A 144,179-nucleotide genomic window follows, 5' to 3' on the forward strand; every position below is an offset into this window, starting at 1 on the left:
GCTATCCAGTACCAAAACATTGCTTCATCAAAGAATAAAATGGTGACATTATGAGCTACATGGAGAAAATATTCCAAAGATTTCCTAGGACTTCAAATGAAAAGTGACAACCCACCAAGAGCCCTCATAAATGATTCTCTCATTTGGTCAGACAAAGGATCAACAAACAACTTTCATGAAGATTCCCAAGGAATGGATTGGATGGGGTGGAAGATTATTTCCAAGTTGTTGGAAGTTTTGATAGACTACATTTTGAGATATCAAAGGAAATGAATTCATTGAGCACACAATGAACTTAGAGATTCAAGATTCTAAAGTTTTGACTATAAAGTGACTAAAAATACACTTGGAGTTTTCTAGATTTAGTTGGTGTTTGACACATGTCAAACGAATGTTTCTTGATGAAGAAATGTATTTTTTATTTCTTCCTTTTGTTGAAGCTATTTGTTGTGGTTCCATAATACATGCTCCATTTTTGCTAGAAATGGGGACCCCCTACTTTATTTTTTGGCTTTTTGGATTCCTAGTCTGGGGTCTGAGTCCTTTTTAGGGTTTTTTTGGTCAAGGGTAGGTCCCAACTAAAAAAAATAGATACAAAAAATAAAAGTTTTGGAGGAAGAAGAATTTTTTTTTGCAAAAAGAAAGGTGCACCAGTGTACCTCATCAATTAAGCTAGTGTTCCAAATCACAAAGAGAGGGGCATTTTCACCTTTGGTGATGCAAAGATGTGCAACAATGTAGTTGTGTAGTTGCGCAACACCAAAGAAGTGCATGCCTATATAATCCCTTTCACCCCCTTCTCCTTCACACTACTTTCATTATCTTCATTCTGGTTCTCCAAATCTTCCAAGTCGTAGCTCTACACCTGAACTAGTGTGCCTTCCACCTCTACCTCCTATAAAACACTAAGCAAAAATCCATTAATACACACAAAAAATAGGTATGCACCAGCACACCTACCCTGGTGCATTGATGCACACTTGTTTTTACTTTGAAAAAAATTTGAAACATAAAAACATAAAAAATTAATAAAAAAACTAAGGTGCACATAAACACACCTAATTAGGTGAACTGACATGCACCTTATATTTTGTTTTACCCTTATGCGCTTAAGAAAATGAGGTGCACATCAATGCACCCCATGAGGTGCACTGATGCACACCTCATATAATGAAATATGCCAAAAATAAGGGACAATAGTTGCACTTATTAGGTGTGCCATATGTTTTCATTCTATAGGTTAAAATGTAGAGTTTTCTGCTAGTTTTATAGAGCAACTTGGATTTTTAGGGTTTTGATTTGTGTTCATACAGGGTCTAGTTAATCAAGACTTATCCAATTCCAAACTAATGGAAATAGTTTTGTGTAGATTTGATGGCATCTTCGTCATCCTTCCTTGCTAAGAAGATGGTTCCAAAGCCAGTAGTATTCAAGTTCTAGGGTGTGCTGACAAAATCAAGATTTCAAGATGAGCACTCAGAGATCCAGGATATTGAGTTAGGCTATATAGATTTGGGTGCATTTTTGGCATTGCACAATAAACCCATGGAGAGATCACTAATGATATCCACTCTAATCTACTCTAGACTAGTAAATACAACATCACATCCTATTTTAGTGCACTCTTTAAACATGATCATGACATTGGTAGAGAAATATGTTCCTAAAGAGAGGGTCATGAAGAGCATAACCAGAGAGATCATCTTGGATCTCTGACCTAACAATATAGAAAAGGTGTTCCATCTACCAAGGGTGGATCAATTTATCATATTAACCTACCACTAAGTAGAGAGATGGTATAAAGGGGAACAAAACCTAGAAGCTAGAATTTTAATTTTAACACTTAGTGAAATTTTGCATTTTTTTGGAGCCTACTTTTGAGGTGCACAAGTGTGCCAGGTGTGTTTTTTTAGTAGTGTATTGGGATATTTTGAAGAACTTAGAGTTTTGCTGATAGTTAACTACCAGTTCCAAATTTAGAGATTTCCATGTATTGGAAACACATTCTGACAATAGTTTAAGTTCCATGAATGCCTAGTGAAGATGGAGCTTCTATTTTTGCCACTTCCAAGTCAGTTCTACATCATTTGAAGGCTTTCTCTTTCTTATTCTTTCATGCTTTCTTCATTTTATCACATGTAAAGGCTCCTACATCCAATTAACGATATAATATGGATGGAATCCTTCTTAGAACTAGTTAGATAGATAATTTGTATGTAAATAAATTTGTTTTATAGGTTTGGAAGCATATGATTGCATAAAGGTATCTCTCACTCTAAGCAAAAATTGAGGAGAATATTTCTTATAAATTTAGGATTATAATGTGTAATCAAGGCTACCATTATTTTGCAATAATATATGCTTTTGGTGCTAGCATTTGAAGTATAGTGATTCTTGCCTAAGTGTGTTATAATTTGTGGATGTATATTCATGGAATGTAATTGGGGTAGAAGTCTATTGTGTTATTTTTGATTGTGTGATCTTTAAATTCTAGTGTTTTCTATAGGTCTACAAATTCCACTGACATACTTAGTTTGAGAAGAGATCATTATATTGTTCCTACAAAGCATTTCATCATGCATGAGTGAACTTTCTATGGCCTTGCGATTTGATGAAAAGTGAAAAATCTTACGGTTACTATATTCCCATCAATGATTGCATCAGTGGATAACCAATGAAAATAGGAGCAGTGCCTCCTCATGAACATTCACATTTATCATCAGCTAAGCATATTTTAGGAGGTCACAAGATCACCTAGAACCTTGGAGTTGATCCTGATATTAGCTTTTCAAGAGAGGAGTTGAAAAGTATTCCTGCCATTAAGCATTGTGCAAAACAAAAACTCAATAAAAGTGAAAGAAATAACCTTAAGAATAACCCTTTAAAGGACTCAAACTAGATTGACAAAACCTTATGAAGATGTTATGGGTGTTAATGCTAAATCAAAGAGCCTTTTGAAGATATACACTAAATGGAATACTTTTTATAGGATTTTCATTCCATTAATTATAATTTGTTTGAGTTTTTATCAAGTAAAAGTGAATTCATTAATTGAGATGAAAATAATGAGAGAACACATGTGATAAATTGATTAATCCCTAGGTGGGTAATACAAATTTTAATGATACAACATGTAAAAGTAAGACAAATGCAAATATTCACTTTTCTTGTCAATTATCCATGCATGGATTCAAATTTGAAATAAAAAAGGATCTATCAATGCTTTTATGTAGATGATGATGTAGTATGTCTCCAAAAATGCTAAGAGATCCACCAACCCATAATCATAGATCCATGATTATAGATAGGCTCTTGAATTCTTGAAGGATTAAAGTCTTCAATGGTCCTCGAAAGATTTCCTCAACTTATGATACCTTCAATGAATCTTTCTCTCAAATCAATGGTTATGTATGATAATATATGACCACATATTTGTTATGTATACCATGGATAGAGAAATGATAGATAATAACTTATTTTATATTGAATTTGGAATTAAAAACTAGGAAGGATTGACTCGACAAAGAAGGAAACAAATGAAACCCTGGAAATGGATTGTGACTAATTTGAGGTAAAATACCTTGGGCAAGGGATAACCTAATCCTTTACTAAGGGTTAGCAATGAGATAATAACTTACCTAGAAATTAGGGATAATCTCAGCACTTACCCTATGAATTCTAGACTTATTCCCATTAGGATCTCAAGGATGTAAAAAGGATATATAGAAATAGATAATAACTTGATAACATTGAACAATCTATGAATAAGTGGATTTATGGGCCTTGAATATTGCAAAAGGGAGGGGTAATTATTTTTATAAAGAAAGTTCTTCCATTTTAAGATTGCAAATTAATTTAAAAAATTTAATATTTAATTAATGAGTAAAGACATGATGTTAGTGAATGATATAGACCAAACACACAATATAGAAGACAAGTTAAAAAAGGGGGCCATAGGTGTGAACACTTTTATAGTGTCTACATCTTGTCCTCTTTTTGAGATAATGTCACTTTGAGTATTGTTTCAAAGAAAAATATTAAGAAGATCATGCCCTAGTGGATTGACAAAATGAAGGCAGGATGCCTCAAAATTTTGGGCACAAATTGACATTAGTATATAATTTTTTGAAAAGAGAATGATTGCAAATGACCAAGAAAAGAGGATTTAGTAAAATTTATAAATATAAGAAGCACTAGCAATGATGAAAATTGATTTCATAGTTTTACTTGTTTCATGAGAGATTTATTTAGTATGAAAAAATGGATGCACCACACCATTACACAAAAATCTAGAAATTATGTGATCCCTTTTCATTAAAACTATTAGGAATACCAAGGAAGTAACCACAAATTAAAAGGGGGTGAATTAGTTGTCCAATAAAAATTTATTCATAAAACCATTCACCATTAAAGTGTCTTAGATCTTAAATATAAACATTAAGGCATTAAAAAGAATAAAACCATAACACAAAAAAATGATTTATTTTGCATGGAAACCCCTTTAGTGGAAACAAGTGGCGGGGATTAAATCTACTAGATAATGTACCATTGGTTAAAACATGGTAAGGGTATAATGGGAATGAAAATGTGTTCAAAATCACTACCTATAGCTTACCACTCAAAGGAATAACAAAGGGAAATGACCTTGAGATTACAATGAAGGAGAAAATCCTAAGATGGACAATAATCTGCTGTGGACAAAAATATACTATATTATGATTTGTCTAATAGAATCTATGATATGCCAATATAAATCCAATGAAGCAAATTAATTCTTTGTCTCAACATACTCCAATAATATCTCTCCTCTCAGTCACATATATAAAATTCTCACACACCTTCACATTTCATATGCTCGTCACATCATCCATCGCTTCCAATAATTTTTTTAATTCTTTTCTACATTGCATTGATGCAATATAAAATTTAGTTATCCAAGACTAAGATCATAACCACAAAAATATATTATAGTAATCAATGCTATCTAAGAGGTGTTGATTAGGACATAGTAAAGACATTAAAAAAATCTCCAATATACAACTATCCATAAATCATGCTCATAATCCAATACAACATGCTAACCAACAAAGTAAACTAGGAATAAATCAATACACTTCATGGAATATTTTGAATATTTTCAAATATTTTATCCAACAACAAGAATATGGAACTACTAGGAAACAATAAAAAACATCATGAAATACCAAAACAAAAAAAAATCATCTTTATTTTTAAATCCACAGATCTATATTATTCATCATGAATATCACTAGACAAAATCTATGAAAAGGAAAAATATCTTTCACATCTCAAAATTATGAAATACTCTATGTGATGACTGTAGTGCCTACCCCTAGGTCACAATTTTGCTATAATTGTCGAGCTCTTTTGGGGCTAGTCTCATGTTGATGATTAGCAGCATTGTTTTGAGACTATCAGATATTGTGCTATGGATTCAGTTGATACGTGATGAGATTACTTAGACTCTATATTTCATGTATGCATGATGATTATTTTTAGTGTTTGAAATTATTAATGATGATTAGTAAGATGATTTATTATCATATGTGTTTTCTTATGGATACTTACCCCATACTTGCATGTGTATGGTGTGTCTGATGTGGTTAAGGAAGGGAGTTGTAGTCACCTGCTAGTTGGGATCTACACAATGCACCACTTCTTGCCATTGCCTATTTAGTTTAGTATATATTGTTCTTGTACATGCATGGTTTTTATGCAGGCTGCAGGAACCGGGTATCGACTTCCCTGAATTGCCAGGATGAGCGTATCCTATCACATTATCTCAATGATAAGAGAGGGGAGACAAATTCTCAAGTCCAAATCCCAACCCTTTAAGCCATTTGTCCTAATTGAAAATTAGACAAGTATTTGAGTTGAGTACCCTCCGAATATGTTGGATGATGTAATTTGTGATATTAACCCTTTTGGTGTGATTTTGTATGTATTTTGGCTATGATGGTTTTCGTATTTTTACCTTATGAGTCTTTGATGTATTTTCTATTAATTAAGCCTAACTAAAAGTTTTAATTAATGGTTTAATTTAATTGAAAATTAATATGATATTTTAATATTTATTTTATTTAATTAATTGGGAAATTAATTAAATAAAATAATTAAGTTTGAAGATAAAAGTTATAGTTTTAAAGTTGGAATGTGATAATATTTATTTAAATAAATAAATATTTTAGCAATTAAGTTTCAAAAATATATTTAAAAGTGGAAAATATATTAAAATTATTAAAACATTCTAGATTTCATGTGATTAAAAAAATAAATATATTAAGATAAAAACAAGTGGAATTATTAAAGTTAGTGCATGAGATTTAATAAATAAATAAATAAAATTGGAAAGAGTAAAGTAAATATTAAATTAATTAATGTGCATTATTTTAATATTTTCTCACATAGGAGTTGGAAAATTCTCGGGAGTTGTCATGTAGAAAACACAGGAGTTTGCACTCTAAGAATGCACAAGTTGTCTACACTTAGGAGTTAGCATATATTATGAGCACATGGTGTCTACAACCTTATGACTCATCTAGAAGGTTGGAAAAGACCCATGCTTAGTTGTCATGCTTATCTTCTAATTGTTTCTAGAGACATTCTAGATGCATCTTAGAGGCCTTTAAATAGAGGCTCTCCTAGTGTGTTTGGACAAGCTTCAAAGCTTACATGCATTTGAGAAGCTCATATGCTTCTACATGCTCATATGTTTCTACTTGCTCTTATGCCTCTTCAAGCACTTCTAGTCATGTGGGAATTTTGGTTGGCTTGGGTCTTGGAGGATTTGCGAATGTTGGAGAAGGAAGGGATTTTCTATGGACTTCTGAGGCATGAAAAATTAGCATCAATGTCCAGGTGCACTCGTAATTTTCACTTATTCTATTTGCACTCTTTCTCTTCCTGTCTTCATCAAGTTTGTTATGTGTCTGAATACACTCCATAAATGAATCCATAATCTTGAAATTGGAATCTAGATATGTATTTATTTGGTTGAAAAAGAAATCAATAGAGAACTCATTAGAAAACCCTAGTTTCAATTTAAGAAAGAAATTAGATCTGAATCGGGTTTGGATTTGAATTTATATTGTGAAATTAGATAGACAAGATTTGAAATTAAAATAGAAATTCTAAGTTGAAAATTTGAATGGTTAGATGTAATCTTTCTATCAAATTATATTTTTAGATTCGTACAGACAAACCTATTAGATGGATGAATGGGTAAATTTAGAGAACAATTACCTTTTAGGAGAAATTCCTAATTCATCACAAACTGCCCTGTCACTGCCCCTTGGATAGACCTGAACTCAGTCATTCATAACTTTTTATCGTGATCGAATTTATTCGGTCGCTCCAGTCAAAATTGGCACAACTTAGCCCTCTCCAACATATTTCAATTTTAGCCCGATCCAATGGTTCATTAGGGAGACATGACCCTCGTACTGGGACTGTTTTATTCAAGGACAGATATTTCTCCATTTCCCATAACCAAGAGTTCTTTATGCTTAAACTTCACAAAAATAATATATCAAAACATGGAATGAATTAAAGATATTATTGCAATCTTCCCTTATTAGGATCTTATTTTTATGCATTAGTTTTGTATGATTTATTAACTAATCTAATTTAATTAAGATTAGTTAATAGTAGAAGAAGTATAATTAATCTATTTATCAACCAACATAGGAGGTATTTAGTTGAGATATTAATAATGGAGATTTTTAATGGAAATGATAGAATTGATGGGAGGAGATATTGAATTCATTTAATTTGAATATTAAGGGATTAGAAAATGGTCATCTTTCAGTATTTATTTAATGTATATTAAATACTATTTAATATATATTAAATAATTTAGAGTTGTTTAATGAAGATGATTTTAAATTAAAAAGATTTTAATAATATTGGATTAAGATTTAATTAAGTATTATTAAAATTGACAAGAAGCCATTGTTACATTATAACATTTAACATTGCTACGATTTGAATAATTATGTTATTGTTAATACGTAATGTATTATTAAATAAATTATTGATATACGTTAATGGTGTTAAGAGTTAGTTAACTAATGAAGTTTATGGAGGGATTATCTAGATTGATTATTTATAGTTTTGATGAGTATATTATTTATTAATGTTTGTTGGGTCTAACAAACTATTAATAAATAATAGTATAAATGGTTTAAATAGTTATCAAATAGTCCGATTAGAGTTAATCTACTAGAGATTATTTAATGATTGAAGTTTTCTAAAAGATATTAATTTTTGGATTTGGAGTATAGTTGATTTTTAATGGATATTCATTGAGTTGATAATATAACTATGTTATTAATAATGAAGTTGTGTGATATAGTCTTAATTGAAATGATTATCATTAATACGAATTTGTTAAGAAAATATTAGTAATCATTGAAAGAGTGACAAATGTGGTCATTATAGATTTATTAATGAGATTTCCAATATAACTTGTTATTAAATAATAACAAATCATTGTTGAACTATTAATGTTAGAGAATTGGATTATGGTTGGCCTTTAACTTGCAAATTATGGCTAGTTATTAATTTGGGTCGTTGATATGGATATGTAATTATTAATTAAATTAATTAGAGTTAATTAAATTTAATTAATAATTAAGTTATGTATTAGAGTTTGAGTTGATATGATTCTTTTAACAAAGTTGTTAAGTATTTACATTGAAGTTGATAAGTCTTATTCTAATGACTTGAATAATGACCTTAGATATTTTAATGGTGAAGACTTAGTAATATTTAATTGAGGACTATTAGAATGTTAAAAGGTCATGGAATGTGTACCTATGTTAATTGATTGATTTAATTGATCATTTTAATAAAGTTATAATCTTCTTATTCGAAGACTAGTAACTGGCTCTCTTATAATATAACAAATAATGATCCTCTGATTATGTTGAAAAGTTGAAGTAACATTAAAGAAGAGTTAATCAATTAGAATATGGATCATAGTTAAATAAAGAGAACAAGTTAATTAAAGGTCAATGATGATTAGTTTAATGAGTAAAGTATTTACCCTTAAGCTATTCTTAGAATATTATTTTAAATAATGGAAAGAATAATGCTATCAAGGAAACAAACGAGTTGACGTGTAGGTCAAATGGTAAATCCTATATACTTGAAGTATAGAAACTAGAAACCTCTACACTTAATTCAACTATGTAATATAGCAAAACCAAAACATGTGTTTGCATCATGTATTCTTTATGCTTCTTGTTTTGAGTTTTGGGTTGACTAGATTGTTGACCAGTCTTAGGTTGTTACCAGAGGCTCGAGGGTTATGAGATGTGATGACATGTTGATCTTATTTGGTTTGAATCTCTATAAACCCAACCATGGTTATGTGATGGAATGCTCTATGAGATGTTTGTATTTACTGATTGTTATTGTTCATCAGTCTTCATGTGTGAAGTTGAGATGTATGTGTATGAGAGACTTGAGCTAATCATTTTTGAGTCATCGATCAGTTATCCTTGGGATATTTTCTAATTACCATGATGGGACTGAAATGTTATTTTATAATGTCATGTTGTGACATGTTTTGACTCAACCATTTTGGAGTCTTCGATCAGTATGATTTAGAGATATTCTTGGTTGCTTGTTGAGAACCAATGGATATTGTGATTTATTTTGAGATATATTTTAGTTATTGAGAACCAATGGATACTTATGATTATCAGTGATGCCTTCAGTTGCCAATAGAGAACTGTTGTGGTCATGATTTTTTATGGATTCTTTTCAGATGCTCATGGAGATTTGATGATTCTTATTGTAGTTATTTGATACTTTTATCATGGATATTTGATGATTCTTATTGTGGATTATCTTTTGGATTTTCTTTCCAGTCGCTTGTATAGGACTAGGGTGATTTATGATTCCATGAGCTTAGGGTAGGTTATCTACTTGTAGTGTTGGTAAGTGGCTTGTATTGGGGGCCGGGGCCCTAAGTGGCTGCTAGGGTAACTCATTGTAAGTTTGGTTAATAAGTGATAACATCTACACACTAGATGGGGATTAAATGAACCTAAAAAGATAATTCTTTTGGTTGTCACCCATGCCTCAAGTGCTTGTATAGACTAGGATGGGAGTAGAGAGAACGCATGGTTGCGACCTTGCATTCCATAGTATGCCTCATCAGTATGAGAGGATACTAGTGGCTACATGAGGATTAGTATGGACCCATGGAGTTTAGCTAACTACCAGGGTAACTTGTACATGATATATGTGATGACACTTTCCCGCTTGCAGAGTAGGTTTCCTACATGTCTTTGTGTGCCTCGGGGAATTAGATGTCAGTTTTATGTGATGGAACCTTTGAGTTAGTATACTTTCAGGATTCTTGGACTTATGGAGATTTGTGCTATGTGATTTGGATAGCCTATTTGGGACTTGAGATTATCTCCTCAGCACGGTGGGAGTGGACCACTTAGGTTCCACATGGTCAGGTGGCAGTGCTTTATCACTCTTATCATTTGAGATCTATCCGAGACACTGTAGCTGGAGCTTTCTTGGTTGGTATTTATCTTCATTATGTTCTAGGATCATTATGATAGATGATATACCCTATGATGGATGTATTTACTGGTATGTTTCATATATTGATGATATGCATATGTTAGATGATGCTATCATATGATTTACTTTGCATGTTAGATTAATTTTGGCATATGATGTAGTATTTTTAGGTGTGACATTCCTACTATCTTAATACCAATGATCTCTTCAGTGCTTTGGGATGTTACGAACGAAGGGATGGCTAGGATCCACGATGGTCTAATGATGCTATTAACGGTTGGGAGGAACCATGCACTTAGTTATTTATGTTTGTGATATATGGTTATCTTTTATGATGGATGTTTATATCATTTGTGATGATGTATCATGTATGATATGTGGTTTCATTTACTTTAATTGAATCATGGATTAATATGGGATGATGATGTACTTTATTTACATAGATATTTATTCTTTTAAGCTTTTCATACCCTGTGACATGTATAGTAGATGATTGAGCAATTTAAAATGTAACTACTAAAAGGAAACTTGTATATTATTTAAGAAACATTGGATGCATCATTGTTATTTCATAAGGATGTGTTGTTAGATGAATAGTTAATTTAGATGTGATTCAACGTTAAGGGATCTTTAAAGAATGTAACTTGTTATGTATGTTATGTTTACTTTTAGTTGGATGTTACTATTGCTTCCGTGAATGTTATGAATGGTTTTACTCTCATTAAAAAAAAAAAAAAAAATTGTTTGGTAAACTTAGTGAAATTCTTTGGATCCCTTGGCGGGGCATTACAATGACACACATCCAAGCCAAAAGCATACAACCAAGTTAGCAACAAGAATTATTGTATAATCGAGTAATAATCCAAATAGTGCAATATTGTCATAATTGGAATAACTTAAAAAGGCTAATTACCAGGGAAATTTATTAAATTATTTCAGCTCACACTCATGATAACATCAACAACTACAATCCAAATATCATCATATACAAACACCCATAAATCCATCTATAAGTGCACACCATATAACTAATAATACTGAAATAATATTGATCTAATATTTTCCAGAAAATAAATTGTAAACACTACAAGGAAAATTAAAATGTTGATATTAATGGGAAAATTAAACATTTAATTAATATATAATGCAAATGAATCAATACACAAAGATGAAACTCATCAACAATATAGAATATATTTTTCTCAATTTCTTTAACAAATAATAACTCTACAATAACATGCTATTATTTATCCTCATAATATTATGTTACTATCCTCATAACATTATATTTTTCACATAGATATTCTTGTTAGAACTGTTAGGTACTGGGGGGGGGGGGGGGTGGTGTGGAAACCAATACAAATAGGTAATGTAAAAATTCAACCACCATTATGTTAAGATAAAATACTAACTTATAAAGAGTAAATTATATAATCAATGCTAGTAAACATAATATAATAAAGTTAAATAACCATACAACCATTAAGGATAAAAAATGATTTTGGTATTGCGGAATCCCTTTTTAGAGGGTGAAAACCACAACAGAGATGATGCCCACCAACTCACTAAAATGATTTTCTCATTAGGAGCTTATAAATACCCTTTATGAGGGATTTCCCTACTAGAATTGATTTTTACCTTGTTATAATTAAAAATAGATCTGCAAATATCTACCTTGTTAGATGATTTAAAATACTCGTTTAAGAGCTTATCTAGTTAAGGAATTTAGAACAAGAACTTGTTAGAGTTCACTTCATTCAAGGATTTTCCTATTGCAACTCTTAGTAAAAAATAATATCTTTGGTTTGAATATAGTATTAATTTCCTATTAGATCCAATTCACTCTTTGATCTTCAACAACTGTTCTCTACTCTTCTTTTCTCCATAACTTGATCACAACCTTAACACTTTGTAATCTTACACACTTTTCTCCATTAGAAAACTTTTTAAGAACAATTTTTTTAGACATAAATTTATGCCTCTTAATCCTATCTATTCATTCAAATCTTAAATTTCCCACTCAAACACCTTAAGAATTTCACATATCTCGATGTCTCAATATTTTTTTATCTTGACCATGTCAACCTTCAACAAAATATTTCTTGTTTATTACTCAAGGTAGAAAAAACATGTTTTGAATCCTCTAATGGATTTCTTCAAAACTACCTTATACTTTTCATTGATTCGAATCATAAAAAATTATCATCTCATAACCTTAAATCTTTACTATCACATCACCCAATAAGATCACTCATACTAAACAACTTAATTATCTCAAATCTTTTAACTATCTTTCAATATTATTTCTTTTTTTGACATTTGAGATAATATAGGTTCTTCTCACCAATCAACCAATTAGGTTGGGGTCATTGCTATATAATAGTATAATCATGTAGATTCTTCTCATGTAATCACATCTTGGAATTCCACTTCTACCTTGACAATCATCATATTGATAAATTCTCTATAATAGTCACCAATCATAGGCTTATACTCATTGATCATATCTTGTATTCCTTTTGTTGGAAAGTAAAGTCCACCAAGATAACTATGGGGAGGGTGGTAAATCAGTTACATTCTATTTTTTTCTAATAAATTTATCTAATCTAAATCATGTACTCAAAAAATTCAACAATCATAGAAACATAACCATGTACAATAACACTAGATTTGTTAACTAGGGAAGCCCTTGATAAGAGGGAAAACTTTGGTTGGAATGATGCCCATAAGATGATGTACTAGAATATTAAAGTTTTTTTTTAAAGGATAAAATCTATTAGAGGCTAATAAAATAAATTCATAACATACATGACCATGTTAGGAGAATTTTAATCCCCATCTAGATATTGCAACTCTCTTACGAGTTGTGCCAACCTTGTTAGGAGTTGAAAGTAAGACAACTGAACCCACTGTCCAAATTTCTTCAAGAAGGTCTTCATTAATAAATCTTCAAGATAATGTATCAAAGTGCATGAACTAACTAAATAATAACTCCTTTGATAATAGTACATCATCAACATCAATCTCTAGTTTGATCATAGCCAAATTCACTTTTGAGCTCACATAAACATTAATCATCCACATAGGACACTTAACCACAAGGAAAAAATATTTATATGAATTCCTAAAAAATTATTGAGTTAACCTTGAGGCATTATCAATTTAAAATGAATAGGATAGGACCATATTAAGATATTACATTACACATTACATTATAAATAACACTTCACATAGTGATATTAACAATAATCAACCTCCTTAGAACAACACATTAAATTGTCTTTACAAATATTCACATAATGAACATCTAATTCTACTTTGTTAACCATAGTATCCTAAACATGTCTTCTAATATAATCCAAGTGCACTAAAATATCTTCAACCTCACCGAAAAGATACAACATAATTACTAGTACTTTATTACTAGAAACTCACTCTGAGAACAGTCACCACAAAAACTTGTGTAACTCGCACAAATATGTATATCTCTTTATATGAACATAGACACAACTTTTAAAAGCATTCCTAAATTATCCTCTAAGTGCATTGAACATAAATCACTAACCACAATCCTCATAGAATGAATCTTCCTCTGTAACTCTAGCTGAACTATGAATAAAATTGATATGTTGATGTCAATGACAAACAAAGTCATGAATGCAACATGAATAAGAACTCAATCACCTCTTTGAAAAATTGACAACCACCCTCATATAGCAAAATCAAGCATTGATGATTAAAAATCTCCCCTTTTGGCATCGATTGCTACATGTGATGAAAAATATCAAAGTGCCATGAATACCAAAATATATTTCTTCCCCATTAGCCTTTACTTCCCCATTCATGTTTCCCATGAATGTAAACATACATCTCTTCCTTGCATAGATTTTGTAAAGAGTTTTTCATTTTTTAATCTCCCTTAATAATGTATATCTCTCCCCCATTAGCTCTAAAATGTATTTTTCATATATTACTCTCCCACATTGACATCAATGACAAAGGGTGTCAATATGCCAATACACTAAATCATCTATGATCTAATCTACAAAATATCAAGGGTCCAAAGACACTATTAAGAACCTTTACCAAGAGTCCTTAATGACTTAGCTCAAATACACATACCCCTCCATAGGAGAAGCATCAAGCATCCAGTCTAGACAAAAATAATAGTTCTCTAATTTATACTAGATTGATGTAATCTCTGCATCAACTAATCTCAAAGAGGTTGGGGCATAACCTAAAGAATTCCTCTACAATACTCAAATGTATCCTTAGCCAAAGGTTTTTAAAATATATCTTCTATCTACTCCTTTGTGCTAACATACTCCAATCTAATCTCTTTCTTCACTACCTTTTCTCTAACAAAGTGATACTTAATTGAAATACTTTTTGTCTTTGAATGTAATACTGGGTTCTTTGACATGCTAAATGTACTTGAGTTATCACAATGTATGATAATAGGCTTAGTAAGCTCAATTCCAATATCCTTCAAGATTTCCTTCATCCAAATTATCTGATTATAATTGTTTTCTATTGCTACATATTCTTCATCTATTTTACTTTGTGAAATATAATCATGTTTCTTACTTAGCCATGAAACCAATCTTCCTACCAATAAAAATGCTCCAACACTGGTGCTCTTTTTTTCATCTACATTTCCTACCCAATCAACATTAGTGTATACACATAATGTGAAATCATGTGATCATACCATATCCCCTAATCTAAAGTTCCTTTCAAATGTGTCAAAATTATTTTCACTCATGCAAGATGTGTCTCTTTAGGATATACTTGAAATCTTTCCACAATTCAAATTGCATTAGCTATTTCAAGTCTAGTATGTGTTAAATATTGCAATCCCACAACCATTGATATATATCTTGTTTATAATGCACTAGGAGATTCATCTTTTCTTGACAGTCTACACCATGTCACCATAAGTGTTCCAACATGTTTTCAATTTTCCAATCAAAATCTTGTCAACAAGTCCTTAAGATACTTAGTTTGTGATGTGAAAATGTCATGCTTATTCAGAACAATCTACAATGCCTAGAAATATTTCATCTTACCAATCATACTCATCTCAAATTCCTTCTTCATATCTTCTAAAAATGTTTTGCAAGATTCATTGTTTCCTCCATAAATGATGTCATCTAAAAATAATGCAACAATGATTATACCATATTCATTCTTCCAATACAAAATAGTGTCCACATTAACTTTCACAAATCCCAAACTTATCAAATGCTTGTCCAACCTCACATACCAAGCACTAGGTGCTTGTTTCAATCCATATAATGCTTTCTTCAATATGAAAGCCATATTCTTTTCTTCTATCAAAGGAAATCTTTCACTTTGTTCAATGTATACCTCTTCTTCAAGTTCTCCATTAAGAAAAGATGATTTAACATCCATTTGATAAACCTTAAAATTCTTGTAAGTTGCATATGCCAAAAATATTCTAATTACCTCCAATCTTGAAACATGTACAAAATTTTCCTCAAAAAAATTCCTTCTGCTTGTGAATAACCTTCGCATACTCATATTTCTTTTTTTCTTAGTAATTCACCTTGCTTATTCATCTTATTTTTTGAATACTCACTTAGTTCTAGTAATGTTCTTATCTTTAAGTCTAGGAACAAATTCCCAAGTTTTCTTCTTTTCTATCTACTTAAGTTACTCTTTCATAGATTTTATCCCAAAAATGTTTGTAAAGGATTCATCAACATTGCAGGTTCTAGTTGAGATATTGAGCATAGTTCTTCACTCACTTTATTTCTTGTCATAACTCCTTTGTTTACATTCCCAATGATTTGATTCATAGGGTGATTCTTTTAAGCATTTCTATTAGGTGTTCCCTATTCAATTTTAATTTTTACTCTTGGTTCTTATCATGTTTAGTTCTTGGTTCTTCTCTCTATTCTTTCCTTTATAATTCTATCTACAAATTAGTGTCAGTTTCATAAAACAATTCCTAGTCAATATTTTTATTGTTAGTCCTTTGACAAGTCTCTGCATCATAATGATAATCAAGTATCCTTTCTTGAATTCTAAAATTTTCATCAACTCTCACATTAGAACTCTAAATATATAATAGTCTTTAATCTCTTATTAAAATATCTATATGCTTTACTCTTTAATGAATATATTCAATAAATATACCTTCATCACTTCTAGAATCAAACTTCCCAATATCACAATCTCTTTTAATATAACACTTCCAAATATTCTAAAGTATTTCACTGTAGGTGTATGTTGAAACCAAAATTCATAAGGTGTCTTACCAACACCTTTTCTAATACAAATTCTATTGATTATGTATACTACAATGTTCAATACTTGTCTCCAAAAGATATGTAATACATTATTCTCAAACATCATTTCTGTAGCCGCTTCAATTACCAATCTATTCCTTATTTCTACTATCTCATTTTGTTGTGGTATCTTAGGAGCTGAAAAATGTCTCTTTATACCATTACCCTCACAAAAGATGTTAAATTTATTTGAAATAAATTATCCACTTCTATCTAATCTTAAACACTTAATCTTGAAACCATATTCATTCTCAACTCTGCTCTTAAATATCTATAATTTCTCAATAGCTTCACACTTCAATCTAAGAAATGCTACCCACATCATCCTAGTAAAATTGTCAATAAGAAACATAAACTACCTTTCACTATTAATTCTCTTATTCTTGTAGGACCACTCAAATCTTTGTGCAAAACTCCAACTTTGTTATAGTAGAAAATATTTTGCTTGGAAATAAAATATTCTTCTACTTTACCATCACACATTTTTTGCAAACCATGTTAGAATATTCCATTATCTTAGGAAAATATCTAACTACATTTGTTGTATTGATCTTCACTATGTTATCAAAATTAATGTGGAAAAATATGTTATGTCATAGCAAACTATCATCCAATTTAGCAACCAAACATGTCATCTTAGTAGGATTTAACTAAAAAACACTACCTTTAGTTCTTGTACCTATAACAATTTATGTACCATCTTTGTATTTGATAATGCAAGTTTTATTTGTTAATTGCAATTGATATCCCTTGCTAACAAGATGTCCAACACTTTAAAGAATATGTTTCAATCCATCCATAAAGTAAACCTAGCCACTGCTAATCTTTCCATCAAGTGTAATATATCCTTTTCCTTTGATGTGACTTGCTGCATTTTTTCCAACTCTAACTATTCTACCATCATAAGTATTGAATTCAATAAACTTTTTTATATCTCTAGTCATATGATGAGAACATCCACTATCTATAATCCAATCAAACTTTTTCTTTTCAACATGTGATACTAGGAAATTTTCTTCTCTTACTTCTTCTTTCTTGGGACTTTCTTCCCTAATAGAAATAAATCCTATCTCATAATCTTCATAATCACTACCATCTAGGAAATTTACCATCATAAAATTTAGTTCATCATCTTCATTAAAAAAGAAGAATTTCTTAGGAATTCTAGATTTTCAAGACTCTATAGGATTATTCTTCTTTTCTCTCATAGGACATTTAGATGAAAAATGACTAAGTTTCTTAAATGTCCATCAAACAAGAATTTGGTTACCTTTAGGTTTTTTCTTCATAAGCAATGTAAGTCCTTCATAATCTTCTTATCTTCTTCTTATTTTACTATCAATTATCTAGCATAATAACTAGTTGTACTCACACTCCTTGTAAGTATGTCTCTCTGTACACTGAAAGAAATCTCAACTCTAGGTAATCCTTCATTCTATTTTATCCATAATTTAGATGCCTACAAATTTACAAGAATAATTTCTCTAGAAAATTTTGGTATGAAAGGAATAACTTCTTCAATCATATGTGCCTTCTAATAATAAGAATGTTTTAAAATTTTCATGTCTTCCACAAAATCTCATCTTCAATTTTAGTTCCATTGCAATTTGTAATTCCTGCAATAATGTTAGATGTCCTATTAAAGTATTCTCTAATAGTTTAATCTTCTGCATTTTAGCACTTCAAAATATGCATATCCAACTTTATAATCTTGACTTCTTTACATATTTATCAACTTCAAATATATTCTTCAATTTAAACCAAATTTTATGTGCAAGCTTTAAATATTTCACCTCTGCATATTGAAATTCTAGAAGAGCTAACAATAATGCTTCTTTATCAAGCATGTTTTTAATGAATAGATATTTATCATCTTTTTTACACAAATCAAGTTTATCTTCATTTATTATATCCTTCCTCTTGATTGTAAACAATGAAAATTCTAGATCCATGCACATCAAGTGAGTCTTAATCTTTTCTTTCCAACCATCATAGTTCACTCTATCAAACTTCAAGCTTTTTTTCCTAAATTAAGAAGCCACCATGAATCTCCCTAAGTTTTTAAACTTTCCTTCAAGGACCTAATTCTTTGATACCAATTATTAGAAAGTAAATTCCACCAAGATAACTGAGAAGGAGGGGGTGGGGTGGCAGTGAATTAGTTATGTTCTTAAGAGAAACTTTAATAAGTTTATCAAATTTAAAATATGTACTCAAAAGATGCAACAAACATAGAAAGATAAGTATGCACAATAACACCAGATTTATTAACTAGGGGAACCCTTGATTAGAGGGAAAACCTCAGTGGGAATGATTCCCATAAGATGATGTAGTATTATCAAAGTTCCCTATAAAAGGATAGATTTAGTTAGGAGACAATGAAATAGAATCAATACATAATAGTCCCTACTAGGAGACTTTGAATATCTATCAAGTGATTCCAACCTTATTAGCAGTTATGCCAACCCTGTTAGAAGTTGAAAGGAAGACAACTGAACCCACTATCTAAATTGCTTCAAGATGGTCTTTAGTAAACAATCTTTAGGATAACGTATCTAAGTACATAAAATAACTAAATAATAAATTTTTTTCTAATATAGTTCTTTTAAATTCAAAAATACATCGTCAACATCAATCTCTTCTCTAATCATAGTTGAATTTGCATTCAAGCTCACAAAAACATTAATCATTCACACTAGAAATTTAACCACAAGGAACCAATATTTTCATTATAACAAGTTCTAAAACAAGTATTAAGTCATCCTTGAAGCTTTCTCAAGTTACAATGAATGCTATAGGACCACATTAAAATATTACATTACATGTTGTATTATAAATAACACTTCTTATAATGATATTAATAATAGTCAACCTCCTGGGAACAAAACATTGAATTATCTTTATAAATTTTCATAGAATGAACATATGATTCCACCACTTTAACCATAACACCCTAAACATGTCTTCTACCATAATTTCAGTTCATTAAAAGATCTTCAACCTCATCAAAAATATATATCACAATTACCAATACTCTATTACCAAAAACTTGCTCTACGAACATTCTCCACAAAAACTTCTATAGCTTATGAAAATATGCATATCTCTTTCTATGACCACAAACAAAAAATCAAAACACATTATTGAATTCTCCTCTAAGTTCATAGAACATAAATCTCTAATTAAAAACCTTACTAGATGAATATTCCTCTATAACTTTGGTTGAACTATCTAGAAAATTGATATGTTAACATCGATGATAGACACATTCATGAATTCAACACATAAGCACTCGATCATATATATGACATAATAACAATCTCTCCCATATAGAAACATCAAGAATTAATTCTCAACACATTCTACCTTCATTAGTCATGCTTCTAAGCTATTTTGACTTAGTTTTCACTCATATAGTTTTCATATTTCGATCAATGTCAACCAAACATATTCTTTAATATGCTTCCTGTAATTTCCATCATAAAGCCAATAATCACCCACTTTGGTATTGATAGGGAGAAATTCTACCATATTAGTCACCCCAACTTTCTTATCTATCCCTATGTTAGATGTACTCCCCCTTAGATAAAAATTTCAAAGGTGCAATGCTTAATAGTATATAAAATTGATTTACAACATGTCAAACGTATCTTATAGTTTACCTTTTCAACTTCCATACATGTCTTCAATTAATCTCTATGCATAAGTCAGCTATTAGTGTTCAAACCCTTGGTCATTTAATAAGCAAGGTTGGATGGTGATAATTATGATTGATTCATCTAGTATTGGCTGAGTATGTAAGGACTTATTTATTTTTCTGAGCAAGTCAGAGATTGCCAAGCACCCTAGTTGAGATCAAGTACACACACACACACACACACACACACACACACACACACACACACACACACACAATGGAGAATGAGAACATTTGTAAGACATTTTTTTACAAGTGAAAAGAATAGATCAAGTAATTAGAAGCCAAGTGCCAACATGAATGTTAGTCATGGCCAAGTGTTAGATTATTCAGATGCTAAGTAAACCGGTTTTGTCATATGAGTTTGTAATCACATGGAAACCTATGTAAACCATTTTTTTCCAACTTCTATACAACATTTTATAATTTTATAGATAGTTAAGATGACATTTATGCATCATTCTAGAAGTTAATGATCCTGAGAAAAGTAGAACAACCAATAAGAAAATTAGATTTGGTAAATGACAAAAATAGATAAATTGTGAACTATTGATTATCATTCAATTTTTTTGAAGATTATCTATTTAATGAGGGCTCTAACCCTAGGATCATTATAGATGAGAGAAGTAATGGAGAATGAGTGATCAATAATGAATGGGTGAATGTGCAAGTGAAGGAGCTAACAAGGGCATAATAGAGCAAGGAAGACTAAGTTTGAAAGGAGGTCAGATAGAGAAATCTAAGTAGTGAAGGAAAAAATGAAGATATATGATTAAGACATTAAAAAAAGGAGATCCAAAATCATCTTTCAAAGAAAACCAAGAGTCAGGTATTGCATTAGTTTTAATAGATTGAGTTAGGGTAAATCTCTTAACAAAGTGATCCTAAAAAATCTATTTAGAATCTCCTAACACAGTCCTTACTTAATTGTAAGTGTAAAATCCTTTAACAAGTTAAGAACTAATAGTATTAAATCCTTTGATAGGGTATACCCTTCACTAGGTTGATCACATATTATGATCAAAATTTTAACCCTAATAGGTTAATTTTATTGTTCCAACAGTGAAGATTTGTTAGTTTCATCCCAACTCTAGTTTTACCTTCATATTTAATTGTTTCTAGGTAACTAAATCATTTGTGATATGTGTTGAGACTTTTAATGGAAATTATGTTTTAATTTCATTTGAACATTATAGTTTTGATGATAGATCTAAGATATGAGATGAATTAGGTGTGAAATCAATAATTTATTTTTGCAAGTAAAACTTTAAGATTCTGATTCACCCCCCTCTCAATATCTTATTTCCCATTAAATCCTTTCAACAATTGGTATTAACACATTGTATTCTTGAAAAGAGTATAATATCTTAAGAGGATCTGGTCTTGGAGATGGAGGAATACAAGATGGGAAAAATCATTGAGAACTAAATGATTGAAATCTAGATTATATTGAAAGAACTTGAAGGGGAAAGATAAGAGTTAAGTAAATATTTGAGAAAATGGAAAGAAATGGAAAAACAAAAGGACACACTATACAAGGAAATTGATATAGAAGGACTACTTGATAGTAGAAAAAATGGTGACAGTGATGAAGCAATAAAAGAACTTTTGGAGAAAAATAATGTTGTAAGAAATGAGGTAAAAGGACTCAAGAGAGAACATCAAACCCAATCAATAAGACTATGTGAAGTGTCAGAGCAATAGAAGAAAGTTGAAGAAGAAAAAGCATAGTTGAAGAAGATAAAAGATAGATGGAAACCATACTTGAAGAAAGAATAGTTGAAGTACATAAGCTCACAACCAATCAGTTGGATATGATAAATTAGTTGATAATTGTAGCCTAGGAAGTAAATATGAAGGAAATGAAGATCACATAATGAGAAACTAAGAAATGAGTTGAGGACTGAAAAAGAACTTTTGTAAAGAATGAACAAACCAAGTGAAGTTGTCAAATATTTTGAAAAATTTATGAGATCACCAAGATCATCAAAAGATTCTTTTGGAATAGGATACAATAGGCACTTTGCATCTACCTAAGAAGGAGAATCATGTCAAAGAGCAAAGAACAAAGATATAAAAAATCTCAAGGCAAACTTACATTTCATCATTGTGGTAAACTTTGAAACACAACAAACACTTGAAGAAGGAAGAATGGTATGCAAAATTCTAAACCTAAGTCTACTGGTAATTTCTTTAAGTGAAAGAAGGTAGGACACCAAGAACATGAATATAGATCAAAGAAAAGTGATCCACCCACTACATCTAGATTTGAAGGACAATTCTTTAATTGTCAAAAATATGGACATAGAGCTCATGAGTACAAATTCAAGAAAAAATATAACTCGACATATGAAAAACAAGCACATGCACCAAGAAAAGGTTACTCTCATAATTTGGATTAGAATACATGGTATAATTTTCATTATTGTGGAGAGTATGGGCACATTCTCGAGAGTTGCATCAAGACACATTTATGAGGAAATCACAAGAAATGGCTGAACATAGAATTATTTTGTTTTAGTTGTCTCAAAGTCCGACATGTAAGTAGAAATTGCAAAAGCAGAGTACCTACACCAAACAGTGGAAATGATAAAGGTAAAGAAAAGGTTGAGGTAAAGAAAACATGGAAATAGATAGTGAAAGCTGAAAGTAGAGGAGCAAGTGAAGTTGAGATCACCTAGTCCAATGGATCAAGTAATCACATCACAAATAACTAAATGAATAAGGTATGTAGAAGCTATATACTTAACAATATGTTTGACATTAGTCCCTAACATAAAATTTGCTAAAAGTTCATATCTGCATAAGAAAAGATGCATTAAGACACATCTATAGAGAGAAAAGTGAAAGAGAATCATTTACAACATGAAGTATTGAGCATTAGTAATACAATCTCTATTGACCAAGCATTGTAGTATAGATTGAGAACTTATGTAATATGTTGACCAAAAAAAGTGGTATTGGCTGAGTATGGTAACGTCAACCAAGTGTTTGTAAGTAAGAATGGAGATAGAGATAAATGCCATTCACCTACCAAGTATGAACAAATTTATTGTAGAGCTAAATGGAAAAATTGAAGGAATTTATCAAATTTGAGTATTCATTTCTACTTTAATAAGAAAATGTAGTGTGTATAGGAGATTTAGAGGTGATCAAGTTGACCTTTAGTGGAAAAGCAAGTATAATTTTTAGTACTGAGTTAATTATTTTTAGAGGATATCATAGAAAATTTTGCTTTCAAAAAATCCTAGCTTGAAATGGAAACTACAATCAAAATGGTGAAAGAGAGAAGCACATAAATTGTGAGGAACAACAATATCTCCCACCCAATTTTAGGGATCGTGTAAACATTGAAGTGATTGAAGATGAAATTGGTGCCCTGTCATCAATTCCACCAAGGGTTTTGACAATTCAAGATGTGAGATCTTATTACATATGTAAAGTTGGAGAAAAATTGGAAATTTTGAGTTAAGAGTAACTTATGAGAAGTTGTGTAATAATGGAGTACAAAGGGATGAATACAAGATGGTTGCTAAGAAAGGGCTTTACCTGTGCCCTAGGTTTTCCAAAAAAATTAAAAAAAAAAAGGATAAAAATTATCCTAAGCCATGTTCATGATATGAAGGTATGGTTAGAAGGAGGACCATTCAAATTTAACAAGTCCATAATACATTGAGTTATTGGATACCCTACCTTGGAAAAACTAAAGAGCATAAGGTGCACAACATGAAATGATATTGAAAAATCAACCAAAGCCAAGTGGAACAATAGAGGGATGTTAATTGATAGAATTGATGATCCTATGCTTGAATTTGTAGTATGAGTGATAGGACAAAAAGTACTTTAGTCGAGAAGACTAAATAATGTGTCATGCATTGTAGTAGATGTAGGCTACAAAATTGTCAAAAAGGATCACACTTATGATCTTGCCAAGATGAAATTGCAACAATAGATAGAGAATCTAGGAGAAATAAAAAAAGAAAAGAACACATCATGTAAGTTTGGATCTTTGTTAGTTTTTATATTTTTCTATGTACATAACTCTTTTCCTATAGTTGGTACATAAGTATGCGATAGGAATAGACCAACTATGGAATAGATAATGACTTGATAAGCTAGTTGGGAGAACAAATGAGCAATTTTGGATAACTATTTTGAGGAATTCAAAAATAAAATGATAAATAAAATAAGGATTCCAAATCTATTGTGGATAAATATTTTTATGAGCTATTTTTCATGGTAGACACATATTTTGTGTATATGTAAGAATTAATACCTATAATTGCATGGTTGACGTCGATGCCTTCTTTGGTTAATGTTGATGAAGTCACAACAATAATGACTACACTTTTGTCAAAAGATATTGATGTAAATAATGAGTCATTCAACACATATGAAATAATGAAAGATCAAATGAATATAGAGTCAAGTGAGTCCAAGATAGATGTCATGCCCTAAATTCAGGGCAAAACACAACTAATTTTTCTTTTCTTTGAATGGTAATGCTTAGGACATAGCATAGAGGTCTGAACATTTCTATACTAGTTGTAGAAGGTTAAAAGTCCAAGATACCTATCGGTTGTGATTTTAGGGTTGCAAAAAATCTCAAATCTTTAAATGAATTGATCCTTATTGGTGTGGTGAAGATCTCATTCCTATTTATAGAGAAGATACACAAAAGAGTTTGATAAAATAATAGTATGTTTTCTGTGATGGTGATAGAGGCATAGTTTTACTGGAATGAAATCACATTCTTTCCTATATGAATTTAAATGGGTGGATTAATCCTTTAAGCCTATATTGAGTATTTCCTAACTAAAATTATTTAAGTAATTGAATTACACTTTACTTATGAGATAGTCTAGTAAATCTCTATAACTAATAAATCTTATCACGCTCTTAACAACTTCCAAAAGATCATGTATCTAGTTCAAGAAGAATACCATTTAACCTATATTTACATTTAACATATACCTTGATAACATTCTCTATACATTTGATAATAATGAATCACAAGGTATGAAGTGGTTTATATTAACAACATACATCATTTGATTATATCATTTTCACTATGTAATAAATAATACTTATTATATATTTTTACTATATAGAACATCATGGAATACACATATATTATAACATCCTTATAATAACTTAACTAATAAATTGCTACTATACATATTATTAATACTAATCAAGTATCCTAACTATCCTTCCAACATCACACCTTTCATTCATAATATTGTCAACTATTCACTCTAACCAAATATATTAAGTAACTCATTAGCTAATACGTAGTTAACTTTAATATTTTATAATACTAATACATACCTCTTAATAATTCCTACTACGTAAAACCATATTAATATTGACAAAAATACTACTTAATTCTAATCTCTCTAATCCTACTTATTCTAACCCATACCACTATTAATCTTGTACTTTTAATTCAAACTGATTTTAATATATTATTAGATAAATTCAACTCAGAAAAAAATTCCTATTTGACAATCATTATCTCCACTATATATACATACCTATCAACTAATGCGACATAATAACCTCAATCTAAATTCAAAGTATTTGATTTCAATATTATCCACCTTCTTATGTCTACATTCAAAACAATACTTTTGGCATTAACCTGTCTCTAATCTAAATTGATAACATAGAATTTCAACATTGATTATTCCCAAAGTTTTGGTTTGGGTCCAAGGACCTTTAATTGATTTAACATATGAGATATCTAGAGGGAGACAAAAATGTTGCCACTTAAGGTGCTTTGGGAGGCAAATGAAGTGGGAGGTGGGATTCATGTGTCTCTCTTCTCCCAAAACAATTCCTTACAATGTTCTCTTTCTTGACTTCCATGGGGGCTAGTCAACCCATCTCTTCCCATGTACGTGGCCCCCTCCTCAATACACATGATACCCAATTAGATTTATGTGTACATAAATGATCCCTAGATCCTTTTACCAAGGTACATGGTGGCATTTGGTTGACTCGATATCTTCAAGGGGTAACATGCCTGACATAACCATTGCAAAAAAAATTCCAACTAACCCCACCTCACCCTCATCTCACTAGCATTAAGAAATCTAGGTTGTGTATGGAGTGGGGTACACACTTGGTGTGAGGGGATATGAGAAAGTGACTAGTCAAGTGCATGAGGAACGATATGCTAGGGATTTGTATTACCCATCACCTTACACCTTGGGTATGAGACAATTATATTGTATATTTATTTACTTATTTTTGAATTAGAATACTTTTCCCTCCTCACCTGACATGTTTCATTGGCAAGGGTAGTGGGTAGAAGGGAGATAAAGTTGAATGTTTTATTTATATAGGAAATTTTATTTTGAACATAGTCTTTAGCATAAAGGTCCATATTATTATTATGATTTTACTTAAAAGTTATTTTGTTTAAAATTTTGGAAGAAGTGACCTAAGTGTTACATGAATCTCATGAGCCTTCATGTGCAATGGTACACCAGGACTAGGAAAATATAGGTTCTACCTCTCTAAGCTCCATTATTTTATATATACTTATGGGGAGAGATACTAGGAGTGTACTCTTTTTAATTTTTTATTAGACTGTAATTGAGAATGAAATATTTCCCACTTCCCATATAAATTCTAGAGTGTAAAATGTGTGTGTATAGGCTTGTTTTGTAATGGAGACTCATCTATTTACTTCTTCCTTTTAATTAACTATGATGTTAAGGATATTGGTTTGGTAATGGTTGTAGCATTATTATTATTATTATTTTCTTCTTCTTCAACATTACAATGTGTATGTCAAATAAACAATCCATTTAAAATCACTTGAGACATAGATTTTAACTCATGAAATGTATCTACAAGAAGTTTTAAACATGAACCAATTGATTAATCTATTTTTTCATTGATAAAACTTTGAATTACATTTCTTATTCCTCTAGTACATAACTATAAACAATCTATTTTAAATACAATCTCTTGTATCCTTTCATAATTTCCAAAGAGCATGATACCAACAATGCATGGGTCATTTCTTGTGTATCAAAAGAAAAAGACTATCCTTGAAGAGAGAGTCTTTTACATTCCACCTAAGACTATTATGACACATAAATCCTTTCCATTGCAATCCATCTAGTTGTTTGCTAATGAAACTACAATACAAGTATATATGATTGTATCCAAAGGTCTTAATTCCTTCTACAAGACAAAATTCACAATAATATATATATTTAAATGAAGATACTCATTTACAACACATTATAAAAAAAAAAACAATGGAAGTTTTTACCTTACAAATACAATGTTTAATGACATGGAGGAAGGTTTCTTCTTCCAAATGCATTACATAATGACATATCCCTTTCTTGCTACTATAGAATCATACATTGCTACAACATGAATAAGGTGGAGAGAGATCCTCCAATACATGTAAGATGCACATTGACAAGTTTCTCTTTCAAGAAAAATCTATGAGATGATCATCCTAAGCATTCTTTCCATTACTCCCTTAAGAACAAAACCTAAAACATGACATAACAAACAACAAGAACCATGGAGGCTCACCTCCCATCCTAGGCTTCTAAGAAGCCACCCACCAAGTAGGGGAAACAAGACTCAAATGTGTTACACTCAATCATTTCACCATGCATACAAAACTAAATCTCACCATACATTCACAAACCCACCAAGGTTTAACACAATGATTCACTATTGGGATCATGAAACAATGGGTGAAGGTGGGCTCTCCAAAGAGGAGAATTCCATATCCATATACACATATACATTTGCAATTGCACAATGCCTCTTCCAAGCTATCAAAATACATCCTCCTTATCACATCATCACACTTATGCCTCCCATGATAAAAATGTCTCTTCAAGGCTATCAAATAAGGCATATGGCTTCAATGGAGCCCATACTCCATGAACAAGAAAATCCTCTCCAAGAGGAGAATCTCTCAACTTCAATGTTGAGCCCAACTAACCCCTTTCCCCAAGGCATCTCTTCCCTCCCCAAGGTGAGTGAAGCCTTCACACCCATAACCATTTCATACCAAAATCAAGAGAAAATGCAAGAGAAATTTATCACAATATTTACACATAACAGCAATTACAACACCACACACATTACATATTCACAATATGAATAGGTGTTCTACATACTGAATAAGTGCAATCAAGATCATGGAATGGGCACCAACCTTTTGCCCAAGCTAATGGCGATGAAAGTTTTTGAAGAGCTCCTTATTTTCTTAGTTTCTTCTCCAAACCCTAACTATCTCTAAACTTAGAGAGTGGGTGAACACCCTCCTAGTTTGTCCAAGTCCACTAATAAGACTCTCCCACTATCCCTTTTTGGCAAAAACATCAAGCCACTATATCTTACAACTTTTTCCTACCAAATTTTTTACTTTTGACTAAGAGGGAAGATGGGGATGGATTGATAGGACAACTCAATTTTCGAATTACTGGAAGAATGCATTGGTTAGGGGACCCCCTAGGCTAGCTAAGCAATAAAATGGTCAAATTTAGGCCCCTAACATGTTATGCTAACATATGGGTAGCTTATTTTCACAAAAAAAATCACTTTGGGACCACCTACTGACCCTCTAAAATCATTTTCAAGTTTGAATTCGAATTTCCCCTTGATGGTGACCCTTTATATTCTCCATCCAAGTGGATTTGATTAAATCTTTTGCAGGGCCTTTAGTTAAGGTTAAGTGTTGCCATGACCAAAACCCCAGGTGGCATGCCATCAACACAGATAATTTACAAGTGTCAAGTGACACATTAAAACACATTACACATCACAATGATATGTCCTTAATTCATTCATGAATATATATTTACTACACATGCAACTTACATTTATGAAATAAACTCATCACAAAAAGGCTTTGAATCTTCCAAAGATTTGCCTTGGCTATACTATGTCCACATGATTTTGGGCCTTTTTTCCCCAATAAAATTTTATGGTTCAATTGCCTGCATACTAAGATTGAACATTAGTAGCCCAATGAAAAATCATATAAAATGCATGTATATAGGTTCATGACAATTTCATATTGAATAATTCACATTAACATACTCAATTATCCTAATCAAATTTATTTTCTAAGCATTTTCATATAGAGCATCTAAAACATTAAAATATCAGAATCTTTATATCAATATCACTATCTAGTCAAATGATCTAACTAACATTTTGAAACACATCATAACCCATTTCTGATCATATTGATGAAATGTTGAATCTATACTATTAAATTAGCCAACTTGAAAATTTGTTCCTAATACATATTTTAGGTCAAAATCATCAAAATGAAAACATCTCAACTAATTTTTTTTTGATTCAATTAAATATCATTTGGTTTTTGACAATATCCCATTATCATTGTGAGATAATTATAAATTGTATCAATTATGTTAGGTAGATAGGATGTTTGCATAGTCATGTCACATAGTTTTAGAATCCAATCATAGAATAGATTGATTAAATATTTCCTTATAAATACCAAGATATCCACCTAATTGACTTATTACATTACATCATACCAAGTTCTTTTGTGTAGACCTTTATCCAAACTTGATAAAAATTTTCATCTTATGACTATTAATATTATTCACAAGAGTGGGTGTTGATTCATCTTTCCATACTAGCCATCTAGTTTAATTACTCTAATAGGACATCAAATATCATGAACCCATTGATGTAGTTTCTAAGTTGTGAAATCTCAAGCTTTTATTCCATGGGGTCTCTACTTATCAACCTAATGTAATTCCAAATAGGGTACCTAGCACAACAGAAAATATATTAGTCTTGATAAGATCTCTAGTTCATTTTGATAAGGAAAATGCCAATCATGGCATACTTAGATCCTCGAAACTTTTTACCATCACTCTATCCTAAGGTGTATGGTAATAGTATAGATTGACATTTAATACATCAAAGAAAAAAATTGACATCTCATCTCCTTACACTTCTTATTTTTGACCATATTTGGTTATTAAGATTCATAATAGGGTACTGGGGAAGGGACCTTACAATAGATAAGAAAAGAAAGAAGGAAAGTTTCAAGGAAAAGGATGGTGAAGAAGGGAAAGGATCAGAACAATCAACTAAAGTCAAGGAAGGAAAAGGAAAAGGGATATCTATTGCTAAGCCTAAGGCAACCAAGAAAAAGAAAGTGAAAATTATTGATCCCAAAGTTAAAGCTGATCTTAGGAAAGGTGTGCAAAAGGTCGCTACACCTTAGGAGCCTACAAGAAGAATAATAATTAGACCAAAGACACCCCATGCCCTAATTGCCAAAGAAAAAGAAAATCCAGCAAAAAGAAAATATGCTAGTTTACCTAAGTAGAACATTCTTAAGAGGCCGAAGATAAAACTAGTTGTAGTAGAAAAGAAAGAAGATGATGAAGAAATTAAGTCTAATAATTTGAGAAAATTTTAGATTATTCCAAGAGTACCTAAAATAGTTATAGATAAGGTATGACAAGAAAATACTGAACTAGCAAGCTTTACAAGATTCAAAGACATCAATTTTGATTCCTTAAATAAAGAAGATTAAGAAAAACTTGAAAAATCATTGATAGAAATGATGATACAATTCAAATCTACACCTATAGAGGTAGGAGAAGGCATTCAAAAAATTATGTACAATAAGGTTGATACTAAGTGGAAGTGGGCATTATCTATTGAAATACAGATCAGGGAGACCGCTTTAGAAAAAACAATCCCTAATTTAGGGAGCACACATATGTCTATTGCCCTAAAAGATTTTGTATAGAAATTCATGACAAAATAAAGGACATACAAAATTTTGATGAATAAAGATCACAAAGTTGAGAAAGAGAGCATAAATATATAGTAGGAAGCATTTGAGTTGCTCAATCCATTAGCTAATAAAGGAGATGAGAAAGAAGAGGAAAGAGATAGAAAAGTCAAAGAAGAAGAAGAAGATGCAACATAAGTTACAAAACTTATTGTGGAAATTAGGCAACTAGTAGAAGGATGTGAACAACAAGATGTTGTCACCATTGAATAAATTCCCATTTCATCACCACATGATCAACATGGTTAACAAAATAAGACCTAAATAATTTTGAATATGATACATCTCTACCTAGCACCAATATGGTTTTGTTACAAATAATAGATTATCCAAAGATTGAAAGTGCAAAGATTAATAATTTTAAGGTTACATTAGTTACTAAGGATACAAGTGTCGAGAAACAAGGCACAACTATAATTGTGTTTCCATGATTAACTTGTATGTTTATTTCTTAAACTTAGGTGAAGATATAAGAAGTCAAGGGCACTGAGTTAGAAATAGAGGATAAGAAACCAAAAGAGAAAGAGGATACACAAGCTCTTATAAAGTTTTTGAGTACAAAAATCATCAGAATGATTGACTGGAATACCTAAACAACATGTGACACCTACTTAAAAGGAGTAGTAGTAGGTATCTAGATTGATTGAGAAGGGTAAAAAATTGCAAATTTCACTACCTAGTGATGCAAACCCATGATCTTAGATTATGAATCAAAGAGAAGAGATGACAGATGAGTCAGTAAATCTAGATGAGGTAATCAATTTATCCATGTATGACTTAAACAACTTGACATTAGAGAAAATGGAGGAACTATAAACTTTATTGAGCCATAAGGAAAAGCAAGAAAAGCTAAGGAGAGAGAAAAAAGAAAAGAAATAAGTATTACATACTGTTAAATACATTTTTGTTGATGCATTTTGAATCACTAACTTGAATAATCAATATCAAAATTTGGATCAGTTAATGTATATAATTGACATGGTTGAATTAAAAAATATTGAGACCAAAAAAAAATTGATGCAATGGTCTTGTTGTGGTTTTCATATTGCATGCCCCATTTCTCCTAGAATGGGGATCCCCTAGTAAATTTGTTTCATATTCCTAGCCCCCTAGTCTAGTTTTAGGACTTTATATAATGACTGAGTCTAGCCTATCTCTCTGCCTAAAAAAATTGAAGAATTTGGATGAAAAGTGATTTTATAGATAAAAGGGCACACTAGCACACCAAGTGCACACCTCAAGGTGCACTCATGTAGTAATTACATTAGTGTAGAGCACTTTCTCTTGGAAGTGCACACTTGCGCTCATGCACAGGTGTGCACCCCCAAGAGGTGTGCTCCATCCTAGGCCTATAAAAGCATGAGATCCCCCTTCTCCTTATTCATTTTCTCCTCTACTCAAGCATCAAGCGCACCTCTGCACCCTCAAATGTATGCCTTATCTTGAACTTCTGCACACACAAAACACTAGGAAGGTGTGCAAGTGTGCACCTTTTATTCATAAACATAAATACTTATAACCCTACACCTAAGTATAAGGTGCACATATGTGCCCTATCTAAGGTGCACATATGCGCACATTATTATACATTTAAATTGAAATCCATGGCTTAGGGTGCATAGGTGTGGACCTTCCCAAGGTGCACAAATGTGCACCATTAAAGCAAGGAACTAACAAGTGTGTAGAGTTAGGGTGCACACATGCACACCCCATAAGGTGCATAGGTGCACACCCTACTTCACACTTAGAACATATTGGATGATAAGGGTGTACACATGTGCATCCCACAAGGTGCACACATGCACACCCTTTAATTTTGAAAGCTTGGTAAGTATAAAAGTGTATGTAGTGCCCCTCAAGCTGTGCAAGGTGTACTAAAAACTATACATCAGTGGCTAAAATGAGAATTTTAGTGTTTTTACTCAGTTTTAGGGTTTTGGGTCTAGGATTTTTAGAATTTAGGGTTTGTTTAAGATTTTAATTTCCACCTTCTACAGTAATGTCTTTTTATGTTGAGCAGATAAAATGGCTTCCTCCTCATCCTCACTAGTAGCAAAGATTGCTCCCAAGCCATATGTCTTCAAGTTTCAGGGAGTACAAATGAAGTCACACTTTGAAGATGCACATTTTGAGATTTGAGACACTGAGTTAGGTCACATTGACTAGAATATATTCTTGGTACTCTGTAACAAGCCAAATGAGAGATTCCCAATGATTTTTATACTTTTCAAATTTGGATTGGTTAATGTAGCTTCACATCCTACTTCTAAGATTGTCCTAGATCTAAGACAGTGGAATATTGAGAAGATTTTCCATCTTCCAAGGGTAGATCAATATATTAGGTTGACTTATCACCAATTAGAAAGATAGTATAGGGAAAATTACAAGAAAGATTTAGAGATAATTTAATCATCATATTTGAATTATTGGATGCTCGTGGGACAAAAAGATGGAAAGGTGGACATGAAAAGTGGATATATGAAGGATGACATTGGATACTCCATTATAGTTTTGAGTAGGATTATGGGATTAGTAATAGTGAGACACTTGAACATCTAGATAATATATTTTATCAAGAACATCAGAATGACTAAAATTCTAATTGATTGGGCCACAATACTCAACGAGAATCTAGATGAATAGTTGGTGGAAGCTAAATTTGATCCAATATTTTATATGACTTCATATTTGGTATATTTGTCAGTAGTGAGGACCACAAATTATCCTAGACTATACAAGAAGGGAATCATGCAAGATGCTAATGCCTAGCCATATGTGGTATACCTTGAGTTGTTAAAGAAAAATCTATCAGATTAGAGCAAAGAGTAAAAGATAGTGAATGATGCTTTCAATTTGGCAATCATTAGATTCATTGAGGGAGATTATGCAAAAAGGATGTCAGTAGAGGCAATAACAAGAATTTCAAAAATAGGTGCATACTACACCCAATTCAAGACATTCACATATCTAACAGTAGCCAATAGTGCTGTAAATACTAAGAAGCTCCCTAAGTATCCATGTGATAGGCTCATTTTGCTGGTGATCGCAAGACAAATCACATCTACATACAACAGAGAGAGAAAATAACATAAGAAGACCTAGGTATGACCCATTACTATAGGTCTATTTGAAGTTAAACATAAATAGGATATCATGACCTTTGATGGAGAATGAGACTTGTATCCCTTGGAAGAATATAACTCCCCTTGTCCATTTTTTGATAACATTGGCAAAGTCCAACATTTGGTAGGAAAGCTATTTCAACATGAAGATGCCATAGAAGATCATTGGATGAATGCAATAGATGACTATGATATCCAAATCAAAGATTATTGTAGGATGTCTCTTTATCTAGTAGGAAGTTCCCTAAAAATAAAGATCCCATTGAGGTTGTTCAAAAAGACACTCTAGATGTCTTAGATCATGAATATAGAGATTGATAGAGATAAGAATGAAGATATCAACTACAAGGCTAGACATATCATCCAATTAATAAAGGATTGGATCAAGAAGTCATTTAAGTTGGATCTAGTGCCTCAAGCAGTAGTCTTCCAAGTTATGTCCCACCTAGTGAAAGGTAAAGGAGAAAAAGTTATGGTGCCAACATAACTTTCTTAGTCTTCAAACAAGCCAAAAATGGTGTATCAACATGACATGGAATTTGGGTACTATAAAGTAGATAAAGGTAAGGGTAAGAGGAAAAAGGGTGATCGTAAACAAGCTAAGAAAGGAGTCAAGGAAACTCAAGCCCAAGAGGTAGCTAAAGCACCAAAAACCTAACTACCTCAAAATACTAAAGCTACTCAAGCTCAAGATAATTTGCAAGTACCCTAGCCAGAACAAGAATAGTTGACAAGGACCTAAGGAAGAAGCACAAAAGGTGTCTTGACCTATTCAAAAAGAAGAAGTCTCCCCATCCACCCCTATGATAGGTAAGAAAAAACTCTAGTTAGAAGGACTAGATGGTAAAAAGTATAAAGAAGGGTTGTTCCTATTCACTTTATGCCAAAAACCATCCCCAAAGAGGATGAAGAAGATAATCTACCCTTGAGTCAAGGACTTGACTAACTAGGGCTACAAAGATTGACCAAAGAAGGAGTTCCACTCTGATGCCACCATTCATTTCTACACAACCTATTTAGGTTACTACTTCAGAGGATGAGCAACAACAATGGATTGATGAGTAAGAAGGCCAAGAAATAGATGTCTTTTCCATTTCTAATTTTTACTTTATGCCTATGTTAATTGATTTGGTGGATTATAAGATAAGGGATACATCAACAAACCAGCCTTTGGGAAAAATTGGAGTCAATTTCCACTTCTTCCACAAGGACCTCTAGGTGTCCCTCTATCATCAAGTTAAGATTTATCTTTTTCGGATAAAGGTTCAACCACTTCTTTTCCTCCTAATATTGAAGAAAAAGAACAAGATACACAAGAAGAAGAGTCACAACAAAGGACCAATGATGAAGTATCCAAAGAAGGTAAGATATATGGAGAACCTCAAAAAACTTCTCAAGATACAAAGGTAAGGTAATTGGACTCAATAGACATAGGGATGCCTGATATAGATCTCTCTCAAAAAGAGAAGAATATGGAGAGGAGTGATATAGGAAAGGGCTTGTTGGTACCAACCCCCTCTTTAGTTAAGTATATATCTCCAATAGGAACTACTCCAAGCTAGTTGAAGAGGGAGGTGATAGTGAGGCATAAGAGGTAGCTGCATTGTAGTACAAAAGCAGGGACAAAAGAATTGGTTAAAGCCCTCAAGAGACCTGAGCCACCTATGAGTGATGCACAAACATTGGAATTCATCATGATGAGCCAAAATTAGGACTTTTTGGCTCATATTTCCATCCCTCCACTATGTGCTAATATTGAAGATCTAATCCCCAAAGACTATCAGATTAAAGAGGTCTTATTGGGAAAGCCAACTATGGATACAACAAAGTTTTGATTACTATAGGGATTAAAGAAGTGTTTAGACACTTAGAGAAGGATGAGTCTAAATTAGTGGGGCTCCAAAAAAAAAAATCTTCTAAGAGTCTATTTGCAAGGAGTGGTTGGCTCATTGGACCCATATTATCTTTGGGAAACCTTAGGTATGGCACTTGGTGGAAAGGGAAAGAAAGGAATGCAAATGGATCCATTTTTGAATGGTTGTCAGCAATGGAGAGAAAGTTTTGATGAAAAATGTGTGTATATAATAAATGAAAATCTTAAATTGTTGCACCACATGAAAGATAATGTAGATAAGCTGGTTGCTATTCTAACACTAGTTGCAAGCACTACAATCAATGAAAGGTCAGAGGTATCATATACTAATGGATTTGTATATGAGAGGAGAATTAGACAAGATAGATGACTAGATCAAGAAGATCATGACTACTAATAAAGAAATGGAGACATTACATCAGGATACTTATAAGCTCAAGGATCAAACCCAAGAGAAAATTTTAGAAGTTAAGAAATATTACAATGATGCTTGCCTAGACATTTTTGAAGATGAGTCAAAGAGAAACTCATGTCTGTGCAATTGGTTGTCAAGGAATTATAGAAAATTTTTGAAGAAGATTCAACCAATGAAGATATTAGACAAGAATTTAAAAAAAAAGGAGGCATTACTAGAGTTGGATGTAAAGTTGGAAGAATTTTTAGATACTTGCATAGAAGAAGGAAACTACTGACAAATAGTGAAGAATAAGTAGGAAGCTTTGGATTTAATAGATGTAGCCCAAGTGAAGGAGATTATAGAGAAATTCAAGAGAAAAAATCTTGATATAGTTCTAGTATAAAGGGGAACAAAACTTAGAAGATAGAATTTTAGTTTTGACACTTGGGAAAATTTTACATTTTTTGAACTTGCCACTAAGGTGCATTGCTCACAAGGTGTTGAAGGTGCACAAGGTGTGCTTCTCCAATGGTTCACTACTCCAAAGGTGCACCAAATTTTTTGATGAAATTAGAAGTGTGCCAATAGCTAACTACCAATTCTAACTTTAGAGCTTTCCATGCACCAAAAATGCATTCAGACAACAGTTTAACTCCTACAAACACCTAGAGAAGGTTGAGCTTCTATTTTTGGCATGTCTAGCGACTCCTATATTATTTGATAGCTTCCTTCTTATTTTCTCATGCTTTCATTTTTTTGAAACATGAAAAGGATCACGCACCCAATAATTTATGAAAACAAAGGTGGAGTCCTAGTTAGCACCTCTTAGAGATTTAGTTTTTATATAATTAGATTTGTTTTCATCATTTTTTTAGCATATATTTGCATGAAGGAATCTCTTACTTTCAACACAAAATGAGGAGACAATTACTTATAAATTGAGGGATTTAATATTTATTTTAGGCCTTTATTTTAATGCAATAATATATGCTATTGGTGCTCTCATTTTGAGTGTAGTGATTCTTGCCAGAGTGTGTTATATTTTTGAATGCATGTTCATGAATTGTAATGGAGCCAATTGTTTTGTTGTGTTGATTTGATTGTGCGATCTTTTTTAGTTTTGGTGTTTGCCACAAGTTTATGAATTCTATAGATGTATTAAGTTGGAGAAGAGATCAGCTATTGTTCCTACATAGCTTTTTTTGTCTCACATTGGTGTACTTTCCATGGCCTTTAGATTTGATGAAGAGTGAAACAAATTATAGTTACTAAATTCCCATCGACAATTGCATTAGTGGAATTGAGGAAGCACTGCTCCTATTTTCATTGGTTTCCTATCAATCTTTTCAAAGGATTAACTCATAGACATGTTGTTTTTGTGCCTTGTGTCCATCAAGATTTACTTTTCAAGTCATTTTGTTAAATTTTTTGTTCCTTTATCTTCATTATTTTCTTTCACAAACACTTGGTTTAGTTAGGAATTCATATAGCTACATAGATAACTTGCATACATAGTAAAAGAGAAAAATATAAAAATGTATTTCTTTCATGGTTACTTTTTCAAACAACATAGTAGACATCTTATCTGAATTGGTAGGAACCAACAAAGGCCTCCTTGTAAACAAAAACATTTATATTCAATTGAGAGGATTTTAGTAGGTTGAAAGATCACCTAGAACCTTGGAGTTGATCCCAAATTAACTTTTGAAGAGAGGAATTTGAAAGAATTTCTATCATTAAAGCATCATTAAAATGAAAAATCAGTAGAAGTTGGTGCTAGAAGGAGGGCATCAAACCATTTAGATTAGAAAAACAACTTGTGGTGTGAAATTTCTATAGTTTTTGGAAGCTCAAATTTTTGTTTTTTCCATCTATCACTATTAGAAGGTGTGTAAGGTGCACTAAGTTTTGTAAAGGTGCACTTTTTTAGGGGTGCACTTTTCTAAAATATACGTAAGCTAGAAGATCCTGATCCACCATCTCCATTTCAATGAGCTTTATGATCATCACCTTAGGCAACAATTTCCTAGAACTCAATCATTTCTGTAAGCCTTGAAGTGATAATGGGATACCAAGAATTCTCCCACTTCTATTTCAAATTTAATCTTCTGATCCACCTCCAATTCAACCTCCATCCATTGTTCCACTAAATCCTCCACCAATGGCCTTTTTGGGTAATGTTGTAGATTGAACCATTAACTTGATAGGTGTACTCAATGATTTACCTAAGAATCTTGAGAAGTTTTTCCCAAGCTACATTTATGGGAAAACAAGGACAACTAAAGATTGCATCAAGGTTTTCAAGGAAATATGTAATTGAAAACAAATTTCTAATGGAAATTTTCTTCTCCACTTATTCCCATACTCTTTGGGAGAGGTTTCTTTTAATTGCTACATCAATAAACCACCAAGATGCATTGGAGATTGGGATACTTTCAAATTTTTTTCGTAGAGAAATTTAAAGCTTTCATCAACCTAGTTGTGGTGCACCATTAGTTTATATCAGTTAAGAGAGATCCAATGGAGATTATTTCATGCTTTAATCATTGATTTCATATGGCATATGACAAGTTGGGAACATCATACACAATACTAGTTAGAGCTACAATTTAGATTTACTTTAATGCTATGGACCATCTTACTACTATCTTTCTAAGAAGCCTCCTTGCTACAATTATTGATAGATTGGAAAAAGTCTTTGTAGAGGCAATCGCCTTCACCAAACAAGCTAATCCTAATGGAGGAGGATTGATGGTTGTACCTCAAGCTATAGTGACCATATCAACATATCCTACTAGAGCATTGATGATGCCTAGTTAGTTCATACCCATGAACCCAATTTTGGTACAATAGGTACTAGCAGTACAAGCTCCAACTTTAACTTATCCAACATTTGAGCCTCCAAAAGATGCCTTTTTCAAACAAAGAGTAGTAGCAACTATTGAAGGAGATAATAGTGTAGTTGCTGAGATGGGCCAAATGAAAATGTGTTAGGATTAACCATAGACAAAAATAACTGTTACATACCAAAATATACAATATCAGAAAATAATAGATTGCTCAGAAGTGAACACAAGAGACCAAGATTTAATGTGGTTCAACCAATCCCTAGGCTACATCCAACAAACAAAAAGTCCAATCTTATTATGATCTAGTGATTGCAACCCGATTACAATCCATAATCCCTTATAGCTCAATACTGCTTCAAGAAGAAATTTTTGCATCACACCTTATAAAAATCCCTAATGCTAAGCTCTTTTTATAGAAGCTTTTTGATGCTTACCAAATTAGTCTAAAATAAATATAAAAAATAGTAGCCAACACCTTTTACAATATAAGGTCATTTTTGGCTTCGGGGGCCCTACCCCCGAAAACCCCATAGGGGTGTTGCCTATTGACCCTACCTTGTACTGTATTAGGGAGTGGAATTGGGGTGCTTCCCTAGGAGTTTGTAGGGTTGCTACCTCTTGACCTCATCCTTTGGCACTACCCCCAAAAACCTATAGAAATAATCTGGAGGGAAACCCTGTTGAATAAACCTCTAAGTTTGATTAGGCTCCACATCACAAAAATCTCCCACTTGGAGATTGATCAAACTCTACAATAATAAAAAAGAAACTATTCCTTAGCTCACCAATGTGCTAACATGTATAAAGATGTCGCAAGGATAAAATAACAACTTTTAGAGATAAAATCTTGGTCCTTACAATAACTAGAATTAGAATTACAACTAGAACTATAGTAGAAACAACAATAACAGTGGGAACAACAAGAGAGGAAATAATTTCAATCCTCTTGATCACAATACTGGTTTTCAAAGACAAAATTGATAGTGGAATACTCATCCCAATAATGGAAACATTCAAGTTACAACAACAAAAATGCTCAATATGTGGATGTCAATTAATACAATAGTAATCAGAATATGCCCAATGATAATGGTTCAAATTATAATGGAAATCAAGATATGAATCATAGTTTAGAAGAAAATAACAATGAGTTAACCATGCAATTTAATGCTATGCTATTGGAATCTTATGATTCTATGCAAAACATGGGAGTAGAGAAACCAATCAATGAAGAATTTGCTTTCCCATTTAGTCAAGAACCACTTAACTTGAAGTGATGTTTGCATTCTAGAATGATAATCAAAACACCTATAATCTATAGAATAAAAAAGAACCCATGATAGATGGGATTCCTCTTGCATTGCAACCAACTCCTCTAGATCTGAGAGAAAGTAATAATCTAGTACCTACCAAAGCACCTTGTGGAGGGAAAAAAAATCAAGGTTTTCAAGGAAATGTGCCTATGATATTAAAGAAACCTACATGGACAACTAAAAAGTATAGTGTAGTGGAAGACATGAAATGAATTAAGACTAACATGTCCTTATTTGATGTGCTAAAAAAAATCCTAATCAATGAGATGCTTTGATAAAGAATTTAGATCATATGAAGGCTATGCCTAATGTTAATCCTATTCCTCAAAAAACAACATCACAATAGGTTAACACTTCAAAGGCCATGCCAAACATGTTTAAATGACAAGGTTGAAGTGCCTCCATTTTTGCTTATTATTAGAATCTCTGGGAAGAATCTTCATAATTGTCTAATTAATTTTGGAGCTTCTTCTAATGTTATGCCACTAAAAATAGCATAGAGGTTGGGAGTCACCCCACAACCTTCTAATTGGATAGTGATATAGTAGGACAAAAAATAACTAAAAGTTATTGCATTTTGAAAGATGTTCAAATAAAATTAACAATTGACCCTCAATTTGAAGATATCATAGACATACATGTCATTGATATTCCCAAGACTTATGGATTGTTGCTAAGTAGGGAATGGAATAAGTGTTTAAGGGGATAGTTCTTGACTAATTTTACTCAACTTTAGTTACCATGGAAATGATTAAATAATTAGATCAAGATTGATGCTAAACCAAAGTTGAAGACTATGATAATAGATTACAATGTAACAAATGAGGTAGCATTCTTACAATCAGGTTTAGGTTCCTACAAAGTGATGGCTTTTGATATAACTACAGCCAAACCACCATATGATAAAAAAAAAAGATCCATGATTCCTATCCCAAAAGAAGAAATTTTGACACAGTTTATTGATAGTATGGTGGCAAATTTAAAATGGTTAGGTGAAGTGGTGGATCCCAATATTTTTCCTCTACCTAGATTTTGGAGGTTTCATAATAGTAGTCATTCTAAATTCAAATGTTCACATTGCCAAGAAATAGTTACCCAAGTGTTAACCCAAATCATGAGATCTAAAGATGTACAAATTCTAATTGAAATACATATGGAAAGTTCAAGTTCCACTAGCATATCTCAAGATGTACAAAAGGCACCATCAGAGGAAGAATATCTCAATGTATCATATATCAATACTTATTCTAAAGGTGGAGGCCTACCTTTTTCTCTACCAATGATGATCAAGATTCAAAGGAAAAGATGTTTCATAAAAGGTCAAGGTTGGACTTCAGTGGTTATTCATCCTAAACCTGAAGTTAATAAGATTACTAAATTGATCAAAGAGATTCCATACCAACAAGAAAAATATACATCTCCTATATGAAAGATAAATAAGAATAACTCTCCATGTCCACCACGGGAGAGATTGCAATGGATCCCCAAAAACAATATTTCAAGGTTCAAGTAAAGTAAAAATTAAGAATGAACATGCACAAGTCTAGAAATCCCAAACAAGAACAATCAATTTGGATGCACAGATTTGATTGTTCCAAATGCAAATTAGGATCTAATGTGTAGGTACTGAGTTGATCAATCCAAAAGGTAAGTCTTTTTATGTAGCACATTGATTATAATTTAGATGTACTAATAATGTTGTAGAGTATAAAGCATTGATTTGAGGACTTCTCTTCACATTAGAGAAGGGACTCAAGGCTCTCATAATCAAAAGATACTCCCAACTATAATACCCCAAAATTGGCTCATTGCCATTATACCAATTCTGGTCTATTTCTGATCAATCCTAAGACCTATTCTAATAGGCAATTCTCATTTTGATTGTCACTACTTGACTTAATTGTCAAATGTAGAAAACCCTAATCTGCATTCATCATGCTTATTATTTAATTCATATATTATTTACTCATATTAGTCACATCAAAACCTATTGATTAATATTTAATTTAATTATTAAGTATTTATACTTTAATTAAATTAAATTATACCTTAAGGCTAATGTACTAGGGAATTAAATTTATTTGATTTAATAAATATGCTTATTCTAATTAATTGAATGAAATTATTTAATTAAATAAGAAAAGGTATTTATGAGGTCATATCTCATTTTATTAAATTAAATATCTTTCCTAATTCTACTCTTCAGTTCTAAATGGAAACTCTGAGTGAACTCTCTCTCAAATTGGAAACAATCTAGTTAACTTGCTCTCACACTTATGACAAGTTTAGTTAACTACTCATCACACTCAGATAAAAAACAATCTACTTCACCTGCACAAGGAAGTTTCTATCTTATCTGAATCTTTGCTTCAATCTTGACCGTTGACCTAAGTTGATCTCACCCATTGAGGGATTCCTAGAACTCTATTTAAAGGACTCTTAATTCCTCATTAAAAAAGGTTGAATTGAATTGCTATCGAATCAATGTTGAATTGTACATTTATTTGAGCTCACTACTTTCATAAGGCTTTCATTCCCGAGATTAAATATCATTTATAATTAATATGCATTCATTTAGTTAATTCTATTTACATGTTCTTAGATTAAATGCATATCTCATGTTAGAATAATTGCATTCATATAGATTAATTGCATTTAAATCCTTCGTTCTTAGAGGGTCTGGTTGCTTGCACCTTGAATTTGAGAACATTGACAGGCAAAATCCCTTTAGATAGAAGGCAATAGGTTGCCTTGCTAGATTATTCTTGGGTGAACAATCTCATGTTCATTCCAGGATGAATTCATAAAATGAGGACCGTGTTGAAGTGTGTGTGTTAAGTAGAGGCCACATTACATGCATACATTTGTGGCGCCCATCGTGGGGCCGAGAAAATTAATTTCTCATGCCTTCTCTACATTTTTAAAATTAATTTTCAAGCTCTTTGTTCATACAATTTCATACAAATTCTCAAATCTTCGCATGAGATAATTCATTTTTGCACAAGGATTCTGAATCTTTGCATGAAGATTCTTTTTGGTTCACACGAGAAAGTGCCTGAGTGCATGAGTCTTTGTGTGGCACCTTATTTCTTCATGCAGGCCATAAAAAGATTTCACATGGCTCTGCTAGAGATCTTGTAACAACAACCTCTATTTCAAGCATTTTCACTTTGCAATTTACTCAATTTCCTTAATGTACTTTTCTTGGAATCTATGTTGCTCTATTTCTCTGATCTTTTGTAGCTTAACTATTGTCGACAGGATGATTTTTTGAAGATTCCTTATACAACTCACTCAAACATGGACTAACGGTTTGCCTGCAGGATGATTGCGAAAGATACATTTGACAAAGACCAATTTTAAAACCCATGAAACAATGTTTCTTATTTATTGCTTTCCAAACATAGATTGATTAGGGGCTTGTGAATTTCCTAGGGTGCAAGACAAAAGAATAGGGGATTATGCTCTTCACCACTTAGAGGTCATGACCAAGGGTGAAACAAAAACTTAGACGCTTCTGAAAGATGAGATTTTGAAGAAGGCAAGAAACTTAGTGGTTCCCTAGTATGGGTCCTTTTCTATGAAGAGATGATGGTTTCCTTTAAGGGAATCAAAATCTTGAGAAAGAACAAGTCTGGATTGATTAAGCTAAGTTCGTAAATCAACTTGTTTTGCATGTTTGGGTGAGAAAGTAAGGCAGAGGAGTATGCTCTTTCCCCTTGAGGGAAATCATAAACTTTGACCCTTGCAATCGAACCACCAGTCCGAGTCAATCCTTTAGAGGGCCTGCCAAAGTGATCCAACCTTCGAGAATGACCCAAGTGAGCACACTCCTTTGCCAAAAATTCCAACTCACTATAATCAAGATGCTTTGTAGAGTGAAAGAGTCCAAAGCCAGATTAATTTCTTTCCCTTGATTCTTGATATCACATATCAAGGGGAAGCTTTGTCTATTGCATTGGCCAACACCAGCCCCAATCTTGCTAAGCAAGTGTGTGCACTTTCAGATGCTAGTGTGGGATACTAGTCTCAACTCCACTTGTGGAGCCACTAGTAATTAATATGAATGAAAGTCAAGTAAAAACCTTGTAGTTAGAAGCCACCTAGTTCACCTCTGAAAGGAGGCATAATCTTTGTGAAAGGAGGGGGAAGAATCTCTCCTATAGAACTCACCATAGGCATGCTGCTGGACATTTGAAGGTGGTATACATGCTCATCCCCTACCACAAGGGCACTCATTCATCATATACTATTGAGTCCTTTGAATATACCAAAAACATAGGCACCCTCTAGGGGGTTACTTGGCTGTATGAGGTACACGCATGCACATAAGATGTGGGACAAAGGTTTTGCCTTCTCTACCAAATTTTGTTTTTAGGGATAAAAGCATGTTTGTTATCGAGTCATAAAAAAGTCCAAAACTATTTATAACAAACAAAAGTCAAGCGTCCCCTATCCTGTCAAGTTGCTTTGCCCTCGACAAGACTATTTTTGACTACTTCTTGCTTCCCACTATCTTGTTCAAACACATTGCCTTGATTGAATCTTGAAACATTGTCCAAATGTCTTACTATTAACCTCACTATCTATCCAATCAATTTTTTTTGACAAATCTGTCCAATCTATCTGAACAGTCTAAAAATCTCTTTGAAATCCAATGCTATTGTTAATCTAGTCTTGATTTTCTCGTGCAAGACTTCATCTTTTCTCATGAGCCAATTTAGGTCTTCGTGTGAGATCTTGCTTATACCTATGCGAGATCTTGACACTATCTTAGTTGTCTTGCAACTTCTTCTCATGAGCCACATAGAGTCCTCACGCAAAATTAAACTACTCTCATGAGTCTTCGCGCGACTTGGTGAACTTCCTTGCGCAGCTTCCAGAGAATCTTTGTGAGAAATCCTACTCTAAAACTATGAAATTAGTTAGTTTGATCAATCTACAATCTTTGTCCAGTTAGTTTCCTACACTGAGTTTTCCTTTTCTATCTGTACACACTCTTGAATAGCGGCATTTAGCTGAACCAAAGATTTGTGATTTGTATTTTGACTAGTCTTATCTTTTACTTCTCCGAATTCTTGTTCCTTAATGCTTGTCATACTTCATGTTACTATAGTCATAACCTTTGGCTATTCTAGCCTTCAAATCATACTACTCATGCCTTAGTATACAATATTCTTGTCTTACCTTATTGAGACTTAGTCTTAGTGCAGTTCTTGTCTAGGTTCTTGCTTCTTATCCTTTTCTATGACTATCACAACCAGAAGTGGTAATGTGTTTTATCCTCTTAGACTTAGGTGAGGTCATGCTAGGGGTCATAATCATGGCAAAGGTCACTTACCTTTTATTGCACAATCTATATCTAATTCAGCTAGTGAGGCATCTTCATGATCTCCCTCACCTGTCAGGTCACCTCGAATTCAGTGAACATTTTTCATAAACCAACAACAAATTAGGACTCCTTTTTACCAAGAGGACACTGAGATAGGTAGAGGTCCCGTATCACCAAAAAAAATGTCTAACTCCTTTTTCAAAAGACCTTTCAAAACACAACACACTAAAACTGAACACGTTCCTACAATGACTAGTCGTAAACCTAAACATGGTAGTTATAGTCGATATCAAGAACCACCCAAGAATGACAAAGAGAAAGAGAAAGACCACGACACCAATGAGGAATAGGAAGAGGTGGAAATACTCCCTAAACACATAGAAAAATGTTGAAGAGATAAAAAATTTCAAAAGGTCATGGGAATCCTACTCAATGAAGAAAAAGAAAAGTACTTTCTCAAACTTACCCAAGAGGGAGCTGAGTTGCCTTCTCATTTCAATGTGGAAACCATTATCATGTCTAAAGAAGAAACTAAGACTTCTAAACTCCAAAAACAATTGAAAATTATGCAAGACCAACTAGCTTAGATGATGCATGAGAAAGAGAAACCCACGAAAACATACACATTGGATGCTCTTTGTCCATTTCCATTTGAAAAAAGCATAAACATGCCACCTTTCCCATGAGGTGTAGAGCTACCCAAGTATGACAAGTACTTTGGTACTACTAATCCCAAAGATCACTCGTAGGGATTTGGTGCTTTGTCTATGGAGTTTATACATGATCAAACATACCTCATGCATTTATTCCCTAGAAACCTAAGTGGTCAGGCTTTGGAGGTTCTCACATTTACCTCTTGGTATCAAAACATTTGATGAAATTGCCAATCTATTTGTCCAACAGTATTCTCATAACATACAACACCTTGTTAACATTCGAGATTTGTGCAACCTTAAATAGAAAGTTGGAGAACCTTTTCTCACATTCTTCCAATGGTGGAGACAATTGTACACAAAGTATTCCCACAAAATTCTAGAAATGGAGAAGCTTGACATTTTTACTAATAACCTCCTACCCAATTTTAGATATAGAAGGTCCACGTACCTTTGAAGACATGATCACACAGGCAATTCGTATCAAGGAATTTATGGTTAAGAAAGGTGAACTCACTTTGTAAAGAGACATAAAACAAGGTTCCACTTCCAACAAGGACAAAACTAAACATGTCAACAAGAACCAAGAAATTGTACATGATGGAGTCGTTGACAATGTCACACCCAAACTTGCTAAAGTGACATTTAATCTCACAGATGGCCTCAAAGTGACCAAAATGTTGAGAAACCTCCTCCTAATAACAAGCCATCTGGGAACAAACCAGGAAACTCATAGAAAACATGCCCCAAGTGAGAGTATACACCCTTGGGAGAATGTTTGGATGTGGTTTACAAAACATTGTGACAACATAAGCTTATTTCACCAATGGACAATCCTCATACCTATGATCCACAACCACATCAACCATGGTGGAATGAAACCTCATTTTGTGAGTGTCACAAAAATAAGGGACACAAAACTAGCAACTACATAAACTTGCACCATAAAGTCTAGGACATGATTGATGCTAGTGATCTTGTGGTAGATGGACATAAAAAAAACTTGGACCACAAGGCATTCAAAGAGCCTTTCCTAGCTTATGAAAAAGGAGAGACTTCGAAACCATAATCCAACAACAAGGTCAACTATGCATATTCCAATAATGACAATGCAATCAACATGGTTGAACCTATGGATTCTGAATATTGCGACATTATTACCATTAAGGGAAAACAAGATAATGACAAGCCTAAGAAACCATTTGTCTTTAGGGGCCCTATTGTCAACATAATGGATAATACACCCTCGCAACACTGTGCTAACACTGTCACATACTCTTGTGCCAAGTTGGTGCTCAAAGGCCCTATGTCTCCTACTTAAAATCTTGAACAACACAAAGAAAAAACCCTTGCTAGTCCATCTGGCAAAGGTGCAAAACCCACAAAAAACTTGATAGAAACTAGTTATAGTGTTCTTGATCAATTGAAATGAACTAATGCTCAGATTTCCATCTTTGAGCTACTTAAAATCTCACCTGCTCACTGGAAAATTCTAGATAAAGCCCTCACTGAGGAAAATGTTCTTCAAGATCTTGATCTTGAGTGATTTCAATCCATGGTAGGCCACCTAACCTCACCTTATCTTATGACCTTCTCTAAGGAGGATGATAACTTGCTGAGTCACCCACACAATGAACCACTACACATCGAGGTTATGATCCATCAGACACATGTTCATTGGGTACTCATCAATAACAACACTGGCCTGAATATTATCTCTATTTCTCTCCTTAGACAAATGAATTATTCTGAGGACTCTATTGATCCTCAACAAAAGATCACTATCAAAGCATATGATGAAGTGGAACAAAAGTCTCTAGGTCTTGTGGTTTTACCCATTCGTGTCAGTCCTATAGAAAGGGATGTCACCTATCAGGTGCTTGACATTCCCTTGGCTTACAACATTCTGTTAGGATGACCATGGATACATGAGATGTGTGCTATACCATCCACATGCCACCAATGCATTAAGTTCCCATTTTGTGGCTTCAAAGTTACTATTCCTGCCACTAGTAGATATACCTACAATATACTTAAGGCTGTTGAAACTTTCATCCCTGCTAATCATGAATCCAATGATTATCATGACAATAAGCTAAAAAAAATTGAGTAGTCATTCAAACTGAAAGAAACTAGCATGGGAGAGTATCACATTGAACCAGTGCTATCATTGACATCTCTTCCAAAATCTCCTCATCGTTACAAAAGACCCTCAAAGGTAAAGAAGCCATTCATACTAACACCTCATACCAAGTATAATGTTAGTTTTGTTAAGGCTATAGTGCCCTTAAAGGATGAAAGTAAAAATAGAGCCATTGTAGCATAAATTTATAGAGAAGAGGCTCTAGTGGACCTAACAAAGCAAGCTTGAGAAATCACTCCTAAAAAATATGGGCCTGGTCTTAAGCTTATGAAACATTTTGGTTATAAGGGAACTGGCCCTATTGGGTGCAGTAACAATGGCCTAATTGATCCCATCAAAGTAACAACTTGAAGCAATAATGATACAACTAGCCTAGGATTTAAGAAGGTTCCTTTCCATTTGGGACCAAATAAATTCATACCAACACCTGAGAGTTCATTTGAAAATGAGTCACAAGCTGAGTAAGATACTTGAGAGGAAGAATATGATGATGAGGATTCCTATCCTCATCCTATTCCTAATGACCTTGCTAAATTATTTGTTGAGCTAGATGAATTTTTGCCATGTGTCAGCACTGTGGATAATACTAGTGACTCTTCTGAGGACAATACTGAGCAACTCAAATATCATTCAGAAAAGGGAGAATCTAGTCAGTCATTTTGTATTGAGTATTTGTGTAAGAACCCAAAGGATGAAGGTGAGTATGTCCCTATCACTATTGGGGAGTTCTATAATCTCTCACCATGTAGCACTAATTCTAAGGAATATGAGTTTGACTCTCTTTCAGAAGCAACTATTGATAAAAACATTGATCAAGTGCATGTCTATGAAAACCAAATCAAAGTGGGTGAAATGTCTAGGGTTAGGTTGCATGGGTAGAATCCAACTAGTTTCTTAGAGTCACCAATTGTTGACATTCTTACTTAGAGGCATTCGAACACATCTATGGACAAAGTCATGGTAGGTCTCAAATTGCTGTTCCAAGCACTTAATGACTATACTATGAGTGCAATTGAACCAACCACCACTCTCTCACTCACACATCCTTAGCTTATAGACTGGAACCCTAATATACCTAGCGAAGTCTCCATGTTCCAAAATGACTATGCACTTGCTTGTTACCCAAACACTATCAAACTTGTAATGTCTTCCACCAATGAGTAGAGTGTCAACATGACTGAGGTTGACATCAAATATCTCAGCCATACAATTAAAAAGAAAAAATGCAAAAGGTCCGATGGTGAAAACAACATTGTGGCAGTGTCAGAACCCAAAAAGGTAAAAACAAAAGACATATCCAAGGGTGGAAACCCATCTAAAGCACCCATGAATGAGATATTTGATGCACTTCCTAGTAACTTTTAGGAGAGATCATCAATGTTGATAGAGCCAATGTAGCCAATTAACCTGGGCACAAAAGAACATCCTCATATGATACATCTAGCACAGTTGCTATCACTTGAAGAAAAGGAAGAATTCATTTCCGTTTTCAAAGAAAAGAAAATAATTTTTGCTTGGACATACTTTGACATGCTAGGATTGGATCCTAATCTTATCATGCATCACTTTTCCATAGCACTAGGCATCAAACTAGTTAAACAGAAGTTTCAGAAAATGCATCCTCACATTGTATTGCTTGTCAAAGTAGAATTGGAGAAACTTCTAAAAGTTGGTTTCATTTGTGCAATTGATTATGTGGAATGGATATCCAATATTGTTCTAGTTTCCAAGAACAATAAATCTATCAGGGTTTGTACTAACTATCGTGATCTCAACTTGGCATGTCCTAAAGATGATTTTTTGCTTCCTAATATTAATATGACAATGGACATGATAGCTGGCTATGAGATGTACTCATTTATGGATGGATTTTCCGGATATAATCAAATAAAAATTGCACCAGAAGACCATGAGAAAATTACTATCACATGTGCATGGAGAACCTTTTGTTGGAATGTAATGCCATTTGGCTTGAAGAATGCCGGTGCTACATATTAGAGGGCTATTACTACATTTTTCCATGATATTATGCATAAGACCATGGAGGATTACATCAATGATACCTTGGTCAAAAGTGCTAAAGGAAATACTCATCTACAAGATTTGGGACCCACCCTAGATCATATGGAGAAATTCAGTCTTCAGCTCAATCTTAAAAAATGTGCATTTGGTGTCATATTGAGAAAGTTGCTGGGATACATCATCTCTACAAAAGGAATTGAGTTAGATTTGAAAAAAGTACAAGAAATTATGGACATGCCACCACCTCAAAACATCAGTCAGATGAGAGGACTATAGGGAAGGCTCCAATCTATTCGTAGGTTTATCTCACAATTGGCAGATAGATCACAACCCTTCACAAAGACCTTACATAAGGGTGTAAAATTTAATTGGAGCCAAGATTCTGAGCAAAGCTTAACACAGATCAAACAATATCTTGTCAATTCGCCAATCCTGATCCCTCCTATTCATGGGAAGCCTTTGCTTTTATACATTTCAACCACTGAAACATCTCTAGGAATCCTATTGGATCAGGAAGATAATGACAACAAAGAAAGAGCTATTTACTACTTGAGCTAGACATTGATCTCTTAGGAGAAGAACTACAACATTATTGAGAAAGCTTGCTTGGCAATTGTCTTTGCTTCCTAGAAGTTGAGACACTACATGTTTGCCCACACCATGCGGCTCATAGCTAAAATAGATCCACTAAAGTAATTTCTTAGTAAGGCAGCTCTCATAGGAAGATTGGCTAAATGGTTTATGAGACTCAGTTAGTTTGAAATTCAATACATTGAACACAAGGCTATAAAGGGACAAATAATTGCAGACCAGCTGGCTAATGTACCCATACAGAGTCTTCTACCAATGAACATTGATTTCCCAGATGAGTCGATTCTAACACTAACGCACCACACATGGGTTATGTTCTTTGATGGGTCTTTCACACAATAAGGATCAGGTCCTGGATTACTCTTTATTACACCATAGAGATACTCATTGCCCAAAGCATATAAGATTTTGTTTCCTTGTACAAACAACATTGCTACACACAAGGCTTTGATCAATGGCATGAAAATTATGGCCGAATAGAGAGTGGATTAGTTAGACATCTTTGGTGGTTCTCAGCTTGTCATCAACTAGGTTAATGATATGTACCAAAAAAAGGATGAGAAACTAATTCCTTACAAGTGCATGGTTGATGACTTAATGAAGTATTTTGCACACATCACCTTCTAGTAAGTTCAACAAGTAGTTAATAAAGTGACTGATGCCATGGCCACTTTGGCCTCCCTACTACAAATGCCTGAAAATGATCTCCGACATGAGTTCTTGGTGGAAGCATTACACTACCTAGCCTATGAAACCCCTAATTCTAAGATGATTTGTTCTATTATAGGGCAAGAATCATCCTACTACCATCACATTTATTCCTACCTCTACAATCAAACCATTTTGAAAGGTCTGACCCAGAATGAGAAATGTTACCTAATCTTTAGTGCTTCACATTATTAAATTATTGTTGATGATTTGTATAGGAGAGGTCTTCACAAAAAACTCCTTAGGTGTTTAGAATCCAAAGAGTCCAAACGTGCACTAATTGATGTTCACAAGGGTATTTGCGGATCTCATTCCAATGTCGTGAAACTAGCTCACAAACTCCTTAGAGCTGGTTACTATTGGCCCAAAATAGAGCAAGAAGCTATCAAGTATGCTAGGTCCTACAAGCAATGTCAACTACATGGGAATCTAGTCCACACTCTAGCCAGAGAGCTGATTCCCTCTACTACAACATGGCCATTTCAAAAATGGACCTTCAACTTGGTGGGATAGATCCACCCAACCTCCTCTAATGGACATAAGTTCATTATCATGGCTACAAATTACTTCACCAGGTGGGTAGAGGGAGTACCTCTCATAGTTATTGATGGAAAAACTATAGCACTTTTTATCACAAACTACATCATCTATAGATATGGTGTACTATCCTCAATCGTCACTAACAATGGAGGACAATTCAAGAATAAAGACCTAAAGGAATGATGCAAGAAATTCAAAATCACATAACATCGCTAGGGTAATAACCAAGCTGAAGGATCCAATAAGATGATCCTCAAAATCTTTCATCACACAGTCAACAAATCAAGGAGAGACTAGCATCTCAAGATCAATCCAGCCCTATGGGTGTATAAGACAAGAATCAAAACTCAAATGGGCATGACTCCCTTTGTGTTGGTGTATGGGGTGAATGCTATGCTTCCAATAGAGGTCGAGATTCCTACCTTAAGAATCTCTATGAAGGGCCTTATCACTGATGATGACTGCAGGATAGCTTAGCTTCAAGAGCTTGTGTTACTAGATGAACGTCGACAAGCGGAATGTGATCATTTGAGAGAATATCAACAATGAACGGCAAGAAGCTACAATTGAGGGTCAAGCCATGTGACTTCCAACTAGGTGACCTCATCCTGAGAGAGAACCCTAAGAATCAATAGTAGCAAGTCCAAAAGGGAAAGTTTGAACCAAACTAGCTCGATCCTTACATCATTACTGTAGCATATGGATCTAGTGGCTATAAACTTTCCACAACCAAGGGAGAAGTGCTAAAAGAACCTATCAAAACTCTCCATCTAAAGCAGTTTTACAATTGATCTAATATCAGTAAGCTCTTTGTACATATCTATATGTCCTAAAAAAACTTCATAAAAATCAGAAAAAATCCTAAAAGAATTGTTACCCTAGTGAAAACCTAGCAATAGGCACCTTGGTAATACCCAATTTTTTTTTGAAAAACAAAAAAAAGTGCCATTGGTGAAAACCTAGAAACATGCATCATGGTAGCAAAAAATAAGAAGAATAAAATCCTACCAAGAAGGTAAAAACTTGGTAAATAGGCGCCTCTTGTTCCCAATGCGCCATTTGGCAGTGCATCTTCTGGCTCCCTCTACAATTTCTTTACAACTTTTTCCTACTTTTTGCTCATGTATCCATGGCTTAAGTCTTGTCATAGCTCGAGGGAATTCCCCTTTAGCGTCAATCATTTCAAGATTCTCCTCATAGAATCTCCTTCATGACAGTCACTAGTGGTCCTCTCTGTAGCTACCTACTATCGCTAGTGTCACCATTTTTGAGATTCTCTTCATTAAAATCTCCTTCACGATACTCACCAGTGGTCCTCACTGCGTCTGCATACTATCACCAGTGTCCCTCATTTTCAAGATTCTCCTCATAGAATCTCTTTCACAATAGTCATAGTTGTTTCAATTGTGTCTACCTACTTTTGCTTAGGTCACATCTCCACATTCCTTTATGCAAGATCTTAGATCTCTCTTACATTAGTCACTAGTCATTCTGGTTTTGTCTATCTATTGTCACTTAGTCCTCCCTAGGTTCTTCATCTTGAAGATTCCTCTTTTGGCTTCGGTCACCAGTCATTCTAACTGCATCTGCCTACTATCATCATCCTACTGAAGAGATTTCTTTCATCTATGTTTTGGACATTGACACTTGACATCAATCCTAAAAATATTGAACTCAAAATGACATACTTGTTTGGATATGCTGAGAATTTTATTTGTTTGGTTTGTTTTGCTTTATCATATCTCCTCAAGAAACTTGATGATGTCATCTTCAAATAGAGAAGTAAGGACTAGGGGCATGATCTTTTCTTTGCTTTCTGTCTATGGTTTAGTTCCAATAAGTTGATATATTCCTATAAAAGAGGTGTCCACTATAAGAGCCTCCATCTCGTATTGGATGGCCGTATGTACCTCGACTTATTTTATATGAATACGTTAATAACTTTGGTTCTTCTCCTTGTTTGTTGGAGTGAACTCTTCATGCTATAGTAAATGCTAATACTCATCCTGCTAAGTGAATGTACAGGTCACTGTGAGTATATCTAGAACACTTCTATCTCAGGTTACAAATGCAAGGGTCATTATGGATAGAATAAATATTAAATACTTAGCATAAGATGGATCTCTCATGTGTTTGGTGTGTTTGTCATGCAAGCAACATTCTGGTCATCCTAGCATTTATGCTTTGATGCTTATGTTAACTTGCTATATTAAAAGGGACAAATGTTCTGGTCATTCTGGCTAATTTGACCATTCTGAATCCATTTTTAGGATTAAATTCAAAATCTAACACACCTTAGTGCCTCAAAAATGTATTTTAAAATTTTGGGACCGATGCGATCAAACACTTGTGCATTCCAATTTTTTTGATACTTTCTAATTATTGGAATCTTTTCAACTCAAAATTCTTCATGTTTTCAAAATTTATTTTTGAAAAAGTCAACTCAAGTGAATTGTTGTCAAATCTAGTCAACTTTTAGTCAAACTCGGTCTTTGAGACCTCAAAATCATTGCAAATTAACTCTAAATCTTCTTTAGATTTCTTCAAACATTCTATTGTATCTTAGATTTCTTCTACTACTTTATGTCACATTTCTGGTGTGTCATCTTTCAATTTCGCTCCTGAGGGGGTAGGGTGATGACATCATTGAATACTTATTGCTCAGGGCATCTTGTTTCCATCTTATGTCCTCATCATTCAGGGCATCTCACCACTATGGGCATCTTGTTTCCCTCTTTGTAGCATCTTTTTCATCTTGTCATCATCTGATTACAGGTATCAGGACAATCTAAATCTTGACTCCTAAGGATCAAGCCTCATTCTGGGGACGATTTTATGACTCATAATTCAATCTTGTTATCTTTTATTAATCTTGGGTATCTAGACATTTTGTTAGGATCCTTAAAGATTAAGATCCGTTCTAGGGATGATCTTTTAAATGCTATCAATCTCATGTATCTAGACGTTCTGTTTGGATCCTTAAAGGATAAGCTCCATTCTGGAGATGATCTTTTAAATGCTATCAATCTTAGGTATCTAGACGTTCTATTTGGATCCTTAAAGGTTAAGCTCTATTCTAGAGATGATCTTTTAAATGCTATCAATCTTAGGTATCTAGAAATTCTATCTGGATCCTTAAAGGTTAAGCTCCATTTTGGAGATGATCTTTTAAATGCTATCAATCTTAGGTATCTAGACATTCTATTTGTATCCTTAAAGATTATCTCTGTTTTGGAGACAATCTTTTAAATGCTTATCAATTTGGGTATCTAGACGTTCTGTCTAGATCCTTAAAGGTTAAACTTTGTTATGAAGGAAACCTTTAAAATATTTATCAATTTTGGTATCTAGATGTTCTGTCTAGATCCTTAAAGGTTAAACTTCATTCTGAAGGAAACCTTTAAAATTCTTATCAATTTGGGTATCTAGACATTCTGTATGGATCCTTAAAGGTTAAACTTTGTTCTGATGGAAACCTTTATAATGCTTATCAATTTGGGTATCTAGACGTTCTGTCTGGTTAAAATTTGTTTTGAAGGAAACCTTTAAAATGCTTATCAATTTTAGGTATCTAGGTATTTTACTTGGATTCCTTGGGATTAAGCTCTATTCTAGAGATGGTCCTTAAAATCTTATCAATTGGTCTCCATATCATCAACTTCAAAACCAATCTCATCTTCGCATCATGCTTTCTAATTTTTCTTTGAATTGAAAGTGCTACTTGCACATTCATTCAAAGAGGGGCAAAATTTAATACCCCAAAATTGGCTCATTGCCATTATACAAATTCTAGTCTATTTTTGATCAATCCTAAGACCTATTCTAATGGGCAATTCTCATTCTGATTGTTTCTACTTGACTTAATTGTCAGATGCAAAAAACCCTAATCTGCATTCATCATGTTTATTATTTAATTCCTATAGTATTTACTCATATTAGTCGCATTGAAACCTATTGATTAATTTTTAATTTAATTATTAAATATTTATACTTTAATTAAATTAAATTATACCTTAAGGCTAATGTACTAAGGAATTAAATTTATTTAATTTAATAAATATGCCTATTCTAATTAATTGAATGAAATTATTTGATTAAATAAGAAAAGGTATTTATGAGGTCATATCTCATCTTACTGAATTAAATATCCTTCCTGATTCTACTCTTCAGTTCTAAATGGAAACTTTGAGTGAACTCTCTCTCGAATTGGAAACAATCTAGTTAACTTGCTCTCACACTTATGACAAGTTCAGTTAAATACTCATCACACTCAGATAAGAAACAGTCTACTTCACCTGCACAAGGAAGTTTCCATCTTAACTAAATCTTTTCTTCAATCCTGACTGTCAATCTAAGTTGATCTCACCCATTGATGGATTCTTGGAACTCTATTTAAAGGACTCTTAATTCCTCATTAAAAAAGGTTGAATTGAATTGCTATCGAATTGCTACTAAATTGTGCATTCATTTGAGCTCACTACTTTCATAAGTCTTTCATTCCTTAGATTAAATATCATTTAGAATTATTATGCATTCATTTAGTTAATTCTATTTACATGTTCTTAGATTAAATGCATATCTCATGTTAGAATAATTGCATTCATATAGATTAATCACATTTAAATCCTTCGTTCTTAGAGGGTCTGGTTGCTTGCACCTTGAATCTAAGGACATTAATAGGAAAAATCCCTTTAGATAGAAGGAAATAGGTTGCCTTGCCAGACTATTCTTGGTGAACAGACTCATGTTCATTCTAGGATGAATCTACAAATAAGGACTGTGTTGAAGTGTGTGTGTTAAGTAGAGGCCACATTACATGCATACACCAACTAGTCACTAGACAAGTGAAATCGATATACTCTTGCAATGAAAAAAGGTTGTTTTCTTACAAGAAAGGAGTGTGGGATCTAATGGAATATTTTGAAGCTCTAAATATAAAGTCCATTCCATGAAGGAGAAACATGGTAGTAGATGTACTTCCAATTTTAGCTAGTGCATTACAACCGGTTAAAAAAATTAAATTGAAAAGATTCTTAGTAGAACTAGTTGTTGCCCAGTCTATCTCAAAAAATATTACAAACTTCCAAGTTTTCCAAGATGATCAATATATTCTCAAGTTTATCATGTGTAATGGCCTTTTCAAAGGGTAGGAGATCAATGATATTTCATATGATAAACTAGAAAGTGATGAGCTTGAAGATGATGAACTTGAAGACAAAGATGGGATTTTCAATCTAAAGACCAAAACTATTCCTAAGGGGATGGTTTAATTAGAATACATCTTTGAAAGAGATGAATCAACACATAGCAAAAGAAATTTCAAAGAAAAGGGGATTGTGGAATGTGATTCCTATAATTTGGGCAGAAAAAAAAATCCAAAGATGGTGAGAATTAGGAAAGTGTGCAATTCTCAGGAATGAGAATTCATGCTCCAATTACTTATAGAATTTAAAGATTTTATAGCATGGAGATATGAGGAACTTAAAATGTATGATTTGGAAAAAATACCCATGATATTTCATTGAAAAATGATGCTAAGAATTTCTATAAGTGCTAGAGACTAGTTAATTCTATCATAGAACTATTGATCATGAATGAGTCAAGAAACAACTTGATGCCAAGATAATCTTTCTAATTTGGCATTCCACATGGGTTGTCAATCTAGTCCCAACAAGAAATAAGACTACAGAAATTCACCTTTGTGTGGATTTCCATAATTTGAACTTAGCATCTTAGAAGGGTAATTATCCTCTACCCTCACTTGATGAAGTGTTACAAATAGTAAATGTATCCAGGATGATGTCTTTCCTTGATGGTTATTCCAAATATAATTAGGTGATGGTTGATAAAGAAGATAGAATGAAGACTACTTTCACAAAAAAATTGGGTATCTTTGCATATAGAAAAATGCATTTTGGTTTGATTAATATAGGGGCTAATTTCCAAAGAGTGATGGATGAAGCATTTAAGGGATTGATAAAAAAGTGTATAGTGATCTATATAGATGACTTAACTATCTTCACTAAAGATCAAAACACTCACATTGCTGATCTAAGACAAGTGTTCATTTGATGTCAAAGATATGGCATATCACTAAATCCCAAAAAGTGTTCATTCAGAGTCACAAAAGGAAAGATTCTAGGTCATATCATTTCTAAAGTTGGAATCTCCATTGATCCTGATAGAGTTGAAGCCATTATGAAGTTATTGCCTCCACACAGTTGCAAAGAACTCAATCCTTCTATGGGAAGATAAATTTTGTGCACAAGTTTATTAGTGGGTTTGCTAAAATAGTACATCCTCTTAATAACTTTCTTAAAAAGGGAGAAAAGACATAATGCGTTCTAGAGATAAAGAAATCCTTTGAAGATATTAAAGTGGCTATCTATACAACTCTAGTGCTTGTGAGTCCAGACTATGACTTACCCTTCAAGATTTACTCTTTTTCTTTAGAACATTCATGTGCTAGAATCCTTACTTAGAAGAAGGATAGGGAAGATGAGAGGCCCATTGCATTTATGAGATACCCTCTAAAGAATGTTGAGTTGAATTACTCAAACCTTGACAAATAGTCTTTTTCTTTAATAAAGGTGGTTAAGAAGTTCCATCATTATATACTTAGGAGAAAGGTATAGGCAATTGTGCCTGATCCTACAATCAAGACCTTATTGATGCAAAATGAATTAGGAGAAAGATGAGGCAAATGGATGGGAATCTTATAGGAATTTGACTTATAGATTCAATCTATGAAATTAGTTCGAGGTTAAGGATTAACTAAGATGATCAATGATAATGAGATCAATAATGATAACAACTTAAAATTTGATGAATAAGTTAGCACCAAAAATCAACAAAAAATTATAGTGTCTCAAGTAGACATTGGTCAAGGGGTAGTTATAGATGTATAGAATCAAACTATTGTTTATTATCTATTGTAGAATCAATACCTAGAATGGACGAATAGTTCTCAGCATAGAGGTCTTAAAATGAAGTGTAAATCTTAAAACCTACAAGATAGGAAGTTATATAAAAGGAACTATGAGAATTCATCTAAATTTTTTGGTGTGTGAGGAAGAAAAGGAAGTTTTTGATAAATTTCATGATAAGTATGAGACATGACATGGGCTAGCTGAGTTTATAGCTCATATGATTTTAAGATTAGGTTACATCTGGCCCATCATTTTCAAAGATACATTTCAATATGTGTGTTCTTGCCATGTTTGTCATAAAGTACAAATAGAGAGGAATCCAGCTATGCCTTTACAACCAGTATTTGAGATACACTCTTTGCTAAGTGGGGGTTGTATTTCATAGGTCTAATAAACCCAACTTCATCTACAAGACATACCTTTGTTCTTACAACCTTTGATTATTGCACATGCTTGATGGAAACTGAGACCTTTAGGAATTGAACTGCTAAGGTAGTGACTAATTTCTTGGAAGAACATATTGTTACTTAATTTGGGATGCCATTTTTCCTTGTTTTTGATAATGCATCAAATTTTGCATCAATATTCCTTACCTGATGGGTGTTGGACAACTAGGTCATAATCAAGCTTTCTTCAAATTACTATCCCCAAGGGAATGGTGTGGTTGAGTCCACTAACAAAAACTTGATCATAGTGATAAAATATTTATTGAAGGAAAATATGAAGGATTGGCACACACAACTCAAGTATGCATTATGGATAGATCAAGTCAGGATATAAAATACTTTTTGGACATCCCCTTATTTATTCATCTATGGATAGGAGCCAGTGTTCCTCAATCTTAAGATTCTAGTTTTAAAATTTATGAGTGGGTATGCTGAAGATGTTGACAAGGTTTAGATCAATTTAATTAATCTCTTGTAGCTAGATGAGAGAAGGATAGTAGTATTGGAACATATATGAAAACATCAGGCTATTATCAAATGGTGGTTCAACAAATGGGCCATGATTAAATCTTTTAGAATATCTGACCTTGTTCTCCTATGGGACAAGGAAAAAGAAAAGTTGAGCTACCACACTAAGTTTTAATGCTTGTGGATCAACCCTTATCAAATTGTGGAAATTTTGGAAGAGAATACCTTTAGGCTATGTTCTTTACAAGGAGAATTGGTTCTGTTTCTAATGAATGGCCAATTCTTGAAACATTACTTTGAGGCCTAAAAAAAATTAAAAAATTCATTTTCTACATGAGTGTTTACTTTTTGCCAAGTGTGTTTCCTTCTCAGTTGCATGTTTGATTTTAAGTTATGTCTTTCATTTTTGTGTCAATCTAGGGGTTAGGTGCAATAAAGATTATATCTTGATACATTTCACAAATCACTCCTTGTGGTTTTGACTTAAAGGGAGAGGTATTTCTTTGCCAAAATATTCAAATGACATGTTTCTTCTAACAACTGGAGGAGGATATTACTTACAATCATAAAGGACTTATAGTCTTGAAATTAGGATTATAGACCAATAGTTCTCAACACTTAACAAATTTAAAGAATTGACTACCTTGGTGCTTTCAAAATGTTGGTGTTTTTTCAACTATCAAGTAAAAAAATACTCAATACCAAGATCATAAAAGCACAAATAATCTAAGGATCAGCTACATCCTATAACCAATTGAATGCATTTCTTATCTGGACCCACCTTTAATGAAGTCAAGATAGTTCTCCTACTCTTTAGGCTTTGTAGAACCAAGGTGGGTATACCTGAGGGATGTAATATTTTTTAAATATAATATCACATACATATTTTGCTGATTCCATGAAACTTTACGATAACACTCATCCCTTAAAAGAAGATTTGGTCACAATTCTTCTTAGGTGTACAAATATTTCTAGTAACAGAAGCTAACTAAGACTTAGAGATCAAATGCAAACAAGTGATGACCAACATTGATATCCTTCAAATAGTAAAGTAAAATTGATTTAAAAATTGATATTGATGCTTACCTATGATTTCTTCATATATAGATTGAATTTAACATATCAGTGCCTCATCCATTGGGTTTCAGAGTCCATTCATTTCCTAGATCTGATTGATTACATTATAATCAATACTATCAACAATTCTTATTGAAAGTCATGCTTATAGATATCCTTCCTATTACCATGGAAACCCTATCAACATTACTAAAGCATTTATTTAATTCATTGAATTAACAACAATAGTGAATTGACATATCTATATGCAAAATTGGAGGGCCTTGATACTCACATACACTTCAACATAGTCCTTACCTGCAAGATCATCACATAATGAACATTGAATTGTCCATTCAAGAGGTCTAATAGAATGAATTATTGCCTTCTAACTAGAAGGATTTTTCCTATTTTCTCTCAAATCAAGAAGCAAGAAAAAAAACCCTTTAATATGAAGGATTTTATAGAATAATATGAAAGTGCATTTAAGCTAGATGATGTCTAGTTTAATCTAATAACAAGTAAAAGAGAATTAAACTAGATGGATGCATTTTTAATATAATATGACATTAATGCTAAGAAATTCAAAAAGCTATGACAAGATTGAGTAATTGAGTATGAAATTTGATAGTATTTCTATGAAATTAAAATTCCAACCTTTTTAAATGAGGAATTAAAAGCCTCTTAAATAGAATTCTTGAAATCAATTAAAAATTGAAATGAACTCAAATCGATGGTTAGGATTGAAGCAGAGATCTAGTAAGGATGGAAAATTCCCAGTGTAGATGAGGTTAGCTAACTTAGATCCTGAGTGTAATGAAAAGTTAACCTGAACTCACCCAAGTATGAGAATAAGTGGATTAAGCCAATTCCAATTCAATAGGTAGATCACTTGGAATTCCCATTCCTAAACTAGAGAGGTAAAATTGGAAGGTTATTTAATTTAATAAAAATGAGATATGACCTCATAAATGCATATTTCAAATTAATTGAATAATTACATTCAACAATTAAAATGAGAGCACTATTAAATTAAATAAATTTAAATCCTTTATAAATTAGCCTTAGGAGATAATTTAATGTAATTAAAATATAAACACTTCAAATTAAATAAAATTTTAATCAATAGGTTTAATGTAGCTAATCTGAGTCAATACTTTAGGAATTAAATAAATAGCATGATTAATGAAGATTAGGGTTTTTTATATTTGACAATTAAGTCAAATAACAAAAAATAAAATGAGAATTTCCTAATGAAATATGACTTTAGGGTTGATCAAAATAGACTAGAATTGGTTGAGATGGAAACGGGCCAATTTTGGGGTATTACATTTGCCCCTCTTTGAATGAATGTGTAAGAAACACATTCAATTCAAGGAAAATTAGAAAGCATGATGCACAAATCAAGAAATGAGATTGATCCTACAATTTGATGATGTAGAAACCAATTGATAAGCTTTTAAAGATCATCTCTAGAATGGAGCTTAACCTTAAGGGATCCACATAAAACATCTAGATACCTAGGCGATAAGCTTTTAAATATTATCTCCAAAATAGAGCTTAACATTAAGGGATCCAAATAGAACACCTAGATATCTAGATGATAAGATTTTAAAGATTATCTCTACAATGGATCTTAACCTTAAGGGATCCAGATAGAACACCTAGATACCTAGATGATAAGCTTTTAAAGATTATCTCCAAAATGAAGCTTAACCTTAAGGAATCTAGATAGAACACCTAGATACCTAAGTTGATAAGCTTTTAAAGATTATCTCCAAAATGAAACTTAACCTTAAGGGATCCAAATAGAACATATAGATACCTAGATTGATAATTTAGATAATAGGATTCAATTAGGAGTTGTAGAACTATCCCTAGAATGAGGCTTGATCCTCAGGCGTCAGGGTTTAGACCCTCAAAACCTATATAAGGGACCAAAGGGTCATTTTCAAATCATTTTTACTTTTATCTTTAGTGAATAGGAGAGATCTAAGGCAAAAATGGTGGTCCCTGTGTCTTCTCATCATTTTGAGTGCTCCCGATGACATAGCTAGCCGACAGATTATGGACCTTTGGTGAGTAGTTGATAATCTTGCTTTATACTTATTTTTTCACAAATTTTGAGGCATTTATTATCATGTTTAGGGGTTTTAATATTTTTCACTATTGGTCCTTGCGTGAAGATCTTGTTCTTTTCTCGAGTCTAATCTTTCTTCGTGTGCCCTTGTGAGGATTCTCACTTGGGAGATACCCACCTCTTGTGTGAGATGCATAGGATATTGGGCATATTTTGCTAGTTTCCTTGTTGTTTCTTGCATGAAGAAATTTTTTCTCACACAAAGAAGTGATATCTCACATGAGAAAGTGCTTTCTTGTGTGAGAAACTAGTGTCTTTTGCAACATTTAAAGTTCAAATTTTTGTTGTTTCATCTGACTTTTGAAGTGAGAACTATCATTGACCTATTTTTAATGGTCATGTGTATAGGTTATCTTTGATGATGTTAGATTTAGGTACCACTACCTACCATATAGAGCCCTATTACAAAGTCTCAATGATGTTGACATGGTTCATATAGACAGACTCAGGTTATCTCATCTATGCCAGATCCCAATAGTTCTATTAAATCATAGCTTATTGACTACATTGGTGGAACATTTCCATTCAAAAATAAACACCTTCCACCTACCCTAGGCAGAGATGACCATGACTCTCAAGGATATCTACAAGATTCTACACATACTCTTCCACGAGGTTAGGGTAGTCTATGATATAGTATATAGAGTAAGTATAGATGCACTGCATGGCATATTCCATTACTGTTTGATCATGGGCTGGGCTATCATGTGGGATGAGCTTGTCCATACCTATGGCCCCACACATAGATTAGCATTATTCTTGGCTATCTTTATTAGCTATTTCTTGGTAATGGATAGAGGGTAGCACGAATTGAAGTGTGGTTGGGGGCAGATGCTCTAGAGGATGTTGGACACTCTGAAGAGATTTGGGTGGGGTCAGTGCATGCTCACACACATGTTCAACAAGATGCATGAGATCATGTACCATGAGCAGATGAGTATGGCCATTGGAGTATATGTATTATAGATCTAAGCATGGGAGCACTTGCTAGTTATGAGGCCCATCTTTGAGGATGAGTGACAACCCATAGAGCCATACATTTAAAGGTGTAGAGGCTAGCTAACCTAGATAGGTCTGGGGAAGATTGAGCAGTGGAGGGCACATCTTGATGACCTAGTATCCATCATATAACAACCCCAGAGAGAGATTGAGGACTAGGATGATGCTCCTTAGGAGCTAAGCCATATGTTTGCATTGTGGCCACTAATAGGCCACTCAAAATAAATTATTGAGAGATTCCCCATTACATGTCTGTGGCAATAGTATGGGCAACCACAAGACATTTCATAGGAGTACTATTGGTATGCTTACTTGGTGAGATATCTAGAGTGGGGATGGTCATACAGGCTAGACCCAAGGAGGTCTATGATCAATGTGCATAACTTAGTTGTGACATAGTGGGACTATCTACTAGTAGTTGCAGATTCTAGGATGATGCCTACCTATCAGGCATATTTTGCTAGCCGTCCCTTTCCATGATTTATAGATCTAGTAGGGATGGAAACTCCAAGACCATAGTAGGCACCACTACAGGGACCCTAGTAGGTAGCTCACTAGATCCCTTAGTAGGTGAGACATAGGGTATAGAAGGTATCGATTCTAGCTTGACAAATGGGGGTTGATTTAGGTGCAGGTGCTAGTGGGATAGGGCATAGTCGGCGATAGAGATCCTACACTAAGGAGCAACTACCAACAAAGCAATAGGCTAAGTAGCTAGATGAGGAGATGTAGGACCAATGTATAGCTAGGCTTTAGGATGCATTAAGGAGATCTAGAGAGTGTATTTGATAGGCCTCATGATAGTTAGTAGAGCTATAGATTTAGGTGGCCATGTGAGACACAAGGATAGCTAAGAGAGATCATGATATCCATGGGCTATGAGAGTAGCTAGAGATAGCTGAGATGAGGGTAGGGTAGCTACAAGATGAGGTCCTATTACAGGTAGCATGAGCAACCTATTATTTTTTAGCCTACTCCATAGTGGTGCCAGATGAGGTGCAATAGGTGCCCCAATTCTCATACCATGCTTGGGAGTGAAGAAGTGTGTGACCACCTACTAGACAAGATACACCTCTGCCTCCTCCTCCTCTAGGAGGGGAGGGTACAGGGGAGAGCTAGAGTAATTTATGTTAAGTTTTTGATCCAACTATGTATCAATTGGTGTGCCAGTACCATTTTGTATCATTTTTGATTAACAATGCCTGAGTGGCATTCATTATTTGTATTGATGTATTCTTTTGATGCTAATATATATACAAGATTTTGAGTTAAGTATCATTTTCATTGTCATTATCATGGTGATTTTTTGAGTTTTAACTTGATGTAGATGAGAAATTTTATGCGATGATTATGAGATTTAGATGTGATATATGAATGCAAATTTGATTTGATGTATGAATGTAGTGTAGATGAGATGAATTATGAAAGTATGTATGAAATGTAAATGTGATTGAATTGACATCTTATGTAGTGTTCCATGTTTTTTTGTTAACAGTGATAGGTATTCTATTGAAGAGCGAGAGGATGAACCAAATAACTGAACACATGTGTAGCTATTAAGAAACCTGATACTTTAAAGAGACAAACAATCCATCATCAAAAGATGTAAGTGAATTAACCATCAAACCATACATTTATGTAATGCATCCCTATGCTAGATGCAACCCTAGGTCTAGTTACCAAGCTTCTTTGATTTTCATCACTAAGAATGTAGCAAATCCTAGATGTCATACAATTCCTACTGACATTTCAATCATAGGAATATGAAAATGACATTTTTTCTAGGTGTGTTGGAATTAAATGTAAGCCTTCAAGGTACAAGAAGCTAGAATGATGAGAAAATCTATGCCTTTTAACGTAGCAAGTTGACATAAGCATCAAAGAATAAATGCTAGGATGACCAGAATGTTGCTTATGTGCAGGTACACTAGACACACAAGAGATCCTTCTAATGCTAAGTAATTAGTAAGTATTCTATCCACAATGACCCTTGCATTCATAACATGAGACAAAAATGTGCTAGATATACTCGTAGTGACCCATATTTTCACTTAGTAGGTTGAGTATCAATATTTACTATAGCATGAAGAGTTCACTCTAATAATCAAGGAGGAAAACCAACCTTATTGATGTATCCATATGAAAGGAGTCAAGGTACACATGACCATCCAATATGAGATGGAGGCTCTTCTAATGGACACACCTCTTATATGCATGCTTCAGATTATTGGAACTAAACCACAAATAGAAAGAAAAGAAAAGATCATGCCCCCAGTCATTACTTCTTTGGTCAAAAAATGACATCATCAAGTTGCTTGTGGAGACATGATGAAGAAAACTAAAACAACCAAAGAAAAGCTCAACATATCCCCAAAAAATTCATCATTTTTGGGTTCAATGTTTTTGTGTTATAGTATTGATGTCAAGTGTCAATATCTAGAACATAGATGAAAGAAATCTCTTTAGCAAGATGAAAATAGTAGACAGACATAGTTAGAACAACTAGTGACTAAAATCAAAGAGAATCTTCATGAAGAAGAGCCTTAGTTGGAACTGACTGATAATAGATAGATGTAGTCAAGATGATTGGTGACTAATACAAGAGAGATCTTCCATAAAGGGGAATCTTAGAAGTGACACAAATAATAGTAGGTAAACATAGTGAGAACCACTAGTGACTATTGCGAGAGAGACTCCATGAGAGGAATCTTGAAAGGGACATGAATGATAGTAGGCAGATATAGTGAGAACCACTGGTGACTATTGTGAGAGACACTCCATGAGAGGAATCTCATAAGTAACACACATGACAATAGGAAGACATAGTGAGAACCACTAGTGACTATTCCAAGAGAAATGCCATGAGAGGAATCTCAAAAAATGACACAAATGACAATAGGAAGATGCAGTAAGAACCACTAGTGACTAGCATGAGAGAGACCCTATGACACTATAGGGTGGTGCCCCTGAGTTCTAACTATATATGCTACTTTAGTATGTTAGAAACACTAAATTAAAACAATAAAAATCATTTGCATACTAATTTAACATAACTTCATGAGAGACAAAGTGAAGTCCTCAAATGAGAGTATGAACCATGGATAGGCTCTCTCAATGAGGATGATCACTTGATGTAGAGGTGTGTCTAATAGCTAAGATGGCTTGATTATGTATGTATGCTCAAATGCTCAAATGGGCTTCAATGGAGGATTTTTGATAGATTTTGGTGAATGGATTTGATGTAAAAATGGCATTATGGCTTTACTTTCTAGATTGTGTTAAAATGGCTTAGGAGAGGATTCCTTAAATAGGCAAAGGGCTTGAGGGATCAAGGGCAAGGATGTAAGGATGGGAGAAAGTTTGTGGAAGGCTCAGATTGAATGAGAGGAGAGCACATGGATTGTTCTTCGTTATAGCCAATTAGGGAGTGACACATGTCACAAGGTCATTGGTCAGAGCAAGAGGGGTTGAGAGGTCAATAAAAGAGGCTCAAAGCTCATAAAGACCCTCATAATGGATTGTAAGAGCAATAAATGGGCTTGTAAAAGTCATTTATGGCTTTGTGGGCTTCATAAAGTTTTATGGTTGGGATATTTGTGAGAGAGTTGAGATATTTTGACTTGGGTTGGATTAAGAAAGTCTTAAGTTTGACTTAGGAATGTGAAAATGATTAAGGCTTGGATTAGGCTTGGGTTAAGATTAGATTAGGCTCGTTAGAGATGGGCAAGTGGATGGAATTTAATGAGGGTGGGTGAAGGATGAGATATTTGTTGGCTTTGGCTTGGGTTAACAAGTCTTAACCCATGTTTAGGAAATGTGACAAGGTTAGCAGGGGGATTAGGATTAGGGTCAAAGATAAGGATTGACATCTTCTAGAAGAGTCTAGGCTTTGGATGAGGATGAAGACTTTCTAGAAGAGTCTAGAACTTCCTAGGATGAGGATAAATAAGGTTTTTAGAAAATAAATAAAGTTTTATTTATTTCAAGGGTTTGGGTTGAGAAGATATTTATTAAAATATTTTTAATAAACATGGTGATTAATATTTAATCTTAATTAAATATTTTGAGTTGGGATTAGGGGTAGGAAATGATGGGATTAGCCTTTAATCAAAATTAAAGAAGGATTAAAAGATTTTGAAAGAGTTTAGTAGTCTTAAGGAAATTGGCCAAGTTTTGGGCAAAAAATAAATAAATTATTTATTTTGGGATTTTTGGTCAATTTATTAATTAAATAATTAATAAATAAGGAAATAATGTTTAAATAAGATTTAAACATTTTTGGAAGGGATTCCTTAATTAAATATTTTTAATTAAGATAAAGGGATTTAATGACATAAAAATAAATAAATAAATTAAATAATTAATTAATTAATAAATGATGATGTCATCAGGGACTTTTCAGAAAATGAAAATATTTTCTAAAGGATTTTTAGGTGTCTATATTTTGCCCCTCTTTGACACAGTGTTGAAACAACTCTATTTCAAAGAAGTTCAGATATAAACGACATGGAGATGACCTTATGGAGCAACACAGTTGCCCTAGTCTCAGGTAGAAGAGAGAGAATGGACTGCATGATGCCCCTCAAGAAGGCAACAAGGAGAGAAAATGAGGCTCGACGGTTTCTTGAAAAATACAAGAATTTTGGATTAGCAGGGAGACTCAGATTGGCAAAGAGAATGGGGCTGAATTAGCTCAAACTCGCACTATAGGAGAATGATAAAGGGAGAATCAGAGGCACAAGAGTAAATAAGCTTAAGAATTTAGGGGAGATGGAGGATGAAGGAGAGACATGCCATATAAAGGAATCAAGGATAGGGGAAGGGATGATGGGATGAGATAAAGCTGAGGCAATAGGATTTCAAAGAGTCAGATTGATGGAAGATGGGTGTCAGAGATCCCTAGGACTAGGATTGTGGATCTCAAAAGATGAGGCTTGGTGGATTGATTGGATTGGTGGATCCCTAAGGCTATGATTGTGGATCCATAAAGCTAAAAGTGAAGATTGATTCAAAGAGATACTAATGCATAAGCTGGGGTAGGAGAGATAGATGCTAGATGTGGATGGGGGATAATGGAGATGAAGGGAATCCATTGAAGCTTTTTGAACAGGGGGATACTTCAAAGAGAAGTACCACCATGTAGTTGAGCACTAGATTTGCTATAGGACTATTGGTTAATTGCCAAGGTTACCAAGAGAATCAAGGTTGTGTCACCAACCGTGTAGAGGACTGACGGATTGACTCAAAACAAACACACAAGGATTGCCCCAACATCACACATGAAACTTCGAGGAAATAGTGTGGAACCAAAACTAGGTAACCCACAAGAAGAAAAGAAAAACAAACACAAGACCTGATCAATACCTTATGCTTAGATTGCCCCATTCATAGCATACCATGATATGGAAGATTGTGGCAACCTTGAGGAGGGAACAAAAAGATTATACTTCAAGACCCAAAAGGGAAGATTCCAAATCAAAAGAAAGCAAAAATCCAAAAGAGTACCATTTGCCAATGAGATGGGTAGGATGAGGTACTAACGGACCAAGATCAGACATGAGGAAAGCTATATCTTGGAAGGATCTATCAAAGAACACCTAAGCTAGTGGATTTGAATGAGTGATGCACTTGGCAAGATGAACTAAGAAGGATAACACTTTGATGATAGGAGATCTAGCTAAAGGATGCATTGGAATAGCTAACCAAGATTTGTGCGATGTGTGCAAGATGTTGATCAAGGATGAACTGACACAAAAGCTAGATAGATACAGTGGTACTAAGCTAAAGAGGATGTACAAGCTAACGGACCAAGATGTGGTACAAATGTACAAGTTGTTTTGGACAAGATTGGATATACAAGCTATGATACAAGGTATGATACAAGCATTGGATACAAGATTATTTACAAGTTGTACAGGAGCTCTGGATGATAAGATAGCAGGATGGCTCAAGTTGGTGCAAGATGTAGAAGCTAAGGATGAGGTGATAGCAAAAGATATGGATTTGGCAGGATGCATCCAATGATGATGATAGATGTGTGACCAAGGATGGGGACAATGCTAAGGTTGGTGGTAGCTGAGTTGATAGATGGTGCTAGAGTGAATGGCTAATGAGAGGATGACATTGGATTTGCATGAGGATAGCCTAGAGCAAGATACCAATGACAAGGGAGGATGGACAAGACAAGATCTCCAAGAAATATAGTGCCCCTAGTTAGAAGATGACATGTGAAAGGAGGTCTTACGATGGATGTGATAGGATTGAAGCTAGGATGGAAAAGCTGAAGGCGCTAAGGAGATGGATGATAGTTGGGATGATGGGGTGAGGTTGCAGAAGATAAGTGGATAGTGATAGATAAAAGCTAGAGGATGAAAGATAGGTGGATAAATTGGAAGATGGAGCTGGATAGAAAGATGTGACCAAAAGCATGAGGATGATAGGCTAAGTTGGGGATGGTTGGATTCCACATGACACTTGTTTGCCAAGTTTTCATCATGGTACTTGTCCAAGGCGCTTGAATTGCCAAGTTTTCACTAGTGGATGCTTTATTTTTCTTTATTTTTTTGACTTTTTGACTTTGGACTTAGCTAGAATGATTTTGGCTTTCTTCAACTATTTTTGGCTATTTTTGGGATTTTTCACTGGCTGTTGGAATGTTCAATTTTGTTGCTAGCTGTTGGTACACCGAATGTGTGATTTATGCAATAGATTAGATTAGATGGGATTGATGGTAGGAGATGGATGGATGAAAAGGCTAGAAAGGAGCATGAGATGGGGATGCTTGTAGGATCAACATTGGCACATGTTGGGACGGGTGTGAAAAGAGAATATGGGGGATAGATGGTAGATGCGGGCTTGATGGAGGATTTGTGGAAGCGCACTTGGGGATATAGGCACCCAAGATGGAGTTAGGAGATGGGGGACATGAGTCACTGGATGGGGGATTAGCAATGGTGGATGCCATTATGCATTGGGTTTCAACTTTTTTCTTTGGGATCCACATGGTTTTGGATTTTCTTTTCATAGGCTTTTGCATTGTTTTGCATTCTTTGATTTGATTTTTCCTTTTTGGACTATGTGTTTTAGAATAGACATATGATTGCCTAGGATGTGGATTTTTAGCTTTATGCATTTTGAAGTTGGCATTCACATTGCTGTGGTAAGCTTTGGGAAGATGGTTAGGAGAAGCTTTGTGAGATGGAGAGGATATGGAAGAGTGTGTAGGGGGATGATGATGGATGATGTGTCCTGATATGTGCCTTTCTTGATCTTGTGTAGGAATGGAGGGAATATGATTTTTATGATGGTTGATAGGAGGATGGAGGATCGTAGATTTTGGGACTATATGAGCAAATGTAGGAAACTAAAGCAGGAAAAAAAATGTACATGAAGCCAAAAGGTTGTGCTACAAGATACAACATTTGAAACAAGAGGCAACCATTTACCAGGTTTTCACCTTCTTGGCAAAGATTCTATTTTTTGCTATCATGATGCCTGTTTCCAGGTTTTTACCAATGGCACTTTTTCTTGTTTTTCCTTTTTTTTGCATTTTTCTCCTTTTTTTGATTATTTTGTATTTTTGATTTTTTTTTTTGGTATTACCAAGGTGCTTATTGCTAGGTTTTCACTAGGGTAATGATTTTTTCAGGATGTTTTGCAATTTTTTGATTTTTTAAGGATATTTAAGTATATACAAAGAGCTTCCTAAGATCAAATCAACTATAGAACCACTTCAGGTGGAGAGTGTTGATGGGCTCCTTGAGCACCTCTCCCTTGGTTGGAGAAAATTGGTAAGCACCAGATCCAAACACTGTAGTGACTATGTAAGGACCAAGCTAGTTTAGTTCAAACTTCCCTTTTTGGACCCATTTTTACTGATTCTTATGGTTTTCTCTTAGGATGAGACCACTCAGTTGGAAGTTACATGGCTTAACTTTCTTATTGTAATTTTTGGACCTATGCTACTGATAAGCTTGAAGCTGATCGCACGCTACTTGCTGATGTTCATCTAACAACACTAGCTCTTGAAGCTGAGATATTCTATAGTCATCATTAGTGATGAGGCCCTTCATGGAACTTGTGTCAAAAATCATTTTTTGGCCTTTGTAGCAAGGAAGCAATAGTAGCCATGGCATCAATTGCTTTGTTGTCTACTCAAGGAATTTGTTGAAAAGTGATATGAGCAAAGTATTTCTTCATATCATCAACCATGTTCTTGTAAGGGATTATTTTCTCATCTTTTGTCTAATACACATCATTAACCTAGTTGATTATGAATTGAGAGTCCCCAAAGATGTTCAACTAATCCACTCTCCATTTAGCTGCAATCTTCATGCCATCAATCAAAGCCTCATCTTTTGCAATGTTGTTTGTATAAGGAAACAAAAAGTTATATGCCTTGGGGAGAAAATACCTTTGTGGTGTTATGAAGAGTAACCTAGCACTAGATCCTTATTGTATGAAGGAACTATTGAAGAACATCACCCACATTTGGTGTGTGAGTGCTCGAATTGATTCATTAGGAAAATCGATGTTCATTGAGAGAAGACTCTGCATAGGTACATCTGCTAGCTGATTCACAAGCACTTGTCCCTTGATTTCTTTTTGTTCAACATATTGAATGTCAAACTCACTTAGTATCATGACCCACTTAACTAATCTCCTTGTTAGAGCTACCTTACTAAGTAAGTACTTTAGTGGATCAATTTTAGCCACCAATCATGTAGTGTGAGCAAGCATGTAGTGCCTCAACTTTTGGGAAGAAAAGATGACTGCCAAACAAGCTTTCTCAATGATACTATAATTCATCTCATAAGAGATCAATGTATGACTCAGATAGTAAATAGCCCTTTCCTTGTTGTTTTGGTCATCTTGAGCTAATAAGATACCCAAAGATGTCTCTATTGCTGAGATGTACAAAACCAAAGGCTTCCCATAGATAGGAGGCATCAAGATCGGTGGATTAGAAAGATATTGTTTTATCTGTATCAAACTTTTCTTATAACCTTGACTCTAGTTATACTTCACACCTTTATGTAGAGTCTTGGTGAAAGGTTGTGACCTATCGACCAGCTGTGAGATGAATCTATGAATAGATTAAAGAATTATTTGTAAGCCTCTCATCTAACTGATATTATGGGGTGGAGGCATATCCATAATTGCTTGAACTTTCTCTGGATCCACCTCAATTCCTTTGGTAGAAATAATGTATCCCAATAGTTTTTCTGATGTGATGCCAAATGCACATTTCTTGGGATTAAGCCTTAGACTAATTTTTTTTCATGCGATCTAGAATAGGTCCCAAATCTTTAAGGTGAGTATTGCATTTTGCACTGTTGACCAAGGTATCATCTACATAGTCTTCCATGGTATTATGCATCATATCATGAAAAATTGTAGTGACTACTCTTTTATATGTAGCACTAGCATTTTTCAAGCCAAATGGTATCACATTCTAGTAGAGGGTCCACCATGCACAAGTAAATGTACTATTTTCTTGATCTTTCGGTGCAATTTTGATCTAATTATAACTAAAAAATCCATCCATGAGTGAGTACATATCATATTCTCCCATCATGTCCACCATCATATCAATGTTAGGAAGTGGAAAATCATCTTTAGGACATGCTAAGTTTAGATCTTAGAAGTCTGTAAAAAATATGATAGATTTGTTGTGCTTGGAGACTAGAACAATGTTAGATATCCATTTAAGTAATCAATAGCATGGATAAAATCAGCCTTCAAAAGCTTCTCCAATTTAGCTTTGATGAGCAATGCAACATGAGGATGCATTTTTTGAAGTTTTTGTTTAACTGATTTGATGCTTGGTGCAATAGACAAATGCTACATAATAAGATCAGGATCTAATCCTAGCATGTTTGAATATGTCTATGCAAATTTTATCTTCTTCTCTTGGAAGAAGGCAATGAATTCCTCTTTTTCTTCTAGAGATAGTGATTGTGCCAGATGTATCATGTGAGGATGTTCTTCTATGCCCAAGTTGATCAGTTGTGTTGGCTCTATCAACACTGGTGATCTTTCCTAAAAATGACTCGAAAGTGCATCAAATATTTCATCTCCAAGTGCCTTAGAGAGGTTTTCACCCTTGAATACATCTTTTATTTTTACTTTTTAAGGTTCTAACACTACCACAATATGGTTTTCACCATTAGACCTTTTATTTTTTTCTTTTTGATTGTATGATTGAGATATTTGATGTCAGCTTCAATCATGTTGATGCTTTTTTTGCTGGTGGAAGATGTTACTAGTTCGATAGTGTTTATGTAGCAAGAAAGAGCATAATCATTCTAGAATGTAGGGACTTCACTAGATGTATTCGAATTCCAATTGATAAGCTTAGGATATGTGAGTGAAAGAGTAGTGGTGGGTTTGATTGCATTCATGGTATAATCATTAAATGCTTGGACCAGCAATTGGAGACCTAGAGCAGTGTCATATACAAGTGTTTTTCAATGCCATTGAGTACTAACATCATCAGTCAAAGACTCGAGAACACTAGTTGGATCAGACTTGTTTGACGTAACTCTAGATGTTTCATCCACTTTGAGTTAGTTTTCATAGACATGAACTTGATCGATGTCTTTATCTATAGTTTCTTCTGAAAGGGAGTAAAATTCATATTCCTTAGAATTAGTGCTACATGGTGACAGATTGTAGAATTCAATGATAGTGATAGGGACACACTCTCTTTCATCATCTATATTTTTGCACAGGTACTCAACATGTAAGACTTGACTAGACTCTCCATATTCTGAGTGTGTATGGTGTGAATCAGTATTGTCCTTAGAAGAATCACTAGTACCATCCATAGTGCTCACATGTGGCACAAAGTCATCAGGTTTAGGAAAGAATTTAGCAAGATCATGAGGAATAGGATAAGGATAAGGATCCTCATCATCAATATTATCTTCTTGAACATCAGACTCAACTTGAGACTCATTTGTTGATGAACTCTTAGGTTCTGGTATGAATTTGTTAATCCCTAAATGGAAGGGAACCTTCTTAAAGCCTAGACCATATGTATCTCTATTTCTTTGAGCTATTGCTTTAACAAGATTGATAAGACTATTGTTGTTGCATCCAATAGGACCAATTCCCTTATAGCCAAAGTGTTTCATGAGTCTAAGACCAAGGCCATATTCCTCAAGAGTGATCTCACAAGCCTATTCTATGAGGTCAACTAGAGTATTCTCTTTGTAAAGCCATGTAGTGATGGCTCTATTTTCACTTTCGTCCTCTAAGGGGACTATAGCCTTGAAAAAAGTACCATTATACTTGGTCTGAGGTTACACAAATGGCTTCTTTGCTTCAGATGGTCTCCCATAATGATAGGGAGACTCAGGAAGAGATGTTAATGATAGCACTAGTTCTGTGTGGTATTCACCCATGCTATTTTCTTTTGAGCTTGAATGACTACTCAATTTTCTTTAGCTTGTTATCATGATAATCAGTAGATTCCCTATTAGTGGCTACAAAATTCTTAATAGCTTTCAACATATTGTAGGTATAGCTAGTACTTGTAGGGATAGTGACTTTAGACCCATGAAATGGGAATTTTATGCATTGATGGTATGTGGATGGCACAACACGCATCTCATGTATCCATGACCTTCCTAGAAAAATATTGTAAGCCAAGGGGATGTCAAGGACTTGACAAGTGACATCCCTTCCTAAGGGCCAACGCAAAGAAGCAACACCACGAGACCAAAAGACTTTTTCTCGACTCCATCATATGCTTTAACAATAATCTTACAAAGAGGATCAATAGACTCCTCAGAATAATCTACTTCTCTAAGTAGAGAAATAGAGACAATGTTCAACCCAACTCCATTATAGATGAGTACCTGATGAACATGTGTATAATGTATCATGACCTCAATGTATAGAGGTTGATTGTGTGGGTGACTCAATGAATTTCCATCCTCCTCAAAGAAGGACATATAGTAAGGTGAGGTCAGATGACCTACTATAGATTGGAACTACTTAAGATCAAGATCTTAAGGGGTGTTTACCTCAGCGAGGGCTTTAACAAGAATTTGCCTATGAGCAAGCAAGATTTTGAGTAGCTCAAATATTGTGATTTGAGCATTAGTTCATTTTAATTGATTAAGAAGACTGTTACTGGTGGCTACTAAATTTGTTGCAAGTTTTGCACCCTTTCTAGATGGACTAGCAAGGGCTTTATGTTTGTGTTATTCAAAATTAGGAATAGAAGGCATAGGGCCTTTGAGTACCAACTTGGCATGAGAATGTATAACAACATTGGCACAATATTGCAAAGATTCATCATTAGCTGTATGAAAAGTAGGGCCGCTCAAGATAAATGGTGTCTTGGGTTTATTGTTATCTTGCTTGCCTTTGATGGTAATAATGTCACAGTACTCAAAATCCACAAGTTCAACCATGTTGATGACATTGGTGTCATTAGAGTATGTATAGTTGACCTTGTTGTTAGGTTTTGGTTTTGAGCTGTCTCCTTTTTTGTAAGATGGGAAGTGCTTCTTGAAAGCCTTGTGATCTAAGTTCTTATTATGTCCATCCACCATAATGTCACCATCATCAATCATTTCTTGGAATTTGTGACACAAGTTTATGTAGTTGATAGTTTTGTGTCCCTTATTTTGGTAGTATTTGCAGAATGCATTTTTGTTCCACCATGGTGGGCATGGTTGCGGGTCATAAGGGCAAGAGTTGTCCAATGGTGAAATGAGCTTGTTTTGTAGCAAGGTCTTGTATACCACATTCAATGGTTCATCAAGAGGTGTATACTCTCATTTAGGGCATGTAGCCCATGAGTTTCATAGTTTATTTCTAGATGTCTTGTTGTCAGGAGGAGGTTTCTCAACATTCTTGGCTACGTTGAGACTATTTGCAAGATTAAAGGCAGCCTTAGCAGGTTTAAGAGTGATGTTTTCAACAACCCCATCATGTACAATTTCTCAGTTCTTGTTGAGATACTTGGATTTGTCCTTGTTAGAGGTGGATCCTTGTTTTATGTCCTTTTGAAGGGTAAGTTCACCCTTCTTGACCATGAATTCCTCTATGCAGATAACTTGTGTGACCATGTCCTTAAAGGTGCATGGACCTTGAAGTTGGACTATATACCCAAAATTGGGAAGGAGATTATCAGTGAAGATGTGAGGATTTTATATTTGAGGAATCTTGCATGAATATTTAGTATAAAGTTGTCTCCATCTTTGAAGGAATGTGAGGAAAGGTTACCCAACTCTCTACTTAAGATTACACAAATCTCAGATGTTAACAGGGTGTTGAATGTTGTGAGCATATTGCTAGATAAATAAATTTTCAATTTCATCAAATGTTTTGATACCAAGAGGCAAGTATGAAAACCACTCCATAGCCTGAACACCTAGACTTCTTGGGAATAAATGCATGAGATATGTCTGATTATGCATAAATTCCATAGACAAGGTACTAAATTCCCACAAATGATCTTGGGGATCAATAGTTCCAAAATATTTATGATACATGGGTAACTCAAATCCTTGTGGAAAATGAGTCATGTTTATACTCTTGTCAAATGGGAATGGACAAAGAGCATCTAAGCTATACATTTTTGTATGTTTGTCTTTATCACACATCATCTAAGCTAGTTGGTCTTGCATGATTTTTAGTTGTTTTTGGATTTGGAAGTTTTAGTTTGATCTTTAGGCACGATAATAGTTTCCACATTGAAATGATGGGGTAGTTTAGCTCCCTCTTGGGAAAGTTTGAGAAAGTATTTTTCTTTCTCTTTGTTGAGGAAAATTTCCATGACCTTTTGAAAGTTTTTGTCTTTACAACAATTTTCTATGTGTTCTAGAAGTATTTCCACCTCTTCCTACTCCTAATTAGTGTAATGGTCTTTTTCTTTGTCATTCCTAGGTTGATCTTGGTTTCTGCTATGTTCACCATGTTTAGGTTCATGATCAACCATTGTAGGAATGTTAATGGTTTCAATATGTTTTGAATGGAAAGGTCCTCTGAATAAGAATTCAATTGTGTTGTTTGGAGATGTGGTACTTTTACTAGTTTCAGGATCCTCTTGATACAAAGGTTTCCTAGTTTGTTGTAAGTTTATAGAGAATGTTCTTTAGATGCAAGGTGATCTGATAGGTGATAGAGATTGTGAAGACTCCCCACTAGATGAACTGGACATAGACCATGTAAAAATTGGAATGTGACCTTTTCCACAATTATGACCCCTAGCTCTACCTTGTCTAAGTTTAAGGGAATAAAACACGTTTCCACTTCTTGTTGCCATAGTCATAGACAAGGACCACACTAAAATGTAGTCTGAAAAAGGTGAGATAAGAGTGTAGTATACTAAAGTATGAGTAGTCTATGTAAAGGTTAGAATAGCCAAAGATTATGACTAAAACGAAATGGAGTATGATGAGCACTAAAGGACAAGAACAAGATAACTAAGAGACAAGACTAGTTGAAATGTGGATCACAAGTCATCAGCTAAACAGGATGTGACTATTTTAGATTGTTTGGAAATAAAAAAGAGGTAAACTGTTGTAGGAAATAGACTAGATTGAGAGCATAGATAACTTAAACAGATAGTTTTGACAGTTTGGTTGTAAGATGCTACATAAAGATTCTCAGAGATCCATGTGAAAAAGTGTAAAAAGCTAGGCGAATATTTAAAACAATAATTTTGGACCAGAGTTCTCAAACAAAGACCTGTATAGGGCTGCATGAGGAAGCGCAAGAATGACAAGTAAAGAGGATTCTAATGTAAACGGACAAGTTTGGAAAGATCTTGTGTGAAGTCTTGTGGGATTGTGTGAATACTTATGTAGAGCCATGCAAAGAAGTGTGGAATAAAAAGGTTCTCATGCAAAATTTTGAAAAACTGGGCACAAAAATAAAGACCAAGTTGATAGTAGAAACTGGATTTTGAATAGACTTTAAAGGTTTCAAACTATTTTGGCTAGATTTTTGGTTGATTTGGTAGATTTAAAATAGATAGCTAGGTTGGTTTTCAAGTTGTTAGACAACATTTGGTTTTAAAAAAGACCAGTGGGTTTTCATAAAGACATAGGAATCAAGTACTAGTTGAATATATTCCAACTGAGGACAAAAGAACTTAGAGGGATGGGGGAGTCTTGACTTTCAATTTGTTTAGATAGGTGAGGATTATGTTTAGGACTTGATAATAAAAATGCTTTATCCCTAGAACCAAAAATGGTAGAGAAGGCAAAACCATTGTCCCACAGCTTATGTGCATGTGTGCACTTCACACAACCTTGTCACCCCCCAGGCAACACCCATGTAATTGGTGTATTCAAAGGGCTCAATAACATATACACATAATGAACACCCTTGTGGAAAAATTCAAGTGCATATACCATCTTCCAATGTGTAGTAGCATGCCTATGGTGAGTTCTATAGGAGAAATTTTTCTCCCTCGCACAAAGATTATGCCCCCTTTTGAAGGTGAAATAGGTAGCAACTAACTAAAGGTTTTTACTTGGATTAATCTCTAGTGGCTCTGCAAGTGGAGTTGAGACCAACAACCCACACCAGCATCTAAAAGTACACACACTTGACTAGCAAGACTGGGGCTAGTGCTTGCTAGTGCAGCAGACAAAGCCTCTTCTTGATATGCAATATTAGATTTGAAGAAGAGGAAATTAATATGGCTTTGGAGTGTTTCACTCTACAAATATTCTTTATTATAGTGAGTTGGAATATTTGGAAAAAGGAGTGTACTCACTTGGGTTTTTCCCAGAGGTTGGATCACTCTGGCAGGCCCTCTAAGGGTTAACTCAGACTAGTAGTTTGGATCTAAGGGTCTGAGTTTTTGATTTCCCTCAAGGGGAAAGAGCATACTCCTCTACCTTATTACCTCACCCAAACACACAAAACACATTAATCAAAAACTTAGCTTAATCGATCTAGACTTATCCTTTCTCAAGATTCTGATCCCCTAAAAGGAAATCATCATCCCTTCATAGAAGAGGATTAACACTAGAGAACCACTAAGTTTCTTTCCTCCCTTGGATGTCATCTTTCAGAGGCTTCCAGGTTTCTGATTTACCCTTGGTCATGACCTCCAAGTGGTAAAGAACATACTTCCCTATTCCCCTGTCTTGCACCCTACAAAGTTCACAAGCCCTAATTAGACTATATTTGGAAAGCAGGAACAAGACATAATGTTTTATGTGGGTTTTAAAATTGATCTTCGACAATCATATCTTTAGCAATGTACTATAAACACACAGTCAGTTCATGTTTGGAAAGTTTATAAAAAAGGGATCTTCATCAATTATCCTATAGACCACTGTTATGCTATAGAAAAATTAGAAAGCTAAAATAAAGATGCTTAAGAGAAAACACATTAGTGAAACAAAATGATAAACAAAATTTTGAAAAATTTGCATTTTATTTATGTTGTTATAAGATTTCATGCAAACTTTTACATTGATCCACACAAGTTGTTACACTAATCCACATGAGAAAATGAGATGCTGTGTGAGAAATTGTGCAATGGGGCACTTTTTCACATGAGAAAGTGTAGAAAAATAGGTGGAACCCTCGAATCTTTGTGCAAAAATGAGATTTTCTGTGTGAAAATCTAGAAATCTATACATGTAGGTATGATAGAATCATTAAAATATCAAAAAATAAGGTGAATGTGGCAAGAATTTTTTTTCTTGGTTCCACGGTGAATACTAGAAATGTATATGCAAAAATTGGGCACTCAATACTCACATACACTTTAACATAGTCCTTACCTGCAAGATCATCCTGGAATGAACATTGAATTATCCATCCGAGAGGTCTGACAAAATGACCTGCTACCTTCTAACTAGAGGAATTTTTCCTATTTACTCTCAGACTAAGAAGTAGGCAACCAAACCCTTTAATACGAAGGATTTTATGCAATAATATGAAAGTGCATTTAAGCTAGATGATGTGTAGTTTAATCTAATAACAAATAAAAGAGAATTAAACTAGATGGATGCATTTTTGATCTGATATGGCATTAATGCTAAGGAATTCAAAAAGCTATGACAAGATTGAGTAATTGAGTATGAAATTCAATAGTATTTTAATGCAATTCAAATTCCAACATTTTCAAATGAGGAATTAAAAGCCACTTAAATAGAATTCCTAAAATCAATTAACTATTCAAATCAACTCAAATTGATGGTCAGGATTGAAGCAGAGATTCAGTAAGGATGGAAAGTTCCTAGTGTAGGTGAGGTTAACTAACTTAGAACCTAAGTGTAATGAAAAGTTAACTAGAATTCGCCAAAGTGTGAGAATAAGTGGATTAAGCCAATCCCAATTCAAGAGGTAGATCACTTGGAATTCCCATTCCTAAAATAGGAAGGTGAAATTGGAAGGTTATTTAATTTAATAAAAATGAGATATGATCTCATAAATGCATATTTCAACTTAATTGAATAATTACATTCATTAATTAAAATGAGAGCATTATTAAATTAAATAAATTTAATTTCTTAGTGCATTAGCCTTAGGAGATAATTTAATTTAATTAAAGTATAAACACTTCAAATTAAATCAAATCTTAGTCAATATTTTTAATGTAGCTAATTTGAGTCAATACTTTAGGAATTAAATAAATAGCACAATTAATGCAGATTAGGATTTTCTACATTTGATAATTAAGTCAAGTAGAAAAAAATTAGAACGAGAATTGCCTAATGAAATAGGACTTTAGGGTTGATCAAAATAGACTAGAATTGGTTGAGATTGAAATGAGCCAATTTTGGGGTATTACAATATAAAATTTGATTTAATTGCATTCAATTGGACAAACTTTGCTTCTATAACTTCAAAATAACCAGGTAACAAAATGGAGACAAGATTCAACAAAAACATTAGTGAGGATAGTCCATCTTTGTATTAATTTCTTTTGAAAATTGTGTACAATTAACATGAAACTTAGAATGACTTAAGATGAAATGACATCAATATCTTGCAAGAAAAACTGTATTCTCAAAATAATTGTAGAGGAATAATTCATAATGTTTACATCAAGATATTGGACTGAATAGACTTAAAGACAGACTTAATAAAAGCTAAAAGGGATACAACTATTCAGACCCTTTCTCTAGCACTGGAATCTCACTTATATAATGTGAGATGCAACAAGGTTTAGGCATAAAGAACTGAAAGATATCCTTTTGACAAAATATATTTACACTTTAAAGCTATCACAAAAAGACAAAAGTTTGTGTAACAAATTTTTTTTACATCAAAGTATTCTTTTGGTGGGCCCACTTTGTGTTACATCTTTAAAGGCTATGGATTTCATTATTGGATTTTTAGCTTATTCTGATTCCTTAGAATATGTAGCTATCAAACTTGCTAATGATTTTTCATGCTCTGATGCTTGCAAGTTAACCTCAACTCAAGGATCTCAACTATCTTCATCATGAACTGTTAGGGTAGCAGTTGTTTCTAAGTTCTCATTTGCCACTTGTTCCAAATAAAAAATTTCCTCTTTCCATTTGTTAAAAATAGTATCATTGGGCCAATCAACATTTAGTATCTCCCTCTACTTTTTTATCAAAAAATTTCCAATCTTATCAATTTGAACAAAATCTTTTCTAGCAACATTATAGAATAATTGTACTTTGACAAGTTCTTCATTGGTCATTGCCCATAGTACATGCCCCTTTTCATTTACAATATTATTCATTCTATGGCATAACAATTCATCTAATTCCCCTCCATTCATCCTTTTCTTTTATTTTGTCAATCTTTTTGAGTGCACTAGGAAAGAGATCAAACTTCTCTACTATATATTTGGAAAAAGAAATTGTTATCCTCTTCTAAACAAAAACTCTTTCTTCATCAAATTCTTTCGGATTGTTAACTATATCAAAAGATTTTTATATCTAATCACATGACAATTCAATGATGGAGATACACATAGAAGTGACATAATTATCTCTTTTGTTCCAATTCTAAACAATGGGTTTTAATGTATCTTCAACTCTTTTTATTTCATTCTACATCTATAGGATTCTTTCTAGTTGGTCATAAAATATTGGCCAATCAATTTTATCTACTAAGTATGAAATTGTTTGCCTAAGCTTTTCTTCATATTGATTATTTAACTCAACATGCATCTCCCACAATTTTTTCTTTTCCTCTTTAAATTCCTCTGTGGTGTAGAGCTTAGGCCTCTATGGGGTATTTGGTAACTCAACAATGGGGGTGGATTTAAATAAGTCAACGGGGGGGGGGGGGGGGTGAGGATATGCAATTCTTGGGCTACTAGATTCTCCCACTTTCCTTTTTCCAAACTATTTGTCCATTTGGGATACTTGATTTTTGAACAATTGTATCCTCTTTCCTCTTTCCTCATATGCCTTAAGTGTTTCTTCAATCTTGGAATTGAGTTTTAAGAATCCACTCTTTTCTCTCCTAGCTACAACATCCCCAAAATTTAACATTTCTCAAGCCATTTTTGTGACTTGCTGACTATCTACTTCATTAGCTTTGTATACTGTAAGAGTGCTGATATGTTCAGTAGTTGAAATTTCTTGCATCCTAGTCTTATTTATTTTTTCAATAGACCATATAACCAGGGCTTGGTGATCATTACTAAATTTTACTCCCCTATGTGCTTGTAATATTTCTTCTTCAGTCTTATACTACACATCTTTTTCCTTTCTAATGGAGTCAAAAATTATAGCATTAGCTATGTCCCACTCAAGAAAAACCAAGACTCTGAACTCTCTAATTAACTGTCTTCCAACCTTAGGTGTTAGCTGGGAAAAGTCCTTCAAAAATTTGGCTTTCATCTCTTCTTCAATTTTAGAGTCTAATTTGCTTGGTTGCTCTACCTTTATTGTTTTACATTTTTCATCAAAATTCCTATATTGTTCCCCCACAAAAACAAAAACTATACAAAGGCCCTAGATCTAATTTTTTTTTCATCATCTATGAATTTTTGAGAGACTTGAGCAGTGATCAAATCTATCTTCTTACCTCTATAATCAATAATAGTGAGGTCAAAGGATGGCATAGGAGGCTCCTCAAGCACTCCTGTTTCTATATTAGTAGTGGTAACAATGATATCTCCTTCCCCACCCATTTGTCTCAGTTGTTCTCTCAGAGATGCTTCATCTTCTATCCTGAGTGGGGTTTGAGATGGTGAATACTCTCTTGCATGAGAAGAGGATCCCTATTCTAATCTCTATATCTTGGATGCACTAGTTTCAGGTGGATTTTCTAGTCTTGCCCTTTTGCAGGGTGATGCAGAGGTTGAAGGAACTACCCACAAACTTGCAAATTCAAACACAATGTGGACCCAAACCGCCTATATTTCAATGGTGTTCCCAAAAGCACACAATGCCACCAAAGACTCCAAACTTGGATTTACCTTCACCAAGTGTTTCCTCCACCTCTACACACCTTAAAAAACTTCAACCAAAATGTTTCTAAGGTTTCAAAACCCACAAATCTTCAGTAGATACAAAAAAAGACCAGTTTTTCCCTTTACTAGGCTATTCTCTTCTTTGGATCAGTAGACCCTGTTTTCTTGATTTTTCTCCAAAATTTTCCAAAACACCAAGAAAATATATAGGATTTTCAAATACCTTTTTTAGAGTTATATAACATACTCAAAAATTTAATATGGACTCCTTTGAAAAAATATGCCAAAAATCATGATTGTCATTGTTTTTCAAGGGTAAAACATGAGGTTTTACAAAGCAACTATGCAAAATACTTATCCCAATTCCACAAAATTAATAGATTCATCATATTTTGTGCCCAATTAGACAAATACATCATCAATTTCATCCTATGAGGACTTTTGATATGGAACCCCCAAATCCAAGCCTTAAAACCCTCAAAATCAAGGGTATCACCAATCTAGGTCAAGCACAAACTTCTAGGATGTAAAACTCAGGATTCACCATCCAATAATCATTTATTCAAAGAATATCAAATAAAAAATATGCCTTGTTAAGCCAGATGTACGGCTGCATAACACCTAGCACTCATTTGGGTACCCAAATTAATCCTTCCAGCACTCAACTTTGTATTTCTTTCACAATAACCTGCAAATCTTCACTTTTCTTTCATTTTCATAATTAGTTAGACATGTTAGGGCATTTAGGGTCCATCCCATGGGTTAGATGCACAAAACTAGGATGGTACCCTCATTTCCTATTGAAAAAATCAAAGCAAAACTCAGAGTTTCAGCGTGACAGCAACAATAATAACTGTAATTTGATAAAAAAACATCTCAAGATGGATGCAAAACCTCACAATATAAACCTATCAGCATAAAAGAAAGGTTACACCATCAAATATACTTCAAATAAGCAAGAAAAAATCAGAAATCTTATTCAATTCTTGGTTGTCCGTACAATTCCTGTGCTTTTTTGTACATACCAATGTTTCTTTCCTTTCATATGGCTGAGACATCTTAAATAGACCTTAGAATACCTGCCCAACTGACCAAGTTGGTTGGAAATGTTTATTTAATCAAACAAATAACAAGTTACTATTTTCCCTCCAAAACACTATGTGACCGTTTGGATTTAAAATTCAAATTGCAAACTATGGTTTCTATGCATTTTCTAACCTTCTAACTTATGCTACTGACTTGGAATTGGTCCTATGACCTTATTAAATGCCTAAAACAAGAAACTACTCCCATCTATCACTTATGGCTCATTTGTCCATTTTATTACATTATGTTGCCCATAGGGCTTTATCAGGACCTTTGACCTTAAATGTATTTTGTCCCTTACAATATGCCATTATTGGCCTTAGAATGTTCCAATTAATCTTCAAAGAGGTCCTTTCTCCATTGTCTTTATCTGGTACCAAGGTGTTCTTCATTGTCTTGATAGGTGCTCCTACACCACAGGGGAATGTATAATAACCTTAGCTTTGGTTCTTTCCCTTAAGAGATCATAGAATCCATCTAGATCAATGTATCTTTCATGGGATTGGGCCATGTGATATCTATCTAAAATTAAACTTAGATTTCTCCATTCTTTCTTAACAAAAATAAAATCATGTGCCATGGTAACAACAAGGAAGAATGTGACTTTCCCTTTGGCCATTATATCCCTTTCCTCAATTTTTCCAATCTACCATAGCATCTCTAGAATTCCTATCTTTAGAGGCACATGATAGGGTAAAACATGAGGTTTTCACAAAAAACCATAGACCCTAATCATAGTGGAAACATTATACAGGATTATGTCCCTCCAATTATGACTAACCAAAACTCCTTTAGCATGGTCCTTAGGTCTAATTAGTTCTAATAGAGGCTATGGGATCCTTGGACTATCCCTTTTAAAAAGAAATCTAAGCCTTGAAGAAAAGTATTTGTAAAATCTAACATAGCTGGCATTTGTGGCTTCCCAAGTCATGTCTGCACTCTATAATTGAACTGGGAGTTTTTCTCCATTTCTTTTTAATTCTAACTTCATTTTCTTAGAGAATAATGTGACTCCCTTGTAAAGAAATATGTGCACTAACAAGGAATACGAACAAAAAGGCCTATTCACCTTACCTTGAGATATTCCAACTAAACTGTTATGAATTTCCTCAGATAGGAAAGTAGCAAAATCAAAAATTGTGCTCATTCCAAATGACAAAGTCTGAGCCATAATGAGAAAAATAGAGCCTTGGATATAATCTTGCTCATCCCTCCCAAATATTTTCAAAGAGTAAAATATAGGGCTTTGGATCTAGGATTAAAATATTTTTTTAGCAATGGCTCTAGGGTGCTTGGTGGAACTAGAGGTAGCAACCCAATCTTAACAATATGTTGCCGCAATGGCCTTGCTCTCAAATATACCCTCTATGCATCGTATCTTGCTAAGATTCATCCATATCAATTGTCTCATGGATTGGATGGTTATTGTTGAGCTTAAACAATTCCTTGATCAGGTTAGGTGAAACCCTAAATAGGTTATCTCTAGCATGATTCTTTACAATTCTAGTGATGTGGTCATATTTCTTGGCCATATCAAAAAATAGGTCACTATCAAAAAATACCCCAAGAACAAAAAATTTTCAAATATCAAATTCCCAAAGATTACTCAATGGGGTATCTAGGTTGCATTCTGCAAACCATTTCTTAAACAATTCTAAATCCCTTACTGAAACTTGAGCATCTCTCACCCAATTACCTCTATCATAAAAGCCCTCATCTACAACCAACCTAGGGTTTTTGGAATAAGTTCTCTAGCTTTTGTTAATTCATTTATAGATAGAGATAATTGTTCAAGGAAATCATTTTGAATAGATCTTTTAAGATAATCAATAAAACCAGAGAATTCCTTTCATGGAGGCATTTTGAAATTCCAACTTCACACAATTTTAATCCCTTAGTTTTCAAAAGTCACAACCACTTACCTGCAAACTTATGCTTCCTTTTCTCTATCAATTTCCTTGTAATTCAGTGAAAAGCTTGTAGAATTTCATGCCCTAGCTTTGTAACCCTTGAGCTCTAAAAAATTTGCGATTATGTGGCTCAATAATGGTAAATCTACAAGTTATACTATACTATTAAGATCACACAAAGGAATTTTGAGAAACATTAATATTCCTAACTATTAATTTTTGTGTGTAATTCAAGTTTGAATTTCATCTATTGATATCATAGCATAGAACAATTTTTCTTGAAAGGGAAAAGCCTTTTTAAAGTTTTTAGATCCACGCCATGTGTCAAGCAGGCTCTTCCCTACTTTATTTAAAGTTCACACATTTTCACAAAGTGGTGAAGCGCCAATCATTGATCTTACCAAGATTGATGATCATAAGAAATAATAATATCTTATTAATAAAAACTCTTGAAAAGAAGCCCCATTTGAATACTCATCTCCAACCTAGCCAGCAATAATTTATCTAACCAATTAATTCACTCCATCTTAGTGCTTTTTCTAGCTTGGCATAAGTCAACCTCTCTTCGTTACCATTGGTCCCACCTTGCCACATGGTTGAATGGTACTTCCCTACTTTGTTTAAAATTCATGCAACTTTATATTGTGAGTAAGTGCTAATTATTGATTTGATGCAGATCAACATTGCTAAGAAGTTGTACCTTTTATAATGCCTAGTCAGCCAAACTAACCAATAAAATGATTTCCTTTTTACCAACATGTTTGACAGTTACTAGAGTATAGGCTTTGCTACTATATTTTAAAAGAAGTGGGTCCATGATGTCACCATGTGCCACATGACCTATTGGCATTTCCCTGCTTTCTGTAAATATCAAGCACTTTCTCATAGCAATAAAGTGCCAATTGTCAATCCTACCAAGATCAATAGTGGAACAATATGCATCTTTTGAATAGTGTGAAAAACTAGTCATGGCATCATCAGGGATAGATCTCATTAAGGCACTTGCCTACTTTATTTAAAAATCATGCATCTTTAGATAGCAGGTAAGTGCCATCCATAGATTTGATGCAGATCAACATTGCTATGATTTACATTGTTTAGTGTTGAGTCAATTACTCCAGCCCATGAATGCATTACACTTGTCACAATAGTATCTTATACGTGTCAATAGTAGTAATAATTTTTTGAGACTGTGTAACTAATATCATCATGTTCCAAATGTCATAAAGGCACTTGCTTGCTTTGGCTAATAATCAAGCAACTTTATCAAGTGGTAAAGTGCCAGCTATTAATCGTGAAAAGATAACCATTGCATCAAGATTAAAAGAAAAAAAACCCCACTAAAAAGAGCCCACTAATGGGATTGCCAGACATTAGAACATGCCCTAACAGGTACTAACCAGATCTAAAAAGGATCTGAAAAAATTCATTTTTTTGTGGCACAATCAAGACCTACCATCAACAAGTGCTACATGGAACCAAGGCATTTCCTTGCTTTGTTTAAAGTTCATGAAACTTTACATTGTGGGTAAGCACCAATTGTCAACCCTAGAGAGATCGATGATTGACCAAAAATAACCATCTATGTTTAGGTGTTTCATAAAATGCTTAGGAGATACAACTACGGTTAGGGAAATCTTTTAAAATTAAAAGGTTTAATTCATTGAAAATGAAAATAAAGTAATCTTTGGAACAAAAAACTTAGGGTAAGAACATCCAACACAATTTGAATTTGAAAATTATATTTAATCACCACTTTTGTAAACCATGACACACAACAAGGGTTGAAGGACCTATAAGAAATTTTAACTAGGGCTTCAAGATAATTACAACAATTTTGGATTATAACCCTAGGGTTTTTCACTATGAGGTATGACATATGACAAAAAGGTGAAAAACCAAGCCAACACGAATCAAAGTTGATAGCAGCAAGGGATAGTTTGAAACTTATCGATTCAAATAAAAGGTATTTTCAAGGAATTACTAAGGTCACTGTTTGGCATGAGAGTCTTCATAAAGTTCATTAAAAAGGAATAGAATTGTTTATCAAATTAAAGAAGAATTTGAGAAATGACACCAATTCCTTGGCCACATAGACTAAGTGTGGTCAGGGTACATAAAGAAATGGAAAAGAGAGATTATGTTAAGAATGAAAGATTCTATAAAAGGTTTGAGGAAAATAATCTAACAATAGAGATATGCACTCTAGAATGACTATCTAATATCTATTAATTTCTTCATGGAAGAATCAAATGGAAACATGCAAGCTTCATGAAGAAAAATTCAAAAGATTGTTTAGAACCTAAAATTTAAAAGCAGATAACCTATTAAGAGCCCTCAGAATGGATTCTCTCATCTGGTCAAATAGTGATTTATACACATGATATATGAAGATTCGAGATGGATAGATTGGTGAAGTGGAAGATTATTTCCAAGTTTCTAGAGATTGATGACAAGTATGCACCTTGAAACATTAAAGGAAATGAATACACTGAGCACACACTAAACTTAAAGATTTGAGATTTTGAAGTTTTGACTACTAAGGAACTTGAAAGCTATTTGAAGTGTTCAAATTTAGTTGTTGGTTGATACATTTTAGAAGGATGTTTGTTGGTGAAGAAATTAATTTTTCATTTCTTCCTTTTTGTTGGGGTTATTTATTGTGGTTTTCACAATGCACACCTCATTTCTCCTAGAAATGGAGACCCCCTAGTAATTTTTTTTTCCCTAGACCCCTAGTCCAAGGTGTGAGTCTTTTTTAGGGCTTTATATAATGACTAAGTCTAGCTTGTTCCTCTTCCTAAAAAACCCACTTGCAAAAACTTGAAGAATTTGGATGAAAAGTGATTTTATAGGTAAAGGGGTGCACTAGTGCACCTAGTGAACCCCTCAAGGTGTGCTAATTACTTTAGTGTAGACTTGGAAGTGCAAACCTATGCACATGCACATGTATGCACCTCCAAGAGGTGTGGTCAATCCTAGACCTATATAATTCTGGGATCCCCCCTTCTCCTTATTCATTTTCTCCTCTACTTAGGCATCAACCACACCTCTGCACCCTCAAAGGTGAGCCTTATCTTAGACTTCTGCACATGCAAAACACTAGGAAGCTATGCAAGTGTGCACCTTTTATTCATAAACCTAAATACTCAAAACCATGCACCTAAGTATAAGGTGCACATATGCACACCTTATTAAACATTTAAATTAGAATCCATGGCTAAGGGTGTGCAACTATACACCATTAAAGAAAGGAACTAAGTGTGTAGAGTTAGGGTGCGTAGGTGCACACCCTATTTCACACTTAGAACATATTGCATGATAAGGGTGCACACATACACAACCCACAAGGTGTGCACATGCATAGCCTTTAATTTTAAAAGCTTGCCAAGAATAAAAGTGCACTTAACACACACTCAAGGCATGCAAGGTGCACTAAAAACTACACACCAGTGGCTAAAATAGGATTTTGAGTGTTTTTACTAGATTTTAGGGTTTTGGGTCTATTTTTTTAGAATTAAGGGTTTGGTTAGGATTTTAATTTCTACCTTTTGGACTAATGTGTTTCTATTTTGAGTAGATAAAATGGCTTCCTTACCATCCTCACTAATAGCAAAAATTTCTCCAAAGCTAGTTGTCTTTAAGTTTCAAGGTGTATAAATGAAGTCATGCTTCCAAGATGCACATTTTGAGATTTGGGACATTGAGTTAGGTCACTTTGACTAGAATGTATTCTTGGTACTCTATAAATAGCCAAATGAGAGATCCTTGATAATTTTTTCACTTTTGAGATCTAGGTTGGTTAATGTGGCTTCACATCCTACTTCAGTGTAGTCATCTATAATTTTCACGGCTTTGGTAGAAAATTATGTTTCAAAGGAGAGAGCTGCGAAGAGTATAATAGGTGAGATCATCCTAGATCTAAGACCATAGAACATTGAGAAGGTTTTGCATCTTCCAAGGGAGGATCAATACATTAGGATGACTTATTACCAAGAAGAAAGATGGTATAGGAAAAATGACAAGAAAGATTCAGAGATCATTCAATCATCATATTTGATTGGTATGACACCCATGAGACAAAGAGCTGGAGAGGTGGACATGACAAGGGGATATATAAAGGATGATATTAGATTCTCTATTCTACTTTTGAGTAGGATTATGGGATTACCATCAATGGGACATTTGAACATCTAGATGGAAATTTCATTGAGACCATCATAAAGGCTAAAATGCCAATTGGTAGAGCCACAATACTCAACAAGAATCTAGATGAACAACTAGTGGCAATTAAATTTGAAAAAAAGTTCTTATATGACATCATATTTGGTATATTTTTTACTAGCAAGGAACACATATTATCCTAGACTATACAAGAAGGGAAGCATGCAAGATGCTAATGCTTGGCTATATGTGGTATAACTCTAGTTGGAAAAGAAAAAACTATTAGATAAAAGCAAAGAGTACAAGATAGTGAATGATGCTTTCATTTTTGTAATTATTAGATTCATTGAGGTAGATTATGTGAAAAGGATGTCAATAGAGGAAACACCAAGAATTTTAGAAATAGGCTCCTACTACATCCAATTCAAGACATTTACATATCTAAGGGTAGCTGGCACAACTATAGATCCTAAGAAGCTCCCTAGGTATCCATGTGAGAGATTCATTCTCTTGGAGATAGAAAGACAACTGACATCTGCATATGAAAGAGTGAGAAAATAGCATAAGAAGACCTAGGTATGGGTCATCACTATAGGTTTATTCAAAGTTGATTTGATTACAATCTAGGCAATTATATACTAGTGAAAATGCATAAAGGTGTACAAATACTTAATGCATAATGTATAACTGAAAAGACATCAAATATTAAAAATGACACAATCAATAGAAAGAGAGAATTATATTAGTAGAGATAGAGAATGGAGAGAGAAGAGAACCAATTTGATTTTCGAGTTCATCTGGCTAAGCAGACTACATCTCTGAGACTATCTCAACTGAGTGACCGATGCATAATTGATGCTCTAAAAGTTGATTTACAACATGCTATAGTCCATCCAAAAAGTCATTACACATATCTTGACTCAAACCATCTTGTAACAAGCTACCAAGGTGCAAGATTGGTTATTGAAAAGCAAGGAATACTTTGCTTGAAAAGGGTTAACTATAGACACATAACATCAACATTACATAATGGCTTCTTAGAAAAATATCCTCTTCCCCAGCTATCCTCATAAGAAAATCTTCCCCCTTTTTATACAAAAATTTAGCCTAAAATATGCTATAACAAAAGAATATAATAATAGGACCCTTAACTGATCCATATTCGACTAACCTCCTTTAGAAATTTTTAAATTTGGCTTTATACCAAGTTAGGGGTAACAACTTAACAAATAACCCTTAATTTAAAAGAGGTTGGTGGGTTTGTTAAGAGTTAAAAATAAAATCGGCATAGCATCTTTCAAATCTTGTAGATGACGCGTTGGTGGTTAAATGTTTTATCAGGCGGCCGGTCGAGGGTTCCAACCCTGCCAACAATCTCCTCTTTATCTAGACTTAGTGCCAACATTGTTTAAATAATATGTCACATAAGTTAGTCTTAAAAGTGATGCATGGTGTAATGGAAACTAATTACCATTACTAATAGGATAGTTGTGGGTTTAGATTTTTCCACCCATTGCCCAAGCTACCATGTCAGCATGATGATGTCATGTTGACATCATCCAACTTTATATTTTTACCTAAATTTCAAACTACAATATCTTTCACATATGGAGTCCACTTTTGATGAAACAAATGCCACTAGAAGTCTCTCAATGAGATCTACAATTTGAAATCCATTGTTAACCATTTTTGAGATCTTTATTTTTTACCTTTTCTGACAACCACTAAACTAGGGCATAAAAACTTCATTTTTGATGAAATGAACAACATTGGAATCATGGTGACAAGACCTTCAACTTGATGCCATTTTCAACTAATTTGGAGATGGTTAAAATTTCATGCCTATTTTTGGTCAACCCTAATATGCCTATCTGACCATGACTTTAACCAAGCATAACTCGAGTGTATAGACTCCTTTTCTACCCGTTTGAGTTGCGTTAGACTTAGAATTTTGAGATCTTCAACATGGAGCTGATTATTGGATATTTGAAGCTACTTCAATTTTTTGTGAAAATATCCTCTAGATCAAAGTTAAATAGAAATAGGATATCATGACCTTTGATGGAGAATGGGACTAGTATCCATTGGAAGAATATAACTCCCCTCTTCCATTCTTTGACAACATGGCAAAGTCTAGCATTTGATAGGAAAAACATTTCAGCATGAAGATGCCATAGAATATCACTGGATGAATGCAATAGATGACTATGATATTTGAATAAGAGATTATTATAGGATGACTCTTTATCTGGAAAGAAGTAACCTAAAAATAAAGATCCCATTGAAAGTTGTTCAACAAGACACTCTAGATGTCTTAGATCCTATGTACAATCAAGACAAGATATATGATCGACCAATCATGAATGCAAAAATTGATAGAGACGAGAATGCAAATATCAACTACACAACTAGACATATCATCCAATTAATGAAGGATTATATCAAGAAGCTATTGAAATTGGATCTAGTGCCTCAAGATGTAGTCTTCCTAGTTATGACCCACCTAGTGAAGGTAGAGTGGAAAAAGTTATGGTGCTAACATTCCTTGCTTAGCCTCCAATTAGGCCAAAAATGGTGTATCGACATGACAAGGAATTTAGGTACTATAAAGTAGATAAAGGTAAGGGTAAGAGGAGAAGGGGTGATCCTAAACAAGTTGAGCAAGGAGTTAAGGAAACTCAAGCCCAAGAGGTAGCTCAAGCACCAAAAACCCAAGAGCCTCAAAATATTGAAGCTACTCAAGCTCAAGATAATTTATAGGTACCCCAACTAGAACAAAAAAATGGATAAGTACCCAAGGAAAGTGTAAGAGGTGTCTCCACCTATTCAAGAAGAAGAATCAGCCCCTAAGAGAGCTAAAGTCAAAACTCTAGTTAGAAGGACTAGAAGGTAAAAAGTACAAAGAGGAGTTGTTCCTATTCCCTTAAGTTAGAGGACTCGACTAGCTAGGGCTAAAGAGATAGAGTGAAGAAAGAGTTCCATTGTGATAGCACCATTCATTCCTAGACAACCTATTCAAGTTACCACTTTAGAGGATGAGCATCAATAGTGAATTGATGATCAAGATGTCTAAGAAATAGATGTCTTTGAAATTTCTCATTTTGACTATATGCCCATGGGAACCAAGTTGGTGGGAAATAAGGGATACACCAATGAACTAGCCTTTGGGAGAAGATTGGAGTCAATTTCCACCTCTTTCACAAGGACCTCTAGGTGTCCCTCTATCATCAAGTCAATATTTATCTTTCTTGGATAAATGTTCAGCCACTCCTCTTCCTCTTGCTATTGAAGAAAAAGAAAAAGGTATGCAAGAAGAAGAGCTTCAACAAAGGACCACTAATGAAGTATCCAAAGAAGGGTAGATATATGAAGAACCTCAACAAAATTTTCAAGATATAGAGGTAAGGACAATGGACTCAATAGTCACAGGGTTGCCTAATATAGATCTCCCACAAAAGAGAAGACTCCAAAGAAGAGTGCTAAGGGAAAGTGTTTGGTAGTACCAACCCACTCTTTAGAAAAGTAAATGTTAGTTGAAGAGGGAGTTAATGGTGAGGCAAAAGAGGTAGCTACATTGTAGGGTAGAAGAGGGGATGAAAGAATTGGTTAAATTCCTCAAGAGACTTGAGCCACCTATGGGTGATGCATAAACATTGCCTTCACTTTGAAGAACCAAAATCATTAATTGTTAGCTCATATTGTCATCCCTCCACTACATGCTGATATTGAAGATCTAACCCCCAAAGAATATCTAATTAAAGAGGTCTTACTAGGAAAGCCAACTGTGGAGACAACCAAAGTTTTAATCACTCTAGGTACTAAATAAGTGTTTAGATACTTAGAGAAAGAGAGTCTAATTTAGTGGAGCTCTAGAAATAGAGTGAGCTTCTAAGAGGCTATATACAGGGAGTGGTTGTCCCATTGGACCTAGATCATCTCGAGGAAACCTTAGGTATGATGCTTGGTGGAAAGGGAAAGAACAGAGTCTAAATGGATCCATTTTTTAATGCCTATCAGTAATGGAGAGAAAGTTTTGATCAAAATGGTTTGTAGATAATATAAGGAAATCTTAAACTATTGCATCACATGCAAGATAATATAGATAAGCTAGTTACTATTCTAAACTAGGATTTTGGATTAATGGATGAGTTACATACCTAGGGTAAAGACTTGCAAGTACTATAATTGGTAAAAGGTTAGAGGTATTGTACACTAATGGATGTATATACCAGAGAAGAATTAGAAAAGATAGATGAATAGATCAAGAAGGTTGTGACTACTAATGAAGTAATGGAGACATTACATGAGGGTATTTAGAAGCTCAAGAATCAAACTCAAGAGAAAATTTTGGAAGTTGAGAAATATTATAGTGATGCTTGCCAAGTCATTTTTGAAGATGAGTCAAAGGAGAAACTCATGTTTGTGAAATTGGTTGTTGAGCAATTCTGAAAAACTTTTGAAGAAGCTTCAACTGATGAAGATATCATATAAGAATTTAAGATAGAGGAGGCATTACTAGAGTTAGATGTAAAGTTGGAAGAATTTTTAGATACTCGCATAGAAGTGAGAAAAGACACAAATATAATAAAGAAAAAGTATGAAGCTTTGGATTTACCAGATGTATCCCAAGTGACATAGATTATAGAGAGAAATTCAAGAGAACATATCCTAACATAGTTCTGTTATAAAGGGGGATAAAACCCAAAAGTTAGAATTTTAGTTTTGACACTTGGGGAAATTTTACATTTTTTGAACTTTCCATTGAGGTGCACTAATCCAAACGTGCACTTCTCCAAAGGTGCACTACTTTGAAGGTGTCCTAGAAATTTTGATGAAATCAAAAGTGTGCTGATACCTAACTTATAGTTCTAAATTTAGAGGTTTCCATGCACCAAAAATGCATTCTGACAAGAATTTAACTCCTGCCAATGCCTAGAGGAGGTTGAGCTTCTATTTTTGGCATCTTCAAAGACTCCTAAATCATTTGAAAACTTCCTCATTATTTTCTCATGCTTTCTTTGTTCTGAAACATGTAAAGGCTTGTGTACCCATTAATTGATAAAAAAAAAGAGTGCAACCCTAGTTAGCACCTCTTGGAGAGTTAGTTTGTATATAATTAGATTTATTTTACTAGTTTTAGAGTATATATTTTCATGAAGGAATATCTCACTCTCAACACTAATTGAGAAAATGATTGCCTATAAATTGAAAAATTTAATATGTAGTCTATACTATTATTTTGATGTAATGATATATGTTATTGGTGCTCTTATTCTGAGAGTAGTGATTCTTGTTAGAGTGTGTTATATTTTGTGAATGCATGTTCATGATTTGTAATGGAGCCAATGATTTTGTTGTGTTGATTTAATTGTGTGATCATTTTAGTTTTGGTGTTTTTCGTGAGTTTACAAATTCTATTGACATACCAAGTTGGAGAAGGGATCACCTATTTTTCCTACATAGCTTTTTGTCTTACATGAGCATACTTTCTATGGCCTTCTAATTTGATGAAGAGTGAAACATCTTATGGTAAATTCCCATTGTCAATTGCATTAGTGGAATTGAGGAAGCACTGCTCCTATTTTCATTGGTTACCTACTAATATTTTCAAAGGTTTAACTCATAAACATGTTGTTATTGTGGCTTATGTCCATTAGGATTTTCTTCTCAAGTCATTTTCTCAAACTTCTTGTTACTTTATCTTTGTTATTTGCTTTTAAAAACAATTGGTTAAATTAGGAATTCATATAGCTATGTAGATAACTTGCATACATTACAAAAGAGAAAAATAAAAAAAATATTACTTTCATGGTTACTTTTTCAAATAGCACATTAGACATCTTATCTAAATTGGTGGAAATTAGAAAAGGCTACCCTATGAACAAAAAAATTTATCTTCAATTGAGTAGATTTCAACAAGTTGAAAGATCACCTAGAACCTTGGAGTTGATCCTAGATTGACTTTTCAAGACAAGAATTCAAAAGAATTTCTTGTTGGAAATATAGATGAAGTAACATCTACCAATAAGAATTTCTTGTTACTCATTTACAAGTTATATTTACCAATAATCATTACATCAATCGGCTACAAACATTACATGAAACAATTTAAACTTTATTTCCCAAAATAATGAAATCCTTCATTGGTTGACCCTTCTTAGTAAAAACTGCTTCCAGAAATGATTTCCAGTGTTAACCAAGTGAAGCTTGATAAACACTATGAACCTTGCAAAATCCTTTGCATACTGAGTGAACTCGATAGACACTAACTTTCCTTTATTGACCTTGTGAGCTTGGTAGAAACTGACTTTTATCACAAAATCCTTTGACACCCGAGTGAGCTCGGTAGAAATAGTCTCCATAGTGTAGTATTCAAGAATGCTCAGTAGATTCTATAATTTGCTTTGCTAACCTTCTGAGCTCAATAGACTCTATCTCATAACTAATATGAAATTTGTGTAACATGGAAGACAACAAACAATTGAACAATTATATCCAACAATCTCCCTCTTTGGCATTGATGGCAACGCAACATATCATAGCAGAATGAAATTTGAGAACAAGTCTTTTTCTGAAAAAATATTTCTCCCTCTTAGATTTTATTCTACAAACTTCTCTAATATAATAATCTCCCTCTGTCAAGGAATATCATAGCTTGTTTACAAACAACAAACTCTCCACAATCAAATTCAAATTTCAGAAAGATATGACAATATACTCTCCCTCTTTGACAACACATGCCAAAGATAACACAAACCAAATGAATAGCAATGTACCTTATCTACTAATTCATATGCAATGTTTCCATGACTATACTGCATCAACTGAAAGATCTTCAACTTGGTACTTGTTGATGCATCACTAAAACTTCATTTTAGTGAGCTTCAGATAGCAGAATGACCCCTAACTTACCTCTTAGATACAAGAATGCATCCTTAGGTAAAGGCTTTGTGAATATGTTAGCAATTTGTTCCTTTGTATGGACATATTCTAATTTGATCTTCTTATCCTACACCAATTCTCTGACAAAGTGATACTTTATTGCAATGTGCTTGGTTTTTGAATACATCACTAGACTTTTAGATATGTTGATTGCACTTGTATTTTCACAAAACATAACAATAGGTTCTTTGATTTCCACCTTCACACCTTCTAATAATTATTTGAACCAAACAATATTAGAATAGTTTACTGCTGCAACAACACACTCTGCTTCTATTGTAGATTGGGATGTACACTTTTTCTTTTTACTTGTCCAAGAAACCAACCTCTTTCCAAGAAAGAATGCTCCTCCACTTGTACTCTTTTTGTTGTCAATGTTTCCTACCCAATCTGCATCAATCAACACTTTAAAGTCTAGATTACCTCCAAATTTGTACCATAATCCATAATCTTTAGTGCCTTTCAAGTATCTCATGATCCTTTTGATTGCCATCATGTGATTTTCTCTTGGTTTTGCTGAAAATCTTGCTACAATACCAACTACAAGAGCAATATCTAGCCTTGTATGAACTACATATTGCAACTTTCCAATCATTGATTTATGTAATGTCTGATCTACCTCCTTTGATTCATCATCCTTGATAAGTTTTTGTCCAGTACACATAGGAGTCCCAACTAGTTTACAGTTCTCCATACCAAACTTTTTCAATATCTCTTTAATGTACTTAGACTGAGTGATGTAGATACCATTCTTACTTTGCTAAATTTGAAGACCAACAAAGAATTTAATCTCACCATTAAAAATTCTTTGCAAAGATCATCATTTCCTATGAAGAAAGTGTAATCCACAAATATTTTTGCCAAAACAATCTTGTTATCTAGTCCTTCCTTGATATACAAGCTACTATTATCATTAGTTCTCTAAAAGCCAATCTGAATAAGATAGTTATACAATCTTTCATACCATGCTCTAGGGGCTTGTTTCAAACCATACAATGCTTTGTGTAATTTGCAGACCATGTCCTTCTTGTCTACACCAACAAAAATTTTAGGCTACTCAATGTACACTTCTTCTTCCAGTATACCATTGAGAAATGCTAACTTGACATCCATCTGATATACCTTAAATCCTTTGTATGAAACATATGCTAGTAAAGTCCTAACACCTTCCAATCTTGCAACAGGAGAAAAAGTTTCTCCATAGTCTATTCCTTCTTTTTGAGAGTATCCTTTACATACTAGTCTAGCTTTGTTCCTTGACACCTTACCATATTCATTCAGCTTATTTCTAAATACCCACTTAGTTCCAATCACATTTTTATCTTTAGGCCTAGGTACAAGAGTCCATGTTTTTCTCTTTACTATTTTCTCTATCTCTTCATTCATAGCCTCAATCCAACTTTCATTTTCTAATGCATCTTTGACACTTCTAGGTTCAAAAATAGCAAGTAAACAAGTACCTTTTAGCTTACTTCTTTTCACAGTACCTTCAAATTTATTTGTAATGATCTGATCTAGTGCATGATGTCTCTTGACATACTTGGCTAATATAGGTTCCTTGCCTTTTGAACAAATTGCATTGTCATCCTCTTGCACTTAAACTTTAGGTTCTAGCTATTCTATCTACTACTCAAGTCCTTTAGACTTGGTAGGCATTGACTCGATAACATCTAAATGTGACTCAATTTTCTTCAACTTAGTTTGAACTTCCTGCAACTCAATTATTAAAAACTCGAGAGTTGAAGTTTCCTGATTGATAGATGTATCTAGCACTCTATCAGGTTCAATGAAAATAAATCTCCTATAATCTTTTGGTTCCTTTTTGCTTTCTTCTTCAGTCCTTTTTGCAAACTCATCAAATTTCACATGTGCACTTTCTATGACTTTGTGAGTAGATAAATTCAAACATTTATATGCTTTACTCTTGCAAGAATATCTCAAAAATATGCCTTCATCACCCTTCACATCAAATTTACCTTTTCTAGATTCTTTCAAAATATAAAATTTTCTTCCAAATACTTTTAAGTAACTTACATTAGGTTTATAGCCATACCATAACTCATAGGGGGTTTTGAATGAGTCCTTTAGCTATACGTAGTTCAAGGTATGAACTATAGTGCTAATAGCTTCCTTCCAGTATTTGATAACAATGTTCTTTTCAATAATCAAAGTTCTTGCATAGTCCATGATAGATCTATTCCTCCTTTTAGCTATTTCATTTTTGTTGGGAGTTCTAGGGGCTGATACCTGTCTTTTTATTCCCCTTCTAATGCAAAAGTTATTGAACTCATGGGAGATGAATTCACCACCTCTATTTGACCTCAAGCATTTCAATCTTTTCCCTGTTTCCTTCTCTACTCTAGCCAAATACCATTTGAACTTCTCAAATTCTTTTGATTTCTCTCTTAGATACATGACAATCATCATTCTAGAGTAATCATCAACAAAAAGAATGAAGAACTCTTCTCCAGCATAGCTTTCAATTCCAATAAGTCCACACAAGTTAGTATGCACAATTTCTAATTTTTTTCAGAATGATAGTTCTTACTTTTAAAGCTAGTCTTTCCCATCTTACCAATCTGACAATTTTTGCATAGACCAACCTCAAGTTTCTTTATATTAGGAATGCCTCTTTCTTTTCTAAATTTTGTTATTTTCACTAGGTTATCAAAGTTCACATGACATAACCTTCTATACCATAACCAACTTTCTTCAACTTGAGCAATAAAACATGAGCATTCACCTAGTTCAAGATAGAATAAGTTACCTTTTTTTTGTATGCCTGATCAAATCAGCTTTCCTTTTTCATCCAATAGTCTTGTTTTTCCATGCATGAATTCCACTTTGAATCCATTGTTGAGTAGCTATGCCACACTTAACAGATCATGTTTTAGTCCTTCAACCTAATAGGTATCATCACAAACAAGTTCTTTGGTTAGTGAGATTCTTCCTCTTCCTTTTATGTGACAAGGTTCATTATTACCAAACCTCACACTACCAACATCACAGTCTTCAAAATGTTCAAATTTTTTTTATCACTATTCATATGATGAGATCAACCACTATCTATGATCCATGTATCATTTTTTCTCACATGAGATATGAGTGCCATTTTATCTTCCTCATCATTATTAGATTCATCTTTCATAGCAATGGAAAAAATTTCATCTTCTTCATCCTCTGAATCATTAGAATCCTTAGCCATGAAACATATTTTCTTACCTTTTTCCTTGAATGATTTGAAATCTTTCTTGCCATTGCACTTGTGACCTTTCTTCTCATCCTTATTTTTCTTATTTGGGCACCTAGCAACAATATGTCCAATTTCCTCACATGAAAAATAGATTAGAGGAACCTTACCTTTGTATTTTCCTCTGCCTCTAGAATATTTCCTTGCAAGTAGAGCTTCAACCACCTCAAGATCACTATTTGAACTCTATTCTGATTCTTCTTCACTTTTTGATTGAGAATCCTTTGTCTTCTTGCCCTTTTCTTTGAGTGAAATCTTGGCTTCAAATGCTAATTCAATGTTCTTGGAAGTTGGAAAGTAGTTATCATAGTTATCTAGCTCAAATGTAGTCAATCTTCCTACTATGGCTTCTAAATTTATCTTATGATTTCGCTCAATCTTCTTTCTTGAATTGCAAAAACTCTAATTGCATAAATGAGAAGTAATGTTCTAAGAAATTTACTTACAACTATTTCCTCCTCAATGTCTCCTCTAGAAGCCTTGATTTCACTGACAACTACTTTGACTCTTTCAACATATTTGGCAATGTTTTCATCTTCTCTCATCCTCATTTGATCAAATTGTCCTCTTAGATTTTTTTCTTTGGCTCGTCTCACATTATCATCACCTCCATAGATATCTTTTAGCTTGTTCCACATTTCAAAGGCAATTTTGTAGTCCTTGACATCATCAAATTCTTCATAGCTTAGGGCAGATGCAATATCTACAATCATGGTGTTATGAGTCTTCTTCTCAGCAATGTCATTAGTATATAATGTGCCAAAAGGAGTTGCATATGCTTGATCAAGATATTTTAATCTTGTATCTCTAATGGAAGCTAGATGGAGTCTCATTAGACCTTGCCTTGTTGAAAAGTTATCCCTTTTAAGCCTTGTAATTTCCCTCTTGCAAGACATCCTGATCTTTAGCTTAGATTCTTGAAATCCTTCTTGCAAGCACCAAAAGCTCTGATACCAATTGTTGGAAATATAGATGAAGTAACTGAGAGGGCGGGGGGGGGAGTGAATCAATTACCACAAAAATAAATCCATATATCCCTTAGATGTCTTTATAAAATTAGTTATTGCTATCACTCGATAGATGTATGTTAACTTATTAAGCATTCACAGAGATTTAACATGCATGCATAAAGGAAATAACATCAACACAAGAGACACCAGATTTAACATTGAAAGCCATATGGGAAAAACCACCAAGTAACTAGCTACCAATTTTCACTCATTTGAAGTGAGCCTCATTAGGAGACAACCCTGTTAAAGGTTAAAAAACACATTGTTAGAGGATTTGATCACCTTTCTAGGAGTGGCCTTGTTAGAGGACTTAAGAACAATTCAATAGAACTATCCACCTTATTAAAGGGTTTACAAAATGGCTATTAAACCAACTCTGTTAAGAGATTTAGAAATCATTGCTACAATGCTGAGAAAGTAACAATATGTGACCTGAATGAGATGCAACTAAACTTCGCTATTACAGATCATTATTCTACTCCACTATATCCTCTCTGATAGAATACAACTTTTTTGCTCCTCAAGGATATTTGGTCCTTCTTCAAAATTCACTCACACTTCCTCTTCACACAATCAACTCACTTGCATGCTCACTCATTCATCCATGCTATTGAATTCACAACTTGACCTTTTATTTATACATTACAAATTGTGAAGTCGGCTCATTTACAAGTTACATTTACCAATAATCATTACATCAATCAGCTACAAAAATTACATGAAACAATTTAAACTTTATTTCCCAAAATAATGAAATCCTTCATTGGCCAACCTTGCTCGATAAATACTGTTTCCAAAAATGATTTCTACTGTTAACCAAGTGAAGCTTGGTAAACTCAAAAAAATCCTTTGGAGACCAAGTTAATTCAGTAGACACTAACTTTCCTTTTCTAACCTTTTGAGCTTAGTAGAAACTAACTTCTATCACAAAATACTTTGATGCCTAAGTGAGCTCTGTAGAAATAGTCTCTATATTGTAATATTTAGGAATGCTTGATACATTCTGTAATTTGCTTTGCTGACCTTCTGAGCTCAGTAGACTCTATCTTTTGCTTTGCTTACCAACTGAGCTTGGTAGACTCTATCTAATAACTGATATGCCATTTGTGTAACATCAAAGACAACACACAATTGAACAATTGTACTCAATATTTCTACCATTAAAGTATTGTGCAAACAATAGCTCAACAGGTTTAAGAGAAGATTTGAGCACAAAATTTTGGAGAATGTTTCTAGAGAGGTTGTAAATAGACAAGGAGAGCTTTCTAATTTAGTCATATAGTTAGAAGAAATTTTGAATACTATTCATTCATTACATGTGAAGCTTTGTGATGTTGAGTTCTTCACACTGGAGAATAAACAATTTATTGATATAATACACACTAATGTGAAGGCCTGTATGATATTATTGGGTATGAACATAGGTTCATGTTCACCCTCATATCATAAGTTAACATTTAGTCAGCAGAGGTTAGCTAAGCTAACAATTCAAGACAATGGAACGAAGAGAAAATTTAGATTAATTGAATTTTTGTTGTTACCACATTTGGAAATTATTTAGAATAAAGTATCTATAGCAGAAAATATCTTGAAGAAAGACACACATTTCTAAAATATTAAAAGCCTAATTGATCTAGCTACTGAGCTAGAAATTCAAATTCAAGAATTGGAAAAAAAAAGTAAAGGAGCACTGGAATAAAGGTTTTGTAGAAATTTTGGTAAAATAATCAAAAAGTTTTTTGATAATTATAGGCTAACCCCAACAAAACCCAACCCATAAGTGACAAAAATAAGAAGGAAGTAAGAAAACAACTGGGAAATACACTACAGATATGTCATAGAAATCAAAGTCAGACTCATCATATGAAATATCATGAACAAATCTAGATTGTACATCTGAATTATAGTCTTAGGGGGAGTATTATTACATAGAATGATAATTCATAACAAAGTATTTTTGCCACTAATTTCAAAGGGGGAAATTATTGGTTTCTATGCCTAAGTTTCCTATTAGTGTTCAAACACTTAATCATTTACTAGGCAAGGTTGGTAGTCATCATTGTGACCAAGTCATCTAGTGTAGGCCAAGTATATAAGGGCTTGTTTATTTTTCTTAGAAAATTAGAGATCACCAAGCATCCTAGTTGAGACCAATCACATATATAAGTCAAGCTTACACAATGGAGATTGAGCAAAATTGCAAGACAATTTTTGCTGAGTGAAAAAATAGATCAAGTGTGTAGAAGATGAATGCCAACATTAATGTTAGTCATGTTCAAGCATTAGAATATTTAGATGTCAAGTGCTAGCATGAATGTTAGTCATGATTGAGTGTCAGAATATTTAGATGGTAAGTGCTAGCATGAATTCTAGTCATGATTGAGCATCAAAACATTTAGATACTGAGTAAACTAGTTTTTTTATATGAGTTTGTAACAACATAGACACCTATGTAAACCATTTTTTTCCAAATTCTATAAAAAACATAATGATTGTAGAGATAGTTAAGATGAAATTTACATGTCATTGTAGAAGGTAATGATCCCGAGAAAAGAAGAACCAATTAGAAAATCAAAAGGGAAATTAAAAAAAAGGTATGAATTGTGAATTGTTGATTATGATCCAGAACTTTTGAAGATTATGTATTTAATGTGGGCTCTAGCCCTAGGATCATTATGGATGAGAGAATATTGAAGAATGAGAGACCATTCATGAATGGGTCAATGCACAAGTGAAGGAGTAAACAAGAACATAATAGAGAAAGGAAGACTGAGTCTAAATAGAGGTTAGATAGAGAAATCTAAGTAGTGAAGGACATAATGGAGATATTGATTAAGAGATCAGATTAAGACATTGAAAAAAGTAGATTTGAAATCACTTTCAGATAAAACCAAGGGATAGGTACTAAATATGTTTTAACAAACTAAGTCACGACAAATCTCTTAATAGAGTGATCCTACATAACTATTTAGAATCTCTTAACAATGTCCTTACTTAATTGTGAGTATAAAGTCCTTTAATAGGGTAAGATCTAACAGTCTTAAAGCCTTGAATAGAGTAGACTCTTAACTGAGTAGATCATATATTATGATCAACACTATAACCCTAATAGGTTAACTTTATTGTTGCAAAAGTGAAGATTTGTGGGTTTCATCCCCACCCTAGTTTTCCCTTCATATTGAAGTGTTTCTAGGTAACCAAATCATTTGTGTTATGTGTTGAAGCTTTTCATGGATGTTATGTTTTAATTTCATTTCAGTATTACATTTTTGATGATAGATCTAAGATATGTGATGAATTAGGTGTGAAATCAAAAATTTGTTTTTGCAAGTAAAGTTTAAGATCTTGAATCATCCCCCCTCTCAGTATCTTGTTTCCCATTAAATCCTTCCAACAGTCTCCCATGTCTTCTACAATTAGGTCAAAAAAAATTCTTCTCATGCAATTTCATATCTCTTTTATTCGAACTATCTATGCAATCTATGTCTAGTAATTCAAGTGTTTCTTCTACTTTATTAATGTTTTGTTACATAACCTTGATGGTAGGGTGTAGATAGGATTATCTCTCACGTACATTTATTTTATAGTATCTTGTACCTATTTTAATTTCCTTATCTTATGTACAATCTTATTTCTCCACTATATTAAGTAATTGAGTTTTAAATAGGACCAAGCTGACAACTTAGGTTCTCTATCTCTTTTTGTGCTTCACCTTTTTGTTAATCTAGATCCTTAACAAATTTTAAGAAATTTGATACATTAGTGAATGCTTTTCTCTTTAATTAATATTATTATGGTATGCTTGTATGCAGTACAAATATGGACCTATTTTTTGATAATGAAAAACACCAAACAAAATCACATTAGATGTTAGTCATTTCAAATGCAAAAAATATGTATTTTTTGTAAAGTTGATGAAAGATCAACCCCACAGCTCCCAAAAATCACCTACATGTAAACACCTATCATAGAAAGAGAGAAACAAAAGCTATGGAGGCTGGAATTTCCATATCTATAGATGAGACATTCTTGATGAATAAAAAGAGAAATTTCTACAAAAAAAAGTGAATGAAAGAATTACAAAGAGAGACCAATCCTTATAAAGGAGATCAAAACCCTAACATGAATCTAACCTAGGTTGCATGATAATAATTACTAAAAGAGTTAATTATTATATGCTCAAAGTTTAGCTTAAGTAAACTAGAGATAATAAGTGACTTAATAACTAAATCAATATGATTCAATTAATAAGAAAAATCTTTATTACTCTAAAAATTTATACTACAACCTTAATGAGCTAAAACAAGGGCACTCAATAACCTTATTTGATATGCTCTTCAAGATTATATGGGTATGCTCTCCAATATCAATGATATAAAAATAAATATAAAGGCTACAAGGTAAAAAATATAAAGGTTTTGGAAGAAAGTATTAGGAACGTGCCCTAAATCTCACAATGATGTGGAAGTGCAAGATCTATGAAGAAGATAGTACACAAGAAATATGATGCAAGATTTTAATTTTTTAGATTAAAGATGCATGCAACCTAACCAATATGAAAATGCAAGATTTTAAGATAAGATATGAAATCAAATTTAAGCTATCACACAAGAAAATAAGAAATCAAAGATAATATTGAGTATGCAATAACTATGCTATAAAATTCAAAATACTAAGATACTAATTCTTGAATGCTAGTATGCTAAGTGTTCAAGTGCTCAAAGTATATAGATGCCAATTATTTATTAATTATCCTAAAAATGAAGAAGGTGCTTTTTTTTCTATAGAAAATATAAATTTGAGTGATTGAGATTAAGAGGCAACAAAATGGAGAGCTATAGTTAAGAGGAAAAGAGAGAAAATGTAATAATAAGAGACAAAAAAAGGAGTAGCTAGGATTAAGGGGCAAAAGTAAGGAAGCTAATATTAAGAGCCAAAAATAATGAATGACTAGGATTAAGAGGCAAAAATAATTAGTGTCTAGGATTAAGAGGCAAAAATAAGAAAAATTCAAAGATTCTACTTTCATGGAGAAATGAAAAGAATTAAAATGATTGTTGGAGAAGGTGATTGTGCACATCATTAAGGATAAGTCGAGATTAAATACACTTTTAGGATGAAGGTGTAGAAAAGGATTATTGAATATGAAAAATTTGAATTACATTAAGTTTAATCCAAATTATATATTTTAGACAAATATTAGCCAATGGTAGAATTCAAATAAATAAAATTTATTTAAATAAAGAAGATAGAGGAACTATATATTAAATTAGATTAAAATATTGAGAGGATAGTATTTAAATACAATTTAAATACCAAAAGGCTAATGAATTTATTTAATTAAAATAAATTTAGTTAAATAAATAGAAAATAATAATAATTTATTTGATTATTAACAATTAATTGCAATGTTAAGTGGAAATACTAAAAAATAATAATATTAGAGTGGAAGGACAATTTTAAGTATCTACATTTTGCCTCTCTTTGATGTGGTTTGAAAATCAACATAGTTTCAAAGAAGAAGAAAATAAGATGCCCCAATCAGGGAAGGATGAGGAAGGATGATGAGGAGGTATATATATGCCCCCTGGAGAGGACATGTGAGTTTAGAGAACATAGTTGTTCTTGCAAAATAAATAGGAAGAGAAAAGAAATGGTATGGATATAAAAAGAAGAAGAAGATCTATTGGCTCTTGATTTGACAAGATTTTAATAACTCTTTGAGATGTAGGAAATGCATAGGAATTAGCTACAGACCATGATTAGGACTCCCAAATATGTCATTAGGACTAATTGGCAAGACATTTAGTCTTCTTCCCTTTGAATTTTGCAAGATTTAGGCAAGTGTACCATGAAATTTATTATCACTTCCTTCTCTAACAATATTTTATCATAAATTCCACTATAATAGATAATAACTTCTAATTCTTCTAATTAAGAGACAATAAAAGAAATATATGATAACTAATTCTCAAGATCCTAAAGCTCTCTAAACCAAGTGTAGGCTCATCCTTTTCAGATCTATAACATGAATTGAAATATTAAATATTTTGATTTATGAAATTAACACTATGTAGTTTTAGCAATTTTCTCAACTTCAATACATGACTAGTGTTTTATCTATTGGATTCTTTACTCATAAAATTTGATACCACCACTTAAAATCTATTTCCTCACTTTATGAAGAAAATCAATACTCAATCTCATATATCATTATTATCACAATCTCTCTACGAAACCCTTTAATTTTATTAGATCACATTAAGTATCTACTCAATAAATTTGATAAACAAAATAATATGAAATAATATATAATTCAAAAGAAATTATAACTTGAACTCAATACATTTTGTAATTGCATCATAGAAAATTAAAGACAACATAAAAAGAGACAAGATCCAAATTGGGCAACTTAGAATACTTCTCCATTTGTATTAATTATCTTGAAAGAATACATTTGAAGTATCAAATCTTGTGAAATTAGATAACTTAGAATAAAATTAACACATTATATTGCTATTCTCCTTTCATATGAACAATATCAAAAAAATTACATTACACAATATTGGACTGAATCAAACATGAGAAATAACATTCATCTTTAAAAATTCTAACCTCTAATCCTAGTCTTGGAAATCCTTTAATAAATAAGGCTTGTAACAAGCTTCTGACATGGGAGAGAAAAAGACACATCACATTCTCATTTAACAATCATACTTTTTACAAATATGACAAAAAAATAGCAAGATTCAACATTGGAGATAGTTCTAGAAATGAACAATTAGCAACATCTGTATTTAAGATTAGTTCTCTATTTGTAGTGTATGCATATCCATAGGAGGTGAACCACAAAAGTAAGATATTCTATTATGATGATTTTCCTCCCTCTATTGGCTCTTCATGGTTTATTCTAGCTTTGTTCACTCACTATCTCCATTGAGCATTGCCTTGATCTATACTACAACTTCCCAAATGGTAATATTAGTGTCTATGTTTGGGCAGGTGACATCCCTAACCATATTCTATTTATTTAAGCACTTGATCCTGTCATGCCAAAAATACAGGGCAAAAACATACAATTTTTTATTTTTTATTTTTTTGAAAGTGCTAATCGGATTAAATATAATACATAAGTATTCGAATAGAATTACTTAACTTCCTCACACTCATGTATAACTATAAAATTTAAGTACAAATCAAATGTGAATTATCTTAACATATTTTAATCTTAGGTTGCATTAATTGATATATATCACTATGTTATCTAATTAACTTCATTCAAATGAATATGATTACAAAACATACGAATGCTGTAGTAAGAGTGAAACATCATCATTTTATCCATTTTCAAATAAACATATGTAAAGAACTGAAATACTAAAAGGTTCAATGCAAGAATATTACTCAATCTTTTCTCTTCTATTAATCAACCTAGTTCAAGGCTCCATCAGGAAAGAACCAGTAAGAAAACCTGACATCCTTGCCAATACATCAAAACTTATATACATTTTTGCATAATGTTACAATTCAATTGAATTCTCTTCTAGGTCTTTCGCAAGAGGTCTTTTCCAATATCTCCAATGCACCAAGGAAACCATGAGAAAGACAAGAACTAACCCGAGGGTAAAACAACATATATGATGAATAATTCGAGCATGCATTCCCAACCCGATTTTGCACCATAGGTTCAACATTGAACCAAAATAGGGGGGAGGTGGATTTTATCAATAGGAGATGTCAATCACCATACCATAACATAGACCTTTCGAAGCTAAAATTCAAGAACTTTTGTTCTTGTACAAATGCCCTTTCGAGGTCAATATAACAAGGGGTTTTCATTTGTTCCCTTCTTCAAGAGTTCAAATTTTCATACAAGGTATGTGATGACAAGTAGGGGCCCATACACCCTACCCTCTTCCCCTCTTCTCACCATGAGAGGAGACTCTACACTATTGAGGTCCAATTAAGGCCCTTCCCCCATACTTGACCACTTCTTCCCTATCCAAGGGTGAGTAATGCCAAAAATTCCTCCATGAAATCCCCTCAAAAATTCAAAGCAAGGCATAAAAATGACATCCAAGAACAAGTTAAGATCCCTCCCAAACACCCTCAACACACATACAAGCACTACAAAGACCATCACAATGCCTTATGCATGAATTAAGCATGAATAATAAGAAGAAACATGATCAAAAGAGTGAAGAATCCTACCTTCACAAAAAGTTATGGTAAAATGACAAGTTGAGAAGAGATTTTTTTCCTTCCTTCAATCTTCCAAACTTCTCTCTAAAACTCGAGATTGGGTAACAACCCAAACATTTCTCCCAAATTGCATCTTAAATGACCCTAACTCAACTAGGCTTTAGGTAAACCCCAAGGTGGAGTTTCAGTCACCAACTAATGAGAGAGACAAATCAATTTTTGCAATCAACCAAAAGTAGGGTTTTTGAGTGACCCTAAAAGTCAACCTATGAGGCTAAAGGGGTGGAAAGTACTCCCAACCCATACCCTTACCCCTAGGATACTTTAATTTAATGTTTTTAGGCCTTATAGACTTAATAGAAACCAACAAAAGCTAGGATAATTTTAAGACTGTATAACAACCTTCAAAAAAAGACAATGCAAAATAGCACAAATAGCAATGGTTTCCATTTTGTCTTTCCATTAGATTTCTTGGTTAAATATCCTGCACACTAATTGCACACATTAGTAGTTCAAGAAATCACATGCATATATGTAAATTATGTATCAGGAAAATCATGTAAATTTAAAACATCCATCTTTCTAATAATCAATTATTTAATTAATTTCTGCTCACATTTAATCATTAGAAATCACATAATCAATATAACATAACTTATTCATTAATTTACATTAAAAAACTAGAATAATCATCATTAGGCATGCATATACCTAACATCATAAAAATCACCAATTAAGAAATACTTAACTATCTGAAAGCATAAAACTAAAACATTGAAGTACCAAAATCAACACCCTTATCATTAGGTGAAAATGCCTTGTATTATTGTTAGTGAAATTCTAATCTTTAAATCATTGAGATAATGTGGTAGTTCTCAAGTCACTAATTATTAAAACATCGATATATCAACTATTCTCTATTTCATTAGGACATTCATAGTATAAAAAATAATTTCATATCTGTTCAAAACTCCTACAACTGATTCAATGGAGAAATTCATATCTAATAAGTACGTGCTAGGAGGGACCTTACAGATCCACCTTGCATCGAATATAGCCTTTGTATCTACAACCACTTTATCCATATCCATTTCAATTTTATATGAAACATCAATAACCTCACATCACCATCACTGTCACCGTTACCGTCACTATCACTGTCACCATCACCATCACCATCACCATCACCATCACCATCACCATCACCATCACCATCACCATCACCATCACCATCACCATAAGCTATAACATTTTCATGACTCATAATAATCTCAAAAGACATGGCCCATTCCCGTCAATCCCCCAATTTTCAATCACTTTTGACAATAGGAGGTATAAATTTATGTGTGACATCTTCAATAGTTTTCATCTTATTTTATATTAATTATATTTTATGAGAGAAAAATCCATCTAATTCCTTAACCTTTCCAATTATTTTTCTTGCAGGAATGATAATTTCCTTTGGCAACTTCTTTTTTGAGTTATGATTAGAAGTAGCCTATCAAAAAAATGACTATATGGGCCCCACTTCTTAAACAAAGGAGTTAAAAATGAAAGTGCCTTAGAACACTGGTGTTTTTTACCTTGTAAAAAAATGTAAACATCATAAAGATTTTGTGACACATCCTTTGACACATTTCCTATGACATAGTATGCCTTCTATTGTTTTTCCCTCTAACTCCTTTTCTGTATCCTTCTCATAAATTTCTATGCCTAATGACTAATCAATCACCATAGTGGGAATTGATCCCTCTTCTTTATTCTAGATCTCTTTTTAACTAACCTCTTTTATAGGCCTAGTAGCACCTTTTAAAGTCTTAATTTTTTCTTCTAGTTCTATAATATTCTTCTCCATCACATAAGTCCTTTTCATTTCTTCTTCATATTGATTTCTTCTAGAGACATAATTCCCAAATGTTTTAGAAATCCTATCTTCAATATGTTCCATTTTATCTTTTCTCAAGGCTATTACAAAACTTAAAAAACTAGAAATTTCACCACCAGATGTGGAATACATACTACAAATTATTACACTTCCTTTTGGTGTATCTTTCACCTCCATTAGTTTTGGTTTATTGGACTTATAAGCCATACTCCATACTGCCACTGTCTTAGAATCTATGTTATAACTAGACCCTCTTTGTATCCTCTTGGGCCAAATGCTTAAAAATATATTGATTTATCTTGTCTCCTAATCTAGTCTAACATGAAGGAAGAAATTAAATCCTATCCCAAGAGTAGTATCATTCCACTTCTCTTTACCGATTCTCTAGCCTCTTCCACATCGATAGTCTCACTATTGGTATCATAGGCTTGCAATATTTTGAACAATTCAATAATCTTCTCATCAAAATTACCTAGTTTTAATGTAAAGTATAATTGGTTCTACTTCAAATTAAATCTAATTTTTGTAAATTAATCACCTTTCAAAAAATCATCATTTGCTTTAAATTCTCGTACTTGGATGATTCCATCATCCAAAATTTTGGCAACTATTTCTAGCTCTCTAGGAGCTTGTTCACTCTCAGTAGCTTGTTTTATGAAGAAATTTTTCCTTAGTTCAACATAATACTTGAGATGTTTAAGCAATGTATGAGATGCTTTCTCTCATGCTTTTTGTGGAGTTTTAATTATTTTTAGCCTTTTCTTTCTTTCCCAAGTCCATGCTAATGCCTCTAATGGGCCCTTTCTTCATCTTCTTCTAGTTTAAAAAATAGATCTAGTCCAAGAGAGACATGGTTTACCATTTCTTTCCCTTTTCCTTGTGATTCTTTAGGAATTTGTTCCATAATATCTTCTTAGTTATTTATGAAAGAAAAAAATCTATCTAGATAATTTTCCTCAAGATAGAAACCATAGAAAGAAAGATCAACTTTCCTAATTTTAGCCTCAACTCTCATAATAATTTTCCATTTCTAAAGTCTCTTAGCATAAACATTCTGAAACAAGTCATTCCTTATCACATCCTCTTCCCACAGGGGTTTAGTTTTAGTTAAATTATACCCTCTCATATTTCTCAAGGTCACTCTAACAACATTTTCTAGATCCTGAACTCTAGCCACTGTAGATGACAACTTATACTAGCTAAAAATTGCATCAATTTTATATGTGGCTTGTTTTCCAATTGTGAAGTCTTCTATTTTTAAAATTCTACACAATAGTGCCCCCTTTCTTATATTCTAGCCTAAGCATTCTCTATCCATTAAAGTTAGTAGCCAAAAGAAGTCTAAAATTCTCAATTATTTAGGTACAGACCTAGGTAGAATGTGAGGGGGGTGGAGGCATGCATAAACTCTCATAATAGTGCTATTTCCAAACAAGAAAACATCACCCAATTATGACTTAATTTGAGTTCATCATAACACAAGGTAGGTCTAAGAAATTCACTTACTACCTTTGGAACCCTCTCCATATTAGGCACTAACATGTTCATTATTGAAAACACACAATTATCATAAATTTAAATAGAATTTGTAAAAGGGTACTATCTATTCATACCCTGGTCCATAATTGCACTAGAAGAGTCTATCCCATTTCTTTAGTTTTCTCAATGAAATCCTAATTGATCTACTCAATATTTGTGTACAACAACAAATACATCAACAATGAATAATGACGAAGCTTAAAATTACTTAGATCTCCTTGTTGAGAAACCACAATTTTATTACATTAATTATGTATTTTACAAAATCATATCCCATACTAGTGTATGGTCTTGCATTTTTATTGCCATCACATATGAGGCACCAGATGCGTTCATTGTCTTATCAACACCCAACACCTTATTCACACCAAAGACCATGTTATGAAAATATCTACATAAGTATTATAGAGGAATGAGGTGGTTTACTTTCTTGGGAATTTCTCCTATCTTTTTCTCACTTCTTAGGATATGAATTAGCATAACCATTCCTATGAAATTTTTCTTTTGAGATTGAAAAGTATTCTTCAATGTTTCTATAAGATATAAAAATATAGTTGAATAGGATTTAGAATAACACACATGAAAAAGACCCTAAACTCATATTTTTTATACATACATATGAATTGTAAGGGAATGGAATGTAAATCTAGAAATGCAAATATTAAAATGGAGAAATGAAAGCACTTACCTCCAAAAAAGAACCTACTGAAAACCCCATGAAATAGTCTTAGAAATTGCTGATTTTCACAATGCTAAACTAAAACTGTGAGATATACAAAACCCACAAATATTTTTCTTTTCTAAGCTAGGTCAACCTTGATTTAAATGTAGGGTAAGATATAACCCCTTTATTTATGACCTTGACCTACACTACTCTGACATAAATTTTGTTCATAGATCCTAAAAGTTCAACAAAAAGGGTACTCAAATATGCACCGATATTCACTATCCCACACTTGTATCTTCAAGAAAAAGGGTTTTTTTGTTTGGATGAGGGGTTTTCTTTGGTCAAACCCAAGTTTGGAATCAACCTTAATAATGAAATTGAAATAGAGAATGCTAGCAAGTAGTAGAAGTAGATCTATCAATGAAGCTATGATATTCAATAGATATGCAATTGTATTTGAAATATATACAAGTATATTGATACGAAAGATTGGAATAAAAAATGTAAATAAATAATATAAATTAAAACCTCCATGATTGTATGCTTGAAATCCACCTTGAGGGAAGAATGAATATATCTTGAAGATGAACAAATGATCTTGAAGAAAGATCACGCCACCATGATGGATAGATCTAGGGTTTGAAAGATGAATCTTGAATGCTTGAACCAAATCCCTTCAAAGGGTTGAATTATTGAATCCTTGATCATCAATGTATAACTTGAATACTTGAATGGGTGATTTCTTTCTCGCTTTATTTTCTTGCTTGAATTTTCTTAGGAGGAAACTTGATTACCTAATTACTTGATCATGAAAAATGGATGTGAAAATTAGAGAGGAAGGATTCCTTTTATACTAATCCAGGGTACAAACTTCTGAAGAGGTTGGCATAGGGGAATTAAATTCCCATTAAGCCTTAACCCCTAGAAATGGACCTATACTAAACATAATCTAAGAGTTTATCATTCTGAAGCATAAAACAACTGACCTAGAAGTGGGAAAAGAAACTTTTGAGCTTCCCCCCACATTCAAAAAACTTTCTGATGAAAAGAGGGACTTGGTTCAAGGTTATCTCATCCTTGAACTAGGTCAAGGTTGAGGTCAATCTTGACCCAAGGGTTTAGGACACCTAGAAAATAAGCCAAAAGGAAAAAATAGTACCTTAGGAGGCCCAAATAAAGCCCTAAATAGGCACTCAAGATGGAAGGGGTAGAAAAATTTGGGACAATTTTATGAAGGCCCAAAACACCCCTTAAGGAGGGGTAACCATTCGTAACATGAAAGTTCTTCTATTTTAAGATGATACATTAAGACCCCACTTTAATAGGAGTATGGAAATCAAACATGCTCACGATAAAGGAGAAGAAAGATTGAAGTGGATTCACCATTAGATAGAATAACACTTGTTTGAAAACATGAGCCCCCAAACCAATGATCCTAACTCAACATACATGCACAAGGGTGTGAAAACAAAAAAAAAATAAAAACAAAGCTAAATGACACAAAAAGAGGGGTTAGCACTAAAAAAAACCCAAATGAACTAGTAAATAAAACCTTGATAAGAAATGTTTCCTATAATAATATCATATTTGGAAAGCTATCATAAAATCACAATGATTACATAAGAAATACAAGAGGACACTATAAATAGTAGAGCTTCATGATCCAGTCCTACCAGCATCAAAGTGAAGAGAGAGAGAGAGAAAGTTATTACCTCATTTAGTAAGATGCCCACCTTACCATGAATCACCAAGGAGGGAGAGCCCAACAGGTAGCCAACCTGATAGTTCACCTAGAAACTATGCTTTGCAATTGTAATGCATCTTTTGATAGATTTTGAAATACCCATAGATCCATCTTTTTGTATCACCATGGAATATAAAATGCATGTCCCTTCAAGATTTAGCAACTTATGTGTGTTACCTTCCATGGATTTAGCATATCAAAAAATTGAAAAATGTGTGTCTCTTTAGTATTTAACAACTTATGTATGTTTTTGATTAGATAAACAAGTTTTGCAAGGATCCTAAAACCCAAGTTTGAAACAGAACAAAAGGCTGAAAAATAAGTAGATAAAGCCCAGCCAAAGGATAGAGGCCAAACAAAAGGCCAGTACAACAGATCACCAAAAAAAAGGTGACCAAAGTGGCAGAACAACAACCACCAACATAGGTTTTGACTAGGCTCCTAAAATCCAAAGATAAGAGGGGAAGAAATCCCCAACCATTATGCACTACAAAGAACGACATTCCAAAATCCAGGGGGCAAAAAAAGAATAGTAGAACAAAATCATGCCTTGCCTTTAGTTCCCTTATTGTGAGAACATAATGCCATGTCAAAAGAGGTTGTGGATGGCTTGACCTTTTTACCTTTTACTACAGTCCATCCATCCTCCACCAAACCTGTAGCCTTCTACCACCAAAAATCAGCAGCATCAGAGCCACCAGAAATCCTTGAGACCAGGGAAGAGGCCACAACACAAAAGTCTACAACCAGGGAAGAGGACACAGGAAGGGCCGATCCAGATGAAATAGAAATGGAGGGAACTTTAACTGAGGACCTTCCAACCCCCACCAAATCAGTAGTCTGCTAGCACTAAGAATCAACTAAGCTACAACGAGACCCAGAAACCCCTAAAGCCAGGGGAAAAATAGCAATAGTGGAGTTTGCAGCAGGAACAAGAGAAGGAACAACAACCATAGGTTAAGCAATAGAGGTGGCTGCCCCCAAGAAACTAGAAGACAGATAAGCTACATCCACAAAAGATGGGACAACAAAAACTAGAGGAGGAGTCGATGGAGGATCCTCCATCAAAGCACCAGAAGATGGGACAGTAGAAACTGAGGACTGATTTTCTACAACCAAAGGTGCTAAAGGATGATCCTTTACTGAAGAGCTTGGAATAGTAGAAGAGACCTCCACCACAATAAATTGAAGAGAGTCTTCATCCCCTAGAGAGAGGACCTTGTGGACCATGTAGTGATCTTCTGAGACCCCTTTCCACCAAGAGGGGGGCAACTTCAGTCTAGATTTTCCTAGGGAGCAACTAGCAGCCATGTGACCAGTCTTGTGGCACTTCCTACAGTGGAAGGGGATACCTTCATAGTCAAGAAGGATATTCCAAGATCCTAAAGAAGAAGCCACTGAAATCATTTCTGGGAGTCCCTTAGAAACATCAATTTCAACTAGTGCGTGAGCATATGTAGTACGAAAAACCTTAAGAGGATTTTGCATATTGAAAATTGAAAAATGCATGTCTCTTCAGGATTTAGCAACTTATATGGATTACCTTTAGAGGATTTATCATATAAATAGAATAATATAGTACAAGGGAAACCCTATATATTCTCCCCTCCTTATTGTGGCTATCTACTAGACATGATAAGGAAGAGAAAGAGGATAACTACTTCACAGTGTAAGGAGATATCTTGTTAGCAACAATGTACACTTAATTCTTGGTGAAGGGTATTGACCCCTACATCCAAGAGCATAGATAATCATGAAAAGGATATGTTACTTATGGAAAAAGGATCCTCAAAGATAAAAATATCTTATCAACACGACCCCTACTGTAGAGGAGTGCTTTAGATAAAATATCATCTTTCAAAGAATTTAGAAAAAAATAAACAAGATTCTTATGTGTGTTACCTTAAGAGGATTTTGCATATTGAAAATTGAAAAATGATTTAGATAAAATATCATCTTTCAAAGAATTTTAAAAAAAAAGACCCAAGATACTTATGTGTGTTACCTTAAGAGGATTTTGCATATTGAAAATTGAAAAATGCATGTCTCTTCAGGATTTAGCAACTTATATGGATTACCTTTAGAGAATTTATCATATATCATCAACAAGACCCCCACTGAAGAGGAGTGCTTTAGATAAAATATCATCTTTCAAATAATTTAAAAAAAAAGACCCAAGATACTTATGTGTGTTACCTTAAGAGGATTTTGCATATTGAAAATTGAAAAATGCATGTCTCTTCAGGATTTAGCAACTTATATGGATTACCTTTAGAGGATTTATCATCTTTCAAAGAATTAAAAAAAAATACCCAAGAGTCAATCAACAAGCCTCTTGCACAATAAAGAAGAAGCAAAATCTTGGATAAAAGGAATCAAAATCTAACCCTAAAGAAAGGATAGGAGTTTATAAAGAACATAATTTGCAAAATAAAGAAGAGGTGATGACCTAGGACAACAACCTCTCATAGAAAATGATGTTTAAAGTCAAAACATCAGTCATTATAATGAAATATTGTTGCAAGATAAAAAAATACCACTAAGTTAAGGAAAATAGATCCCTAGACAAAGGGAAAGAAGGAAGAACCTTGACCCCTAGAGATGAAGAGAAGGGATACCTTTGCAAAAAAAATGTTTTTAGAAAATATATCTGGAATAATAAAAGAAAACTATGGATGATTATTAACATAATAGAAAAACATAGGTATAAAATATAGAAAGGATAACCAATTAAGCTCAAAATTAAACTTAATAGATAACAGAGAAGAGAAAGAAATGTATCTTGCCCCCCAATGAAGAGACAAGAGGAGAAAAGATCTATTTTATAGAAGAATGGGGTAAAATTATGAAGATATCTAAAAGGGGAAGCTTATTTTCTCATCCCTTTAATATCATTATGGATTAGATAAGAAGGGGAAGGTAATTTCAAGAATTCTTTCACATCTGCATCATAAACCATAGTTTGAGCCTCAACATAAGTGTGGGAAGAACTAGGAAGAGTAGATGGATAATTGGGAATATGAATATTAGGAATTGTATTATGAACTAGATTAGGAAGGATATGATTAGGAAGAGTATAGGAAGTAGCGAGAATGGAAGACACAACTAGAGGAACACTTGGAACCATAGTTGGTAGAGGGTTGTAATAGGTATAAGGAATACTATGCTAAGAAGGCTATGAGGTAGGTAAAGTATTGTTGGAACACTCATAGGAAGATATGTAACCACTATAGGAGGAGTGTAGGATATGAATTCTTAGTAAAGGAATGAAAGAAAGTTCCTCATTAGCAATAGGAGGAGTGAATCTCAAATCTTAAACTTCTTGAATTAAAGGTTTGATACCACACATGAGATTAACACTTTGATCACTATCACAAATGACTTTCTTAAAGGCCTCTATAACTTGAATAGAATTTTGAAGATATAACATTCTAGGTGCATCAATGTTGTAAAAAGTGGAACATGAAGGTAACCATGCACAAACCCTATGGTAAGATCAATTGAAGAGGTTATAGAGGAAGATGAAATAGGAAAAGGATCAATAGAGATCTCATTTGAATAATTTTCATCCTCAATTCCATGCACCTCATTAAGGGATTTATCTTTGTTTGAAATAAAAGCCTTGTCAAAGTATTCAAAACAAAATCATACATGTTGAATGCAAAGTAACACTAAAAGCATGAAAAATATAAATATTTTTGTATTTTTAAAGAAATTTTATAATTTTTTTTGTATTTTTGAAACTTAATCATGAAATAAATATACTTTTACAAATATGCAAGATCTAACACAAGATGCAAATCTAACACTAAAAAGAAAGAGTTGTTGTAACTAGGTTCACCAAAATGTAGGATATAAAAATATGGATGAATAGGTTTTAGAATAATGCATATGAAAGATACCTTAAATCCATATTTTATTACATATATATTAATTGTAAGGGGATGGAATGTAAATATGGAAATTCTAATATTGAAATGAAGAAATGAAATTACTTACCTCCAAAAAAGAACCTACTGAAAACCCTGTCAAATAGTCTTAGAAACTGTTGATTTCCTATAACCTAAACTAAAACTATGAGATCTACAAAACCTAGAAATATTTTTATTTTTTGAGCCAGGTCAACCTTGACCCAAATGTGGGGTAAGATCTTACCTCTTTATTTTTGACCTTGACTTGCATTTCTCTGATGAAAAAATTGTTCATGGATCTTGAAAGTTCAACAAAAAGGGTACTCAAATATGCCCTGATGTTCACTTTCCCACACTTGTATTTGTAAGAAAAAGGGTTTTTTTTTTTGGATGAGGGGTTTGCCTTGGTCAAACCCCAATTTGGAATCAACCTTAATAATAGAATTGAAATAGAGAATTCTAACAGGTAGTAGAAGTAGATCTATCAACAAAGCTATTATATTCAATAGATATGAATTTTTTTTTGAAATGTAAACAAGTATATTGATATGAAATCTTGGACTCAATAATGTAAATTGAAACCTCCATGGTTGTATGCTTGAAATCCACCTTGACAGAAGAATGAATATATCCTGAAGATGAACAAATGATCTTGAAGGAAGATCACACCATTGTGATGGATAGATCTAGGGTTTGAATGATGAATCTTGAATGCTTGAACCAAATCTCTTCAAAGGCTTGAATGCTTGAATCCTTGATCTTCAATGGAGAAATTGAATTATTGAATGGCTGATTGATTGCTCACTTGATTTTCATGCTTGAATATGCTTGGGAGAAAACTTGATCTCAAAGCTTGATTACCTGATTACTTGATCATGAAAAATGGATGTGAAAATGAGAGAGAAAGGATTCCTTTTATACTAGTCTAGGGCACAAACTTCTAGAGAGGCTAACATAGGAGAATTAAATTCTCATTAAACCTTAACCCCTTGAAATGGACCTATATTAAATACAATTTAAGAGTTTTTTATTTTGAAGCCAAAAACTTCTCCCCACATCTGAAATTTTTTTTGATAAATGGGGGGAACTGGGTCAAGGTTGAGGTTGACTTTATTAGAAACAATAGTCCATCAAGATAGCTAAGAGTGGGGGGGGGGGGGGGGGGTGGGTGGGTGGGTAGAATCATTTATCCAATAATTAAAACATTTATCCACCTTAAATAATCTCAACCATTCAACCAAAGTAAATAGAAACCATACAAAGATGCACATACATAATAACACTAGATATGTTAACTAGGGAAACCCTTAATTAGAGGAAAAAATCTAGTGGGAATGATGCCCAAAAGATAATGCACTAATATAAATATTCCTTGTTAGAGGATGGACCCTATTAGGAGTCTATTACAACATTTAGTACATATGAGTCCCTTTTAAGAGACTTGAATCCCTGTTAGGAGATCCCAACCCTAGTAGGAGTTGTAGTACAATGTATGTAAGAAGAGCTCACTGCCCAAATATGCAATTTTAATTACAAGAAGAGCTCATTTCTCAAACAAGTAATTTATTATTAATTTTTTATTTCCTCTATTCTATCAATTGGACCAATCACTGTCAGACATCCAAGTATCAAACTTCAGATCACACAATAAGACCTTGGCAATGAAGTTTTTCTCCAAATTTTCTTTGGTTTGCTTATCTTTTCTTATCAACTTGATTCTACTCTTTCTACTCTTTGTGTTATCTTTCTACACTTTTTAGTTCAATGTTTAACAAAGGAAAATGTCCTTCCTTTCTATCTAGTCCATAAAATAATTCCCTGAGTTAGCTATTATAGGACCTCATTAAGAACATGTTACACTCAGCGATAACATTAATTTTCTATCTTGTAACTTGAATAACTTTTCATATTCACATATTTAACTTTAACTTCATAGAAAAACAACTTAATTAAGAGATATAACAAGTTTACCAAAATATGCCTCTATAAGCTCTATCTTAGAATAATACTTAGCTACATCATCTTTAAATTGTATTCTTCACATATTTAACTTCAGCTTCACAAAATAAAAACTCTACTAAGAGATATAACAAGTTTACCAGAACATGCCTCTATAAATTCTATCTTAGAACAATCTCCACCAAAAATTGCATAAATTCTTGCAAACTTGATATCTTGTACTTTTGAGGTTAGCTACATATCATAGACACTTATTAGTATCTCCTTTTAACCTCACTTAGTGAGAGTACACAATTTTTATCCATACCAACTTGATCTTTCTATTATTCTTCTATCAAATACTACAGAAAATTGCTATGTTGACATCAATGACAAACATAGTCATGAATGTAACATATCATTATAATAATGATCTAATCATATTTCTAAAATACACCCCCATAGGAATATCATCAACATTCATGCTGCCAACAATCCCCTCCTTTGGTATTAATGGAAACATAGATGAAAACATCTAGTTCCAAAAATACCAATTACAAAAGACTATTAACCTTTCTTTTCAAATCCTCTTCATCAATAATTCTTTCCTTTGATATAACTCAATGTGCTCTATGCTATACTTCACCCAAACTATTTATTCTTTTATTTTCCACACTATTTTTCATGTTGTACTTCTCTCCTCCATTGACATCAATGTTAAAGGTTTCAACAACCATCAACCTCTGTAACAACTATCTCTGATTAGATCAAGAGTCAAAAGACACTATTCAAAACAACATCCAAAAAGAGTCCTAGATGACTCTATCCATTATAGATACTCTCCCATTTAGGAAGAATCAACATTCAATCCACACAAACAATAGTGCTTTGTTACATTGGATTGATGCACTCTTGCATCATCTACTCTAATGTAGGAATATGCATAACCCCTATAATACCTCGCAAATACTCCAAAGTCTCTTTGGGAAGAGGCTTAATGAAGATATCTATAATCTTCTCTTTGGTGCTTACATACTCCAATCTATTTTCATTTTCTACAATGTTCTCTCTCAACATGTGATACTTGATAGAATTATGCTTAGTCTTAGAATGCAATACTAGATTCTTAGACATATTCATTGTGCTTGTGTTGTCATAATGTATGACAATAGGTTTATTGAATTCTATCCTTATATCCTTCAACATCTATATGATAATAGGTTCACTAAATTCTATCCTTATATCCTTCAACATTTCCTTCATCTAAACAAATTGATTACAATTGATTGCTATTGCATCATATTCTACTTTAGCTATACTTTGTGAGGTATAATCCTACTTCTTGCTTAACCAAGAAACCAATTTTTCTTCAAGAAAGAAGGCTACACCACTGGCGCTCTTTTTGTCATCCATACTACCTACCTAATTAGCATCAATATAAGCATATAGAGTCAAATAAGTAGATCTATCATACCACAATCCAAACTTTGATGTTCCTTTTAGATATCTAAATATGTTTTTGATTATTTCATAATGAGTTTCTTTGGGATCAGCTTGAAATCTTGCAACAATTTGACCTACATTTACTATATCTAGCCTTGTGTGAGTCAGATATTGCAATCCTCTAATCATAGATCTATACTACTTCTACTTAACAATAGGTGTCTCATCCTTTATAGATAACTTGTGTCTAGTTACCATAGGTGTTCCAATAGGTCTACATGTTTCCAAACCAAAACTTTTTAGTGAAACCTTCAAATACTTAGTCTATGAAATAAAGATTCCTTCTTTGTCGTGCATAATTTGTAATCTTGGAAAATATTTCATTTCTCCTATCATGCTCATTTCAAATTCCTTCTTCAATTCTTCTTTTTTATATCCAAGCTTTGTCAAATGCTTGTCCAATCTCATATACCAAGTTCTAGGTGCTTGCTTCAAGCCATACAATGCTTTCTTCAATCTACATACTATGTCTATATCATCTGTTAAAGGACAACCTTGACACTATTCTATGTATACCTCTTCTTAAAGTTCTCCATTCAAAAATGTTCACTTGACATCCATCTAATATACCTTGAATTTTTGATATGCTGCATATGCTAGGAATAAACTTACTATTTCTATTCTTTCCATAGAAGCATAGGTTTCATCATAGTCTATTCCTTCTTGCTATGAGTAACATTTACATACCAATCTTTATTTTTTCCTTACAACTTCACCTTGTTCATTCATCTTGTTTTTGAAAACCCATTTTATTCCTATCACATTCTTGTCTATCGGTCTAGGGACCAATTCCCACCTTTCATTCTTCACTATTTGATCCAATTCCTCTTTCATAGCTTGCTTCCAATAGTCATCTTTACATGCTTCATCTACATTCTTTGGTTCAACTTGAGATATCAAATAGTTCTTCATTGATTCTACTTCTTTTCATCACACCTTTATCTCTACTTCCAATGATCTATTTGGGTGGATGATTCTTTTTCATATTCTTACAAGAAGCAAGACCTCAACTTTTACCTCTATTGAAGGTTCCGAGCATTGTTTCTACTTTAGCTCTCCTTCATTTTGTAAATCATATTAGTCTCAAAGAATAATTCATCATTCCTTGGTTTAGTAACAACATTCTCTTCATTTGAATTATAGTCAACTATTCTTAGTTGTATCCTAAATTTCTCATCAACTCTTACATTTTCACTTTCCATGATAGTCTTGTTTCTTAGATTATAACATCGATATGCCTTTATTTTTAATAAATAACCAAGAAAAATACCTTCATCACTCCTAATATTAAACTTACCAATATCATCATCTCTTTTGATATAACATTTACTACTATTTTTTTTGAAATACTTAACTGCGAGTGACCAAACCATAGCTCATATAGGGTCTTGTTTTTTTAGTCTTGTACTCTATTCATAGTGTATATTTCTATATTCATAGCTTCTCTTGAAAACATCTTGGATACATCATTCTTAGATAACTTAGCTCTTGCTACTTCTATTACTAACCCGTTTCTTCTCTCTACAATGCCATTTTTTTTTAGGGGTTCTAAGAGCTGACAAATTTATTTTGATTCCATTAGCTTCATAAAATTTTTAAAACTCATTTGATGTAAATTCTCCACCTCTATCTAATCTTAAACATTTAATCTTCATACTTGATTCATTCTCAGCTCTATTCTTGAATATGTTGAATTTATCAAATGCTTCTAATTTTTCTTTAAGAAATGCAACCCACATCATTCTAGAAAATTCATCAACTAAAGTCATTAAATAAATTTCACCATAGAATCCTTTAGTCTTTGTAGGACCTCTAAGATATATATGTATTTAATCTCTAATTTTTCTATAGTAGTAAACTTTTTTTTGGGAAATGAAGTTCTATTATACTTTGCCTTGACACACTCCTTGGAAATTGTGTAAGTAGGCTTTACAATCTTAGAAAAATCTCTAATTGCAAACAAACTACTAGTCTTCACATTGTTGTCAAAGTTTATATGACAAAATCTCTTATACCATAACCAACTGTCATCTACCTATGCAACCAAACATGTTGTTTCATTAGAGTTCAACTAAAATACAATACCTATAGTTCTGGTTCCCATTCCAAATACCTTTCCATCTTTGTCTCTGATCATGCATGTCTTCTCTATGAACTATAACTGATAATCTCTAATCATGCATATCTTCTCTATGAATTGCAACTAATAACCTTTATCCACTAATTTTCCAACACTCAAAATATTTTTCTTCAAACCATCAACAAAATATACATCCTTAGTGTTAGTCTTACCATCGAGAGTTATAGATCCAATGCCTTTAACTTGACACACTGCATTGTTTCCAACTCTAAAAATGCCTCCATCATGACTTTTGAAGTCAACTAACTTATTCATATCACCAATCATATTATGTGAATAACCACTATTTATTATCCAATTAGATTTCTTTTCAACCTATGATACCAAAGCCATTTTCTCCAAGCTTTCTTCTTTAATAGCTACAAATCCTATTTCATCATCACTAACACACACTTCTTGTTCATCAGAATCATCTTCTTCATTTGTACACAAACACTCTCTATATGAAAATTTCCTCTATTAGGAAAATTAGATGCATTATGACTAAATTCATTACAAGTCCAACATTTAAATATTTTCTTACCATCCTTTTCTCTTTTTACTGGAAGGGCTACTCCTTCTATCTTTTTGTCCTCATTAGATCTACTAATTCTAGCAAAGTCTCCTCTAGAACTTATGTTACTTGATAAACTAGGTTGAATATTTAGGGTGCTAAAAGCTATTTTAGTTCTGGTCAATTCTTCAGACTATAAAAGCTCATTCTCTATTGCTTCAAGTCTCCCAAGTAATGTTTCTTTTGTGAATCTTTGGTACAAGAGATCAAAAATTGTATCATTTGAACTGCTAGCTTAAATGGTGGTGTTAAGCTCTTCAATATCTCTTCAATATCTTCCATATCACCTCATTTTCTTCCTTGGTTCCTCCTTGAGATCTAATACCTATGGTAATTTCTAATATCTGGCCTATAAATGTTCTTATAGATTCATCTTCCATCACCTTATCATCTTGAAATGTAGAAATCCAACTTTGTAACCTAAATTCCTTAGAATGTTCATCTCCTTCAAAACTATTTTCCAAAGCTTTCCAAATCATATGAGAATTAATAAGTGAATTTTTCCTCATTGTACTCAATTTTAGGAAGTGCAGACAATAGTGCTTCTCTAGCTCTCATGTTGAACATGAAAGGTTCCCTTTCTTCCTCGATATAAGCTTCCAAATCTTTCTTAGAAATGATTGTATTTTTTGATTTTGTCAAGATTCAATATCTTGGATCCATACACAATAGATGTGTCTTCATATTTTCCTTCCAGCTATCATAATTTGTTCCATCAAACTTTAGACTATCCTTTCTGAATATGCTAGCCATGGATCTCCCAAAATTGTTAAGCTTTATCTTCAAGGACCTACTACTCTAATACCACTTAGTGATAACATTAATCTTCCACCTTGTAACTTGAATAACTTTTTGTACATGGAATATTATGATGAGTGAGCTTAGCTATGTTGTCTCCAAAATGTCTTCACCACATCTTTAACTTTGGCTTCACAGAATAACAACTCTGCTAAGATATATAACAAGTTTACTAGAACATGCCTTTGTAAACTCTATCTTAGAATAGTCTATTATCACAAAATATTGTATCCTTGTCCAAAGTTTTTACTTAAGAACAACCTTTTGGATCATGGAAACAACCTCCAAGTTGTGGGACTTGAACAATGAGGTTGAGTCTTTGGAGAAGGCTGACTTCCTTTGCTATTAGGATGCACCTAACTACTCTTTGAGAGGAAAAGGGGAAGAAGGAAAACAAATTAACCTAATCTAATCTAAGGAGGTGATGAAAAAAAATAGAGTGTTCAAGCTAATCTTTTCCCATATATGCATAAAAATACTGTCATAAAAATCAAAACATATATAGATCGAAACTTACTCTCATCAAATAGCCCACATGTAGATCAGATAACCAAATGGATAACACAAGGAAAAAGAACTTCACTTATATATCATTCATAGGGTAGAGAGAGATATAGTCATGTGGGTTATAGACATCCATAATACACTAATGAGAGCCAAATGAAGGTTCCACAATACATTAATGGCTGAGAGAGATAAAACAAAGTGTCATACAATTTAGAGGCAAAGGGAATTTATGGTGATATGTTAGAGTAATATTAGAGAAATAGAGAGAGTCCATCCCTTCAAAGATTACAATTTTTTTGCCTTTATACATCAATTATAACTAAGATATTTTCTTCCCTAGAACTCAAGCTCCAACTACTACAACTTTGCATTACCACAAATCCAAAAAATATCTGATTAGGGTACACTCTAGATGCATGAAAATCACCAAACCCTAGCTAGAAGGACCTTAGAAATAATTAAAATCAGTGCAAAAATCCTCCAAATGGATCATTAGATGGTGGTAAAAGTGTTCTTTGCATTGATGCTAGCATAGGAATAACTTGGGGTAGTTGGGATCAATAATAAAAGATTAGATCATGCAAGAAAACCTAGTTTTCTTCCTTCCTAACTCATGAAATAGAAAATTCAGCAATGAAAGAGGATTCGTCAACCAAAATGATCCACATGGCCCAATAGTATTATTATTTTTCACCATCTCATGAAGTCTTTGCATGTTTGACCATTGAAACCAACTAAGTGCACCACCTCATAACTTAACTACGATGGTCACAAAAGATGTTTATTTTAATTATGATGCCAATCTCAGCCATGCCTACCTTTTCATTAAAACTTAGTCTCACAAGACATGTGGTGTGTTGGCATATGCTCACAATGCTTAAATTTCTTACAACTTCAAAATGCAGGCATACACCCATCATCAATCTGAGAAAGTCAATGATTATGCAACCTTTAGAATCTTGCCAATGCAATTAGTACTTTGAATAGTGATATATCACCACCTATAGATCCTAATTTCATTGCCTCAACTCAAATTTGTGACACATAAGAGATTTGGCCCAATTTAGACACATGTTGTATAGTCACTTCCCCACATCTTATAACTTTCTTGCATCTTTGCAAAGTGGGCAAGTGTTGTTCATTAATCTACTTTAGATCAATGGTTGGGAATATGTAGGTCCATTTGATAAATTACACATAGCCAAACTAAAATAAGCTTATAATATAAAGTATTTTTGTTCCTTTTATGTTATTATGAATGTTTAAAATGTGAACATTGAGATATTTGAATTCAAATCTGGCAATTTTGGTGTGAAAGAAAATTTGACCAACAATTTTGGTGACTCAGAGGGCATGCAAGCCTGCTATGCATAGAATAGTAGCCTATGCATCCATTGTGCAATAGGGTCATGGAAAACATGAAGATCTGCCTAGTAAAAAACCCTAAAATCACAAAAAAATACCTTCTACAACCAAAACTACCCTCTATGATTGTAAAATAGGACTCTTTGAAACCTTTGTAAAACACTTATGCTTGTGCACTTTTGGAAAATAGGAAACAACAGAAAGAAAACTAAACTACTATGTACATGAACATTCATCCTTCATCAAAAACATGGCTTAAGATATATCCCATTGACTAGAATGGACAAGACTTCACCATTAGGCTTTCCTAAATTAAAGGCATTGAACTATTTGCGATTGATTATCACATAAGGTCCACTCCAAAATGTATCAAACTTTGAGTGCCTTCCTGGTTTTCCCCTATGTGTATCTCACTTAAGTACAAGGTCACCCTCTCTAAATTTTTTGACTTTGGCCTTCCTATCAAAATATTTTTTTGACTTTCTTGTGATGTGCTTCTAAGGTCTACATGGCTTGATCTCTTTTTTCCTCCAATTCCATTAGTTTTGCAATTCTTACTATCATGGCATCATTCTTAAAAAGTTTCAATTGACGATCCAAATCTAAGGATGGAAACTCTAATGAAATAGGGAGCCTTGCTTCCTTACTATATACCAACATGAAAGGTGAATTCCAATTCCCCTTTTTGGTGTAATTCTGTCAGCCCATAGTGTTATCTTTAAATTTTGATGTCAACATCTCCAGTTATCTTCTATGGTTCTCTTCATGATCCTAATCAAGTTCTTGTTAGATGACTCAACTAATTCATCGCTCTAAAGGTAGTAGTTTGAGGATGTACTTAGGTAAATACCATGGTCAACTACCCATGCATATATTTGGGCTCCTACAAAAGATTTAGCATTGCTTGATATAATGGTCTAAGGAGTACCAAACCTTGACAAAATTCCATCAAGGAATTTAACAACTAAATTCTTAGTGGCATCTTTCAATGCGACTATCTCTATCCATCTTAGGAAGTAGTCTGTAGTAGCTAGGATCCATCTATGACCAAAACTAGAGGGTGGATTAATAGGGCTTATGAAATCCAATCCCCATTGGGCAAAGGGGTGATCCACCTAAATTGGATGAAGGGTAAGAGCTACAAGCCTATGTTTTCCTAAGAAGAAAGCACATTTTTCACACCTTTTAACATATCTATGACAAACATGGAACAAGGATGACCAATAGTTACCAGCTCTCATTATTTTCATTGCAGTTGTTCTTGCTGAAAAATGGCCACCATTAGGGCCATCATGAATCTCTTTGATCATTCTTTCAGCATGATCAATACCAATACATCTTAAGAGGGATCCATTGAAATCTTTTCTAACAAGAATTCCATCAACTATAGCATAAGGGATGGATTGCAGTCTATACTATATTCTTTTGGTTCTATCTAATCCTTAAGGGTATCCATTCCTTGATAAGAAAGTTTTCATCTCATCAATCCAACTCCTTGTATTATCATTTCTTTCTCATTGTTGTTCTGTCAGTACTAAAGCAACTTCCCCATGAGACTCTTGAGATGATACCATCTATTTTCACAATCCTTTCCCTCTTACAATTTTGGTAATTTGAATATCAACATCATATTCCATTACCCTAGTGATCCCCCTATCCCTCTTCTCACTTATATCTTTAGAAGGAAGTCTTTCACACTTGCATTAGGAACCAATAAGTGGATCTTGTTATGAGATAGAAGCTACCTGAATTACTTTGAGGACCTTATGACTACAAGAGCCTACTCCTTAACATAGCTATATTTATCTTCATACTCTTTAAATCCTTCACTAAAGAAGGCAATGGGTTGTTCCTCACTCTTGTCATTTATTTGAGTCAAAACTACAAAGATACTTGACTCGCCTCCTAAGGTATAAAGAATGAAATCCTTATGAAAATTGGGGTTGATAAGGGTAGGAGCTGAAGCTATGGCTACCTTGATCATGTCAAAAATTTTCTTCCCTTCCTTGGTCCATGAAAAGACCATGTTCTTCTTAAGCCTAGCTATAAGAGGTTTCACCATGGTAGCAAGATTAGGGATAAATCTTATCATAACATTGATTCTACCAAGGAAACTTTGCAGTCCCTTCTTGTGATTAGGAAGAGAGAGGGCAAGTATAGCTTTAGCTCTTTTTAGATCAATGGTCAAGCCATCCTTAGATACAATGTGTCCTATCAATTTCCCTTGATTGGTGGCAAAGACACACTTCATTGGATTTAGGGATACACCATACTTTCTACATCTTACAAACACTTGTTTGAGATGGCCAAAATAATCTATCACATCCTTTGAATACACTATTATGTCATCAAGATAGACCAATATGAATTGTTCAATCATACCTTTGAGAGCTTCCCCCATTGCTTCATGAAATGTGGCACTTGCATTTGTTAGCCCCAATGGATTTTATTTGTAAGCATAGGTGCCTAAATTTGTGGTAAATATTGTCTTAGATCTATTAGGTTCCTTGACCAACACTTGATTGTAACTAGAGAATCCATCTAAGAAAGAGAATCTCTCTAAACCACTAACCTTGGATAGGATCTACTCCATGGAAAGAAGGGGATAATGATCTTTAAGGGAGGCATAGTTAAGATCCCTAAAGTCCACACTTAGTCTGACTTCTCCATTCTTCTTCCTAACAAGGACAAGGTTTGCTACCCAAGAGGAATGGTTAGTAGGGAAAATGATATTAGCCTCTATCAGATTTGATAGCTCTTTTCTCATAAATGGCTCAATATTAGAATTCACTAGTCTCTATTTTTTCCTTATTGTTTTAAAATTTTCAACTAAATCTATGGTATTCTGAAAAAGACTTGGGTCAAAACCCTTTAAATACACATGTCTAGGCAAATATATCACTAAATTCTTGACGTAGATGAATGAAATTTTATTGATCAATTTGAGTACATATATTTCCCACGTTTAGGGTCTTTCCATCAGTAACTTTAACTAGCCTATAATCATCTTTATCTATAGCTAAGTTCATGCCTCTATTCCTCACTTGATTATTAGGGTCGAAAACACTTTCAAATGTAATCAAACTCTTGGGAAACTTGTTGGAACTAAGGATGCTAATTTGATCACCATAGTGGTTATGCAACTTAGACTGATTTCTCTATGAAATTTTTGCTTCATTCTATAAGAAGCTCATAATATGCTCATCAGATTCAAATACTTTCCAGTTGATGTTGTTTTTAGGGATGACATGTCTAACCACCACTTTGATTTGTTGTTTCTTCTCCCTTTCAAGGTTCTTTGGTACACAATAGGAAGCATAAAATGCTGCAAGTCTATCAACATTTCCATTTTCTCTTCTAGGAATTATTTAGATATTGAATGCATAAAAACCTTCAAGAAAATTCTAGACTCTATGTTTATAAGACTTGAGCAGATCATTTTTGGTGACATTCTTGTTTCTCACCTACTATACAATTAAATTACTATCCCCATAAACACTTAAGGTTTGAATCTCTCTCTTTTGAGAAAGTAGGAGACCTTGAATCAACACCTCATACTCTACCATGTTACTTGTGAAACTAAGTTGCAATCTTAAGGAGAAGTAATACCTTTCCAATGTAGGAGAAACCAACACCACACTAGCACTTGATCTATTCTTGTTTCTTGTGCCATCAAAACACATACTCCATATCATACTTTTATCTTCTTTGGTCTTCATAATATTTGTAATAAAAACATCTTTCTTAGATATATAATAAGTACCAAGGCCTATCTCTAATGTCTCTACTATAGGATTAAAATGGTATGCATTGGCCCACTCATCCAAAAGAAAATTGGGAACCTCTTTCATGAAGTAGTAGGCTCCCTTTTTATATCTTTGTCCTCTATCTCATGGATAGTACAATTCATGTTGATGAGGTTATGAGTGTAGGGCTCAATATGATGGAGGGGTAAAGGCTCTACTTTGATTGAATCTTTTGCCCCATATCTTTTCCTAAAAAACATGTATGACCAATCAAAGGATATGTAACCACCTATTTGGGCAGTGAAGTCTCTAGAAAGACAAATTGAAAAATGTGGTTTGACTTATGCGTGTAGGGCCATTCCAAAATTCCTAAGGATTCCTACACTCTTGAAAGTGCTACCATCCAACTATAGTACTTCCCTAAAAATGGGCTCATATTTCATTTCTAAAGCATCAACAACACACTTAGGTATTACTGAACTACTAGCCTCTAAATTAATCATGCAATTATGGACTAGTTTATCCCCTATAATTAGAGAAACATAAAAGGGGGGAGGCCTAACCTTTTTTCTTACTTCTAGTTCCCTTGATGGTTGTACAAGACTTGTGGCATTCTCCATGCTAGATGGCTGATCCTTCAGTTCAATTCTCTCCAATTCTTGTTGTTATAACTTCTTTTGCATAGGTATAGTGGAAACAATATCCCACACATAAATGTTCATATTTGTCTTCTTCATTTGATCTACCACATTGAATGGTGCATTAGATGCTTTGGAAGGAGCCTTGGGAGTTGGATGTGTAGGAGGTTGAGATGGGACAACTTGGGGGCCATTCGCATCTCCTTCACTATGATTTTTCCTTTGTTGTTGAGGAGCATTAGACTAATCATTTGTTGCTTGTATATGAGCTATTGCATTTGATATTGAGGCCTAATTAGGAGAGGAGGGAGAAGAATCTTCTATAGCTCTTCTCTTGCTCCTAGTGTTATGAGCAATAGGATCTTGGTTTACATTATAAGAATTCTAGTTCACATTACAATGTTCCTCTACTTGGTGATTTATGAAGGAGCAATCACCTTTTCTTTGTATATGTGAGGCATCTTTGGGTTGAATTGCATTATATGACTTCTTTGTTGGAGGCTCTTGAGTGGTCAAAGCCAAATAGGATTCAGTCTTTTGAAAAATATATTAGGCATAGGAGTAGTTGTAGGAGGGACAAAAGTCTTGATCTTGAGCAATGTTGTTTTGAGGGACTAAGTGTAAGGAAACTTGCAACAAAGAATATAACCATTTCCACATAACCCATAACAGATCTGAAATAAATATGGAATTGAAATCCAAATGCAAGAGAATAAACAATATACCCACAAAAATGTGACACAAAATATATCTTGGGAAACCCTCATTGAGGGAAAAAGTGCAACATTCAAAAGCATCCATCACCATGTATTATTTAGCAAAAACATTGTTGAAATACAACCATGGAAGCCTTTAAAACCATAGCCACAACCAAGAAATCTATGTGAAAAAGTATGAATCCACACATCCCATGCCATGCTTCAAACCTTTACAAATGCTCCATTGGCTAACCTATTAATCCTTGTCCCACTTGAATCTTTCCTTTTTGCTTTTTTGTCTTTTCACCTTCTCATACAACAACTACCCTTGTGCTTACTTGTATAGTATCATGTCCCATAAAACCACCAAGAGGTATTACATAAACCATGTGCTACCTAACCCACTTACCCTACATTTAATATTGGACATTTAATTTTTTTTCCAAATATTAAATAGTTACATCAAATACTATCACAATGTTACAATACAAATCATCAAGTATATCCAATGAGAATCTCTACATGTTCATATCCATCTAGATTATTCTAAATGCAACATTACATAATAAAATAAAATAATACAATATAAAAAATATTATGCAATGTGTGCAACACCTATTATCTCAACAATCTCCCACTTGTTGTATATATTACATAGTGTCAATCTATAGCCACATAAATGAGCAAGGGAACAATCCCTCCCAACACATCCACCATCATGGATCAAAGTACACCAAGTGCTCCATCTTGGTACCTATAACAAAATTAAAGTATCTATTGGGCATTTATTTTGCAAGAGGTCAACGACAGGAATCTATAGTGTAATTCCTCTCTTGAAAAGCAAATCTTTTAAAGGATCCACTCCAAGGTTCAGTGTTTTTCTTGTGACGTACCAAAATTTTCTCAGTATAAGATAAATGTGAGTGTTCATGAGGAGGCCTTTTCTAGTTCTAAAAAACTCTCTTATCTTGGAATAGAAGTAAAATTTGTTTGCTGTCTCAAAATATCACACCAAAAGAACAATATTTTTGTATTTTTTTATTTTTTCAATGAATGCAACTCTAACAATGTAGCTACTATGAGGTCCTATTCTAATAGGGGGTTAGCAAAGAAAATAACAAAACTAAAAGAAAATAACATGAAATCAAATAAATTGAAATTGAAATTTTTAAATGGACATAAGCTACAAAACACAACATGCTGCGAGTTAAACCTTTGAAGAAATCAGTAGGAAACCAATGAAAATAGGAGCAACACTTCCTAGAATCCATTGATGCAATCGTCGATGAGAATCTTTAACAAATTGAATGATGTTTCACTCTTCATCAAATCACAAGGCCACAAAAATTGCGATCATGCGAGACAAAAATTTATGTAGACACAATTGGGTGGTCTCTTCTCAAGCTTGTTACCTCAACGAAATTCATATATCTGAAGCAAACACCAGAACTAAAAGATCACACAACCAAAAAAAACACAATAAACCTTTGGCTCAATTAAAATCTCATGAATAAAATCCACAAAACAATGACACATTTTGGCACGAATAACTCCACTCTGAATGCTAGCACCAAAAGCATAACTTTACTGCATAATAACAATGACCTTTCTTACATTTTACAAAGGGGTATTTATAAGAAATCATCTCCTCAATTTGTGTTGAGAGTGAGAGATATCTTAATGCAATAAAATGCTTTTAAAACCTTTAAAACGAGCTATATATATGCAAACTGATAATCTAACTGGTGCTTAGAGGAACTCCATCCATATTTTATTCATTAATTGGATGTACAAGCTCTTTACATGTCAAAAATAATGAAAACATGAGAGAGAAATTAGGAAGAAGCCATTAGTCGAAGTAGAAGTGCATGGAGACACCAAAAATAGAAGCTGGCCCTTCACTTGATGCATGTCATAGTTAACTTGCCATCAAAATGTGCTCCGAATGCATGGAAAGTGCTATTTTTGGAACTGGCAATCATCTATCAGTGCACCTTTGAATTATAGACATGCAGACCTATGGACCTACAGACCTGCGGACTTGTGGAGCTGCGGACCTGTGGACCTCGACTGGGTCAAAATCTCAAAATTTTACTAAGTGTCAAAATTAAAATTCTAGCATTTGGGTTTTGCTCATCTTTATCCTAAAGATATGTTTTGATGTTTGCCCTTGAATTTCTCTATAATCTTAGTAGTCTTAGTAGCATCAAGAATATCCAAATCCTCATACTTGTCTTTGACCTTCTGTCTATACTTATCCACCTTAATTTGAGTTTCTACAACATCTCTGAGTTTTGTTTCCAACTCTAACAGTGCTTCTTCTATCTTGAAGGCTTGTCTGATGTCTTCATGACTGGATGCTTCCTTTAAGGCCTTTCTAAAATTCTCCAAAACTACCTCAACTGGTAATAGCTTCTCTCATTCTTCATCTTCAAAAATGTCCAGGCATGCATCAATGTACAACTTTTCTGCTTCCAAAATTCTCTCTCGGGCTTGGTCCTTGAGCCTATGTATCTCATCATATAATGTTTGCATCACTTTATTTCCATCTACAATATTTTCTATCCAATCATCTATCATGTCTAACTCTTCTTCAGTATAGACATCAATTAGAATGTGGTACCTTTTCCCTTTTATGGCCTGTAGAGTTTGTAAATCCTTGCTCCATACCCATACCTCATCCATAATACTGAAGTCCTACCTCAAAATTTCCACAATCTTATCAACATTCTCTTATGTAGCATGCGATAACTTTAGACTTACTATGATTATAGTGACACCCCTATCCTCAAGTCTATCTCACCAATCTTGATAAGCTCTCAAAAATGGACTGAGCTATACACCTTTCCCTTCTCTAAGAATGGTATTCAAAGTCTCCTTTGGGCATTCAAAATCAAGAGAACCAATAACTTCAGCTAAATATCCTTTTAAGATCTCAACTTGCCTTCAAAGTGTTCTGATTTCAATCTCATCCTATTCCATATGGTTAAGAACATCCTTGACTCCCATAGTCATCATCTTTTGGGAAGTATCCTATGTAGGCTTTCCTATCATGATATCCTTCACTTTATAGTCCTGAAGACTAACAACTTCTTCATCTATACCTTTCAGAGGGTGAGCCACCTATGCAAATAAGTCCTAGTTCCAGGTAGTAGTAATGAATGCAAATGGTGTTGCATCATTTAATGGAGATTTAGGCTTGTTCAAAATCTTTGCAATGTCACAAATATCATCCTTTGAAGCAAGGAATTCATGCTTAGCACTTCTCATTATTTCTTTCTGGAACCATCTTGGGATATGTCTTTCTATAAGCTTGGCTAGGGATGATGAAGGGATGTGTTCAACTACCTCCTTCCCTTTATTGTTCTTGCTTGGAGTCTCCTATTTTGAGGGTTCTTCTTCTATAGTCTCAATTTCTATAGATCCTATAGTTTGATCCTCAACTTCCTGGGAAGGTTGTTGTATACATTCTACTACCTATGCCTCTTTTGATGGCTCATCAGTAACCCTTGGTTCTAGTTCTCCTTGTAATGATGATTCTTTCTGAATATGTTCTTCTAAACTCGGAGGTGGAGGTGTCACTGAAACCTTATCTACCACCATAACCTAAGGTGAAGATGGAGGAGTTGGAGGAGGACCTTGTGTCTTAGGTGGCATCTGCGTCTAATCTTGCTGTTGAAGTTCACTTGTAGGAGTATCCCTAATCTTATCTCCAAACAATTATCTACCTACTGGCATGAAATTAGAATCTGGGATGGAGAGAACATCATCACCTAGCTCCCTTTTCTCATTCACCCATCATTGTACTTCATCTTCTAAAGAAGAGAGTTCTACTATTTCAGCTTGGGTGGGTGGTGGGGTATTTGTGACACTCTTCCTTCTTTCCAATTCTATAGCTTTGGCTAGCTAAGTTCTCCTTTATAGAGGTACTTGATCCTCCTCTTCATCTATCTCTATTTCATTCTCATCTGATTCTTCCTTGAGAATGATTTTAGGAACATATAGATTAGGCACTAATCTTTTACGAACTCTTTGCCTCTTGTTCATTCTAACTTTGATCCTCTTTTGCTTCTATGGAACCATAGGAGAAGTAGGCTCTTCATGCATCAAATGAATGGATGTCTATGGAATCTCTCCCTTTTCTTATTGGCTTGAAAAAATAGGAGGCAATGGGAAATCAACTTGGATATGAGTAATTCTAGAGTCTTGGGGCTCCTAGGGAGTAGATTCCTATTGCTGTAAAGGTGCCTATTCTTCAACATGCTTTGTCTAAATCCTCTAAGGAGAGGATCTCTTCCTCTTTTCCTTATTCTTCTCTAAAGGATGGTAGTATCCTACTGGATGATCAAGTTGGTAGATTGTTTCTGGCCTGATAGGAGACTGGAGCACAAAGATAGGAACTATGACTTTCTTCCCCTTTACCCTTTCTGGGCAAGCATGTGCATGAAATATCACTATATATGGAATTGGATCAAGTGGAAAGGGTTTCTTGATCCAACTCTTTGTCATTCTAATGACATGTCTCGCTCAATGATTAATATCATCTCATTCCTCTCTATCAATTTTTGAATTTAGGATGGGCCTCTCGCTAACTTTATTTGTGTTGAATAAGAGATCCAGTAGCTCCTATGAATCCTATAGCCTTATCTTATCCAGGATGGTCAAATGGAGAGCCTTCTTCACTAAATACAAAGTCATTCTACAATAGTCCCTAATATGAACATCATAGTCATTTGTGGCATTCATCCAATGATCTTCAATGACATCCTTGTGATAGAACTCTTTTCCAGCCAGGTTTTCCACTTTACCAACATTATCGAAGAATGGTCAGGGAGAGTTATATTCTTCAAGAGGATAATTCTCCCATTCCTACTCGAAAGTCGAGATATCCTACTTTCTCTTTACCTAGTATGCTCCTATTACAAAAGGCCAATCCCAACAAGGCATTTTTTTTTTTTAATCCTCTCATAAGCTAACTCAATCTGATGGGAAATTTCCATTAGAACCAACTTGTCACTTGGGTATCTTGGGAGCTTCTTTGGTTGGATGGATGCACCACCAACCTGAATGTATGTGAATGTCTAAAATTGGATGAAATATGCACCGAGAGCTATGATCTATGTCTTGGCCTCATCGGATAATCTCTTCCCATAATCCCCTTCGATGAATTGAATGATGGCAAAGATGAAGGCATCATTCACAATTCTATACTCCTTACTTTGCGATGAGAGCTTCTTCTTAACTAGTTGAGGATAGACTATATATGGCCATGCATTAGGATTCTACATACTACCCTTCTTGTACAATCTAAGGTAGTCGATGGCTCTTGCTGCAAGTAGATATACGACATAAGAAGTCATATAGAACTTCTTCTTGTCCTTTACTATCTGCAACTGGTCACACAAGTTCTCACCAAGTGTGGTGGCCCAATCTAGTGCCATCTTTACATGCTTGATGGTCTCAATGAAGTTGACCATGAATGGAGTGAGATGACCTATTTCAGGAAATCCCATAACTCTACTCAGGAGAATGATTGAATATCCAATGTCATCCTTCATGTATCCTTGAGTCATATCCACTTTGCTGATTGTCTTCCTGCCAGGGTGGCTTCTCAATTAAGTATGAGGAATCTATGATTTCAATGGCCTCTTGGTAATGATCCTTATGCGACCTCTCAGTTGCTTCATATGAAAGCCTGATAAACTGATCGGCTCTAGGTAGGTGAAAAACCCTCTTGATATTATCAGGTTGCAGATCAAAGACCACTTCCCTAGTGACACGCTTTACCACCCTTTCATTAGGAACAAAATGCCGAGATAGGGTCATAATCAATTTAGCTGACTCCACATTCCTGGGATGTGATGATACATTTACTAACCTGGAATGGATTAAGGTAGATCTCAAAGATGATCTTTTGGTTGGGTTGTTACAAACTCTCAAAAACTCTCCCAAGTCCGTGTGTCCAAGTTCTATTTCTTTGATCTCAGAGTATTCATCGTGAAACCATGATTTTGGGGTTACACCTTGGAACTTATACACAACTAGTTTTTCTATTGATCTAGATGTGGATGCTATCTGATTATATTACCTGCATGTCACAAAAGAGAAAAAAAAATGCTTAATTATTGGATATATAAAAAAATGTAAAAAAGAAAAAAAAAAGTCCTAGAAATCTTATTTATTTTGTTTTTTTTGTTTTATATATATATATATATATATATATATATATATTTTCTCTTTTCTCTTAAATATAAATTAAACTAAAATTAAATCAAATTAAAAAAAAGTGGGTGGAGGTGTGGCAGCAAGCGTGGCTAGGGTTTGTATGAGGGCAGTGCGCGCCACCATGCATGCCCAAAAGAAGGGGGTGAGCAGCGCCATGCACCCAAAAGGGTGCATGTCACGCCACGCATGCAACCCAATAGGGCACACACAGTGCACCCAAAAGGGGTGCGACGACAGTGGCCACATGTAGCATGCCGAAAAGGGCACGTGGCAGTAGTCGCATACAGCCCAAAGGGTGCACGCAGTGCCACACCGCGTGCCCAAAAGGGGCACAATGGTGGTGGCCACACACAGTGCCACACCGCATGCCCGAAAGGGTGTAGCAATGGTGGCTGCACGTAGCCCAAAGGGCACGTACAATGTGGGCCACATGTTTCTTCTCATGCATGTGTATGTGTGCTTGTGAGGGAGGAAGAAAAAAATGGAGGTGGTGGGGGGGGGGGGTCTCCATACCTCTCCCTCTTTGCTCTTGCACACAAAAAATTGAGCAAGTCAAGAAGGGGAGAGAGAGTTTTATAACCCTCTCTCTTTTGCAAAGTGCGTTGCACGTTGATGCATGTGCATGCGAGAGATTTGATGATTTTTTTATATATTATATATATATATATATATATTGGGTTTTTTGACTCTAAAATTCTTACTTATTTAATCAAATTTTCTTCTCCCAACTTTCGAACTATGAGTTTAGGAGTCAAAAAAAAGTAGGGGGTCCCCATTCCTAGTAAGTAATGGGGCATGTGTTGTGGAGATCACAATAGTATCCAACATCTCAAACATGAATGAAGACACATCTTATTATTCCATTGCCACTGGACATATATAGAAGCCATCCAAAGAGAAAGCCAACCAACTTGTCACATTAGAAGATCATAAAATCCTGTACCAACTAAAATAAACACCTAATCCAAAGGTAATCATATGCATCCATAGTTATCAAATATCCATAGCTGAAATAACACCCACAATAAGTGCCAACCCATCCAACTATCCATACCTCTAAAGGTATACCAAGTGAATCTCACATCACCAATATATCCAATTTGTAACCTGAAATCATAAGCTTCAAGAGCAATACTTGCCACATATATGCCATGAATCTCCCATTGTAAAAGATAATTTCAAATCTATAACCAATCCACTCACAAAATCTCAAAGAAGTGAATCCATGTAGTATCAAGGACATCCATAATACATAAACTGATAACTTGCAAGAAAAAATCTCATTACAAGTCTCCAACACTCTCCCAAGTTCTCCACAACTAATAGAGGAAAGAGATAAAGTAATAACCATGTCATCTCTCACATGACATATATGAGCATGAACCAATGATCAAAATCTCCAACCAATCTCAAATCTAATGCAAGTGAAACTAAACATCCAAGAAGATAACCAAGACCAAAGAGAAACCATGTAAATCATGACTTGTAACATGTCCTTCTACACACACCTTTAGATGTAAATTGTGCAAGTGTGATCTCCTTCATAAAACTCCAACAAAAGTAATAACAACACCCAAACCATACCATATAACTAATCATGGATTTAAGCCTCTCACAAGAAGATAAAACTCATAAACCATTCCTAAACTAAGGAATAACTATTCCTTATCCAAGGAATATGTCCAATATAAAACTATCTCACAAACTTAACTAGCATAACAACATGTGCACAAGGAGATGACCAATGCTAAACCATATCTCAAATTAGCTCTCTAGAACTAACTCATGTATCATACCTCAAGATCCATATCCATGAAAGACAAACATAAAGATAATGCACCTGAGAGAAACAATGGGCTACACCTCTCAAGTAGCAATCCCTTAAGTAGATCAAGAGTGGGAAATCAGAATTCTCATCAAGATATCCAAGTCTCCAACCATGAATCATCTAATAAAAATCTCATCTCTAGTTAATATTAGGTGAATTCTCCTCAAACTTCATACTAAAACCAAATAAACTTTGAAAAAATACTTCTCTAATCACAAGAGAAATCAACATCACCACTATCTCTAAGAATCCATGAGTACCTGCAATCAATCAATCCATGCCAACTCCAAATAAAATATAGCAATATCATGAAGTATCCAACAAATGATCAATGTACTCAATACCAAGAAACTAATCCAAGATCAATTTCAAAGTTCCAACCATGGCCATAGGAACATAAACATGACAACATGATCTTACCATCTCAAAAGAGACAACATGCTCCATATGAACATACTATAACATGTCAAAAGTCTAAACACATATCAAAAGTATACCATGAAATAATAATGAAACCATCCTCACACCAAAGATAACATGTCAAAT

Source organism: Cupressus sempervirens, chromosome 7, assembly GCF_028749045.1.
Source record: "Cupressus sempervirens isolate cs-2001-9-10 chromosome 7, ASM2874904v1, whole genome shotgun sequence".
NCBI classification, from domain to species: Eukaryota; Viridiplantae; Streptophyta; class Pinopsida; order Cupressales; family Cupressaceae; genus Cupressus; species Cupressus sempervirens.